We start from the raw sequence: 144,179 nt of genomic DNA on the forward strand, positions 1-144,179 counted from the left end.
AATGACATGTTCACATTTAATATTCAAATTCACGACTACGTGAGATTCTAAGACTTGAGCAGCTTCTTCAATTATCACTAAAAAATAAGTATCAAAATTAAAGTTACATAATAGTCAGAATTTGCAATACTGATTGAATCTTTTGGGGTATATGCATCACGTACTCCAATAAAAATATAAGCCACAAATAGTTAAACAAATATAAGCCACACATGTGCACATATGAATGTGTATGTATATGTATGTAAATATTTATACACTAGTGTTGTGCCCATTGATTTCAAAGGGTGGCTTCGGAAAGGAATTGATACACGAATTAAAATACAGTTATATGTTATACATAAATATAGTGTAAGGTAATTTATAGGCGCGCGCGCGTATTAAAAAGCTCCTCGTTCGACTGCGTCGAAATGATGAAAGAATGTGTGTTTCTTCATGGGTGTGTGTATGTGTGTACGCTCCCGCCCAACGCATATGACGCTAACGTCACCCGTTCCAAGTCAGGTGCTCGATATCAGGAGCATATTTCAGACGCTCCACACCCCACCCCCACTTCCTCGCTTCCCCGCGAATCCTCGACACGACCGGTCGTCACACCACCTCCCTATGCATAACGTATACTTCTGGTATTCTAAAATTTACATATGCATATCACACATTCCTTTAAAAAAATTTCGCAAGCATAATAGTAATATGTATGTACATACACCAAAATTTTACAAAAACGCATTAATAAAAAATATATATAAAAAATAGGTAGCTAGTTAGAATCCACTATAAAATCTACCTACCTAGAATCCTAGGTACTTTGGTTAGGATTCTATAGGTAACTAATAACCTGATTCACCAAAGAAAACATGACAGAAATGATATCTATAGTATTGAAATATACATATGTACATATGTATGTATGTATCAGTGGCATGCGGTGCAATTCTCTCTGTTTTTGTCATACAGCCTTACTTACGTGTGCGCGAACAGGATACAAGGGGAACAGCCTGTTCTTCTACTATCGTGCTCGCGCACACGTAAGTAAGGCTGTGTGATAAAAACAGGGAGAATTTCACCGCAGGCCACTGGTATGTATATAAATGCAAATAAATGCACAAATGCAAAATAGGTGTCAAAATAGGAAGATGGATTGGATGGAGGTCGCTTGAGGTAGCCAGGAAATATAAAGGCTTCCATTAAGTAGTGAAAGGTAGGATATGTTAAATATTGATATAATCCGTTGAACCTATTTTCGGCTGCAATATGTCAAATAAAGATTTCTTCATAGCAGCTGCAGTAGTTGTTATTCCAACTACGTCTGTGTTTCTTAATATTTCGATATCAGTATTCAACTGAAATTCTTCATATTGTAACAATGCGTATTTATGTTCTTGCTGAAAACAAAATGTATATGTAAATTTATTCATAAATAATATTATATGCAATTAAACTGTGAAAAAATAGTACATACGTATAAGATTTCCATCAATTTGTGCAATAATTCTTGTAATTCATTTATTTCATAATAATTTCGACTGCACTCAAGGTATTTAAGACATCTCATAACATCAATCATGGCGTCTACCATATTTGTTTTCAATTCGGTTTGACTCTAAAATTTAATAATATTTATATTTATAATAACACATTTCCACATTCGCAAGTATCAAAAAATAATTGAAATTAAAAGTTTTACATTAACGGATAATTGGTTGCTACATTCTGACACAATGTGTAACATTTTTTTAATAAAATAAACTATATTTTGTCACACTCCCTTTTGGTTTAATATCGTACCATATGACTTAATGGTTACCTCAGATGAAACACGCTTAAAGATCTGTTCATACCTAGTCGGCACGTATCGGCAGCAGCAGGCAACCTGCAAGTACGGACAGTATTCTTTGGTACATTCTATATGGACGCATAAATACTCCATTCGTGCTGCGCATTCTCGCATTCATACGCGTTCATATATAATGTACCAAATAATACTGTTCGTATTTGCGGGTTGCCTGCTACTGCCGTTACGTGCCGACTAGGTATGAACAGACCTTTAAGATGTATTCAGACTATACAGCAGTTCATGGCTACAGCACAGCACAGAACAGCAGCTCATGTAAACGACAGTTTCTATTCATATTATCTAGCACACCACGGTTCCGGCACGATCAAACAAGTTTTAGTCGAGTACAAATTCAATTACAATGCAAAGTCGATTTACATATACATTACATAGCGCGGCTATACGGCGCAATATTGCGTATGTCATATCATCGAGTAAAAATTTTCACAATATGACGTTTCCGAAAGTTAAAATATTCATATGCTCATGCGCACTTTACGCGTAAGTACGCGTGCACTACTATGTCGTCACGTCGTGCGTGAATATTTCCAGTGGCCAAAGAAAACCGGCTTCGCTTGATATGTTAACGGTGACATGTACTGCTGTATAGTATGAATAGATTTTGTAGGCTACTGGTGTTACGACATGAATGTGTCCATACAAAATGTACCAAAGGATACTTTTCGTACTGCTGGTTACGTGCAGTTGCCGGTACGTGCTATGCTGGTATGTATAGATCTTTCAAAGTGTGAAAATTGAATATAAAAAAACGAAAGGATAAAATAATGGAAAGTTAGAGGGGAACCCTCTAACTTTCCATTATTTGATTTACCGATTTGATATACCGATTTGAGAAGGTGGAAAAAACGTTACACAAAGATATCAGTACGAGTCCTCTGAAGAGTCCTCTATAATTAAATGATGAAAATGTGTGATTGAATGTTTTTAAAAACCAAAATCCCAGTTATTTTTTTAAATATCTTTTCTCATATTACATATGAATTTCAAGATCGGTTTTTATGAAATATCAATAAAGTTGAAAAAAATAATAATCACCGTTTCAAACTCATAAAATGATCCTGGTAACTTTTTTAACTCGTTAATATCACCGTGTCCTTCAATAATCAAGATCGCGCAACTAATTTTTTCAATTAAACATATGATTGGTTGAATTTTTTTGGAATATTCATTTTTGATGCGTAGTCTTCGTATATTTTTATCATAGGCCAATTCCTCCACTTTGGATTGACAACCAATTCTGATCACTTCGGACGTGATTTTCAAAATTCCAGTAAGAAATTGATCCAAGGCAAAATTAGAACATGCGATAACTAAAATTGGTCTTTCGGAATCCGTTATATTACCCAATATAGCCTGTACTATTTTAAGAGCTATATATGTCTTCCCAGTTCCTGGCGGACCTTGTATTGTTACACATTTTCTCGATAAAGCTGTTTTATAAGCTTCGTATTGAAATTCGTCTAACCCTATAGACTCGGCCTTTGGCCATCCAACATTATTTTTCATATCGACAATATTTGATCCAATTTTGTAATCACTTTTCACATAAGTAGGTAGTTCGCTAGTAACCTATAAATAAAAATAAAATGTAAGTGCTGATATATTTTCATTCTACATTTTATACGAGGCTTACTTGTAAAAAAATAGAAAAACAATTTCACAGAAAACTAACATAGAAATAAATAAATACTATGCAGTTCTTTTGACAAAGAACTGCATCCACATCGATTTTTGCATTAATAGATACTTATAAAAATATAAAAAATCGATTACAGATTAAAAGCCCTTATCACTACATATATAAAACGCACACGTGTCCCTACCTGTGATTTCAATATCCAATTTTGCATCGGTAGTTCCTCGGTGTTTTTTAATGAATATAGAATTGAATAATAAAACGTGTAAAAAGCGTTGCTTTCGAACATCACATAGTTGTGTTTGAATAACTCTGTGGTAAATGATACATCTTCAAAATTCACCAAAAACTAAAAATAAAGAATAAATTAAAACACAAACATCACTTAATACTAATGAATAGATTGTAAATGCGTGAGCTAGTTTAGCACCAAAAAAAAATTTAACTCACTGTGCTGTCCCTTGAATATCTGTCTGAATCTATAATTGTGCCGAAAAACCATGACTCAAAATTGTCCCTTGAAAATAACAAAAGCGATCCAGATTTGAAATTCGCGCTTGAATCCTCAAATTGCATCATGTTTCTAAATCTATCAATGTGAATTATTACTCCCACTCTGATGTTTGAAGTCACATAACGCTTCAATTTTGTGCCATGATAAAACCTGAAAAAATAAAAATAAATTAAAAAACACATTTTATTATTCATATACCATATAGGGATATTTTAATAACATCTGGCGTGAATTTTAGTATTTATTCGGTATAATATTATATCTTGTACCAGTCATCATGTGTTATAATGACTGGTACAAGATATAAAATACATAAATAAACAAGTAGGAAATTATCTTACCTTCCACCTTCATGTACTCCATAGGGTTTTTTCTTATAGCTTTGTATTGCAGTTCTAACTGTACTCAAGTAATCTTCTTTCAATAACCTAAACTGAACGTCTAAATAGTGATCTACACTATAGTATTCGCCGTCAACAATGTTTTGACGCAAAAATACCGAATTTATTGATGATATCTCTTTCATATCTGGTTTTATTGATAGTTCTCGAAAATTATTAGGTGGTTCTGTCAGATTAATACATTTTATTTTAGTTTCAGTCATCAAATTAGGTATCACACCAGTTATCTTAATTTTTCTGTCGGTCTTCAGAACATCAGCAAAAGATATTATCTTATCAGCCATCACATCAGTAACTTTCAATTTACCGGGGGATTTTAAAGCAGAAAGTCTTACCCCATTATTAGCAATGACACCAGTGATCTTAATTTTGTTGTCAATATTCGCATCAGAAATCGTTACTTTCTTATCAGCCATCACATCGGTAGCTTTCAATTTACCGGGGGATTTTAAAGCAGAAAGTCTTACCCCCTTATTAGCAATGACACCAGTGATCTTAATTTTGTTGTCAATATTCGCATCAGAAATCGTTACTTTCTTATCAGCCATCACATCGGTAGCTTTCAATTTACCGGGGGATTTTAAAGCAGAAAGTCTTACCCCCTTATTAGCAATGACACCAGTGATCTTAATTTTGTTGTCAATATTCGCATCAGAAATCGTTACTTTCTTATCAGCCATCACATCGGCAACTTTAATTTTGTTACGTGTCTTCACATTAAGGTCGACTAAACCAAGCATTTCGTTTATTTCTAACACACCCTTTTTCGAATCCATCTTAACATAAATTGAAGAAATATCTGAAATGAAAATGAAAAAAAATCATAAAATATTGTAATGTACGTACAATATATGTATGTATTTGGTATCGTGATTATTCCGTCGTTTATTATATTTATGTATTTATTATACAATAACGTTCATTTAAAATAGTGAATATCAGAATTTGGAAACAGGCGTTCTCTATCAAGAAGAATTCGCAAGAAATAATAATATAATATAAAAAATTATAATTCTCGTATCAATATCTTGTGAAAAAAAAATTAAAAATTTGATAAACCAGTGGAAATGGAATTTTTCTTCTTAAAAAAGTCAAAAATGTTTGTGACCACGCGATTTTTTCTACACTAAAGGTATCGAGATGGAAATTTATATTTGTGCTTATTATTTTATAACTTTTTGATAAAAAGGTTTTAGTAAGAATTCGTAAAACGGAAGTAGTATTTTTATAAGACAATATTTCATTATTTTATATTGACCTTTTATTTTTTTTCTATTTTCTTAATATTTTATGCTCACTAATATTTGGAACATTAGGTACAGGGCCTCATTTCAGCTTCTCCCAGGGAGGGGGGCAAAATTTTTGACTATCGAGGAATGATTTTCTAGGGGGGGGGGGGGGTGGTGGTGTATTATATAAAAAAAATCGGATGTGACCAACCAATGACTTTATCTATGTACATATTTGAGAAATAAGAAAGTCACAAAACAAAATTCTATATTGGACCGTACAGATACATTCACACATACCGGCAGCATTATGAAATACTAATAGTTATGACAGTAACTTATTAAACACAATAAATATCAAGAAGATTAAAATAATTTAAAAGGTCAAAATAAAATAATGAAATATTGTTTTAAAAAGAAATACTACTTCCAGTTTCGAATTCTGACCAAAACCTAATCAGCTCTAAGTTAGTACATAAATAAATACAAATATAAATTTTCAGCTTGATACGTTCAGGGGTGTGGACAGAATCGAGGCGACAACATTTTTGACCTTTCTAAGAGAAAAAATCCCACTTCCAGTTTACTAAATTTAGTGATATTTTTTTAATTTCATCACATTAATATAAGAATATACTTGAATTTTTTCGTGAAGAACACACATGTTTAAGAGGTCGAAAAAAATGTTGGAAGAAAAATCGAACAACAGTAAACTGTCACTTCCGGTTGAGGGATGCTTACCAAATTGTATACATAACTTGTTATTATGCTTAAACTTCTAGATATGAAATTTCAGTTCAATAAACCAAAAGGTTCCTGAGAAAAACATAAAAAGCCTCGATTCTCTATAGTAAATACTACTTCCGATTCAGATAAAAATATTTAAAAAATATAAAGTTATATAGATTATCATTTCTATTACATGTAAAAAAAATTATTTCCGATTCAGGTAGCGGTTTGCCAGATAATTGAATTCAAAAACTTAAGCATATAATATACTAGCTGTATTACCTGGCTTCGCTCAGTGTTTATAATATAAACCGCTTAAACATGACTAAGCTAATAGTAAACATTTAATTAAAAAAAAAAAAAAAATTAAAAAAAAATTTTAAAAAATAAAAAAAAATAAAAAAAAAAATCAAAAAAAAAAATCAAAAAAAAATTTTAAAAATCAAAAAAAAAATTAAAATTTTTTTTTGCCTTCTAGGGCTTCGCCCTCAGCGCCCCCCTGAGCCTTTGCCTTCTAGGGCTTCGCCCCTCCACGCCCCCATAAGCAATTGCCGTTTAGGGCTTCGCCCCCATGATCAGTTACCTTTTAGGGCTTCGCTCCTCCGCGCCCCCATGATTAAATGCCGTCTAGGGCTTCGCCCCCCTTAGTTAATGCCTTTTAGGGCTTCGCCCCCCGCGCCCCCAAGATTAATTGCCGTTTAACGCTTCGCCCCCCTTAGTTAATGCCTTTTAGGGCTTCGCCCCTCCGCTCCCCCATGATTAAATGCCGTCTAAGGCTTCGCCCCCATGATCAGTTGCCGATAAGGGCTTCGCCCCTCCACGTCCCCATGGTAAATTGCCGTCTAGAGCTTCGCCCCCATGATCAGTTGCCTTTTAGGGCTTCGCCCCTCCGCGCCCCCATGATTAACTGCCGTCTAGGGCTTCGCCCCCCTTAGTTAATGCCTTTTAGGGCTTCGCCCCTCCGCGCCCCTATGATTGAATGCCGTCTAGGGTTTCGCCCCCCTTAGCTAATGCCTTTTGGGGCTTCGCCCCTCCGCGCCCTCATGATTAAATGCCGTCTAGGGCTTCGCCCCCCTTAGTTAATGCCTTTTAGGGCTTCGCCCGTCCGCGCCCCCATGATTAAATGCCGTCTAAGGCTTCGCCCTCATGATCAGTTGCCTTTTAGGGCTTCGCCCCTCCGCGCCCCCATGATTAAATGCCGTCTAGGGCTTCGCTCCCCTTAGTTAATGCCTTTTAGGGCTTCGCCCCCCGCGCCCCCAAGATTAATTGCCGTTTAGGGCTTCGCCCCTCCGCGCCCCCATGATTAAATGCCATCTAGGGCTTCGCCCCCATGATCAGTTGCCGATAAGGGCTTCGCCCCTCCACGTCCCCATGGTTAATTGCCGTCTAGGGCTTCGCCCCCATTATCAGTTGCCTTTTAGGGCTTCGCCCCTCCGCGCCCCCATTATTAAATGCCGTTTAGGGCTTCGCCCCCCTTAGCTAATGCCTTTTAGGGCTTCGCCCCTCCGCGCCCCCATGATTAAATGCCGTCTAAGGCTTCGCCCCCATGATCAGTTGCCTTTTAGGGCTTCGCCCCCCTTAGCTAATGCCTTTTGGGGCTTCGCCCCTCCACGCCCCCATGATTAAATGCCGTCTAGGGCTTCGCCCCCATGATCAGTTGCCGATAAGGGCTTCGCCCCTCCGCGCCCCCATGATTAAATGCCGTCTAGGGCTTCGCCCCCCTTAGTTAATGCCTTTTAGGGCTTCGCCCCTCCGCGCCCCTATGATTGAATGCCGTCTAGGGCTTCGCCCCCATGATCAGTTGCCAATAAGGGCTTCGCCCCTCCGCGCCCCCATGATTAAATGCCGTCTAGGGCTTCGCCCCCCCTTAGTTAATGCCTTTTAGGGCTTCGCCCCTCCGCGCCCCTATGATTGAATGCCGTCTAGGGCTTCGCCCCCATGATCAGTTGCCGATAAGGGCTTCGCCCCTCCGCGCCCCCATGATTAAATGCCGTCTAGGGCTTCGCCCCCCCTTAGTTAATGCCTTTTAGGGCTTCGCCCCTCCGCGCCCCCATGATTAAATGCCGTCTAAGGCTTCGCCCCCATGATCAGTTGCCTTTTAGGGCTTCGCCCCTCCACGCCCCCATGATTAAATGCCGTCTAAGGCTTCGCCCCCATGATCAGTTGCCTTTTAGGGCTTCGCCCCTCCGCGCTCCCACGATAAATTGCCGTCTAGGGCTTCGCCCCCATGATCAGTTGCCGTTAAGGGCTTCGCCCCAAAAGGCTGCGCCCCATGGGGCTTCGCAACCGGAAAAAAAACTTTATCTTATGCGAATTTCCCTACATTCCTCAAACGAGAATGTTCTAATAATCGGTATGTGAATTTTGTTTCTGACGCTTCTTAAATTTTCCATTTGGGTTGGGTTGGTGATTTTTATTGCGTATGTAACATACATAATAATCTTAACTACCAAAATCATGTGAGGTATCAGAGTACGTACATACGCACGTACGTGTGTACATATATGTATATGTACATACATATATAAGTACATATAGACCATTTTCCCGCCATTATAAGAACCAGGCCACCCGTGCGACTTTCAAGCGACTTCCTTGAGGGAGATCAGACCATGGTATGCAGATGGGGCATTCTACACCCTTCAACTTCACCTTTCGCCCTTCTTTGTCGCTCACATTTTCTGGTCGTGTAACGAGTCGGCCGACAAAGTTGCACAGCGTGGCTCGGGTCTAAGGGTATTGGCCCTTAGAAAGGCGGGAAAAGGTCTATATTATCACGGTTAAATAAATCATCGAATCAGCTTTTTAAAACTATGTATGTATATATAGTTTTAAAAACTATATATATATATATATATATATATATTTAAAAAAAAAAAAAAAAAAAAAATATATATATATATATATATATATATATATATATATATATATATATATATATATATATATATATATATATATATATATATATATATTTTTTATATATATATATATATATATATATATATATATTTAAAAACTATATGTAAACTATATATACCTGGTTAACTACGAACAGACCGCGAGTGAATTATCTTTAAAGAAATTGAGTCCCACTATCGTCACGTACTGACCAGTCCACTCACGACACATGACTGACTCACTCCAGAAATATAATGCCGCTAAAATGTATGTTCGTTCCAGGTCTAACAAACATACAACACATAGAATTTACAAATAATTAAAAATAAAATCTCTTAAAAATGTATCTACTTATATTCTACTAGTGGTTTTACCCGGCTTTACTCAATATTAGTAATATAATTTGTAATATAAACCGCTTAAAAATGGTTAATCTAATAGTAAACATTCATTTGTTTTTTTATTAAATTTTCATCCAAAACTTACGTACATACAAAGTCTCTTTCTAAATTATATATTAGATATGTACATACTTAAATAAATGTTTTTTAAACGTTTAATACACCAATCCCCCCCCCCCTCCCCAAGAAAATATTACGTACGGTCCCCAAGATTCCCAAAAGATGTATTAAAGAAATAGTAGTACCCATCAATCAAACATAATGTTTAAAGCCCCTGACTGCAACTGGGTATCTCACTGAACAATCCCTGTTTGCCAATCAATGTTATCATTGAAACAAAACAAAGAATAAGCAATCGGAGCTGCCAGACATACAATTTGAATGGATTTAATATACCAGCGTTGTTAGACGACCCGTTTCTTAATCAAAAGTAGATTATTTAACAAATACGAATAAATACGTACAGAAAATGTGCCTCCCACTCAAAAATGCTATACAAGTAATACAGAAGAAAAATAAATAATGATAGATTAAGATAAAGCTCATTTCATTTAGTTTTAGCATACCAACGTATAATTGCTATACCGAACGGATATTTGCTCAGATTGGAATAATTGGAAATGGTCAGATACAAGAAATAGATGTTCGATTGAGTTGATAAAGCAATCTATTCAACATGATATACTCGGGTGCTGAATTTTGCCAATATAATGTCGGGGAAAAATATTGTTAAATATTATTATTTTGATAGTGGAGTTTTGTAATTTGTGCTGTGCCATTTGGGACAAATATTATATAAATAAAAATGTATTTATAAAACTATGCGTTTTTAGGTTGAAACGCATTTTGTTCCTAAATCCCAATTTGTTTTTATTTCCCAATTAGATCAAATAATTATCTGGCAACGCAGTACAATATATCGAGCTCATGATTGAATTGAAAACATACATATGCATATGTATATTTGATAGAATATCGAGAGCTGTGGCACAATAAAGTGACATAAAATTTCAAGATGCAACATGCTATATTTGCGCTACCACTACATAAAATTAAAAATCAACTGTTTATTCCCAAAAATTTATGGATTTTCGTAGTTCTTCTAGTTTTGTTTTATTCTAATCGTATTTTTTTAAATTTTATTTCATTTGTTTTTATATATATATTTTTTTATTATAATTGAATAAATCCTTTGAGTCCATCGGCTTTTCCAAGTATATTTAGATCAGGGCCGTTTAGTACCTACAATGATACAGTAATGCAGCGGCTTCCAAACTGGGAGGCGCCAAAACTTTTTAATAAAAAAATAATTTTCATACCATAATATCTACAAATAAATAAAACTTCATATCGTAGGTTAACAGTAAAAATTCAATGCATGAATGTTTATTTTTATTTTTCTTTCATTTTTATATATACATTTAATTCCTATAAAAAATTATCCGGAGAAGAAGATTTTAAAAATTGCGCCTTTGCATACGCTCTGTTTTAGCTAAAGATGCCCATTTAATTGCATATGTTCGATATGTCGCGGATAATAATATATTAGAAGATAGTATATTATTTTGCAAACCCATTCTTGGGAAGACCACATCCATTGAAATTTTTGATATAATAGACAGCTTTGTTGAAGAATACGACATAAAGTGAAATAATTGCGTTGTGAACGACATAAAATAATAATTGGACTGTGTACCGACGGAGCTCACTCAATGTCCGGACACAAAGCATTTCTTAAAGCATTGATCAAAAAGAAAGCACCACATGCTGGACATACTGTATGATTTTCAGAGCAGCTCTATTGTCAAAAAATATGAGCGAAGAACTGAACAGCATTTTTACAAAAGTTATAAAAATTATAAACAACATTAAGAATAGTCCTTTGAGAGCAAGGCTGTTTGCAAAGCTGTGTGCTGATATGGAAGCTAATTATACATCACTTTTATATGACGAACGATAATTTTATTGTTAAACTTGCCTATTTGGTTGAAATTTTTGGAAAATTGAGCTGTTTAAATAAATCAATGCTGGGATCACAAATACCGGTCTCCGTGACGAGACAGAATGTTAAATTACAGAAAACGCAAATATCGGAAGGCAAAGGTCGAAAATCGAAAGATCTTAAGTTGAAAGATCAAAAAAAAATGGTGCATGGTAAACGGTACATACTCACTTAATTTGCGCGAGCAGGATACAACAGGAACAAGAGGAACAGGCTTTTCCTCCCGTATTAATGTGCGCGCCCAAGATTTGATAAACTTTGTGCCAATAAACAACAACATCCTTCGCATTCAATTTTGATGTGTAAGATGTAGTTTAATTAGTAATCTAATCTATAATTTGGAAAGAGACTTTGTATATATGTATGTATCCTTCGTTCGTCGTTCGTCGTCCGTAGATCGGTGACGTCATCGAACACGTGATTCGGTTTTTTTTTTTTTCGATCCATAGGCGCCGATTTGTTTTTTTCGATTCAATGGACTCACCCCCGCGGGGGCGCAAGGTGAGTAGTTTCATGGGGCCCCACCAGGGGCACCACAAGGGGCGCAGCCCCGTGGGGCCCCAAAGGGGGCGCAGGAGGGCGCAGCCTCATGGGGCGAAGCCCCATGGGGTGCAGCCTTTTGGGGCGAAGCCCTTAACGGCAACTGATCATGGGGGCGAAGCTCTAGACGGCAATTTATCATGGGAGCGCGGAGGGGCGAAGCCCTAAAAGGCATAAACTAAGGGGGGCGAAGCCCTAGACGGCAATTAATCATGGGGGCGTGGAGGGGCGAAGCCCTAAAAGGCAACTGATCATGGGGTCGAAGCCTTAGACGGCATTTAATCATGGGGGCGCGGAGGGGCGAAGCCCTAAAAGGCATCAGCTAAGGGGGGCGAATGGGACAGAACGTCCCATTTGTTGAGAAATTGATTGCAATGAATGTCCATAGTCTGCCAAAGCCGCTATTTTTATATTCTCCTCCAATGATAGTTGAGTGTATTTTTGCATGGTATTTTTATTTTCAACGATTTCGATCCGTAAACCTCGAAAGCTTACACTAAACTGAACTCAAATCGTAGAAAACAATCATATGTAAAAGACCCGATCGTTAAAAACCACATACCTAAAGGGACAATATTTTTATTGCCCAAAAATCGTAAAATCACAAGTATTCCAGTTTCCGAAACCGCGACGGTATATACAATGAGAAATAAATTCAAAAAGAGAGGAGTTTTTAAAATTTGATGAATTCCGGTGTAGATCTGAAGAGTAATTACTTTTAGTTAATCTTGATAATACGATTGTGGAAAAGAAATACACAAACGGAACTCTCTATACTGAACATCTCGATAGTATGATTGATAATGCAATAAATGTTTCAAAAGGGAATGAAAATTCAAATTTAAATTGAAAAATTATGGAAATATTTGTTGCAAAGGAAATGATGGAATATACAGTGAAAATGTGACTTCGAATTATAATATTTTTAACTATGTATTTAAATTTGAAGAAAATGAATTTTGACATTAAAAATTACATAATCTATGGGTATTAGTTGATTGGTAGTGGATGTATTTCCTATGCAAATTTACCCAAGCAGTATCCTTACATATTGGGCGTTAGTAGCTTCATCATATCACTCAGTAAATACGAAAAATGAACAGTTGAACAGATTTACAATATAAACAAAACGTTCAGCATGCCATCTTTCTTTGGAGACTACAATTTAAAATTTGATGAAAAGACCAATTTCATCGTTTTGAATACTAAGCAAGAGTGGTTAGATAAAATATATTCCAGAGCAAATTCTCAGATTGCAAAAGATAGGTCAGTTCTGATATTCTTCGACACAGACATTGAAATAAACGCATTTGTAAAAGAGAATAGGTATAAATTTGACCGGTTAAATGTGTTAACCGACAACACCGATGCTGCTGAAGTAGAGCGATTAATCGAAGAAGCTGCCATTTCTAAGACGATTACACTCTCAACGAGGGGTATGGGTCGTGGTGTTGATTATAGATCCAGTGTCCGTGTGGAAAAAATGGTGGTTTGCATGTCATACAAACATTCTTTTCGCTTGATATCAAAGAAGAGATACAAATCAAAGGTCGTACCGCGCGTAAAGATAATAAAGAGTTGAGTTGCTGTTAGAATATGGCTTAGTGGACGAAAATAGTTATTTATGGCATAACTACTTTTTCGATTACCGAGAACTAAATAATGTTAGGATTAATAAAGTTGATGCTCAAGGAATAAAAATTTTAGAATCGATTAAGCAGGCCGAAGATAAACATGTGAAGACAATGAAATATTTTCAATCGTTTTTTAACACGAGTTCATAAAAAGATTTCTTACTTTTATTGCATGTATGGTGTGCTATATAATTATATTACTTATGTTTACATATTAATTAAAGATTGTCTTTCGGGTTGATCAGTATATGTTTGTGTACTGAGGTAGGTGTTTGCTTTGTCTAGAAATTAATCTTAAATTTCTCATTCATATTATACAAAAATATCAAACTCATTTTATATTATATACATGCTAAACTAATGTGCGTATTCGATGAAAACTATATTTTTGTGTAGATCATCAAGATGGAATACTATCATAAATAAAAGATACATACATACATGTGTACATGTGTATTTTAAGTTTTTTTTAAACCCATGTTTATGCATAGTATATTTATTTGCTTTCTTTTAATGTTTAATGAATAAATATTGCAGCAATATAATAATTTTATTGCTTATACATACATATGTATGTTGGAAACTTTCATAAAATAAATCAAATCATGATATATTGTTATATACATATGTTCCTATTTTCATATATGAGCCGTTATATTTGAAAGTGGCGGTAGTCCAATTTTCAATTCCAAAAACACTATTTCTGTTTTACTTAATTTCCAAATTGTTACAAAAATCACTTCTTTTAATTCGATATCTCCAGAATCTCAGAAACGCATAACAGATGTATTACAGGCCACCAGTATTTTTAGATATTAAACTCAAAACATTATATTTATTTAATGTTTAGCGAGATACTTCTCGAAATGAAGAAAAGTGGACTTAAGCCACTTTCAACTATAACGACTCATATATACATAATTTGCTTGTGTTCTCAGAGTAATGAAAAATTATTGCAAATTACTTTATGTGATTTCATCTGTAACTATTGTTTTCAATTATTCTTTACTGTGTAAATTGCAACTATTTTAAAATTCTGGTATAATGTTTTTGTTTCTTCAAATTTATTATTCACAAATACATATATTTATTTTATAATTAAAAAATATTTTTTTGATTTAATGGAATAGATATTTTTTGTACTTTGGATATGTTTAGAAATTAGTATTAATAATTTTTATTATTTTAAATCATACATATTTTGTGTTTAATGTTTTTCTAAGAAATACATATATTAATTTTTAAGAATGTTTTTATTTATTACCATGAAAAATATTTTAGGCCTACTTTGTTGTCATCCATTCAGTAGCGAACGACTGCTCATTGTTGGCACACAGTGTAATTAACTCTTTTTTTGAAGTGGACAATTTTTTTGAAAATTATTTATGCAATTTAAAATGCCGATTTCTCCCACTTTCCGCCCTTTATTGCCGGCTTAGAAATGAAACTGAGGCACTAAATCTTTGATATTTTAAGAAATTACAATAAAATTTTAAAAGAAATTTGGCTTATTCGCATTTATATGATAAAATTGTCAAGAATTGGATTATGGCGAATTAGTAGACCAGTAACGAAAACAACACGATTGATTCAAAATTTAATAGCACCAATATATGTATTATCTTGGTGTCAAAGCGCGTAAGTATATTAGGATATATACTATATAGCAGTGGCGGACTGGGACTGAAATTAGTGCATGCTAGGAGTCAAAGGGGGCCCACCCAGGGTTAAAAAAATTTGTCCCCCCCCATATAACAAAATTTTCTTCTTTCCATCACGCTAAAAATCAAGGGTAAAAAAAAATAAAATTTTCAAAAATGGGAATAAACAATTTTAGTACAAGAAAAATGGCAAAAGTAAAATAGATCCATAAATTACATTGTATATTTCTTTTTAACCCTTGTAAATAGAATGCATCATAAAATAATGCGGCATAAAAGCGGCTTTTACTTTCGGTAGAAAACAATCATTTCGGCTTTTTCTTGGGGGCGCAGGCAAAGATTGGTCAAATAGAATTTTTTTTCAAAAAATCTTTTTTATTTCGGAATAAAAAATTGAAAATATTCTTTGCATACACCTTATTGAGATATGAAATATGAAAAAAAAGCTTATTTTTGATAGAATAATTATAAAAAAATATTATGTAAAAAGTGAAAAAAGCGCCGCAGACGAAAATTTTTTTCTAAAAATCTTCACATGGTCAACAAAAATCGACCATCAAACTGAGTCACTAAAACACTATTAATTAACTTAATTTCTATCGACTGTCTTTTCACTTTATCTATGTACATACATACATACATATGTACTTAATAGCAATAGATAAAGTTTTGTGATCATGCGAAAATCGGGATTTTGAGGAGGGGGCCCCTATCCTATATTTCTGTATACATGGATGTGTCTAGATTACGAATAGATTTTATATTCGGAAACTGTTTAAAATTGTGTATTTAAATCTTACTATATCGTCGAAGTATAATCAAATGTTATTTTGAAAGTATGAAGTAAATTTAAATCGCTGGTTGATGATGAATCGTCCAATCAAAATTTTTTTTAGCAATTCAGTTTATTCACGGAAATTTGTTTATTCCCATTTTTATTTCAGTATGTAGTTGTTACATAGGTATTGGTATATACATAATATTGAGGTTAGAAATGGGCCCAGCAAAAGGGCCCACGCAAATGTTGAAACTTACATTTCGAGCCTAATAAAAAAAGTTAACCGATCCTTGGGCTGTTAAAGCAGGTATTAGTTGTTTGTGTATATCGTAAGAAATTTGTTTTGTTGAAATACCCAAACTTTAGGTCCCAAAGTGCAATATCCTATAAATTTTTACACACGTGAAATAGTTAAAAAGTTATTTAATTTTACTGAGGGCCCATATTTTCTAACAGATAGTGGGGTCCACATGTCATCGGGCATGTTCGCTTGTATGGCCAGTCCGCCACTGCTATATAGCATTGGTTCCCAACCTGTGGTACGCGGTTGATGGTTGGTGGTACGCGAAAAAAAATCAGTAATGGTGAACATGCACGAATGAATGATTTACAATCATAAAAATAGAAATATTTTTTATATAATTATTAAACATTATCTTAATTAGTCATCGTCAAAGTCAATATGCACAGTTGATGATCGAAAATCTGCCAATTGATACGTTTTCCTCAGATCCGGTATGGATTTTGGAGTGCATTTTTAAATTTACTGCGTTAGCGCTCCAATAAATAAATAACTTGAATTTGACACTTGAGAAGAACTCGATAATGATCTTTAATGTTGCAGATAAAATTGAAAGTATGATTAGAAAATTAGATTTTGGAATCTACATATGTATCGAAAATGATCAAACTGTAGTATTTGAAACTTTACATAATTTCTTATCTGAAAACAAGAATAGTATGTCTCGGGATATATGTACGTGAAAATAATAATTGAAAATTTAATAGGGATGAAATCGCCTTTTAAGCAGTGCTTCCCCAAACCTTAAGAAGCAAACAATTGGATTTCAAACCCCTTTAATAATGAACATTTTCGGACAGCTACCAAGGAAAAGGAGAAATTGATTGAATTTTCAAATTATAGCATTTAAAAACTGAATTCGAAATAAATAAGTTTATTAATTTTTGGCTAGGTATTAGTGAAGAATATGAACAGCTTTCTGACATAGAGCTTATTAGCAATAAATGGTTTTTATTAAAACCATTTATCAATAATAGAAAATATGGCAAAATATGACAAAATATTAGATAAATATATTAAATATGACAAAATAGTAGATAAATATATTAAACTTTGAGAATATTATAATTGTGACTCCGTAAATAACTTTTTTCCACAAAATTTCTTACCAAAACAGATCTACATATTGCGTGTATCCTGTCTTCACATTCCTTACCATGCAAATACTATATATAATAATTAAAAACACAATTTCATGAAATACAATATGGTGGTACAATTTAACTCAAAATCTAATATTGCTATGTCAAAAGTGAGTATTGGAATCAAATATTTTCTGTTGATTGTGGTTTATTATTGATTTAAAATACTTAAGGCGATGGATGGATAAGGCGAATTTCAAGTTAAAAATATATACCTGTAGGAGTCCTGGGTATAGGGAGGATTGCAGGAGAGCGACAATTAAAAGGCGATCTTTATTAATGATCTACGTTTATTGAAGTATAACGTATACACTCGATGCGTTACGCATCCGGTCAGCGGCACTCCACTACACTACGATACTCTCGACCAATCACAGTTCAGCCGGTCTCTGGGGTGCCAACTGTTAATAACTATAACACTCACGTACAACAACCGTTCAACATCACTCACATTATTATACATCAATTATAATCATTTAGATTAATTCCTACATACCTATATATTTATATGTTACAGTGAAAGCATATTTCAAGTGAAATTCTATTTTTACCAGTTCAAGCATTGAAAATGTATCAAACAATGAATTTACAACGTTTAACTCCATAAATTTAACCCTAACAACCCAATCTTAAATGAATAGGGCCAACCCTTTCTTAACCTAACCTATCCTAACCCTTAAATAATACCAACCCTAACAATCTAATCTTAAATTAATAAAACCAACCCTGAAAATGTAACTGGTTATGATTTCACTGAAACGTCAGTGAAAATATATTTTCACCGACATATGTATACACTAAACCTAGATTTCCACGAATTCTAGGAATGAAGAAAAACTTATAAAATATTGTTGCGTAGGGGTGGGTGGAGGATCCAAGTAAAAGGCCAACAGTCGTTTCACAGCATTTATTGATGATTCAGGAGATACACGCAGTGTCACTGCTAAGTCCAGAATGAATTATATCGCCTACGTACCGCCTTATAAAGGGTAGATCTCTCAGGACGCCTAATCTGTTTACCTGTTGTATAGTCACGTATTCGGATATGTATTTCCAAGACATTGGGTCTTCCCGTACCGATTCTGAGAACTAACTAATAACGGTCATTGTTTAGCCTAAATGCACTTAGAGTCCAGATATAATCTTTGGAAGTAATTGCAGTCATTTAGTCAACCGATAACAGATATCCGTTGGTCTAAGTACAATTCGCTCAATCCACGGCGTACGTAACATTATGTATAGGAAAATATGTTGATTTGTATAGGAACGCATACGTGACAGACAAACATTGATTTTTGTATATGTATATATATGTATATATCTGTGTTTAATACCCATATAGACTAACTTGAAATAACTGCATGCCATATATAATATTCCGTTTGTTATAGACATTACTAACAAACACACCAGTAGATTCTATGACAGAATCACTAATAAGCTAAAGCCCGGACCCTGAGGGGGCCGTTTATTGTTCAAATGTTGTAAATGCATTGTTAAAGGTTTGCCGAACCTTTTTTTACAAAGCATTTACAACAATTGAACAATAAACGGCACGCTTCCGGGCCTACCTCTACTAATAACCATACTAACACACTTGTGAAGAGTCTCGGTGATTACAACAAAATGTCTATATCCTTCAGGTATAACACACAGATTACCTAAACACAATCTGCTTTAGGTCATCGACTTTAGAGAGTCTTTAATTAATATTATGTATTAAATGTATTATGAGCATTTATAAGGATTGTAAATATGTTTTTGAGCTCTTTTTCCTATTGAGCTGTAGATTAACATTAGAATAACATAATACTATGATTGCTAACCAAATTAAATTAAATTGTGAAATAGAAAATGATCAGTAGATATTAAAATAGATATAAGATTGTGAACATAATGCTTGTGAACATAATTTCGTAATAATAAAAAGCATTTAAAAATCAAAAAATACTCATAGATAGAACTCAATGTATTTGAAAATCGTATATTAATGAAAATACTAAAACATATTTTACAAAATACATACATATCTTTTGGATAAATAAAATTTATTAAAAGAAAAAAATTAATAATCGCAATAAAAATTATTTTATTTCTTCTTCTTGCCGCGTTGAAGTGCATTGAGTTCACCCTGTTGTAAAGACGCTTCAGAGTATATTCGCTTGACTTTTTGCTTGCGAATATCAACACTGAAAAAAAGAAGTTTGATTATGTATAAAAGTTCAAACGATTAAATAAGAATAATTTATTTTTTCTTGTTATTATTTTACCTTTTAAGTCGTTCTTTAATTTTGACAGAACTAATGTATGATTTGTCTCTCCTAATTTCTCTCGGAGTTGCTTTCATTTCTTATGTTTCTACGAAAGTTTTTTTATGTTCAGCTTTTTCCGTAGACTTTTTTTCTTTTTCCCACTGAAACTAATATTATTCATACAGTGAACTTTTTATCGCGTGATTATTTAATTCGTAATTGTTATTATAAATTGTACTTACTCAGTTTCAAAAGAGGGTTCATAAGTTTTGAACATCTTTGGAAGTTTATTGTATTCAACTAAACGTTGCAATGACTTGTTTTTGTAACTTTCCGTTACCTTTATTATTATTATTACTAACCTCTTCTTAGTTCAGAATCGATTTTGTCGTCTGACGAAGTTTGGGTTCTTATCCGATCGTTTTCAAACTTTGTCATTTTGCTCGGTTTGGTCATCGATATAAGTGGAAATGACGTCCACCATTACCATGTTGAAAAATAGTCGTAATAGACAGGTTTGAAAATACTACATCTTCCTTCACGGTGACGTCATCGTCCACACTGTCCAATTTGTCCAGACTGTTCTTTCTGTTTTTTCCTTTTTTGCCCCCCCTCTCGCTATGGCAGATTGGGCACTTTACCATGCTCATGATCAAAGTTTACAGAGAGAATTGGTGATTTCTTAATTAGGTTTTTATATATTGTCTTAATTTTATAAACAAAATATAAAAGAGGTTAGTTATTAAAAAACATTTTTTTATATATACATATTTATTTTTGTTTGAACATTTTAATTATTACAGAATTAATATGATTTTTGATCTGTTTTTAATATTTCTGTCTCGACAGTAAACTTATTATACATATTAATATGGTATTGAAATAGTATTTTTTGAGCATGTAATTCTATAGATTGATTGCAAATAGCCGTGAAAATATTCAAAGTATTAAAATAAAATATGAAATTTGAACTCGTCACTTACATTTTCATTTAATAAATATTGAATGGGCATAGACAATCAATTGATATATTAAGACTAATCTAACTTCTCATTGAATACAAATTAGCTAAATAGCTAAAATTATATAAATAAAATAGATAAATAAACAAGCGAGAAGAGATTGCATATCAACTAGATGAATTACAATTATCTATTTTCTCAAGTTTGTGGGAACAAAAAACGATAAAATTCTAAGGAGCAGTTTTAATTTATATTCATCAAACTTTGAATGTCTTCCGCTTAGAGGGAGTTCTTGTGGGCTCCAATTACCCGATTTGAATTTTCAAAACCAGGACTGTCATCCATTTACTGTATCGGACATCGTCAAAAAGCTGTGTTTGCGTTCAATCAATTGTTAAAAAACAAGAACACGGTATGGCGGATATGTTCGTCGTCGATATCGAAGACATTTGTACCTTAAAAAAAAAAAAATTATGCTCAAAATACATACATATACATATACAAATACAACAAACCACACAAAATAATTTAAATGGTCAAAATAAAATAATGAAATGTTTTGAAAAAAAGTACCATTTCCAATTTCCAAATTCTAACCAAAACCTTATCAACTCTAAGTTAGTACATAAAGAATATAAATTTTCAGCTTGATTCGTTCAAGGGTGTGGAAAAAATCGGGTGGTTACAACATTTTTGACTTTTCTAAGAGGAAAAAATCCCACCCACCTCCGGTTTATTAAATTTAGTGATTTTTTATTTTCATCACATTGATAAAAGGATTATACTTGAATTTTCTTGTGAAGAACAGACGTGCTTAAGGGGTCGAAAAAGAAAGTGCAAAAAAAATTGAACAAGAGTAAGCTGCCACTTTTATATATAATTTGGTATTAAGATTGAACTTCTAGATATGAAATTTAGTTAGCGGATTAGGAGATAAGGGGAGGTACCATTTATGGTCTACTTAAAAACTTACATAGTATCGATTAAAATTTCAGGAAACGGTACTAAATTTCAGTTCGATAAGACTAACGGTATTCAAAAAATGTCCACATCACACACAACATACATTTTTTTATATCATGAAAACTAGATCAGTGATTGATTCTGAATTCGAATTAGTCAAAATCTCGAGTAGATACAGTAAAATTCACCAGGAGGTTTCTTCGACCATGGATGGAAGCAGACTAATTCAAAGTCGACTTTTGGAAAATATTGGCAAATTTCTTGGTACCTTATTTATATATAAAAAAATAAGAAAAAAATACATAAAAAATGTTAAAACTTGAAACATAAGTATATTATAAACTTAAAAATATATGAAATTAAATTCGTCCAGGGGGTGGGAGGCATAGCAGGTATTCCTTCCCCCCCACCCTAAATCTGGGCCTTCCAACTTACTTAGATATATTATTCAGATGTAGAACAATTCGGATGGAGCAAGTTGACTTGTTCGGATCTTTGTCTTTTATAACTGATGACGACACGTTGTTGAAAAGCTGTAAATCTATTTTTGCACATAACAGTGTTCGTTTTAAGCGACCACAGAATGTAGGCATTTATCAACATTATTTCCAGTAAGTAGGCAAAATTCCCCAATCGGGGGTCTCCATTGGTTACCCAGTTAGTCCGAAGCATGTCAAACACTTGAGTGGACTTTTTCATGCCGTTGTACAAAATAATCGACAACGGGCGTTTCGCGAAATATGCACGCCGCCCAGTTGTCGATTCCCTTCGGACTCGTTTGTGTTTATTGACATTTAGAAAAGATGTTAGGTAAATTCGAGGCATAATATCACTAATATGGAACATCGTCACACCTCCATCCAATCTTTGATAGTAACAATTTCTGGAGAAGGGATGAAAGGGACCTACCAATATCTTGATATCATCCCTCTCATAATCTACCTCCCCACACATAAAAATATCACGGTTTTTCAAACAAGAAATCAAATTTAGATCCGTGACATTTTTGTCACTAAAAAAGACGGATTTCGGTGGAGTACCTTTAGCTAACTCCACGATTTTCTCTAAATTATTCGTTTTCCCGAATTCTTCAACATTGACTTTGAGGATAAATCCAGATTGGGCGTCTATCAATTGATAAACCAACTCGGAGCTCGGGTCATCTTTAAGCAAGTGGCTAGAATTTGCGAAACAATAGCTCGACGGGGTGTAGAAACTCTTAGATTGCGCCAGTATTTTATTGATTGTGAAAAAGATCATTCCGTATTTTGGAAAATCTGAGTTGTTCAAGAATTGATCGCTGGATATCATTGATTTTATAAACATTTTGTATCTATCTTGAGATTCCAAGTCGCCTTCGGAAACGGGAACGCGGGGTTGCACATGGAAATCAACTTTGCGTACTATGAACTGGCACATAAAATTTGCAATTTCGCTTGAACTGAATTTAGTGCATGCGGTCTCACATGTAAACGTTTTATAAAAGTTGACTCTTCTGACCATTAACCGAACTATGTCTTCGTTACAAAAATATTGGAACAGCGACCATTCATCCTCGAAGCTTTCAAGTGAGAAAGAGTATACCTCCTTGAAAATATCACGGTTGCATTTACACACAGAACCTAAGGGGTTGTTGGCAGTTGGGCATGCCTCATTCGGTGCAACCTGCAAGTGCATGATTTAATAATTATGAGAACGATCCTTATAACACAATTTTTTCAAAATATGTAGTGTATAAAAGGTGGCTCAATAAATTAACAGTTACTTTCAACTATTACATATTTTAAATATAACATTAATTACCATAGGTGCAGCGATGTGTGCATACATTGGAATGGACGACTCTAGATATGGATTATCCATCTGAAAAGAAAAACGTATTTAAGTACGTAAATCATCAATTACTTGAAGTGGGGGTATATGTAGTGGTATTTGTATTAAAAGGGGGCTAAATAAATAAACAATTACTATCAATAATTAAATATATATGGAAATATAATATTAATTACCCGAGGTGTAAAACGTTGTCCAAATGAGGAAGTGGATGGCATGTCATTCGGCATAATTGGCTGAAAAGAAAATCGTCTTGAATCGTTGATTTTTTAGTGGGATTATACGGAATTGGGTATAACGTTAATCGGGTATTGGAATTGGGTATAAGTGGTATTTGTGGTGTCACTTATGGTGGTATTTTTAGTTGTATTTGTGGTGGAATTTTTATTGGTATTTGTATTAAAAGAGGGCTCAATAAATAAACAACTACTATCAATAACTAGTGTTGTGCTCGTTGATTTCAACGGATGGTTTCGAAAAGGAATTGAAAAACGAATAAAAATAAAGTTATATGTAGTATAATGTAAGGTAATTTATAGGCGCAGGCGCACGTAATATTAATCGTACTAAAAGTGGCACATTATATACTTAGCAATCCAACCCGTTCGAAATGATGAATGAATGTGTGTGTATGCATGCACTGAGGACTTCGCCCCCCGCACCCCCGACGCCTCCAGCGGCCTGGGGGCTTTGCACCGAGGATCTCCGTCGCTCTGGGGGCTTCGCCCCCCGCACTCCGGAGTCTTCGCCTCTGATTCCCGATTTCTGCTTAAGTTCCGATTCGGATTAATTATTACTATACGTATTGTAACTTTATTTTAACTCATGTATCCATTCCTTTCCGAAACCACTTGTTGAAATCAACGGGCACAACACTAGTATAAATATAATATTAATTACCTGAGGTGCAAAACGTTGTCCATATGAGGAAGTGGACAGTATGTCGTTCGGCATAATCGGCTGAAAATAAAATCGTTTTGTATCATTGATTTTTTAGTGAAGGGGTCGGTAACTGATAACCAGAAATCATCTAAAGAAAAAAATTATGTTCAATTGGTAATTCTATTTTGGGACATTTCGCATATAAGTTTGTAAATCATCAATTATGTACTTGAAGTGGGGGTATATGTAGTGGTATTTGTATTAAAAGGAGGCTAAATAAATAAACAATTACTATCAATAATTAAATATACATATATGGAAATATAATATTAATTACCCGAGGTGCAAAACGTTGTTCAAATGAGGAAGTGGACGGCAAGTAATTCGGCATAATTGGCTGAAAAGAAAATCGTCTTGAATCGTTGATTTTTGAGTGGGATTATACGGAATTGGGTATAACGTTAATCGGGTATTGGAATTGGGTATAAGTGGTATTTGTGGTGTCACTTATGGTGGTATTTTTAGTTGTATTTGTGGTGGAATTTTTATTGGTATTTGTATTAAAAGAGGGCTCAATAAATAAACAACTACTATCAATAACTAGTGTTGTGCTCGTTGATTTCAACGGATGGTTTCGAAAAGTAATTGAAAAACGAATAAAAATAAAGTTATATGTAGTATAATGTAAGGTAATTTAAAGGCGCAGGCGCACGTAATATTAATCGTACTAAAAGTGGCACATTATATACTTAGCAATCCAACCCGTTCGAAATGATGAATGAATGTGTGTGTATGCATGCACTGAGGACTTCGCCCCCCGCACCCCCGACGCCTCCAGCGGCCTGGGGGCTTTGCACCGAGGATCTCCGTCGCTCTGGGGGCTTTGCCCCCCGCACTCCGGAGTCTTCGCCTCTGATTCCCGATTTCTGCTTAAGTTCCGATTCGGATTAATTATTACTATACGTATTGTAACTTTATTTTAACTCATGTATCCATTCCTTTCCGAAACCACTTGTTGAAATCAACGGGCACAACACTAGTATAAATATAATATTAATTACCTGAGGTGCAAAACGTTGTCCATATGAGGAAGTGGACAGTATGTCGTTCGGCATAATCGGCTGAAAATAAAATCGTTTTGTATCATTGATTTTTTAGTGAAGGGGTCGGTAACTGATAACCAGAAATCATCTAAAGAAAAAAATTATGTTCAATTGGTAATTCTATTTTGGGACATTTCGCATATAAGTTTGTAAATCATCAATTATGTACTTGAAGTGGGGGTATATGTAGTGGTATTTGTATTAAAAGGAGGCTAAATAAATAAACAATTACTATCAATAATTAAATATACATATATGGAAATATAATATTAATTACCCGAGGTGCAAAACGTTGTTCAAATGAGGAAGTGGACGGCAAGTAATTCGGCATAATTGGCTGAAAAGAAAATCGTCTTGAATCGTTGATTTTTTAGTGGGATTATACGGAATTGGGTATAACGTTAATCGGGTATTGGAATTGGGTATAAGTGGTATTTGTGGTGTCACTTATGGTGGTATTTTTAGTTGTATTTGTGGTGGAATTTTTATTGGTATTTGTATTAAAAGAGGGCTCAATAAATAAACAACTACTATCAATAACTAGTGTTGTGCTCGTTGATTTCAACGGATGGTTTCGAAAAGGAATTGAAAAACGAATAAAAATAAAGTTATATGTAGTATAATGTAAGGTAATTTATAGGCGCAGGCGCACGTAATATTAATCGTACTAAAAGTGGCACATTATATACTTAGCAATCCAACCCGTTCGAAATGATGAATGAATGTGTGTGTATGCATGCACTGAGGACTTCGCCCCCCGCACCCCCGACGCCTCCAGCGGCCTGGGGGCTTTGCACCGAGGATCTCCGTCGCTCTGGGGGCTTCGCCCCCCGCACTCCGGAGTCTTCGCCTCTGATTCCCGATTTCTGCTTAAGTTCCGATTCGGATTAATTATTACTATACGTATTGTAACTTTATTTTAACTCATGTATCCATTCCTTTCCGAAACCACTTGTTGAAATCAACGGGCACAACACTAGTATAAATATAATATTAATTACCTGAGGTGCAAAACGTTGTCCATATGAGGAAGTGGACGGTATGTCGTTCGGCATAATCGGCTGAAAATAAAATCGTTTTGTATCATTGATTTTTTAGTGAAGGGGTCGGTAACTGATAACCAGAAATCATCTAAAGAAAAAAATTATGTTCAATTGGTAATTCTATTTTGGGACATTTCGCATATAAGTTTGTAAATCATCAATTATGTACTTGAAGTGGGGGTATATGTAGTGGTATTTGTATTAAAAGGAGGCTAAATAAATAAACAATTACTATCAATAATTAAATATACATATATGGAAATATAATATTAATTACCCGAGGTGCAAAACGTTGTTCAAATGAGGAAGTGGACGGCAAGTAATTCGGCATAATTGGCTGAAAAGAAAATCGTCTTGAATCGTTGATTTTTTAGTGGGATTATACGGAATTGGGTATAACGTTATCGGGTATTGGAATTGGGTATAAGTGGTATTTGTGGTGTCACTTATGGTGGTATTTTTAGTTGTATTTGTGGTGGAATTTTTATTGGTATTTGTATTAAAAGAGGGCTCAATAAATAAACAACTACTATCAATAACTAGTGTTGTGCTCGTTGATTTCAACGGATGGTTTCGAAAAGGAATTGAAAAACGAATAAAAATAAAGTTATATGTAGTATAATGTAAGGTAATTTATAGGCGCAGGCGCACGTAATATTAATCGTACTAAAAGTGGCACATTATATACTTAGCAATCCAACCCGTTCGAAATGATGAATGAATGTGTGTGTATGCATGCACTGAGGACTTCGACCCCCGCACCCCCGACGCCTCCAGCGGCCTGGGGGCTTTGCACCGAGGATCTCCGTCGCTCTGGGGGCTTCGCCCCCCGCACTCCGGAGTCTTCGCCTCTGATTCCCGATTTCTGCTTAAGTTCCGATTCGGATTAATTATTACTATACGTATTGTAACTTTATTTTAACTCATGTATCCATTCCTTTCCGAAACCACTTGTTGAAATCAACGGGCACAACACTAGTATAAATATAATATTAATTACCTGAGGTGCAAAACGTTGTCCATATGAGGAAGTGGACGGTATGTCGTTCGGCATAATCGGCTGAAAATAAAATCGTTTTGTATCATTGATTTTTTAGTGAAGGGGTCGGTAACTGATAACCAGAAATCATCTAAAGAAAAAAATTATGTTCAATTGGTAATTCTATTTTGGGACATTTCGCATATAAGTTTGTAAATCATCAATTATGTACTTGAAGTGGGGGTATATGTAGTGGCATTTGTATTAAAAGGGGGCTAAATAAATAAACAATTACTAGCAATAATTAAATATATATGGAAATATAATATTAATTACCCGAGGTGCAAAACGTTGTCCAAACGAGGAAGTGGACGGTTTGTCATTCGGCATAATTGGCTGAAAAGAAAATCGTCTTGAATCGTTGATTTTTTTTGTGGGATTATACGGAATTGGCTATAACGTTAATCACAATCACAAAAATCGATTGCTTAAAATATCCTTTATTTCAAATCAAGTTTGGGAGCATCACCCACTACAGTACGGGTATCTCGGGAAATACCAAAATGTATTATCAAAACGGCTGATATTGGCGGATTGTGTTATTTAAAGCCGATGGTCTGTATATTTCGTATAACCTGCTGCAAACAATTAGTAAAGAGGGACAAATACCTGAAGAGCCAGTCTGTTGGGGCCCATGTCCCTTTGCCCCAGGTCTGTTCTAACTTTAATTACTCCCCGCGGTGCATCTTCTCTTGATACGGAAGGGATATGTGGTCTAGATGTAGAGATCATCTAAAGAAAAAAAATCATATTGAATTGGTCATTTTTATATGGGACAGAAGGCATTTAAGTGCGTAAATCTTCAATTAACTTATGTACGAGTACATGGTGGTATTTATGGTGTTACTTATGGTAGTGTCACTTATGGTGGTATTTTTAGTTGTATTTGTGGTGGAATATTTATTGGTATTTGTATTAAAAGGGGGCTCAATAAATAAACAACTACTATCAACGGATGCAATCCATAATCGGCTGAAAACAAAATCGTTTTGTATCATTGATTTTTTTAGTGAAGGGGTCGGTAACCGATAACCAGAAATCATCTAAAGAAAAAAATTATTTTCAATTGGTAATTCGGTTGAAAATAAAATCGTATATAATTGTTGTTATTTTTTTTTAGTGAGATATTATGCATTCGAGTATAACATTAATTACCTCTCGTGGTGCATCTTCCTCTGATAAGGAAGGGCTCGGTGGACCAGAATCAGACATCATCTAGAGAAAAGAATAATGTTGAATTGTTGATTTTTATACGAGACATTACTCATGTACATATGTGCCTAAATCAACAATTACTGGACGTGGTGGTATTTGGGATGATATTTTTAGTGGTATTTGTATTAAAAAGGGGCTTAATAATGTATCCACAACTAATAACTAACCAGCAGCATAGCTCGGACGTTAAGCTTCTGCTTACCGTCAAGAAGGTGCCGGGTTCAATCCCTGAATGAAAATGAATTTTTCAGAGTATGCTGTTGGTCAGACCTGGACTTGTGACTCCAGGTTGATCGTTTCCTATCAGAGTTTGCCAATTTTCTCTGATTTCATTGTTGAAACGGTTCCCGGAAAAAAAAATTGGCTAAAAATCCTTCCTACCTACTATGTCACCATTATTTGAAATTTGATTGATGTACAATAAAAATTTATGTACAATTCATAGATGTCTCGTTAATTTGCGAGTTTTTTCAGTGTCTCGCAATTCAACGACTTATAATAAAAATGCTGCATTTGTATTTGTAATTGGCCAGGAAGGCGCATTGGGATTTACCTGTAAGGCCTTCCTGGTATATATGTAAAATAAAAAAATAAAAATAATAATTATTACATATTTAAATATAATATAATTACCAGTTCTGCTGCGAGTTGTGCATACCAAGAATTGGACGGCAAAATTTGGGAGGAAATGGGCTGAAAAGAAAATCATATTGAATTTGCTGTTTTTTTTAGTGAGATAATACCCATTTGAGTATAATGTGTTATTACCTCCCGCGGTGCTTCTTCGTCTGATAAGGAAGAATTTAGTGATTCATAATCAGGGATCATCTAAAAAAAAGAATAATATTGAATTGTTGATTTTTATACGAGACATTACTCATGTACATATGTGCCTAAATCAACAATTACTGGACGTGGTGGTATTTGGGATGATATTTTTAATAGTATTTGTATTAAAAAAGGGCTTAATAATGTATCGACAACTAATAATTATTACATATTTAAATATAATATAATTACCAATTCAGCTACGAGTTGTGCATACCAAGAATTGGACGGCAAAATTTGGGAGGAAATGGGCTGAAAAGAAAATCATATTGAATTTGCTGTTTTTTTTTTAGTTAAAGGTTCGCTGAACGTTTTTTTTTTTGGACTCTAGCTTTGTAAATAGAGCTAAACAGCCCCGATTCCTGGAAAAAGCACGGTGTCTATCCGGTGTTTAGTCGGTTCGGTGATTACTAGTCAAATGTGAACCGGTCACAGAACAACCGGTCGCTCTAGATCGGTCACACGTGATCACCCGTCACACTAAAACTGGTCACACCCTAAAACTGGTCACCAGAAGACTGGTCACACCCGAAAATTGGTCACGAAAAAACTGGTCACACCCAAAAATTAAAAATTGGTCGAATTTTTCGGCGTGACCAGTTTTTTCATGACTAATTTTCGGGTGTGACCAATTTTAGTGTGACGGGTGATCACGTGTGACCGATCTAGAGCGACCGGTTGTCTTGTGACTGGTTCACATGTGACTAGTAGTCCGTTTACCGTCTAGTCATAAGTAGAGGTAGGATAGCCAAGGTGCCGCTCATTGTTCGGCAAACCTTTAACAATGCATTTAAAACATTTGAGCAATACACGGCACCCTCTGGGTCCGGGCTTTAGTCATAAGTGCTGGATAATTTTAACGTACATAATGGTCCGTACGCACCAAACCAACGACGACTTTGGGCCAACTTTTAAAACCAGTAGCGTACAAAATATCGAAATAAAAATTAAATAAAAAAATTGAAATTAAATATCAAAATTAAGCTAACGAGTGAGATTGAGCTAAAATTAGACCATCGTTGATGTTTTGAATTACAATAATGTTTTGAATTACGACGATGCGCATTACAACCAGAGAAATATTATAATTACGAGCGAAAAAAACTTTGTTATTGTTTCTTATAAGTCGTCACGATACACCAATGTGTTTCGCCGTCGATGAAATATTTAACAAAAAAAATGTCGGTGATTTGTCAAAGGGTTTTTTTTTTCTTTCGTCGAAATAAAATTAATAATCACACATTATCCGATAAATTTTACCTCTGAGATGGATTTAATTATTTGATTTATTTCGACGAGAGAAACAATTGAAGACAAAAAAATTTCCTTTGATAAACCGACAACGTGTCTGGTTGAAACCATCACTCGGTCACCCATACTAACACATGATATATTCTCAGTAACTGCGCATTACGGGGAAGTAAAAATAATAATTCTTTGATTTTTTTTCGATCTTAGTGCGTATCTACGTAAGTCAAAACATCTTCGACAAACAAAAGTCGAGGATTACCTGTATGTGATTGTTGATGATCTAATTTTAGCTCAATCTCGAAAATTTATTTAAATTGGGCATGTTCTGTTTTAACTTTCAATATTTTATTTTAATTTTAATATATTGATTATAATTTTATTTTGATATTTGAATTTAATTTTAATATAATAATAATATTTTTAATTTTGATATTTAATTTCAATTTTTAAATTTAATTTTTATTTCGATATTTTGTACGCTACTGGTTTTATCCTGCTGGTTAAATCGTTGGACCAAAATCGTCGTTGGTTTGGTCCGTACGCAGCATAACACTGGCGAAAATATGTCACTTGTCAAACTCGTCGGGGCTGTTGACGCTAGTGTGCGCGCGGCGTTTGCGTGTATTACTGTTGTCTATGTTACTCTCCGGTGCGAATCGAACTTTTGGCGGAAATTCGACTTTCGTCGCTGGTCCAGACCGCCCCGGAGAGGGAAGCGACGAAGACGCGGCCATGGCGGCGAGCCTGCGCCCCGACGAACCCCCCGAGGTGGGCGATGTCGCCACCGGCCGCGTCCACGAAGGTATAACCCCATTAACTCCCCCTAACCCCTCGCCTACAACTTTTGCTAAACGCACTCTACACTCATTATTCGCGTCCGACACTCGCATTCCGATCATATGATTCAGAGCGAACTCCTATGCACATACAATGAGTGTGTGTGAATGTGTGACTACGTGTGTGTGTGTGAATGTGTGCAAACATTTTCACCGTTTTGACTTATTTTCGTGTCAATTCATTTGTGCCGAAAGTATTCTCGACAACGACTCCATTTTTTCCATCTAGTGAAACTCGAAAAGTTTCTCTCTGTTGAAAGTTCACCTCGACACTGTCAACCAGAAGAGTCATTGTGTGAGCTTATTTTCGTATACAAAATATACGATATGCATGCGGTGACTACACGTCCCTTATTTCGCGGCTCTGTACATATTTAGATTTATTCATTTTCTAAAATTGTCCTTTATTTTGGGAATTATATTATTACAAATGAAAAGATCAAAGAATGGCAACAGAACGACAAGCTCTACCCAGGCCCAGACTATGTCCAAAAAAAAAAATATATATATATATATATATATATAAAACTTGAAAAAAGTCAATATTTTTCATTGTTATATATTCAAGAGGTAGTGTCAAGGGTTGGCACTAAACACATAATAAAATAATCGAATCGGTTTCTACAAACGCGTGGCGATTAAGTGGTTAAAAGAAGACAAATAAATAATGGAATTAATAAGCAATAGATCTTGATGTTGAAATTGATTCAAAATATAAATACTAGCGTCAAATTTTAATTAACAAAAACAGGTTGAGAATTTCGCACACACAGAAATGGAAAAGTCTAGGCAAAGTAATTTAAGAAATCGCAATTTATCAAAAATAACGTTTTTTTTTTTTATTATTTTATACTTCATCTGTATAATATAATGGCTGAAGGAAATGTTATTTAAATAAGAATAAGAGAAGTGTTGTTCTGCTGGAATGTGGTCCTTCAAAAATGTAGGGAATTCGGGAAGAGGATATACGTTAGTTTCATCGATTTCGAAGAAGCATTCGATAAAGTGAAACATAATTAAATAATCAATGCATTAAAACAAAGAGGGATAGATGGAAGGGATATTGCCCTTTTGAAGAACCTATATTTGAATCAATCTGTTCTCGTGAAGGTCTGAAGACATGGAAACCGAAAATATAGAAATTTGTCAAGGGATGTAACAGAGTTGTATGCTTTCGCTCATGCTCTTTGACATCGATATTAATAAAAAAAAAACTGATAATAAGCAAGGAAAAGACAACGCACTCATTCTGAGAGTGCACGGACAAATAATTAAGCAAGTCGAACTGCCCAAATCGAATACTTAGGCGCCATGATTAATCCAGACATTGGCTCGGAAACAAAATAGAATGTATATATATTCATTACTTACATAGTGTAGTTTAAAATGGGGTTCAATACAATTTTCCGAATTTTCAATACAATCTTAAAGAATGTCACTTAAACCATAAACGGAAACGTCAAACTGTATAGTGTTGTTTTTCACTCATTTTAGTGAGAGGTGTATACTGTGTGAGCATTCTGGATCATTCGTTTGTGATTCACCAATACTGAGTAGCGAAAATAAAATTATTTGGGAAAAGCGTTTTCGATTTTTATCAGTATTGTTCGTTGAAATGTTGCGTACCTTTTGTCACCTTACTTGAACTTTTTGTGACACTTATAGGCTATTCATGTAACGGCTTTGTATTTTTTTTATTGTGTGTATACAATGCTCGGATACTCCCCTATAACCTTCTTCTTCTTCGTGCCTTGTCCGCATCCGGACATTGGAGACCACCTTGTCGATGATTTGCAGATATCCGCATCGGTCTTCAGCGGCTCGTAACAGTTGTTCGGCGCTCATATCGGTTCACATGCGCATTTTTCGAAGCCCATATAACTTCTTCCTGCCAATCCATTTTCTACCTTCTATTTTTCCCACAGTTATCAAACAGAGAAATTCGTATTTTGGACCCCGTATTATGTGTCCGCGTATTAATCCATCCTTCCCTGCTTGATGACCGAAATAAGTTTCCTGCCTCTCACTATCACGCCGAGGAGAGCTTCATTGGTGACTTTTTTGGTCCATGGGATTTTCAGCATACGCCTGTAGACCAACATCTCAAAAGCTTTGATGCGGCTGATCATGCTGGTCTTCAGAGTCATCCATATAGTAGCACTGCCCATGCATAGCCTTTCGCGAATCTCAAACGTATACGAAGATTGAGATACTTGTTTGTAAATGCCGATTAATGAATGTTTGATGAATGCTGTTCTAGCCATCTCGATGCGGATTCTCAAGTCCTCGTCTGATTCAATTTTTTCATTCAAAGTATTTAAATCTCTTGTCAAATTTTGTCTTACTATTAAGGAGATATATAAAATGCATATAATGTCTAGATTTTTCTCTCTTCATAGTTGGTCTCTCAATACTGAGGATCGTGACATCCGTAAGGTCCATAATCTGGGGTATGGTTAACGAGTCTTTTCCAATCTTCTCTGGAAACAGTATCGACGACAGAACAGCCGAGAGCTGACCTGATTTGATCTGTTCACTGTATAGAAGATCTTCCTCTTCTTCTCTTCCTCTCTACGGCACCAACCACAACAAGCTTTTCCAGGCTGCTGTCTTCTCTCCTCGCCACATATCCAAAAAACTGGAGAATGCGTCGCTAACATATTTTTCTTTGCGACGAATATCTTCGAAATTGAAATATTGGTTCGCTTCCAATGGTCCACGTTCCAATATTGGACCGTGGACCGCCAGTGGTGAAACCTTCGATAGTTTGATAAATAAAATGTATGTATAAAACTGAAAATTTGTAGCTGACGCTCAGCAAAATGCTTATAGGCATCACACCGCCGGTGGACCTCAAAAATAGTTTGTTGCGATATCATAAATGTTCAGCTGTATCGTCGCGAAGATTAAATATGAGAATGTCTTTGTTGAATGCTTGCGGGCATTTTACCAGTGTAGAATAGCATCATTGCAGTTCTATTCCGACACAGTTTGATGATTTTGTTACAGTTTGGCTGTACACATTTGAACCACTAGGATAAAAGCTTACGAGCATGTTACAAGTGAGTCACCGACCTTACACAGCCAATGTGTATCAGGATAGAAGCTTTTGAAAGAAATATGTTGAAAATATATAAGAGGGATAGCATGGAATGACACAGTCCTCCGATTATTGGGTGAATATCTAAGCAACTATAAAACTAAGAAAATGCTTTAGACACATTGCTTAGGCAAAAAGACCCAAGATTCAGTGTTTCAATAAAAGTTTAAAACCAGATTCAAACGAGCTACCGATCAGTTGAAATCGTTTAAATGACAATGCAATTCCGTTAAAAGACAAATTATTACATATTAATTATACAAGATTATTTCGATTGAGAAAGACATCGTGAAGATACATTGCGCAAGAAGGAAGACCAAGATACAGTGGCTCAATAAAAGTTTAAAACCGGATGTGACGAGCTACTAACCAGTTGAAATCAGCTAAATGATACCGCACTTTTCAAAGAAGACATATTGAAAGAGGCTCACCTCATCGTCAATTGTTTCCACATCGATTATTTCGGATGTGTCAGACATCGTTGATCACCGAAGTAACAGGCTTCAAACTTGTGGGGAATGCTTCTTCAGAAGTCTTCGTATGAGGAGAGCCACCGCAGGAGTGAAGTTACAGCAAATTAATATGCTTCTTTATTAAATTAATATGCATTATCAGTTATTGTAATATGATCTAGTAGACGCAGCGCTTCCCAGTAGAACAGTTTTTCTTATCAGCAAATTTGTGCCTTTGGAAATACAAAGTTGGCGATATTTGAACATTCGCAAATGGGGTTTAATTCCACATACCGTGCTGAGTCAACGATAGTGGGCAAGAAAATGATAAACGACACCACCTCAAATGGTCAGACCGAAGTGTGGGATAAAATTAAAGCCTAGCGTATATACCCTATACCCTTGTGTGGTGTCATCCAGACGTTTTATATGAGATCCCTATATTCAGGGATTAATTAAGAAGCTCCCTGAGCGCAAAAACAAGTTTCGACAAATATTCATGTGTATTTTCTTGAGAAATACGTACATATGTATGTATAAAACCGGAAATTTGCAGCGGAGGTTCTGCAAAATGCTCAGAGACATCACACCACTGCCAGTGGATCGCGAAAATGGTTTGGTGTGACATCATAAATTATCGGTTGTAACGTCACGAGAAATAAATATTAAAAGGTGTTTGCCAAATGCTCGCGAGCTTTCTACAAGTCTACGAAAAGCATCAATGATGTGGTTCGAGTCTGACAAAATTAAATGATTTTGTCACATTAGAGCCACTAGGAGGATAGCTCATGAATATTTTACTAGTAAATCGCCGGCCTTATATAGTCAATGTGTAACAGGATAGAAGCTTTTGAAAGAAAAATATTGAAAATGTATAAGAGGGATGTTATGGAATGATACAATCCTCCGATGATGATTGGGTGAAGATAAATGCTTTAGACACGTTGCGCAGGGCGGAAGACCAAGATTCAGTGGCTCAATAGAAGTTTAAAACCGGATCTACTGACGAGTTGAAATCAGTTAAATGATACTGCAGTTTCGTTAGAAGACATATTGAAAGAGGCTCACCTCATCGTCAATTGTTTCCACATCGATTATTTCGGATGTGTCGGACATCGTTGATCGCCAAAGTAACAGTCTTCAAACTCGTGGGGTGCTTCTTCGGAGGTATTCAGAGGTCTTCAGTGGAGGAGAGTCACCACAAGTGTGAAGCTACAGCAAATTAATATGCTTATTTATTGAATTAATATGCACAGATATTGTAATGCGATCCAGTCGATTCAGCGCTTCCAGTAGGATATTGTTACTGTTATCAGCAAATTCGTACAATAGAAAATACAAAGTTGGCGATATTTGAACATTCACAAATGGAGTTTAATTTCACGTGTAATGTTGGGTCAGCGCTAGTGAGCGATATTAAAATATAAGACCACCATATCTGGAATTAAACCCCATTTGCAAATGTTCAAATATCGCCAACTTTTTATTTCCAAAGGCACAAATTTGCTGATAAGAAAAACTGTTCTTCTGGGAAGCACTGCGTCGACTAGATCGCATTACAATATCTGATAATGCATATTAATTACCTCTAAAGAATATATACCAGCTGCCCATTCAGTTAACGATCTTATTAATAATATTTCATCTGATGTAGTATTTACTATTATATTTTTCTACTGAAATGTTTAATAAATGTCATATAAAAAATTATTATCCCCCCCCCCCTGCATATTGGTAGATTATGATTCATGTTTTATAGAAAAAAATAGATCGCCGTGAGTACTCTTTCCTAATAGTATACTAAACCAGTATACTATTAGGGTAAGACCAGTAATACTAAAATCTTTCAATCTTGATTGTATCAACACAGATTGAGGATTTGGTATAACATTCCACCGGAGGTCTTGAATCATTTCCTTTGTCAAAACAGCAATGTAAGTTTTTGTATGTTTTCACCAGGACAATACTCGCCAGCACATTGATGTTTTGGTAATAGATACTGTTCGCGACTTCCATTGGAATTTACTGCATAATCCTCATTCAGATTTAGCATAGAATTATCACCCCTTCGGCCCACTATGCAAGAATAGATCTGATTTCAGCCAAAACAATAATACTCTTCGGGGATTAAAAAGCATCTTAAGTGCTAGAATGAGTGTATTTAGCTGATGAGTATTTATAAAACCAATAACTTGCAACCAAGGCTCTGCAAAATGCTTGGAAAGGTCCCGCTGGTGTTTTGTGAATATGGTTTGGTGTGAGGTCACGAGAAACATTCATGAGAGCAGTTTGGCGAAATGCTCGCGGCATGCTATAATTAGTGAGTGGACCCTTAGCGTGCCGTTCATTGTAAATTGCTCGCCGTGCTTTGTTAAAGGTTTGCCGAACCTTTTTTCTTGCATTCTAGCTTTGTGAATAGAGCCAAACCGCCCCGATTCCTGGAAAAAGCACGCTCCCTATCCGCCCTTTAGTTATAAGTAAAGGCCGGATAACCAAGGTGCCGTCTTGAAAAAAACGGACCCAGAGGGTGCTGTGTATTGTTCATTGCATTGTTAAAGGTTCGCCGAACGTTTTTTTTGTTGGACTCTAGCTTTGTAAATAGAACTAAACCGTTCCGATTCCTAGAAAATGCACCGTGACTATCCGGTGTATAGTTATAAGCAGTCAGCTTTTTTTTTAATAAAAGGCGCATTCGTCCGCCTAAGACTGCTTATAACATGTTTTATTTTATCAAAATATTTTCTCCGTCGTTATCTCAATGCTGAGGATTGTCGCTGATGGGGATAATAATATTGTTGCTTAGCCAAATCCTTTTTTAATTTTTGCGTGCAAGGTAGAACTGACAGGCTAGTATGTGGCTGCCTTCAGTCTCCGCGCACTTGTCGTAGCAGCCAGAAGTATTTTACGCTCCGAAACTAGTTTTAACTTATTTTTGAAAACGAGTTTCGATACAGAGAAACTAATTCGAGAAATCGAAAATCGTAAGGCAATATGGGATATGTCTTCAGAAGAATATAGTGATCGGAATGTGAAAATACGAAGATGGGAAGAAATCACAAATACAATGTGTGAGGAAAGCTTAGCAGAAAATGAAAAGAATGAATTCTCTATTTATTTGCCAGAATGGAGATAATGGACGTCATACAAAGAGCACAACCGCAACCTATGGAAACTCAGCATTCGCAATTTGGTCTGTTTCGCCAAGGCTATGCTGATAATGAACCAGCAACATATAGCCGAAGATATACGACACGATCGAATTATGGAGCAGAAACTTCAGTTAATGGGCAATATCGCCAATACTCGACACAGCCAAACCATGAACAGGAAACCTTCAGCAGTGGGCAATATCGCAATCGTACTATGGCATATAATGAGCGGTTATCACCAACCGATACAAATGTATCAGATACTCAGAATACTGAAATACTTGACTTGTTTCGGGAATCAGAATCATTCCAAGAAATGTAAAAAATAAAAAAATAAATGCTTCTAAAAATAAACAAAATATATTTGATTTATGTACTCACCTCAAAGTAATTATCAATTTTTCTTCTGGAATTATACAAGCTCGCATACGAGTATTAGTACCCGTAATTGAATTTCTTATTTTGTTCAAGAGGTTATCAAACGATTTCACTGACATTCTTGTAAAGTTAAAAAAACGTTCTTCGTGGTTACGAAGATCCATAAAATAATTATTAAATAAGCCTTTTGAGTGTCGTTCCAGAAGAAGAGGATGAATCCAAAATCTTCTCTTTGCTTTGCGTTTCTTACGAAACAAGAGGTAAAGAATTATTTCTTCTACGTCCATATCGCTTGACGGAGTCACCCTTCAGGTGACTACTAGCCGTCAACTCTGGCTGCCGAAACTGGCTGCTCAATATTTTGGCTGCGGCAGCCTGGCTGCCTAGTGCGCGGCCAGCCTAAAACAGTTGAAATAGGCGCATATAAGCCTGAAAATCCCGTGCAAAGTTCAGGAATTGTATGGAAGACAGCCGCGCTACAGACTTGTCGCCCAAACTTCCATACGCATGTCTGGGAAGATTACTGTGAAAAAACCTCTTAATAATAATAATTCGTAATTTCGATTTTATCTATCTTCTTCTTCTTCTTCTATATATAATTTGGAAAGAGACTTTGTATATATATATGTATCCTTGGTTCGTTGGTTCGTCGTCTGTAGATCGGTGACGTCATCGAACACTTGATTCGATTTTTTTTTGTTTTCGATTCATAGGCGCCGATTTGTTTTTTTTCGATTCAATGGATTCACCCCAGCGGGGGCGCAAGGGGTGTAGTCCCATGGAGCCCCGCCAGGGGCGGCACAGGGGGCGCAGCCCCATGGGGCCCCGAAGCCTTATGGGGCGCAGCCTTATGGGGCGCAGCCTCTTGGGGCACAGCCCCATGGGGCCCCGAAAGGGGGCGCAGTCTTATGAGGCTCAGCCGCATGGGGCCCCGAAGGGGGCGTAGCCTTATGGGGTGCAGCCTTATGGAGCTCAGCCGCATGGGGCCCCGAAGGGGGTGCAGGGGGGCGCAGCCCTAAAAGGTTTTATAGGTTACTGTAAGGTATGAACAGGAAATGTCGGGTACTGCTGTAAGCCTGCCGTGGCGTAAACGTGACGGTTGAAATGAACATACCCATACAAAATGTACCAAAGAATACTTTTCGTACGGCCGGATACCTGCTGAAGTCGGTTCGTGCCGACTAGGTATGAACAGACTTTTATGGTGGTTCGATTCAACCAAGTTTTCTGTTTATTAGATTTCGATTTAACTAGGTTTTATGTATATGTTAGTGTAATTATAATTTCACTGACGTTTCAGTGAAATCGTATTCAATTACATTTTTAATGGCCCCAATTAGTGAAATTATAATTTTCGACAGTTGCATGATAGTGTGTCGCGATACGAATCGCGTCGCCCCACGTCACCACCCCGCTCATCTCCATCCCCCCTCCGATGCGGAACTCGCTCTCACACGCCCTCCCCGCAACCCATTCTCCTGTCCATTCCCACTCTCCTCATGGTCCACTATTTGCTTAGATTCGGCTTTTTTGATGCCGCATGTGTGGGACTGGATGCGTAACCAAACGCATTATAACCCAACATTTATTTGTTTAAGGTTAGGTTAGGTTAGGGTTGGGTTTATTAATTTACGGTTTGGTTAAGTTAGGGTTGGTTTTATTTATTTACGGTTTGGTTATTAGAGTCGGTAGTACGTTGTAATTCGAATTACAAATTCACTAACATTGACAAGTGAATTTGTAGTTCTATTGTGATATCCACTGCTTGAGTCAGTGAAATTATAATTTCATGACAATGACAATAACAGTTTCACTGTAAAATATATATATATATATATATATATATATATATATATATATATATATATATATATATATAAAACCTGAAAGTTGTGTATGTATGTACATAGCTATGTTTAAATACATCAAACCAGCACCACACACTTTTCTGATTTCATCCATCCATCTCCTCTGCATCCTTTCTTGCACCCCTTTACATTCTCTCGGCTGTCTTTCGAGTACTTTTTCGTTTATCTATAATCCGTTCTTCTAACCCACGCATTCCGTTCTCTATCTCTCCTTATTATGCCAAACATACAGTGTTCCATACTTCTTTGAGTGCACTGGACCTTAATATTTGGGAACAATTTAATTATGATTATTACTATTGGTGTATTATACAAATAGCCACAGCATAGTGCACTGGTAGAGCTATTGCATACCAGTAGAGAGGTTGTGGGCTTGAGTCCCGGACAAATGTGATGCTGGCGAGTAATCCACCTCACAGAGTACAGCGGTCGGACTACATGCCATCTCGCTTGCACCCAACACATTTCGTGTTACAACCGTATACACAACGAAAGCATTCAAATTGCAATTACCGTTTGAGTTAGTACGTTCAGTCAAAAAAGAAAAATATTGAGATAGAAAACCAATCCTTATAAACGTGGTGAAATAAAAAATTTGTCAAATAAATGAAAAAAAATATATATAAGTATTTTAAAGCAATGAAATATCACAATCAATAGGAAAAACATCTGACTATTGCTTCCAATACTCACTTTGAGCACAGCAATACTAGATTTTGAGTTAAAGACCGCAAAAGCCAAAAAACTGTAAAAATCGTGCATTTTTTTAAACGCTCATATCTCGTAAACGATCGCCAACCAACAAAAAGCATTATCATATTCGAATTAAGTGGGTCAAATTTAGTAAAGATTGGTTAGTCTCCGCTCTGGTCATTTTTGTTGTTGCTCAGTGCTATTGTGACAGATCCAATGAATCGATATCCTCCCTCAGTTTCTCGCAAATTCGAGTTATTAGCATCTTGAACTTGTTGAATCTTATTAAATGCTACCTACATAATGTATTTCTTGCAAAGTTGCTGTGTATCAAAAATTTAGTTGATTTTCCATAGATGTCTTTATTGTATTGTTTGTATTATGTTTGAAAAATTGTCAGTACTTATGTACAAAAATAATCTAACCATATGTGTCGCCTTATTGTCATGGTAATTATTCTTGTCATGGCACATATGTGATTTGTGTATGTAATAAAATATAATTAGAATATTCATGTTCATTCGCTAATTATATTATTATACACACATAATATTGTAACAGTGATACAAATTATAACAAATAAATATTATTTCAAATTCAAGAGATACGTATTTATTGCAAATGTGTTATTGTTTTAGTTCGTCGAGAGTGGATAGTTCGTACAGACGAACAATTCGCACGGCGGGTGCAAGATGATGAAAGTGAGTATTTATACATTTAAATTATCTTTTATCTCTGTATGTGCATATAGGTATTGAAATGTTTTCGTGTTTTGTATGCTTTCAGTCGTCCATCATCTGAATGACAATAGAAATCGGAACGAACAGATAAGAGAAGACTTCCCGACAGCGGCTGCAGTTCAAGCGAAGCAAGACAACATAGCACGTATCGAACAACAAATAAGACAGCAGTTGTAAGTTTTTACTTTATCGATACACGAAATTTTATAATTATGAGATAATTTGACCTCTTTTTCTTGAAATGTCGGTTGATCTCAACTCCTATCTCACTGTAATAATCACTAATATTTGCCGATAGTATGCATCAACCAGAGTTTCCAATTTTATTATAATATAGTAAAATATTATTCACTAATAAATTTAAATTTAATATTTTTTTTATAAAAATCATGAATTTAAATTAAATTATCAATAAAATCGTTGAATTGTTATTTGATGAGTTGTGGCCAAAACCGATTGTTTCCTCCGTTTCCTATTTTTTTACTCTCATTTATTGATATGAAATAAAAATCGAGTGAAAAACGATACTTGCGTATTTCACCAGTTATAATATTCAATTGATTAAATTACTATAAAAGCTAATTGCTATTAAAGATGTAATTATAACAGACATCAAGCTATATGGTATTTATTATATAAATGTTATCGAATTATTAATTATAATTTTATTATTTTTGCTATCTCAGGATTCATTTTCTGGTGAGTCAATGCACACTATTTCTTACTCTAAATTATGTAAGATAAATGTATAATAAACCAGTTTGTTCTGTTCGATTCTTTATCTTTATGTGTTTGCATTTCAGAGTTGATGACGACGCCAAATTAGCCAGAGAATTGCACAGCGTCTTATCTCACGAATCTAAAAAGAATTCGTCCAGAAAAGCCTCGAAAACTCCAAAGGTATCATGTTTTGTATATTATGTACGTATCTTCAAAATAATAAAGTTCTGATGTTGGTATTAAACGTTTGACTTAATTTTTAGAATATTGTTAATTCAAACGTTAGTCATAAACACGGATCTTCTATTAACGGCGTGATAAACGAATTTTCGGAACCCGTAGCCTCTAGTAGCAAAGCGACAAAGAGCAGCAAGAGAAGTTCAAATCAGCGGCATTCGCATCCAGAGGAAAGTATTGTGAGTATATTTCAATTGTACGCTTTTCTCATTTTGAATAGAGAAAATTTTATAATCATATTTTCTTAACGATGCAGAGAAGTAAAGTATTATCTAACAACATGGAAGCGTCGTCGTCGTCATTTGATGAGTGTTTCGAAGAACTTACAGAGATTGGAAGAGCTTTAGGAGAGCCAAGTGACGTTCTAATAAAAGAAAAAGAGAGATTGCTGCAGGAAGAAAAGGATGCTGTTAGCTTTATACATTTTGTTTATTTCATGTCATATTAAATTTCAAACTAATAATGGATTTCTTTCGCATGTTTATATGATCTTATGTTTATTTTATTTGTTATTATATTTCACTAATCTTTTATAGGAAATGGCGCGTAATCTTGAAAGCGGTAGTGAAGAGATTGAATCTAGAGATCTCATATTAGCTCAGATCCTGCAAGAAAAGGTTTCAACACGAATCATTTTTATATATGATTTTATTAAATGAATAATTGTTTTGACATTGAAACTTTTTTCTTTATAGGAATACGAGCGAGCCAATCGACATCAAAAAACACATAGTGTTGTAGTTCCAGATACTTACAGTGTACCTCGAGATCTTGTTCGCGGTTTGTTTCTCTCCAATCTTTTAACCTTTCACCACGTTTATTGTTCAATTGTTGTAAATGCTATTGTTCAATTGTTGTAAAAGGTTCACCTGACCTTTTTTTTTGTACTCTAGCTTTGTAAATAGAGTCGAACCGCCCCGATTCCTGGAAAAAGCACTGTTTCTATCAGCAGTCTAGTGATGAGAATTACATTATAATTATTGTTTATTACAGGCGGAAATAACTCGAATAAGTATTCAAACGATGTTGGATTATCTGAAAATATGGATAATAATGATCCACAATACATGGAACCGATTCACAACATGAAAAGCTCTAAACATTCGAATTCCGAGAATCACAAAAAGCCTAAAAAGCATACCAAAGCTCCCAAATTACCACTACGCTCAGCGTAAGTATCAATTTGCATGCATAATATAATACGATTATGCATAACAGGTTTATAATCAGTTTCGTTTTTTTCTATTTTAGATTCTGCGAACAGCAATCTATTCGTACGCATTTAATTAAAAATTTTACAGGTTACAAGTAATTTATTTGGTAATGCTCAACTAAAACTTGTCAACATCATTGTTGACGTTTGGTCAACCATTGTCAAATGACAGCCTCTCCAATCGTGCATTCCTAACATTCAAGCGAATTGTCGGCGAAATTGTCGACCACCTCTATACCATTTCTTCCTTCTTCATTCCGGTCATTTTCCTCATGTCTGAGGGTCGTGACTTTCCCGTCTTCTAACATCCATAATACGGCCCGTCATGATCCTCTAGCCCTCTCGACACCCCGCAGCTCACATTAACTCGATTACAGTTTTCCTAGTAGCAGCCTTGACCATCTTGTTGGGGATCGTCCTCGTTTGTCCTTCTGCTTCCCTCATTCCAATAACGATCAATTGTTCCAAACTGTCCTGGTCTCCTCACGATGTGCCCAAAGAACTGTATTCGCCTAAAACAAATGAATGATAGCCTATACCATTTACAATATTATTTTGTAACCATTGACGATGGTCTATAATCATTATAATTCTTTATACATATCATAAAATTGAAAAACACTTTATCTTCTAAAAGTACTTCATTTTTTAAATTTCATTCTATGTTTTATATCTTCATCTCTGCGTTCATATTTAAATTCAAAGAAAAATGTATGCTAACTCCACCACTTGTGACCTGCATTTATAATTATAAATAATAATATTAAAATTAATATATATATATATATATATATATATATATATATATATATATATATATATATATATATATATATATATATATATATATATATATATTATTTCTATTTTTATCGATAGATAATTTTGAGAATGATTACTCTGAAGATCCTCATTATATGGAAGTGTTGGCCGATGAGAGCGTCGTATTAGAGTCTGCGAATGGTGTGAATATTTCTCGAAGTCTCCACCGTATGCCTCCAGAAACGCCCCAAATTACAGGCCGTCCCAGGTTGGTTGTGATATTAAACATCACTATGTAACTAGTGCGTGTGTCCTTTTTAATATGCATTGCTGCGATTTATATATGTACATGACATGAACTGAACGCGAGCGTTTACTTATTCAATGTGTTTATATTTTGTCTGTGAATTTAATGTAGTTGAATCTGTCTCGATTCCCTTTCAATTTAACATTTATATTATAATAATCGATGAAAGGTTCACCATGTGCTTTTATATCATCTTTGACATCACCATGCCAATTTATAAATTATGTTTTCAGACTTGAAGAGCCCATTCCTCCCCCTTCAATGCCAGGTAAGATATTAAAAAAACATTTTTTTTTATTGAGAATTATTACTATTTATTGGAACCATCTAAGATTCGCAAATAATATATTATAAATTAAAGCATGGTAGTACTTTGGCATAATTGTCGATATACAATATTGTGATAAAAAGTACATATTTGGAAAAAAAAATTCACTAATATTATATTGTTTATTTCAGCTGAACCAATCAAAAAAGGTAAAAAGAAAAACGCTTCCAAATCCAAAAGACAATGTGTTGTAATGTAATTAATGTCTGTATATGCACGTCTCTCATACAATTGTTTTGAAACATTTATAATTATGCTTTACTAATCCAATTGCATTTATGAGTTTTACATATATTCATTGATACTATTTTGACATAAACTATTTATATTTCATTTAAAATTGTTATTCCTACAATTTAATTTTTTATATTAACATAAACTACATACAGTCCCAGGACAGAATATTAAGTCACCCCGATTGAATGGCGTTCACGCCCATTTGTAACGGTTATAAATAATTCATAATAAGATCTTTTGGGCTAATTTTTTTTGTAAGCTTATCCTTATTTGCTACTCTATTCACCAACAAATAATAATACAACATTATCCTTCAAAATATTTTCAAAAATAAAAGTGAAATGAGTTTGCATCTGAATTACGTAAAGCATATACAAGCGTTTCTGCGAAGATTTTTTATTATTTCTTTAACAACACTGTGATTTTTTCTTTTGCTGCAGCCTTACTATATTTTTAGGGTAAGTTGTTATCAAAATATTCCCTTTTGGGGTGAATTTGGGGGGTCTATACTATAGACGCTATAGACTCTATAGCGTCGATGGTCCAGGTACCAGGTACCCAAAGTGGGATCGCCACTTTGTTCCAGATGTTTCCTTATTTTGCAAACAGTCGTATTACTTACACCCTCTATTGTCGCGATTTTATGTTTATAAAACATTCCAGTTTTTATTAATGCTATAATACTTGCATTTATTTCTTTAAAAAGAATTGCTTTTCGACTAGTCTAAAAAATAATCTATTTAAGACTCACAATCAATTTAAAACATTAATGAAAGTAATTTTTTTACAAATTAATCATCAACATACCTTAAAAATATAGTAAAGCTGCAGCAAAAGAAAAAATCATGATGTTGTTTACGGAATAAAAAAAAATCTTCGCAGAAACGCTCGTATGTGCTTTACGTAATTCAGGAGCAAACTCATTTCTATCATTTCACTTTTATTTTTGAAGATATTTTGAAGGATAATGCTGTATTATTTTTTGTTGGTGAATATAGTAGCAAATAAGGATGAGCTTACAAAAAAACTAGCCCAAATGATCTTATTGTGAATTATTTATAATCGTTACAAATGGGCGCGAATGCGGTTCAATCGGGGTGGCGTAATATTCTGTCCTGGGACTGTAACTCAAATTTAACTACTTTTTTTTTGAATAATTATATTTAAGGACCAAATAAATATTTTGAATACCAAAAATTCACAATCGTTCAGATTTACATTTTAAATATTTACCAATTAATATTTTTTACCATTAAAAATCCACATCTGCTAGTATATCTGTGATTTCATTTCACCAAATATTTATTTTAATAGCAGCTAAAGAGCGAATAATAGAATTTGACTTTTTATACCGTTTAATTTATTGATAATTATTGAAATTGAATCGATATTGTGACTTTAAATACTCTTCCACCCCGATGATATATCAGTAGTACATGAGTTGTTAAATAAGTTGTAGTTTATATTTTATATATATTCAGTATCAACTGTACCTATGTATACTGTATACACATCTTTTCACTTTATATGTACATACTACAAGCTGTCGACTTGGCCTGAACGCCATCTTTTTTATGCATATTTATATATTCTTTGCATGAAAGATCAAGATGTAATTGAAAGAAGACGTAATAAAAAGAAAAATTGTGCTTTAAATATAAGGTAAAGCGAAAGAAATGACGATTTTTTTAAACTATTGTTTCAACCCCAATTTGTCAAATGGTTTATTTGTTCGAACACATCATTGTTCCGAAGCTGTTAGTTACTGTGTCGTTACAAAACCTCGAGCTTTACCTTATACTTAAAATCTGAGTGATTGTTACCCAGTATCTTATAGTAATTTAATTCTGTAATACGTTACCGGAAATTATTTTATACATTGTACGTGTTTTCTTTTATTCAAAATTGGATTGAATCACTGATTCATGATAATGTTTTCGACATTTAAGACATATGTATGTACATATAAAAAATTTCAAATGGGGGTGTGTATTGAACTGATATAATTGTTTCTGCGGTCTGGGCGATTCTTAAATATAAGCTCATTGTTTTTAATCATGTTTGTAAATATAATTTAAACGAATTTATAAAATTCGTATGAGAATCCATGTATATATATATATATGCTTTGACGTATATACAAACTATCTATTAATTACTATCATAATAGCCCCGTGCTATCTGTCCCGCGTATTCTGTCTGTGTTTGACCATTTGCCTAGAGATGTAAATCGCTTAACCGTTTGCCCGCGGCCGTCTTCAATGGAAGCTTTGGGCGACAAGTCTGTAGCGCGGCTGTCTTCCATAGAATTTCTGAACTTTGCACGGGATTTTGAGGCTTATATGCGCCTATTTCAACCGTTTTAAGGTTCAAAATTGGTTGAATATATTACTGAGAGTTGAATGCCATCTATTCAATTTGCTTAAAATGAATATATACCAGTAAAAATTAGTTTTTTGTGGAACCATACTGGAACCTCGTTTATGTGACGTCACGTCTTCATACAATTGAGACGATACGTCTCAATTGTATGAAGAATGATTATTTGACAATTAAACCAAAACTACGAGATATATTATGTATTTTATTGTTTAAAATAATACTTTATGTATTAATTAACATATCTGGTTACTTGAGTAAATATTAAAATCTGTATTTAAGGTCGAAAACTCGATTGCCAAATTCGCGAAAAAGGTGCCACATACAGAGCTTGTTCGCTATATTTATTGCCGCGGGCAAAGGGTTAAGCAAAATAAAAACATGATACAGGGATTATATATAGATGACACAGATGATAACCTATGTAGATATGTACGTAGGATCTGGTTGTCAGGAAACACAGGCGGTATAGTAAAATGAGACCCGTTGAGCGGTTTAAAACATTGTTTATTAATCAGAGCGCACTACGGACTAATCAGAGCATGTCCCACGTACAAGATGACAACTTATTATACATATATAAAGATACTCAAATGTACTTTTTTCAATTGAAAACCACCAAATTTATCACACTGTCTTATAATAATAGAAGCGCCCTTTCGAATACATACAATTCTTGTTTCAATAACACGCGTACCGTTTCCAAAACTACGCAATATTGTATGCGTATTGCCGAATGCTAGCTGTCGCCATGACGCTTTCATGAAAACTTTCATACACGATGTTAATTGAATAATATGTTACTTAAATGATCAATTTATTTAAAAAAAATTATCCCACGTTGTTTATTGTGTGTTTTTGAATGCATCGTACAATTTTTAAAGATGCACTTGCTCATAGAAGTTTTTATCGGACATACGTCGACCACCAAGTATCAAATTCGACTGATGCTAAAATTATTTAGGACAATCGTCACTTGTCAACAATATAACGCCTAAATCCACTTCTATTATTTATATCATTTCTCTGGTCTCATCTTATTAAGATTCGGAACATGGACGGTTACTGAAATGGTTAAGATTCTGGTGCCAATACCAAAAGTATAATTTTTACATTCGTTTCATTTTTTTTCGTTCTAATTTGTCACTCTCCCAAGAAACGTAAGGCAATTCGGCTAGTATTTAATAAAATATAATAATTTTACATAAAAGACATAGGTTTAGTGATCAAATCATGTTTTCAGAATTTCATTCAAAAGTGAAGAAACCTAATGCAAATAAAAAAAAATCGAAAGTTTTTTAAAAATTCATTCAATTGTTTTACACAACAATTCAAACCGGGGATAAATTTCCAATGCCAACTTCAAACCTTACCTGTGTACATACATACATACACACACATATATATATATATATATATATATATATATATATATATATATATATATATATATATATATATATATATATATATATATATATATATTATGAATATGCCATTACAATAATATAATATTTAATAGGTGTATAAGATTCAATTGTGCTATGTAAAAAAGTGAAGCAATCAATGCATATTAATATATTTTTAATATTATAAAAATAAAACTTTAAATTGACTTTCCAAAGAAGTAATAGAGATATTATGCTATATTTATTATTAATTTGGTTACCTTGTATTCATTTATGGGTGTAACACTAAAATTGTATATTATATGTATAAATAATATTCATTGACGATTGCGAGTATATTTATTGCAATCATTATTATTTCTAATATCAATATATTTAGGTCATTATTTACTTATACATACATATGTACGTTTGTTAAGTGGTGTTAAAGGGTTTAAGGAATTTTGTAGCCATGCAATATATGATATATGTATGTAGTGTGTATATTGACAAATATGTATGCTTTTTTATCGGTTAGCCTCTCAAGCCGCATTCTCATTGTTTGTTTGAATCTCTATTTTTATTATTATTTCTAGTATAATATCTATATTTAATATTTTAAACTATTACATACATACATATGTAAATAGTGAGTAGTTTATATATTTGATTCTCTCTATACTATTACGTGCCTTATTTTTTTCATTTACAATACTCAACGTAAATTGTAGATCCACTGTTGGTGATAAAATGACTTCAAGTTCACCCATCGGTGAGATTATAAAACTCGTTACAATAAAAGTAATTTTGGAATCGATTGTTCCTTTAAAGTGCCTTCTTTTTTAACTATGTACATAAAATATGTATATAGAATAGTGTTGTTAATGAACTCTTCAAAATTTAAAAGCCCTTTATTAAATATTATTCTCTATGTGCTAAAAATATTATATTTACATACATACATATATTTTACATTTATCATTCCAGTTATATTATAAAGACATACTTAGACCTCTCTGTTATGTTATTTCAATATATTCTATTGTATTTAGATATATATCTTGAATTATAATTCGATGTAGTTTTGCCGAACGGAACTAATGTGCTATATTTAACTCATAAAACGTAACAACAATCTGACAATGTTTAAAATCTGAAAAGTTTAAAAATACATATTGATTCGGTTCCTTTAGGCAAAGGCACGTCTGATTACAATTCAGCAATAAAATGTTTTGTTAGGATAGTCATACATATTAGAATATTGAGGAGATGGATAGAAGAATAATTTATTTGTTTTAAAAAAAGATTATTTATTATACATATTTCTCCATTTTAAATTTTTCCTTCAAAAGTAAATCAGAATCACTGACTTAGAATTTCGATCTCATGAAAAATTCACTTTTTTCTACCCAGCTTCTCAACTAGCATAATTTTATTTAAATTATCCTTTTTTACCTACCTGTTTTATAAATAAAACATATTGATGCATTTGTTTATTTATTTTATTGACTTTATATGAATCAAACATATATATTTTCAATTCAAATTCCGTTTCATCTGATGATTTCTATCAGTGACTAAGGAATATCAAAAACATATGTACATACATATATACATACGATTTTTCATTGAATAGTTTCCCATTATACCATTACCTAAAAATATAGAATGATATCGTACCTGATTTCAAGGTGGATTCCCTGGAATGAAAAAAAAGGAAACAGGAAAAGAACCACGTGTGTATAAATAATTGACGCACACAAAAATTAAACACTTATTGATAATCAAAAAGAAATATATTTTTTAAATAACAATGATACAATTAAGTCAATAAAGTATTTCGTAGCAACAAAATATGATATATGGGCAAATAAAAACGGTGCCTTGTAGACCCAACATACTATGAAAGTGGATGCCTTAAAATGTGAATTTGTAATGATACGAGTAAATTGACTGGAATTATGGTCCAAAACCCAAACAAACTTCACTTTAGACCTCGTCCAGTTACGTCGATAATAAATCAATCTTATTATTTTTTTTAATATCAAACGATTCAAACTTCCAAAAGCAAGCAAGTCGTTTTTACTGCCTATTTATCAAATATCAAAAATCTTCATTATGAAAATCGAGTAATACATTCATCGAATAAATTTAAATTACACTCACCCAATTCAATCAATCACATAATGGGAATAATTTGAATACTATACTTATTAGAAACTTATTATTACTAAATCGGTGTTATAGTAATTCCACTACTCGAAACGTGAAATTATTTAAAAGTCAATAGAAACTGTCTTATTGACTCGTTCTACAATTGCGAACATCCGGGTAAATATTTAGTGTGTGTCAAATTTGCTTGTCTCGTAATACTAATATTATAATAAGGTGAAGAGTATATATGCACAAATACATAAAATATTCGCAGTAGTAATAATTTGAAAATGCGACATGGGAATGCTGCAATAATGCGCAAAAGCAGTTTTATTAGTAATTATGTCGCCGTCGCGTAGCTCGCTGCTTGTCAAACCTCATCTCCATCTCTTCCAAAACCTTGGGAGTGTAACGGACCACCAACTTGACGGATCCGGCTGCTTGTTTCAACAGCTCTACAGCTTTTTCGTGATTTTCCCCTTCCACCGACTGAAATAAATAAAATAACATTCAATTCATCCTCAAGCTTGATCTTAGAACTTATTCCGAGTACTGCTAGTCAGACTTGAACGTTTCCTACCAGTTTGCCAATTTATCTGAATTCATTGTTGAAACACCTCATCAAATTGGCAAAAACCATTCTGCCCACTGTCACCACTATTTGAATATGATTTTAAAAATTTATATACGTACAACTTTAATACCATGGATGCCGCTGAGGGCCAACCCGATAACAGCATCACGGGAAATTGGCTAAGCCGCCTTTCCTAAAGTATATTTAAATACATAATAAGCCAGCAGTATGGCTCGGTGGTTGCGTTTATGTTTAGCACTGAGAGATTACCGGGTTCGATCTGCTGACCTTAAATACTGCTGGTTAGACTTGGATATTTTTGACTCCAAGTCGATTGTTTCTTATCAGAGTTTGCCAATTTATCTGATATTCATTGTTGAAACGTTTTCTCAAATTGGCAAAAATCACCCTACCCGCTATCACAAATATCTGAATTTGATTTATGTACAATATGTAAAAATTTATGTACAAGAAAAATCCATAAACGTCCCAATGGATTAATTAATTTCGTGTTCTTCAGCCTCTCGAAATACAGTGATTTATGTAATAAAAATGCTGCAATGTTAATTATTTGTCTAGGAAGGCGCATTGGGGTCTACCTGTCAGACCTTCCTGGTCACATATATATATACACATTTATATATGTAAAAAATAAAATAAATTAAAGGTATTGGATCACATGAATGGTAATAATAATATGTATCCTTTGGCAGTCTTTAAACTATCAGAGAATTAGTATTCAGTATAAATCAACTTACAACACCGTTCACCGACAAAAGTTGATCGCCTCGCTTCAAGCCACCATGTCTATCAGCGACTCCACCGGGAATGATACGTGATATGTAAATGGGAGAGTTCTGCTCTTTGCCACCCATCACATTGAAGCCGAGTCCCTCTTCGGTCTTCGGCAACTCCACCACCCTCGGATGGGCGTGACCCTCAGAAGCAGCGAAGGCAGCCACAGTCGCTTTAGCCGTAGCTGACGCTCTAATATCGGCAGAACCTGCAATAAATTAGTCAATCTGTAATCAGAGGTCAATCTAATTATTTTCGTTTGGAGTACAGTTTTTCAATGCCATTCTTGCGACGTAAATATCTCAAGTATATATTTATTTCTAATCTTTTTAATAAAAGATGAGAGAGACTGTTCTCTCTGCATAAAGTTTTCCCAGTTCAGACATGCCTAGAGAGACGAAGAAGATTCCCAACGGTTAAACCATTCATATTAAGATAGTATTGGGATGATCTTTTGTGACAGCTTTGGCATAAGAAACTCATGAGAAGATTAGAAAGTAATCATCGGCAGCACCTTTAACTTTCAGTATAAATAATTAAAGGAAAATAGGGAATTAAAAAGACCACATGTACATATAATACCTTGAATGTCTACTGTTTCATACACATGCTCATAGACTTCTCTGACTGCATTGAGAAAATCACTCTGAAGTACTTTTTGGAGTGCAGCCAGTTTGGTAGCTGGGACTTCGCCACTCAGCTGAAGCTTCTCCAACAGTTCGATCGATCTTTTAATATCTGAAAGTTAGTAATTCAATTCAAATTAAATCAACGGTAATATATATATATATATATATATATATATATATATATATATATATATATATATATATATATATATATATATATATATATATATATATATATATATATATATATATATATATATATATATATATATATATATATATATATATATATATATATATATATATATATATATATATATATCTAACGGTGTACTTTATTCGGAAAGTACATAGATCTTTCAATACACTGATACATCCAAAAGGTCAATAATAACGTATCCGGAAAGCAATTTTTTAACTGGATTGTGCCCTTACAGATTTATAGTTAATGCGATCTATGAGCGAAACACAGATTAAACAACGGTTCGAATTATTCATACTATAGTGAAAAGTGATTTTTGTTTTGAACTAGAACACCCAAAACTGAGGAACGCGTTATATGAAAATCATCGATTGACAGTGCGAAAGTAAAATCTTGGAAATTTTGATCCGATTTGTACATTTTATATTTTGATTGATGACTATTGAAGTAGAATGGGTAGAAGCGCTCTCAGCTTCCAAAAATGTTGCTACTAAAACTCCGTGCAGACGGAGATTTAGTACATCTAGCACGTGCACATCTGTATGTGCACGTGCTAGATGTTCGGACCAGCCTCACTCATTGAAAAACAGTTATTATTACTTTATCTACATTGACTATCTACAAATGTTGCCACAAAAAATCCGTGTGCTCGGAGATGTCAGCTGTTTTGTCCAGTTGTTGTAAGGGACGAATTTTTTTTCCTCACTCTTTTGTCTCTCTTCTGACTTTCCGTCTCTCTCTTCGATGGCTCGCTTTTAAGCGATACTTTTGTTAGGAATGACTATTCTATACATTATACTTCAATGTTGATGACTAATGAATATGACTGATGAATATTGTAAGTGGTGACTAGATAGGTGCTTCACCATGACAACGCACCTGATACATTGAAGGATAACTTTGAAAACCGTAAAGGAGGGATGTAAGAAGACAACTATTTGAATTATTTTTGGCGCTAAATTTGATAATAAATTCTTATAATACGTTGACTAAATACAAAATACCTCTGGCTATCGTCAAGGTTTCTCCTGTAGCTGCCATGGTGTCAGTGACAAGTGTTTGATTGTGCAAACGATCGTAGGTGTGTCGGTCCTCAGCGAGCTGTCAATATCAGCAGACAAACACACAGGTCTGCCAAACACACAAAATTAATTTTGACACAAAGCTATTGAGTGATGAGTTTTTTTTCCGTCTTTGTATTATAAAGAACATATATGAATAACATTGCATTCGTTAATAATATTTTGATAACCATTGTTGTTTTTGCATTTTGGTTTATTTTTATAAGAATTTGCACAGGGATGTCATTTTAACTTTTTCCAAAAGGGGACAAAAGTTGGTCATTTTATAGTTATAAAACCTTTTTTTTTTTGGAAAAAGCTTCTGATCAACATTCTAAACTTGTTGCAGGTTTTGCTAGTACAGACAAAGTAATGAATAATCAATTTGATTAAGATTCATAATATTTCATCAAATGGCGCTGTCCACACACACGATATCTACTACCGATATCTCCATGTCCAGTTCCTAAATAGCAACCACGGGTTGCAATATGGGAACTGGCGGTATCCCTCACGGGCCCAAAAGTGAAACGCCCGAAAACGCAAATATCCGAAGGCAAAGATCAATGGTAAACGGTACTATGTATATATTATATATATATATATATATATATATATATATATATATATATATATATATATATATATATATATATATATATTAAGTAATTTTAAACCCCCCCCCCCCCCCACACACACAAATTATTTTCGTTGAATTTTTATATTTGCTGATAATGTTTTTTTTTCAAATCTGTTGTGTGGGCTATGTGTCTTTGTAACTAATCTAATTATTTTAGACATTAAACTTTAGAAATATAGCACAACTTGTACTATTACAAAACTGGGTCGATAATAGCACCTATTTCCCACATCAAACTCGAGCTGTACAAATTATATAATCGTGTTTTGTTCGAACACGTAAAGTCAACCTTGGACGAAATACTTTAGTTCGAACTAGGACAAAGACACCATAAACTCGCTCTAGATACTCAATTACGAGTACGCGGGTACGCGGGACCCCCCCCCCTCCCCGGAGCCGAGCACCAAACCTTGATCCGTAGAAAGCTTCCAGAACGTAATTAACGACTATATAAACCAGCGCATCATCCCCAGATGCGAGTGAGCTTCGGGAGCTCAAACTACTCACTCCTCCGATGACGAGCAATTATCTCCGTCACCGTACATAAAAATACACATGTATTAATTGAGCAATAAAGATCCTCTTCAAAACTCAACTGAGTTTCTATAGGCCAGGAATCGGTCAAAACCTATCACCCGTCCTATAACCTCACTAGAAATTTCCTGGATTTGCCTCTGTCCAAAGAGTGAAGATTGGGGATGACGTTTAGCCGGTAAAATCCAGCACTATCTTGCAGTGTGGAGAGTAGGGTGTCTTCTGAAGACTGCCTACCAGCGTAACAAAAAAAAGGATTGGTTTTATTTATTTAAGATTAGGTTAGGTTAGGTTACGTTAGGATTGGTTTTATTTATTTAAAGTTATGTTAGGTTCGGTTAATAAATACTTTAATTAGTATTATATTTAAGCCAACACCCACGCGAGTAGATAGGGTTGGTTATCAAATATACCAATGACATTTTTTCATCGAAATGGTGATTTGCTTTGGTATTATATTACCGATTGTTTATATTCTATGCTGATCTTTTATTATACTAATTACTTATATTTTATATTGATATTTTAGTTATTATACTAATCGTTTAAATACAAGCCGTTTTCAATTTGAAAAAAATGGTCACCTTATTATAACATGTAACGATAAGCGATACATGATTTAATAATTGTTATTTTCGTAATTTTATGATTTTATTTAGTTGGTGAACGTCTATGGTTAATATCTATATCATTCATAAAACCTTATTTATGATTGAAAATGTTACTTGCGGCTTTGCAATGGACAATGGCCGTTTATGAGATTGCGTTACATACAGCTGGTGAGTGACGTTTCATTGTGATGACAGGATGCGGCTTCCGGGACTATTTCTTTTTTTATTGCTTTTACTATCTTCTTCCTACCTGGTCGTGACAGAAGACGATGTTGACAGATGGCCGACCATATTAATTGCAATGTTAGCTCGAAATAAGGAACACACGCTGCCTTACACTTTGAGTTTGCTTTCTAACCTAGACTATCCCAAAGACCGGATATCATTATGGTGAGCCAAGTAATTCCATTTTATTGTACTTTAAAATTTACTAATTTCAGTGTAACACCACGATGCCGTTTTTATTATCAAGTACTAAGGTCAATTTTAAAACAATTCACGTTATAAGACTTTAAAAAGTTAAAAGTTAAATTTAGTATGTATATTTTTCGATTTTGGTACTCAATTACATCGCACGATTTTACAAGACAAACTTTTTGCCCAAAATATTCCATATTTTTATAAAACTTTGTTCAATTTTAAACATGAGCAATTTGTTTAGTCGATAATTTTTAATTATTATTATTATTAACTATTTTTTTTTATTTGACTTAAAATTAAATACATATATTATAATCATAAAATTTAAAAATATACCTGAAATTTAAATGATTTTTTTGATTTATCTGTGGAATTATTAAAAAATTTAACTTATTTACCAATTTCATAAATTTTGATAAAATCATTCCATTATTAATTTTCTCTATATTTTAATAGACATTTATACAATGAATCCTATGATAAGAATAGTGCCACAGAGTCGTGTTATCAGTAGCTTTTTGTTATTATTCGAGATAAGTAACTAAAGTTGATGACCCCTTCGATTTTATTGTACATTTACATACAATTTTCATATTCATGTGTTTTTTATTTGTTTATTTAGGATTAAGAGCGATCACAATAACGATCGGACAATAGAAGTGTTAAAACTCTGGCTTAACAAAGAAGGAAATAATTATCACAATATACAAACTGAGATGGATGAAACAAGTTTAGGAAATTTTGCAGATGAAGAAAGTCTCGCTCATTGGTCCAAAAGTCGTTTTGAACATGTTATTTCATTAAGAGAAATGGCTTTAAATCACGCTAGAAACGTTTGGGCAGACTTTTTATTTGTAAGAGATTCATAAAATCAAATATTCATAAAAATCAAATGCTAGTCATATAAAACTTCTCTTACTATTTCAGATGATAGACGCTGATATCTTTATAACCCAGAGTTCCACGTTAAAAGATCTCGTTTTAAAAAATTTAAATATTGTAGCACCCATGCTAAAATCCGATGGACTATATTCAAACTTTTGGTAACACACATTCTTGCAAATCAGAATGGAAAAATATAATGAAAATTAAAACACTTTATTTTGTTCAAGGTGTGGAATGACCGAAAACTATTATTACAAAAGAACTGATGAATACAAAGATATATTAGATAGGAAAGATATTGGATGTTTTAAAGTGCCTATGATCCATTCTGCCGTCTTGATAAATTTGAGGAGACGTACAGCTGATGAATTGACTTACAATCCTAGTAAAATAAATAGCTACGACGGACCCATAGACGATATAATAGCCTTCGCTGTTTCTGCTAATAAATCTAGTACATCTATATTTTACAAATATTCATTCAAAATTTTTTTCAACAATAATGTATTCACAATGTGTATTAAGTCTACAATTACATATCATTTGACAAAAGTTTAAAGAGCTATGAATGTCACTTTGTTTCTATTTAATCACAGGATCTTTCTTGATTTTACTTAGATCTGGTATATCTATACTTGACTAATACAAAAACTTCAACTTCAACTTCAACATTTAGTAGATAAAAAAATCACGCTTTTGAGTTTTCAGAGTGAAGACTAATCAATTGTTACTAAGTTTGACCCACTGGATTCGAATATGATAATATTTTTTGTGAATTCGCTCTCGTTTATGAGATTAATACATTTTTTTGGCTTTTGCAGTGTTTAACTCAAAATCTAGTATTGCTATACTCAGAGTGAGTATTGCAATCAATAGTCAGATGTTTTTTTCCATTGATTGCGATTTTTTTATTGCTTTACAATGCCTATAATTGATTATCTAGCAAATTTTAAAGTCAAAAATATATATTTTTCCCGTAATACTATGAGCTAATTTTTCTCTTTACCACGTTTATGGTAACGCTAGTTTTCAATTTTAATATTTTTTTTCTCAACGTTCTAGTTCGAGCGGTAAATGATTTTAAATATGATAGCTAAGTTTACATAAGTTTATATTCAAGATTGTACATATTTCGAATGACCCATGAATATATCTTTAATTTTGCTTTAGTCAAATAATTAATCCATGATTTATAGTCAATGTTTATCCTATGTTTAAATAAAACATTATTCGATCAACTTCAATGCATATAGAATAGAGTGGAAACAATTATACGGTTAGTAATTTGAATTGAAAAAGAAATATTTTCTCGAAAGTATTTCTTGTGTGAAGGTCAGGTAATATCCCCAAAAATTGCATAGAACTTTGTACAGTTTGTATCCATCCTAATCTCGTTGAAACCAAACCAAGCCTAAATTTTTATTTAAAAGAGACTTTCTTGATGTCAAATAAATCTCACCTAGTTGAAAATATCCTAAAAAGAAAAGATTTTTGTAGCATAATGATATCATAGTATGCTTTTTTTACACTTATTGTTCATTATCAAATTACTAACTGTTTAAGCGTTGCCACTCCACTCTGTAATGCAACACATATGTAGTTAAATCGTTCAAAATGTAACCGAATCCAATGGTATATCATTTCAGATGTCGCTTTGAACATATGCAACGATAAGATATATGGCTATATAATGGTGCCGTTGGACAAGAAAGACTCCTTAGAAACTGACCGGGTGCAGTTGACGAACTTGAAAGTTGAATCCATATACGACGAGAGCCTCCTGACTTTGGATAGAATGTTTGATCGGTACACAAGTCTACCCACGATGGACAAGATGGGATTCGACGAAGTCTACATGATAAACCTGTTGCGTCGACCCGACAGGAAGCAGAAGATGTACATGTGTTTTGAACAGATTGGGCTGGACGTCAAGTTAATAGAGGCTGTAGATGGAAAGTAAGTTGCGACATTTGTGCAAAAGTGAAATTATTTCACACGCTCGTTTGTAATAATTTATACGAATGTTGTATCGTAATTTGTCGACTGGTTGTTTGCCCTGTATCCGTTTTGAACTTCCCGTCTGTGACAGATTGCTCGTCCCAATGCGTAGTCCATTTTCGCAGTCGCGATCTGGAATCCAATCAGTGTATGCATTTTTAGTATATACATGTAATTTAATTGATTTTAAATGTTTCCTAGTATTTTTTAGTCGGCCACATCGTTCGCTTAGCCGCCAAGATAAAATTCAACTGATTTGCAAATCTGGCAACTTCTGACAAATCTACTTCCTATTACTATTATATGATGACGTATGGATGTGAAACTTGGACATTGAACGCCAAGATGTTACTCAAAATCCAGTGCTCTCAAAGAAGTATGGAACACTGTAGACTCTGCATAACGAGAAGATATAGGAAACGGAATACGTGGGTGAGAAGTATGACAAGAGTAGTTGATATTGCGAAGTGTGAAGAGATTGAAATGGCAATGGGGAAAGGTCAACAAAAGAAGAATGTAAAATGGTGAAAGGAAGATGGTTAGACGAAATCAGGATAACGTGTGGGATGAGATGGATGAAAACAGAGAGGTATATGGTGAATGGTTGTAAATGATGATATATTGATACTTTGTATATGTATTTATGTAGATAAAGTTTATATAGTGAAAGATCTATCTTTACCTTAATCTCCTTCATTCTTTGCGAGTATATCAGAGGATTTACAATTGTCTTGGCAATCACGAAAATGTTAGTGAGCACGCACACAAAGAATGTCGTCGTTTTATCCAGACTATCAAATGCGAATTTGCAGTCATCACAAACTAGCAAAAAGTATGCGATCGCCAGCGACCATCCCATAATATAACTTCCCAGTATCATTGTCGTTGTGCGCAGCGTTTTTATATATTTTCCAATTATACACTGTTTCAATAGTCGCTGCTGCTATACATACATATATATATATTTATTTTACAGACATATTGTACATAGTTTTGCCTAATGAAACCATCCCATGTGTATGTGTATACATATGTAATTTTATAAAAAAATAACTCATTAAAAACAACATTATAGTGTCATTACTATTTCTATAACATATGACAATTTTTTTTCAGTTTTCTTTACACCTAATGTCATGAAAATATACCCAAATATGGGTTGGTTCCATTCGGCAACTATGCATGTTTTATCATACATACATATATGCAAACCAATTTTGAAGTGACGTTCAAATTATAGTTATGGATATACATAAACCATTTTATCATTTAACTTAACTCATCAGAATTTTTTGGTTTTATTTAACTTAACTCACTATGGGCCTTTAACGCTGTGTTTTTAATAAAATTACATTCAAAGGCTGTCAAAACAGCCTGTGTTTTTTTAAATCTTCCAAACTTTGTACAAAAAAAGTATTATTTAAAAGATTTGGTTTCAAACTTCCAATCAAAGATAACATACCAGTATATCTGTATACAAAATATCGATAAATAAATGTAAAAATATACATATTTCTATGGTTTAAAGTTTGACATTTTTTCCAAGAAATGGTTATCGCTAAAAATCCAGAAAAAATTTCAAATCCTCAGATATCGAAATTCACTGGTTTTTTCTCGCGTAGCATACATACTTCTCAAACTTAATTTTTCATTCTTTATAATCGTTTAATTATATTTAAAAATATAGGTTGCCTGTAATACGTTTATTCTGCTTTTCCGAGATTCTGGACAAATCGAATTAAAATAAGTGATAGCAATTTGTGAATTAAATCAAACAGAAATAGTGTTTGGAACTGAGAATTGGCTTCTTTCCGCCACTTTCAAATATAACGGCTCATATACTGAAATGTACGTATATAAATTTTATACAAAATTGAATACAGCAATCACCACAGCTTGAGAAACACTGATCTGATAATTTATATGGTTAAAGACAACTATAAAAAAGCTATATTCCAATTTTAAATTTAATTGAGAGAAAAGTTTAGTAGTTTAATATTTTTACAATTCTTTTGTGAAAAATATACGGACTCTGATAGAATTTTCGAAAAATTCGGGCGGTCCATAATGAGTTAATTGTTGAGATCACTCATATCCATTGCTATGGTTTGGTCACTCATATCATATCTTTGTGTTTTTATGTTTATTAATTGATTTATTATATATACCATTTTCTGTGAAGTATATCGACGAATTGATTTATTTCGCATTGTCAAAATATAATCGTTATGTGATGCTTGATTCTTTTTTATGGTGATAAAAATGCTGACGTATATAGCAAATATTATTAAGAACGGTCCGAAGAACAGCGATGAAAAAATCAGTCGGAATCGCATCTTACGTAGAAATCTGAAATTATCAACAATTGAATGGAAGGACGACGTTGAAAAATATGTATAGTGTCGCTGATTCGTACTCACCTGTAAGTGCACGTGGCAGTTTGAAAGCCGTCATTTTCAACGATGGTGAAGTACAGAAAGAAAAATCCGATCGGAATTGTCCATATGAGAAAAAGAATGAAGTTTGTGATGCGTCTCGACATAATCAACAAGACGTGCAATGGTTTGGTGATGCCTATGTAGTGATTCACAGCCACAAGTAATAGATGCAGCACTGTAATGATGATCCCACCCAATCTATAATCAATTATAATACATGATTTCTAATATAATTATTCTCCATCACTAAATGAAAAACATGAGGCTATGATATTTTCACTGAAATACAATAAATTTCCAAGACTAATTTTATACGGTATTAAAATATCATTTATTTGTAGTTTTGGACCATTTTGGCATTACACAATGGTCTACATAAGAAACATATCTACGTATGCGCCACAATGGTCTACATACACAAGAAAACAAGGAAAATATGCAAAATAAAAATACATACTAAAAAGAGAAAAGCAAAAGCATAAAAATATGAAAACGCTTGCCGTATTATAATAGTCGTTTCGATTCTATTGAAAATTTATTCAATTAATTAATTTTTCTATTGGTGGTTTATATAGTTTATATATGTAGGTAGTTTTTACCTTTTTTTTCATTTTAAACAATTAAATATGCTTAAAAGGCATTTAAAAAAAATACGACCGTGTGCGGATCGAACACAGGACCGACACATTTCTTTTAATTTTTTTTTATTTAATAACTTAATATGTCCTAATCAATGCGATGATATTTCATCATTTGTCTGTCTGTCACGTATGCGTTCCTATACCATTCAACCGATTGCGATGAAACTTACATGAGTTATTGTGTATATCCGCGATGGTTTCTGTAAAAAAAATCGGAAACGGGAAAACAGGAATGAGTGGCATTGCAACGCAATGATTTCAAATGTGTTCGCATCGCCACCTGCGTTGTTAGGGTAAAATAAACAAACAATTGAATAATTTCAAATGAGTTCGCCGCCTGCGTTTTTCCGACAAATTATCATTACTGTAATTTAATTTGATTATTAAGTATTAATTTGAAACTGAAACATTTACTTATGGGGAACGGGATAGGGTACGGGAATTGCATGCGTTATTTTGGCATTGCAACGCATACCGGGTTCAGTTAGTAATACTTAAAAATGAATGTGAGATAAGAAATAAAAAATATCAAATAAACAGAATACACATCCACAGCCAGCACCAGTATACAATTATATAAGAACCAGCCTTAAATACAAAACATCCTCGCGAGGCCCGAATGGAAGAGAGAAAATCAAAATTCCACTAATATAATATTATTGCATTAACCTGAAGGCTTCCAGCGCCAAAAATGGACAGATAGTGTACGATTTGATCAGAATTACAGTCGGAAGGTAGCTATTTATTATCAATCCAATGGCCACGGTCAAGGAAGAGTATGCGTCGGCAGCCGCCAAGCTCAAATTGATCTTCAGGATTGTCTTCAATGGTTTTGGTAGCCAGAATACACTGAATAGAACGCGAACGTTGATCCCCACTGAGATTGCACAGAGTGCAACCAAGGAGTACACGCCCAGCTGATAGTGCAGACGAGGAATGGATTCCGTCACTGAATTCGCTGAGACATTTGACATGTTGACAAAACTAAACTGCAAACTGATGCGATTTTCATAATTCAGCTGCTTTTATATGTATATATGTGTGTATGTATATGTTGAATGCGAGCGTAATGTGGAAATATTCCGTCGATGTTGACCCATATATGATTATTTATATTCGAGTCGTTTCACAACAAAGTGAAATAAGCTCATTTTCATTTTCAAATTTTCTATTTAAAAACATGCATTTAATATCGACACTTTATTGCGTTTAATTTTGAATAATTCCGATCCACTGATAGGGAATATGATATCGACATACATATGTATTATGCATATCCATTTAAAAATGAGTGATTTTTCAAATTTATTATGTATTAAAATATTTATAGTTAGCTGTACATGTAGATTAATTTAAAATTGAAAAATACTATGTAAATGTAAAATCTTTCCGCTATTCATATGCATTTCCATACACTTTTTTCCGATGGAAAATTTTTACGAGGCAGTTTTTTACAATGTCTATTATTAAGAGGGCTGGACACCAGCGCCTTGTCCATACAAACGTATTACACTTCTCCCTTCCTCAATTATGGCACTATAGAAATGAATTTTTAATATGCTATGGATATCCACCATTGGCATGCATCTGTGCTTTTATTTTTTTGATTAGTTTTTTTTATAGGAGCTAGGAGCCGCCAAACATCTATAAAATCGCCTCTTTTTTACACCCACGAAAAGAGTTCAGCGTGCTTATTTAACGGTCGATTTAAAAAAAAATACGCGCACAGTTGCATAGAAAATATCTTTCTCATACCGATGATGAAATTTTTTTGAAAATTAGTCCAGTTTCGGAGGAGAAAATTGGAGAATACATAACCTCGATTTTGTCGATTTAAAATACGTATTATCTGGTCGAAGCGCAACTGTCGCATTCACTCAATATATATATATTGATATATATTGTCGCATTCACTCAATATATACATATATCGAAGAAAGGAACGGCAACAAAATTAAGGTTTTGGGTGTACAGCCTTCTTAATATTTCGCTATTCGCTATAATAGAGCATCGTAACCTCTGGATACTAGCGGCACATATTGTTTACGACTCGTAGAGTTTTCAGCTACGTACATACGTATGTACTTCATCGGTAGTCGCTAGTTATTCCGTATATGCATAGGGACAAAACACTAACTAACATCGGTTTTCTCCCTCACACGCGATCTCACTCGCACGCATTAGGCCGAAGTGCTGTTCGGAGAACACATATTACAGGTTACGATGCTCTGCGCTATAAGATGAATTATTTATTTGTGTTTTATGTATTGAATTTCAATTTTATGATTTCAGAAGTTTAGACGATGCTGCTTTGGAAACTTGGGGTGTGAAATTGATGTCCAATTATTTGGATCCGTATCACAGTCGGTGAGTTAAAAGATTTTGTATCATCTCTATAGAGACGTTTTACTATTCCCAATTAAATTTTAATAAAATCATTTTAGGCCGATGACGTTAGGAGAAATCGGATGTTTTTTGAGCCACTATGTAATATGGAAAGATGTGAGTATCTTTTTTTTTAATAATCTACATAAATTCCTCATCCGACTGATACATTTTTTACTTTATCTATTTACGTAGTAACTTTATTTATTTTTTATTTATATTCCAATACCTAATTGTCAAATTTCTTTTGTATTTGAGATATGCATACGTACATATAATAAGCATTACACTTCAATCCTATAAAATCGTATTAAAAATAATAATTTTTGAGAGACAAATAATCAAACTCATTTTGAATTGAGTCATGTGTAGATATGCATGTGTTTTTCTGGGGTCTACCTCACGGGACTGAAAGTGAAAAGCCCGAAAAAGCAAATATCGGAAGGCAAAGATCGAAAATCGAAAGACCTTAAGTCGAAAGATCAAAAAAAAAGGGTGCATGGTAAACGTACTATGTACATATATATAATATATATGAGTGGCATGCGGTGAAATTATCTCTCTTTTTGTCATACAGCCTTGTTTAATGTGCGCGCGCAGGATACGGGAGGAAAAGCTTGTTCCTCTTGTTCCTGTTGTATCCTGCTCGCGCAAATTAAGTGAGTATGTACCGTTTAACATGCACCCTTTTTTTATCTTTCGACTTAAGATCTTTCGATTTTCGATATTTGCGTTTTCGGGCGTTTCACATTCGGGCCCGTGAGTTAGACCCCAAATTAATGTATTTAAAAAATAGTTTTGCAGATTATACCATTTTTCTATTCCTATTTAAATTATTTTCAATAATTCACATATGTAGTTCATGACATATATTGTATGTACATAAATATATTGTTTTGTGCATTTCTAACAAAAGACAAATTTCACCCTCAATTAACTGTTCATTGTGCGTGCAATAATACACGTTAATTCACTGAAATGAAAATTTATCCCGATGTGCAGGTAGCATCATATACATACATACAGATACAATGTATTTTTGTGGCGTTCTAGCACCTGTTTTCAATATCAAAATTGATTAATCAATATCAAAATTTTGTTGATATTGATGAATCAACCACCATAAGCAAAAAAAATAACCTTCATAGTGTAGGTTTGATGTTTTGTCTTAGTCTTCGTGTGCTTCGTCCTCTTAGAATGTTGGCAACTAGAACTCCTATATGTACTCTGTCCACTCTAAATAGTGCTCGGGTGCTGAGGTCGTACCACTGTCAAAGGTTCTTCAACCTTGATGATTTCCGCCAGTGCCAACTGTGATCTTTCCCTGGATTACTAGGTCGTATTTCTGATTCCATCACATGTACAAGATACTCTAATTTGCGCCTTTTCACGTTATTGAGCATTTCAACATGTTTACCCACCAGGGCAAGTACCTTGGCGTTGGCTCTATGTGCCATCCATGACATTCTCAGAATCCTTCAATTGTATGTCGACATCTAAGCCTGCATGACATTAGTCATGCTTCTGTCCGGTGACCGTCACCGCAGCGAAAGTCGAAAAATCGAAAATTTTCGCTTACCATGCATATATATGAAGAGCGGATAGTATATATATTATTCATATTATATATAAATGATATTGTTAAGGTAATTAAGAGGTGTAAAATACATTTGTTTGCAGATGATACATTGATATATATAATTGGAAAGAATGTTGATGTAATGTCTGAGATTTTAAATATAGAATTAAATTATGTGAATGACTGGTTGTGTGAAAATAAATTAAAGTTGAATGTGAATAAAAGAAAAATGATGTGGTTGAATGGTAAAAATAAAAATATATTGAATGAAATTAGAATCGATGATAAGTTAATTGAAAAAGTTGAAAATATAAAATACTTAGGTGTATACATAGATTCAGGACTAAATTTTAAAATGCACGCTGACTATATAATAAAAAAATGGCTAGAAAAGTTGGTGTATTATGTAGATTAAGAAATATTTTAAGTAAAAAAAGTAAAATTTTAGTGTTTAATTCAATTGTCTTGCCACATGTGGTTTGTTGTGCCACTGTGCTTAATTTGTTTAGTGGCCAAGATTTAGAAAAAATGCAAAAAATACAGAATAAAGCTATGAGAGGTATTTTGAATGCGAGTAGATTTAAGAGTATTGGAAGTATGTTAGATGAGTATTAGAATCAGTCTAAATATTAGTACATTGTCTTTTGTTTATAAGTTAGATCATAAGTTATTGCCTAAGTATTTTGATGATTATATAATAAGGAATAGAGATTAGCATAGTTTTTACACTAGAAATAAGGACAAACTAGTTGTAAGTAGAGTAAGAAAGAATAAGACGGCTGGGGGTGTTTTTCACAGGGGTGTGCTCATGTATAATGCCCTCCCTGAGTGCGTCAGGTCTTCTAAAAACATGGATGCATTCCTGCGAGGTGCGAAGAGACACCTCTGTGAGGGACAGTACATATAAGTTAATTATAAATTTTAGAGTTAAGTATAATAATTAAGATGTATTTTTAAATTAGCTTATAAATAAATATAATATATCAGTGGCGTGTGGTAAAACTCCACCTTCCATCCGTCGTACAGCTTCACTTAATTTACGCGAGCAGGATACAAGAGGAACAGGCTTTTCCTCCAGTATCCGGCCCGCGCACATTAAGCAAGGCTGTACGACAAAAAGAGAGAGAATTTACCATGCATACATTCTTTTCGATCTTTCGACTTAAGATCTTTCGATTTTCGATCTTTGCTTTCCGATATTTACTTTTCGATCTTTCGACTTTCGACGCCGTGAACCAGACCCGCTTCTGTCCCATACAGGAGGATGCTGAAAACATTATAATAGTCTAATGGCGAAAACACACCGAGTGGTACGTGATACGTGTTTTTTTTTAGATATTTTTACACGTGCGAAAAAAACAAAGCACCCCTATCCCATATACATGGTACACAATCCCAAAAATCACCCTCTGGAGTGTTTTCGGTGATATTTTATCCTTGCTTGACAGTGATCGATAACGATGAATCCCATATTTGAGGGAATTCAGGAGAAACTTGTCGGTTGCATATGGATATTCATACACGTGCGACCTTCCAAACATATGCATTCTGCACGTGCAACTACACCCGAATTTGGTTTGGGGAACACCCACTATTTACGGTCACAGCGGGAAGCCAAGGACACGTGACGCCCATACCACTCAGTGTGTTTTCGCCCTAAATCGGAGTGCTATGCTGAGATCACGCGTGCTTAGGACATTTTTAAGAATGCAGCTCTCACTTACTTAACTCTAGTGTAAATTTCCTGATTACTTTCACACGTTTCACTCAGACAGCATTCAAGATATCTGAAATGATTGACTCTCTCCATCATGTCGTTGTTAATTTTTAGAGATTAAACCTTATTATTAGTCGATTTACTGAATAGTATCCACTTTGTATGCTGTATCGAAGTATTGAAATGAATAAAAAGCTTAATAATATGTAAACGTGTGAATATTATACATGGAATACTAAAACAAACCTTTACTATCTTCAGGTCGTAGATGCTAATCACGCAGAGGTAATGGTTCTGGAAGACGACATACGCTTTGAACCGTACTTTAGACTAAAGCTGCAACGTGTGCGGGAACAAATCCAACACAACAACATAGAATGGGATCTAATGTATGTAATACCAATACAATTACTCTTATATATGAAGGTCATATATCCTAAATAAGAATCGTTTGCATATGTATATTTATTAACAATCCAAATGTTTTGAAACGTCGTCAATTAGCTCCAAGCTTTTGTGTGCCTACGATGTTTTTAATCAACATTTCATTCACTGTATCTAATGCCAATTCTGCAACTGATTATCTACTCAAAAATAACCAAAGTTTCAACATGAGAATTTATGACAGTCTGTACAGTCCGGATCTGTCGCCGTCCAACTTTTATATCTTCTTGAAATTAAAGGAAAATCAACTAGTTTTATGTTGACAAATAGTTAGTGATATATTTTCATTGTAAAAATAAGGTTTTTTTTATCAGTTTAAAAGAAAGCGATACTTACTTTAAAAAAAATGACCTTCGTATTAGACATAGTAGAAGATTTAACATATTAACGAGAAATTATTTTAATTACAGTTACATAGGTCGGAAACGATTACAGGATGAAGACGAGCCAAATGTTTCGCCTTCCTTAGTCAAAGCTGGCTACTCTTACTGGACTTTAGCATATTTGCTCAGCAATAGAGGAGCTCGTAAGTTGTTGGACGCCGAACCACTCTCGAATTTGTTGCCCGTTGACGAATATCTGCCGATCATGTTCGACAGGCATCCCGAATCGTCATGGAGTGAACATTTTCCCCATAGAGATTTAATAGGGCTGTCAGTATCGCCATTGTTGGTTTACCCGACGCATTACACAGGTGAAGACGGATATATAAGCGACACCGAAGACTCCGTTCAGGTGTCGCCGACGTCGTTCCCCATCGTTCTGAACGAAAAGGAAGATCTGTGAGACGTTCATCGTACTCGTTACCTATTAAATTAATTTTATTGTATTCCATTTATGTGCCATTATTATACCAAAGATTTTTACAAAAAAAAAAAACTATTAATTATAAGAAATCTATTTTTGATACATGTTTTGTACTGCATATGTACATACATACATAATTGAAATATTGTGCCATATTATAGTTAATAAATATTTTATTAGGTTGTAACAATGTTGAATTAAATTGTTACGTTCCATTTAAATGCATTTACATGTTAAATTTTTATGAATATTATTATGAAATAAACTTTTTTATACCTTTACTATTAATTGTATTATTTTTTAATGGATTGATTGGGTAGTGTACATATTTTTGTTAAATAATCTATTTTATTTAGATGTAAGCCCCCCCCATTTATCTCTTTAAACCTCTGATTGCTGACGTCTTTTCTGTTGAAAACCCACCATGCTGAAAATTTTGCACTAGAATTATTTAAAAATCCAATAAAAAGCAGGTATAAAAATTGTAGTTAATCCAAATAAACCCTAGATAACTACAGCCGAGGATTTCGAGTTTTGTAATGGTGTGTTTAGACTCTCTAGTATATACATATATCTTGAAACAATATAAAATAAACAAAATTCAATTAATGAATGTATTTTTCCAAAACTAGTTCCATCTTCTTCATTGTTGTTGAAATGTAATACTCAGCAGTTAGGGATTTCCATCGGGAAATTCTATGGTTATAAATTCAGAAATTCCTGTGTAAACCAGTCTTTATAAACGTCGACAAATGAATGACATGGATTACATGACCCATGTTTAATGCATTTTTACTTTATCTATGTACATAGTAACAATATATGAAGTTTTGTGATCACGTGAAAATTCAAACTCGAGATTTTGACTGATTTGAACTCAGAATCGATCACTGATCACGTGTTCATGATCTAGAAAAAAATGTGTGTGTGTGTCTGTGTATTTTGGTGATTTTTTGAACACCATTAGTCCTATCGAACTGAAACTTAGTATCGGTTCCTGAAATTTTTATCGATACGACGTAAAATTTTTTTCAAATTTTTAAGTTGACCGGAAATGGTACCTCCCCTTATAGGTGTCCTCTTTTTTCAATGCTACCTGGGGAGGCTTAGCGGGTATTATTCTTGTTTACTTTGTATATCCTTAAAGTACAACGCCTATCGGCATTTTTCAGGCTCATGGGACTTGTTGGCAAAACGCCGATCGGCGTTGGTCAGCATTCAAAGGGTTAAGCAACCTCATCCAACTAATCCCACACATTTTCCCTACTTCTACAATCCATCTCACTCATCATCATCATCACTCTCTTAGGTACCATTCCAGCATTTCTGTAGCTGGTCAACCCATCCAGTGCCATTTCAACCTCTTCATTCACTTCACCATGTCATATCTCTCACCCATCTTTAATCGCTATACTAAGCGTAAAACATATCGTACAACATGCTCGAACCCGGGTTACCATTCTACGAGTTGCCAACGATTCGCCCATGTTGGTGCATCACATTTTTCTTCCTTCCCGGCCGCCACAATAAACACTTGTGTATAAACCACACCGTCACTCCTTTCACCACCATATCTGGTGACCCCTACAACGCAGCTTTCAATAGTCTTTCGGCATATCATCAACCATCAACCCAGGCCTAAGACTCACTGTTCAAGCTTGGACTACCCCTCACGACAGTCGGTCCCGAATCTGTCGTCCACCTCGAGCAGAACTTAGTACCAGATTCGGGGCAGCACCACACACACCAAAGCAGATGGCCCATGATATTGTAACATTATTTATTTTTTGTATTGTTATCACTAGGTGGTGAGTACTGCGAGGACCCTACGGCATGTTCGAACCTGGGTTACCATCCTAAAAGTTGGCACTGATTCGACTATGTTGGGGCATCCCACTGTATTTCATAAAAACAGCGCGCATAAACCATCATAGTTTCACTCTTTTCGCTCCCATAATATCATATTTCTCGTTACATGTGTACATTCAATGCTTTAGTTTCAAATTCAAACATTGCTAAAAAAAACTTTTTCTTCAAATAGTTATTTTTTTTTTTTAAATATAAAACTGCATTTGTTCACTCAAAATTGTTGAATATTAATATTTATACCACGGTATATTTTACTACCAGAATTGTATTGTAGCGTGGGAAAGAGGAGCCGCCAGTTAATTGCATTCAGGGGTTATACGCCGCTTAAAGTGCATTCGGAAGTGGACAATGAAGAAACTCGGATTAGGCCGAGAGGAATCTCCCGCTAGTTCCCAGAATCCAGACGAAAGCGTGAGACTGTACGTGTCTAAGACCGTGAGACTGTACGCGCCTAAACAATGGAGAAATATACAGGTCATGGAAGCTGTAGTGAGCGACCTGCCCTTTATAAGGAGGTACTTAGGCCATATCAGATCATTCTTGAACGAGCGCTGGCTGCGCGCGGACTTCCTTAATCACCCAATAAATGCTGTGAAGAGACTTACCTTTCATTTGCATCCTCCACCCACCCCTACGCAACAGTATTATATACAAAATAATTGAGATAAATTAAATAACAAAGTTATCACAAACAAATATCATATTATTTATTTGAAACTTTCTTATTAATACATAAAACAAAATATGTTAATAATACGTATCTAGTAACAAATTTTTCAATTATTAAATTCATCTTCGTACCCGCGTGCATGTGAATATTCACTAACACGTTCCGTTTCTTTTTTTTCCCTTGGAATCGTAAAAAAGAGAAGCGGCATATGACTTTGAAAACATGATTGGTCGACAAAAACAACGAATTTTTTTCAAAAAAATTGATTAAACTTTAAATTATTAATTCCGTTGATCCCAATCACGATATTTTACCGAGGGCACAATTATCTATGTGCACACAAGCCACTAATGTAAACATAAAGAAAGTATATAAAATACTCAGCACTGTCTCAATATTCATTTTTCATATCATATTACATCCTTCTATGAGTTTTTAAGTGACTTTTCAGTGTACACTTTTGTACGAAAGCCTTTCCACAATAATCGCATTTGTGTGATCGGATATTAGCGTGAATTTTCAAATGTTCCGTGAGCGTTTTCTTTCTGGCATAAGATTTCCTGCATACCTTGCATTCGAAATTCCTCTCGCCTGAAAAATTACACTCTATTAAAGCAACAGCAAATATGTAGATAACGCTGAGCTGACTGACGTATTTTATAAAAATCTCATATCAAAGCGAAAACGTATCGTACACACAAAGAAGAGAGTGTTTATGGACATTGTTAATTAATTGGTCAATAAAATATTAAAATAATGATTTGTATCCCAATGACGAGATTAGATTATATTCGAATCGTTGATTGGCCAGTGGCTAAGAAAAATTGAGGAATGCGTAAGTCAGCTTGACGTATAATCTCAAATTCCAAATTATATGTATGTAAGATCGGTCAATACTTGAATGTGATAATGTGTGCATTTTCAATTCGCTGCTTGAGAAAAACATTTTGTCGCATTCGGTGCACGCGAAATTCTTCGACTTGTCGTGGTCCCGTCTGATGTGGATGGAGAGCCGCGAGGATCTGTAGTATGTCTTGCCGCACGTTGGGCAAATGTAATTTCTGTACGGCTGGTCGTGTACTTTCGTCAGGTGCATGTTCCTGCCAACATAGTCGCTGAACCTCTCCGGACATATGGTGCAGCAATAAGTCTTTATGCCCTTGTGGGCTCTCCGGACGTGCTGATTCAGACTGCCGCTGTTCGCGTATGACTTCTGGCACAACTTGCACGCCACCCGTTTGTCCGCGTGGGTCACCATGTGTTTGGCGAGACCGTCTTTGTTCAGACATGAACGGCCGCAAACGTGACAAAGAAACTCGGACAGGTCCTTTGCCTTTTTGTATTGGGAAGTCGACGATTGTGACTTTGGAACTTCAACATCATCTGTCTTTATTTTAGTGTAGGAATCTTTCTTGCCTGCATTGCTTGAATCGTTAAACTTCGATTCATTATAATTTGGATCGAAATCTATTTCGAAGGTTTTTACATCCTCTCCACTTGAAGAATAGTCATCGTCGTCGTCATCGTCGTTTTTTTCATTTTTTTTCGATTGAAAATTGGTAAACGGATAATTTACGCTATCAATCAATTTCTTACTTGTATTGACTAAAATGATAAATAAATATTTAATTTCATGACACATACTACGTTTATCAATTAGACCAGCGTTTCCCAAACTATTTTTTCCGCGACCCTATTATTTTAACCATTTGCCTGCGGCAGTAAATATAGCGAACAAGCCCTGTACGCGGCACCTTTTTCGCGAATTTGGCAATCAAGTTTTCGACCTTAAATACAGATTTTAATATTTACTCAAGTAACCAGATATTTTAATTAATACATAAAGTATTATTTCAAACAATAAAATACATAATATATCTCGTAGTTTTAGATTAATTGTCAAATAATCATTCTTCATAATTGTATGAAGACGTGACGTCACATAAACGAGGTTTCAGTATGGTTCCACAAAAAACTAATTTTTACTGGTATATATTCATTTTAAGCAAATTGAATAGACGGCATTCAACTCTTAGTAATATATTCAACCAATTTTGAACCTTAAAACAGTTGAAATAGGCGCATATAAGGCTCAAAATCCCATGCAAAGTTCAGAAATTGTATGGAAGACAGCCGTGCTACAGACTTGTCGCCCAAAGCTTCCATAGAAGACGGCCGCGGGCAATCGGTTAATATTTCTCTTTCGTGACTCAATAAATTTGTTATCGCCTATACTTCCGGCCTGTTACATTACAAAAGATTTTACTCTGAACCTATAAAGAAATCAAATGTATCAATAATTTATTAATGAGAGGTGTGCTGTTGTTTATTTTAGGAAATTGGCGACCCGGCATTTTGCTTTTTGCGATCCAGTACCGGGTCGCGACCCATCATTTGGGAAACGCTGCATTAGACCATCGAATATGAGTCAGTTCCATTAGTATAAGAGTATAAACCAGGGCTATGGTCGGAGTCGGAGTCGTAAAAATTAATAGTATTAATAATCCCTTCGGGTATTGTTAACGGTTAATACCTTAAGGTATGCGTCAACTAGGATAAATGGATTATTCCACAAAAAGCGATCTCGCGCAAGTCACTAAAATCTCGATCACGGAACATCTGGAACTCGAGTTCTCGTTAGTGCAATATTTCGATTGATAGTTTTTGGGTGCCAGATGTTCCGTGAACGAGATTTTAGTGACTAAAATCACCAAACCGTCAACTAGAGTCTAATTTTATTAAAGTATTTCGACTAATAAATTGAAATTTAATAATTTCTTTAAAAAATCATGAATTTAAATTACATTATAAACAAAATCCTCGAATTGCATACATCTTGATGTGTTTTGGGCCAAAACCGATGTTTCCTCTATCTGATAATTTTTTTAATAAATTGATTTGTTTGTGTATGAAATTCATTTAGTGATTTTTTCAATTCCTTTAATTTTTTAAATTTTAAAAATCGCTATTATTTTTATTACTAACAATTTCATACGTTGTCAATCTTACTAAAATCTTTCAATGAGTAAGAGTCGGAGTTTGGAGTTGCGAGTCAGAGTTTGGAGTTGCGAGTCAGAGTTTGGAGACGGAGTCTATTCATAAAATAAATCCGGAGTCGGTAAATTTTGATCCGACTCCACAGCCCTGGTATAAATAAACACACCTTTGTATTATATTATATTTACACAAATAACTAGACAGACTCAATTTGGATAGCCGAAATTTAGAGAGAGCACAATAATTAACAGACTAAAAAAAAAACGGAAATAAACGTATGCCCAAAATGGCACTCTTTTACTAATCAATGGTCTTTACTTTGAATTTTTAATTCCAACTACTGTGATCTCTTATATGTACATATATGATTATACTTATCAATGATATTCACCAGGTGTAAAATGTTTTTTCAAACACATATTTGCCAATTCGACATTTTCTCTAAATTTGCAAGCACTTTTCAAGCCTTTGATACATTCGTTGCATATTTTAAGCTCGGCAGTTCCTTTAACCATCTTGAAATCAAATAAAATACGGTTCATATACAAACAATATTAATAATTAAGAACGCTACGGCAAATAGATTACATGAATACATATATACACACAATCATAGCAATTAGCAATGTTTACCGCAGTTATCGCGCCATACTTACAATGTAATTCGATTTAAGTAAAATACCTTTATGTTGAAACAAGCTATCAACATATCAGAATAGTTTTCATGTCGTCCATTGTCAAAGTGGTTTTTGTGTATGCTTTTCAGTTGTTGTTGGCCATTGCAAAAAACACATGTCTTGAATAGAAAATTGATCAGTGCGTTTTCATTCATGTCAATCGGTGGAATTTCTAATTTCGCCCTACAACAGACAAGTAAATAAATAGTTGATAAATAGTTAATGTAAATTAATCGAAACACGTCTTCGGTGCTTTTTCTGTTCACTACTAATTGGTAGAAATAAAATACATATATTTTCCCTTAATTAATTCAACTGATCAATAACTATACGCTGACTAATTATGTACTGTAGCACATGCTCGATGCCTTTTAGCAATATTTTGCTTAAAATGTATATACGTACATGTCTTTAAGTAATTGTCAATTTTGATTCCGTAACAACTAGAAGAACATAAAAATCAGGAATCAAACACTTTATACATTGGCTTTAAAATTAAGCCGTATGTTGTGAGAAAATATATGTAAGTTCAAACATGCAAATAAATAGTCAAAAGCAAATATAGCGATACAATTTGAATAAAAATTATTTTTGAAATAGACGTCAATTTTTGAATGATTTGTTGAATGAACTTCCTCGATGGCTCATTTGATTTTATTTTGTAAGTAATTTTTACGGTTACACTGAAGGTAAATTTTGTCTGTTCTAGTTGATTGTTAATTAAATGTAATTTGATCTAGGTAAAATTTCACATGAGAATTTAAAAATGATGGTTGCTCTTTGGATTTTCAGCTTTTATTTCTTAAGATTGTATTTATATAAGAAAACTATTACAAAAAAAATCCCACAGTCGAGAATATTTGTATTTCAATTCTCACATATGAAAAAAATAAAAAATTTAGATATGGTAAAAACAGGAATAGTTTGAATATGAGCCGCTCACATTGTTATCATTATGCGATGGAAAAGGTGTATTCCTTTTATTTTTTCCCTTTCCTGTTAGAATTGATATGTTAATTGTGAAATGTCAATGACTGTTGAGACTGTTCTACCAAGCCAACTAGTGCAATGGTATATAAATGGAAACGCTGTGGAAATTTAGAAATGGTTTAAATACACATTAGGAATTTTTGGAAGCTATTAACAAACAACGTTATTGACATAGCGAAATGACAGCCGCGACGCAGTAGTTCATGGTAGCCAACGGCGATAGAAAAATATTTGGATACAAATAATACAATATTGATATTAAGTTTTTGTGTTGACATTAGTTAAAACTACTACAAATACGCAGGGCGCCCAAGTGCCATTGCCGGCATAAAAAAATACATCGAAATATAACAGGGTTCTTATTTTTTTTGTATTAAAATTGAAGTAGTTAACAATCTATCAAACATTCCCTTTCTGCTACTTCTTTTCAATCGATTCCCTCATTCCGGAGGATCGTGACCTTCATTAGCCCTCCGATGAAGAGTGATCATGGAAGGTTTCTTGAGAGAATACTGCAGTTGATTACAACGATTCCTATTAATTTCTTATAATTGATAATGCTAATATGCCTTGTATGAATCGCTCTCAGTCTCCAAAAATGTTGCTACAAAAACTCTGCGCGGCAGAGTTTGTTCATTGTTTGCTAAACTTCGTCTCCCTCTCTCTTGTCTCTCTTCTGATTTTCCGTCTCTCTCTCTTCGATGACTCGCTTTTAGACGATACTTTTGTTAACAATGACCATTCTATGGATTCTACTTCTATGCTTGTAAGGAAAACATTATGGAATTTGCTTTTCCTACTATAATTAATAAAAATATATTTGTGATTAGTCTGATTCCTCGATGATTTTCATTTCTCGAGAAATTTTGATGAATGAAAAAATGTATGTATGTAATAATATTACATTACATGTAATGTTGCAGATAGCTTTGAATATGTTGGACTGCTAATTGACAACTCACCATATTATATTTTGATTGGCATTAGTTTGGAATTTTCAATAGTGAAATATTAAGCGGCAACTCACCACAATTACATTTTTTAGCGTGGCGTTCTCCCAGCCGGTTCGGTGATTTCTGGTCACAAATTACTCGTCGCAAAGTCACTAAAATCTCTATAACGGAACATCTGGCAGCCGAAAAGTCCATCATACTAACGATAACTATCATAGTAACGAGAACTTGAGTGTCAAATATTGTGTATTCGCGGTTTTCATGGCAAAAATTGTCTTTGTGACCACCCTAATGTGACGAATAGTCCAATTACCCTCCCAGCCATCCCATCAGTTGGTAACAGTAGCCAGTGTTTCGGGTGGCCACACTCAGGCCGAGAGTTTTTACCGCGAAAAGCAGGAGACGAGAGCTTCTCGTGCATTCGCACTTCGGTTGTCATGGGGCATAGGCGTGCCCCCCCCCCCCCTCTATCTCTCTAAAGCCGTCTACATCGCAGACGCGCCAAGAGATCAGCCATTTTGGAGAACCGCGGGACGGTTGAGTTCATCATAACTCCCTCCCCGAGTTCCATGCGCTCCGAAAGCCCCTAGAAGCGTCACCCGCTGGAAGACAGACCAGGTGACCCGAGAGCCAGCTTCACAACAGCTGCGCTGCATCTATAGACGAGACGAAGACTTCTAATCAGGAACTTCACGACAACGACGAGACATCTCAGGTCAGTCAATTCGTTCCCTTTGACCCCCACCACGGAAAAAACGCACCTGGAAGAACGGATAACGTATTCCTTTCCGCCACCTGCTCCCCAACGCGAGATCAGTGTAAGCGCGCGAAAATCTGATCGTCACAATTTTAATTTTTAATGCTTATTTAATTTTTAAAGAAACTCGTAAATGAGCTCGTATGTATATCTGACTTGCATCTTGCTGCTTTATATGAACAATATAAAAAATATATATTTTTTTGGATTATTGAAAAAAAAGTTTTTAAAATTGGATAGTGTAACAGAAAACCATTAACAATTATTTGCCATTCGAATACTTTCTATCTAACAAGAAAGTATGCATATTTTGAAAACACTTAAATTTACCATTTCATCATCATAAGATCGATCCCATCTAATTCTAATACAATGGATAGACATATGAATGTACATAGTGATGTATCATGCATGTGCGAAGCTCTAGACATAATAGAAATTTGTACGCCCCTTGCCAGCGAAAGCTAATTCAAATATACTAATAATTATAGGTTCGAGCTGATGAAACTGGGGACCTTACGAATTGCCATCTACAAATTGGCACCGATTCGACCTTGTTGGTGCATCCACTTTACTTCCTTCCCGACCGTCACAGTAAAGATCGTGCCCCCAAGCTTTGCCTCCACAAAACCAGTCGCCTCTTATCACAGCCAATGTGCAATTTGTCGTGCACGTGCTATATTTCCCCGCCAGTTTACAGCGCCACAGAAGTGTAGCGGTCGCTTTTGTAACCAATATGTACTCGCCAATAGTGACTGTAATATGTACTGCATGCTCCCGTTTTTTCATACAAAAACCGGTTTGCACCTGGTTTTTGCCCTTTGACTAAGATGACCATTCGTACTGATTTTACCAGGACAGTACTGGTTTTTTGGGTATCTGTCCTGGTCGTGAGATTTATAATCGATGGGAAGATTTTTCATTTCAGTTACCTCAAAAGATCGAGCTTTCTTTCTTCGCGCATTCGTTACTTCTTCGCTGATCAAAAGCGACTGAAAGACTTTTGAGTGATTCAATTATTTATTTCGATTCAATCGAAACTGCCAATTCTCGTCTCAAAGAAAGCCACGCGCCAGACTGGGAGGTCGAAAAATGGTAAAAAAAAAATTATCACCAAAATTTATGAGGCCTCGGGACAAAGCTGGCTGCATATCTAAGTTTCCCATCCGAATTGACGTAATTACTAGTACTCGCCACCGGTGTCGCGTCGATAGCTCACACACACACTCACACAAACAGACATAATGTTTACGTTTTTACATTTGACATTTGACGTGTGTCCATTCATACCGCGACATATATAATCCATTCATGAGTCAGTCAGTCAGTCACTTTTCTTCGAAGCCGCTGATATAGCTGAACGCATATCTAACATCTACTGCCCCTCCTCTATCGTGTCCATCTTTTCTAAAGAATACAAACATAACCCCCTGGGTTCCACATCAGATGACGGTTTATCCATAAAGCTTTTTGCCGGGATGGATTTCATTGTATGCTGGTCTAACAAATTCAAGGTGGATCGTTTCCACTTCATCTTTAATATGGACGGTATCTAAAAGTGAATTCGTCATTTTATAATGAACTTGTTACATCTCATCTACATAAATAAATCGTCGGTAACATTATTTGTTTATCTTTGTTACATTGTAAAACATTTTGTATATGTCATCTATATATTATAATATATATTCAATTGTAAATAGGTTTTTGAGCTCTTTCTCCTTTTTGTTGATGAAACTGGATGATGATATACACATAGTGCTGGATCTGCTTGGATCTCGAGTTGTACTCGTACGTGCTGCTAGTTCTGCGTCACGGACTTGCGATGTCACCGTCACAGGTTGCACCGTTTCCTTTGAAGATTCTATGGTAGATCTGCTCTCTCTGCATACTGTGAATTGGCTCTGCACACTGTCTGCTTTCTTGTCAGTTGTCCAGTTAGACGTCGGAAGTCTCCGCTTAGAAGATTCTGGTAGTTGGATTTTTCGCTAGATTCGAAAGGATGCAAATCCACCTGGTCCACTTCGAAGTTGTCTATACAACGGTTGTTCCTTCGTTTTAGTAGTGATGTCCAGTTGTTCAGCTATATCCGCACCCGCTGCCACCAATTTTTATGTTACGGGGACAACTAGGAGATGGTGTAGAATATTATACATAGTCACAGATTTTGTCATATGATTATATTCTTTAATTAGCAGTAAATATAAACGAGATTAATGTACAAGTTTGTATTACAAGTTACTAGTCTCGAAGCGCTAGTTAGGCAGTTTAATCACAATAGTGCCTTGTGAGACTCTGTTTGATCGCAAGTAACTATGTAGTAATCACAAGTTACTAGTCGGCAGTTTAATCACAAGACTGTTTGATCGCAAGTGATCAGTTAGAGTGTTTGATCGCAAGTGAGGTTCAATAGATCTAACATGAGCATGATAAGTTTTAACCAATCACAGAATGTTGGTAAATAACAAAGTGATTAAGATACAGAGCAACATCCATGTGTAAGACAGTTTTAATATTTGATTTATGTATCCTTTGAGAGTATCGAGACATTAATGAGTAGAAACACAATTTATCATAGAGATAAATAGTGATAATAATATTTTAGGGTTTACACGTATCGTGGGACAAAATGCAGCTATAGCAATAAAGATAACATCATAAGTAGTTAAAAATGAAACGGATGTTCAAACTTAAGGTTAAAGGGTATTATACATAAGTATATACATAGGTTGTAAGATCGTACCACATAACAATATAATACTATGATTACTAACCAAATAAAATTAAATTGTAAAATAGAAAATGATCAGTAGATCAGTAGATATTAAAATATGTAGATATAAGATGTATTGTGAACATAATTTCGTAATAATAAAAAGCATTTAAAAATCAAACCAAATAATATATATTCAAGAATATGTTTATGTATAATGTGTTGAAAACATAATAAATCATCGTATTTACTGTGCATAAAAGGTTTTTTTTTAATTTTGTCCCTGTAATTTAGATTTAGGTACATATATATTTTAGAATTTTTATGTTATGCATTTCAAAGCAGCAAAATCGTAAACTTTGTGTTTGTTTTTAACAATACGGATAATCGTGGTTCTATTGTACATACATATTACTTACTTATCAATACATTGGTAATTTAATCGGTGATAGTCAGCAACTCAAAACAATATCACTTGTACTATTCCATATTTTTCACTTCTCATATTCAACAATTACTCAATTTACTCATATTCAACAATTAGCAATGTTTTATATATAAACGAAACATGAAAATATAGGTCTGGTGCATGGATCTTATCTCAAAGCTACGAACTGAATTGCTCCCGATGAAATATAAGCGATCAGGCTCGACGGCTGCAGTTTTTGACAGATTAGTGCATGCATGTGGAGGCACCGAGGAGTAGTTACGAAATCCCTCAGAAGCGTGGAACACACAATAAATAACAATAAGCACAATACATCAATTTGAAATTCAAATATTTTACTTTATTAAGGACATATTGTTACAATAAATATTACATCAATTTTGAGATTAGAATATTTGATATTATTCAGAATATAACATTACAATAAATAATAGTTAGCACAATACATCAATTTGAGATTCAAATATTTCATTTTAGTAAGGACATATTGTTACATTAAATATTACATCAATTTTGAGATTAAATTATTTATTTTAAACATTTAGTAAATTTCACAAATAAACTTATTTAATTTTTGATATTTTTTTTTTTTTTTTAGATAATTTGAAACATTCAATTAAATTAAATCTAAAGAATGTAGTATTTCAGAGCTACCCTTTCTTGTTACATTTCACAATTTTCTCAACATACCGAATATACCACCAAGAGGCCAAATGTAACATTACGATTATACAAGTTGAACGTTAAACAAAAATTGCAATGTGTTTATTTTTTATTCTTTCGCTTATTTTCACGATGCTTGTTCGACTTCTTTTTGACAATCTGAAGCCGCTGATCGCCCGATATGATGTTTTTAGTCGGTGTTACAACCTTGGGAGGAGTAGGCAGCTCGTCCAACGGGATTTGAGGCGGGGGGCTCACGGAATTGGCTTTTTCCGGAGACATCGAACCGCTGGCAGTCGACGACGAAGGACATTCGATCACCATCAGCGGAGAATTAATGCTGCTCGCATTGTCGAAGTCTAGAGCGTCGAGACAAGTCATACACTGCCAGCCAGATTCTGCATCGGTCTCGCTTATAATTGGACTGTGACACTCCTAGAAAAGTCAAAGGTTGAGTTTCTTTTGTCATGAGATTTAATCAGATGTTTTTACATATATATATTATATTATATATATACATATATACATACCTGGTGATAGAGTTTATGGCAGAAATCGCATTCTACAAGCTTGCTGCCTTCTTGTATGGCTAGATGGCGACAGACAGCACAGGTGAGCTCCAATTCCAGCAACTCCAGGGAAATCTCATCACAATCACGTTCACGTTCCCTTTCCATTTCCCGATCCATTTCCTTATCTTTCTCCTTTTCGCGTTCCTTTTCCTTCTCTCGCCCTATATCCAAATATTTCTTCGGCAAGACGTTGGCCATGGTGCGCGATGGATCAATTTTAGCGATCAGCTCATCTAAAGCTGAACGCAATTGGTCGGTAGAATCGCTGCTCGAAGAGTGCAGCAATCGCAGAGCTTCGCAGATGGTGGGGTCCAGCTTTAAAGCACACATCGTGACGTCGTAGACTGACAAGCTGTGGCTGACGAGAAACCGACAGTGAAAAAGTTCTGTGTTGCTAGCCGATAAAATATTAACTGAAGGCCAAATGTTTTAATCAATACTTCAGTGACCCATATAATGGTCGACTACTGCATGACTTGTACAAAAACCAACTGTTGCTCTTTATTGCGAATCATCACTAGACACGATGTCAATTAATCTCACTGCTATTTTATTTAAGACACAACAAAGCAACAGGTGTTTTTCTACAAAATATATTATTTATTTATGAGAATACATGGGGAAGACGGCGGAAGCCGATAGGTCCACGGGGCCTAATCGCTTAGTATAGATAATGAGATAAAACATTAATATGGTAAAAGACAAAAAAAGTAAACACTATAAAGGATATGACTAGAGATGATAAAAAACCAGGACCTCTGGAAAAAAAACCGTTTTTAAAAAAACTGTATTTAAAATACAGTTTTTTACATAAAACTGTATTTTTTAATTGAGAATGGGGTCGTCCACACACAATATAACGATATTGAAAATAATTTATTACTTTGGATGAAAAAATAAACTCTTTATATCCACGATTTCGAATTCCGAGATCGACATATTTGCCACTTGCATTTCGAACAAACGACAATAACTAATATCCAACTCAAATACAAATTGGACATTTAAAGTACTGCCACTACACGAAAACGTTTAGATTCATTCAAGTTGTAGGAATATAGTACAACTTTTACTATACGAAACTAGGTCGATGATATCACCTATTTTCCTCATCGAACTTAAGCTGTACAAATGACATCCTGCTCGAACACGAAAGTCATCCGTAGGCATATAGTACAACTGAAATGATCTCATCAGGTCACTGCGACACATACATATCTAGGAAAGTCATTAACGCATGGCACACGCTCGCCTCGTCAAAAGGTCGACACGTGTTTCTATACACGTATCTGGGAAACAAAGGAAGAACTCACTGAACCCATAAAAACCACGAACTACGTCCAGGCGTATGAACCCATAAAACCACGCTCGCAGCATAACTAGGGCAGCGCGAGTACCAAGAACAAAAGATGTGCACACGACACACTTCAACCCAAAACGTTTATAAAGCAACGCAGCAACCTCCACCGGCAGAGTGAGCCTCTGGAGTTCAAACAGATCACTTCTCCGAAGAAACCTCTTCGTACATACAATAACCATTGTACCAATTGAACAAAAATAAACGATCCTCTTTCAAACTACACAACACGTGTTTCGTTAGACCGGGATACGGTCAACATACCTTCCCTGTCTTACACATCCTAGGCCGAACTAGGGCAAAGACACCATAAACTCGCTCCAGATACGCAATTACGAGTACACTGGAACCCCCAAGGAGCCAACTAACAACGCATCAAACACAGCACACAAAGGAAGACCTTGGACCCTTTAGGAATCTTCCAGAACATGATCTCACCAGCCGAGCTACGCGTTGCACAATCAACGAGTATATAAACCAGCGCATCGTCCTCAGATGTCAGTGAGTTTCAGGAGCTCGACCTGGCTTATTCCGGCGAAGCAACTACCTACTTCCCCGTACAAACAAATACACCTGTATTAATCGGTAATTGGATTATTAGTCACATTGCGATCGCCCAAAAGAAAATTTTTGCCATGAAAAACGCGAATACGGAATATTTGGCACTCGAGTTCTCGTTAGTAAGATAGTTATCGTTAGTATGATGGATTTTTTGGCTGCCAGATGTTCCGTTATAGAGAGTGACTTTTGGGCGAGCGTTTTGTAACCAATAATCACCGAACCATATTAATCGAGCAATAAAGATCCTCTTCAAAACCCAACTGAGTTTTCATAGACCGGGAAACGGTCAAAACCTATCACCCGGCCTATAAAGTGTTGCATGTGTCAATGGTATTGTTACGTAGAGATGGGTGGAGGATCCACATAAAAGGCCAAAATCACTTCACAGCATTTATTGGGTGATCAAGGATATCCACGCACTGCCAGTACTCCGTCCAGAATGCCTTCATATGGCCTAAGTACCTGCACATAAAAGGCAGGTCGCTCACTGCATCTTCCTCGATGCGTTTGTTTACTTATTGTTTGTTTACATATTGTTATAGTCATGTACTAGATATGCAGTCCCACGCTTTCGCGCTGTCAGCTCTGAGAACTCTAGCGGGAAGTGACCGAATGCCGTTACCGACCACTTAGTCCATTCGGGGGTCAAACAGTCTTGTGATTAAACTGCCTACTAGTAACTTGTGATTACTACATAGTTACTTGCGATCAAACAGAGTCTCACAAGGCACTTGTGATTAAACTGCCTAACTAGCACTTCGAGACTAGTAACTTGTAATACAAACTTGTACTAATTAAAGAATATAATCATTTGACAAAATCTGTGACTATAATATTCTACACCATCTCCTAGTTGTCCCCGTAACATAAAAATTGGTGGCAGCGGGTGCGGATATAGCTGAACAACTGGACATCACTACTAAAACGAAGGAACAACCGTTGTATAGACAACTTCGGAATGGACCAGGTGGATTTTCATCCTTTCGAATCTAGCGATCTTTTCTGTAGGCTAGGCTAAGATAGGCTACAAAAATTACAGAATAGAGCCACGAAGAGTATCTTAGATGCACATAAATAGGTATATTAGTATAAGATCCGTGTTAAAGTATTTAATAAATTTGATGATACTCTGAAAATATATATGTCGGTTTTTATTTATAAGTTAGATAAGAAAATATTACCTAGGTATTTCGATAGATATTTTATTAGAGGTATGGGGGAAGGCGAGTGCAACAGTGACGGTGTTGTTTATTCTGACGAAGAGAATGCTTCCCGCAAAACGGTGACTGACCGTGCATCGCATTGGTACTGCCAGAACCCCGGCGGTCACCACAGAGGGTTACATTTACATAAATATAGCATTAGAGGTAGCAATAAATCACAGAATTTAAAATTAAATAAGAGTAGGAAAAACGTGTATGTATGGAAGTGTTGTTACTTATAATAAGCTGCCAGATGAAATTACAAATATACTTGTAATATTGATAAACTTATGGTAGCTGTAAGGTAACATCTCAAACAGTGTGTATGTATCTATGTACATATGTGAATGTATGTGTATATATTATTATTTGTGTGATTGAATATAATTAGTTATTAAGCTTGGCTATATCTTAAATAAACAAATAAAACCTTTATTGTTTCAACACTCTACAATCACACATCCTATTCAAATCTAAACTTTCAAATATCATTCTGATTGTATAGATACTCCTTTCAAAATTTCAAAACTTGTCTACCTAAATCTTGTTTACACAAAACTGCTATTTGGAAAATATAATATAAGCATTTGAGAATAATGGTTATAATTTTTATCATCTCTTCCTCGTCCCTGTAACAAGCTATTCGCTCCACAAAATAATTTTATTTCTGAAAAGCTCGCCAGCCGCTACACACATATGAATTGTCATCGTAGTATATTCTGCTTACAATCTACTATTTCTGCTTTTTAATTTACATGTTATATTTAAGAAAGAAAATAACTGTATCATAATGCAATTTTATAGAGTTATAATTACTTAAGTATGTTTCGAAATCTTAATTCACTGAAATAAATCCCAATTTATGATTGATCGTGTAAATACAATATGACTCGGAATTCCCAAACATTGGCTATTTTTTTTTTTTTTTGATGCTTGACCATTTATCGTCCACCTTGATTTTTCGGTTTTAAATTGAAATAAGAGTCAGGTAATTGGGTTTAAATACGGGCCACTCAAGCAACAGAATAGCATTTATTCATATAAAAGCATTAAAACATAATTTTAATAACATTTAAAACAATCGTAACAAAAAATATATATTCATTAATGTAAAACACAAAAAAGACACATGAAATAAGTGATTTCAACATTGAATCATTGAAGAATCACCAAATAAAAAAAAATCAGATGTCTCCGTTCTTCGGTGAATTCTTTTCATGAGTTTTAAGACACAATATCGATAATGGACTTTTCGCAAGAGAATAGGTAAAAGACAATGATTAGAACTATTAAATTATTTGAATTAAAAGAGATAAACTTTATATGGTGAGTGATTAGCTGATTAATATTTAAGTCATATATGTAATTATGAGAATAACAGAGAATTACACATCTTAAGAAAAATTGCTTTTAACAATATAAATAAGTAATAAAGGTAAAACATTATAAACAAACAATATATGTATGTAAAACATTAATTATTTAGAAAAGGTAAAAACATATATACATAATTTAAAAAATATGAAGATACATACATATATACAAAAAAATTTATGTATCAATTTTAAGTTCTTGTAGAACAATGTGAAAACAAGGTTATAATCTAATCGTGAAATTTTAGTCAGTTTGGAACTATAAATAAACAATATTTTTATGGAAAACAAAAGTTTAAGCCAGTCTAAGTATTTTCTGCATACCTCTGAACTATTAAATATAATAAAGTTTATTTCTGCTTCATGAGATGGGATGAGTTGGAAATAATTATATTTTTAAATAATCTATATAATATCTGTCTATCCACTATTAAAACTCCAATCATAGATCCATCTCCAAATCCTTAACAACATTAGTGAGAGCTAAGCGTTCGGCATGAGAATCGGCAGTCACTATATATTTTGGATTTATGTTCCCCAGAAATCTTTCAAAAGAGCAAATGCTGAAAAATTCTCAAAAGTTGTTAGACTTTAGTAGTGATAACTGCTAATGGAACAGCGCTGGCTATACTTTCTCTCCCCGTACCGATTCTGAGAAAGGACTAACAACGGTCATTGTTTAGCCTAAATGCACTTAGAGTCCAGATATAATCCTGGAAGTAAGTGCAAGCACTTAGTTAATCCGTTAATAGATATCCGTTGATCCTAAGTGCAAGCACTTAGTTAATCCGTTAACAGGTAACCCTTGAACGGTCACATAGTTTCTGGGATTCTATTCACTTAATCCGCGGCGTACGTAACAATATTATATGCATATATTATCGCACATATTATAGAAGCCAAAAATATGTGCGATGTTATTATTAAGGATATAAATGAAAAATATACTTTTTCTAATCAAGTAAAAGCTGTGAAATTATTTAATAAAGAAAATTTTGATAATTACTGAAAGAAAATGCCAATGGAAGATCTACTACTAACCGTTGAATCATATCGAATGCTAGATAAAGAAAAATTTCAAACTGAATTAGAAGGGTTTTACTCAAGGAAAGGAATGCATAGTATTAATATTTTTAAAACTTATTTTTGCAATCAATTTATACAAAGTTCGTGTGGAAATAACAAAACTTATTCAAATTCTGCTTATAACTTCAACTACCTCTGAGCTAGAACGGTGTTTTTCAGGGTTCGGTGATTACTGGTCACAAAGTCACTAAAATCTCTATAACGGAACATCTGGCAGCCGAAAAGTCCATCATACTAACGATAACTATCATAGTAACGAGAACTTGATTGCCAAATATTGTGTATTCGCGATTTTCATGGCAAAAATTGTCTTTGTGACCACCCCAATGTCTTTAATATATCTTTAGTGCGATAACAAATCCAAAACCGAGCTCCTGAGCTCCCACAACCAACGGCCACAGCCACGAGGGCTTTTGGTTCGAACATCTATAATGTACATCAGTGTTTCTTAACCATATTGAAAGAATCGCCCCCTTTACCACAGTAAAAAATTATAAGAAAAACAAATAAAAAACATGATTATTTTTATAAACATTATGTATTAATTGCCATTTATGTCATATTAACATTACATACATTATAATGTTATTTTAATTTAAAAGTAAATAATTCAATGGAAATGTGAATTTCTAATGTTTCTAATTTCTAAATTTCTTCATCCAAAAAGTTTGCCCAGGCCTCTTTTAGAGTACTTTAGAAAAAAAAAGAGTCGCGGTTTGCCGACCTCTGGCTTAGGATGTTTATCAAAACTTTGTTTACCAAAACTATCACAATTTCATCCAATAAATTAAAATTATTACATATAAAACAAGTAAGCCAAATAATATATCTGTGTATTTTTCAATTATTATTGCTCTTAAAATTATTTAAATAAACTGCAATGAGGGGAGCGCCAGAAACATCGTGGCACGCATATAGTCAAAATGTAAGAATATTAACAGTATTTATATGATAACAATTTTTTTTATATTTATCCTAGTATGTAATTTATTATGTGACCATAGGATAGATTTTCGAGTAATGATTTTAAACAAATTTCACATTTGTGTGGTTTTAACCAGCATGCAATTTTTTATGTTTCTCAAAATAAGATTTTTTAGTATATGATTTTAGACAAATTTCACACTTGTAAGACGTTTTCCCCGTGTGAGATCTCAAATGTATCACAAGTTTATCTTTTCGAATAAATGATTTTAAACAAATATCACATTTGTGTAGTTTTATCCCAGAATGAATTTTTAAATGTGCTTCGAAGCTAGATTTATGACTTAATGATTTCAGACAAATTTCACACTTGTATGGCTTTTCTCCTGTGTGAGATCTCAAATGACTCACAAGATCATATTTACAAACATATGATTTTAAACAAATGTCACATTTGTGTGGTTTTATTCCAGCATGCAATTTTTTATGTTTCTCGAGAGTAGATTTATCAGTAAATGATTTCAGACAAATTTCACACTTGTATGACTTTTCCCCCGTGTGAGATCTCAAATGTCTCATAAGTTTACTTTTAGAAATACATAATTTTGAACAAATGTCACATTTATGTGGTTTTATCCCATCATGAAATTTATTATTTACCCCCTTGTAAGATCTCAAATGTATCACAAGTTTATCTTTTCGAATAAATGATTTTAAACAAATATCACATTTGTGTAGTTTTATCCCAGCATGAATTTTTATATGTGCTTCGAGGCTAGATTTATGATTAAATGATTTTTGACAAATTTCACACTTGTATGGCTTTTCCCCCGTGTGAGATCTCAAATGTCTCACAAGTTCATCTTTACGAACATATGATTTTGAACAAATGTTACATTTGTGTGGTTTGATCCCAGCATGCAATTTTTTATGTACCTGGAGGTTAGATTTTTCAGTAAATGATTTTAGACAAATTTCACACTTGTAAGGCTTTTCCCCCGTGTGAGATCTCAAATGTCTCACAAGTTTACTGTTAGAAATACATGATTTTAAACAAATGTCACATTTATGTGGTTTTATCCCATCATGAAATTTATTATTTCCCCCCTTGTGAGATCTCAAATGTGACACAAGTCCATTTTTTCGAATAAATGATTTTAAACAAATATCACATTTGAACAGCTTTTCTACAGGATGTGATTTTTGGTGTAAAATAAGTTCAGATTCACTGGGAAATGACTTTAAGCACGTTTCACTATTTTTAAGGTGAATTGTCGATTGCGAAGACTCATCGTCCCATATGAAATCTTCCAATAAAACTTCTTCAGTCTTGATCTTCAAGCAATCGTCTAACCTCAGTTGAGACGATTCGTTGTTTCGAAAACAAGCCTTTCGAAAGCTGATCAACAATTCCAGACTGGTCTTACACGAAAGACACACCCTGTCTGGCAATCCATCGCCTCTTTTGACCTGCAGATGGAAAAATAGTAGGATCAAGCGGTGAGAAGAGTAAACCACAATAAGTAATTGTAACCTGTAAGCTGTAACCAGCACCGACCTGAATTTGACAGCAGGTCCGAATGCGTTGCTCCAGACGCTCTGGATGAGGATCTGGTCTCTGGAAGATGGAGACGGAAGATGCGGCCGGAGCTGGTCCAAGACAAAGCCTGCACTCCATCGTCTCTGCACTCCATCAACTCTGACAGCAACCACTTGCCACGCCTTGCTGTTTTTTTTCAGTGGCATATTTGGTCTAAATGGCCGCGTCAAACACATAAGATATTGTTACGTACGCCGTGGATTGAGCGAATTGTACTTAGACCAACGGATATCTGTTATCGGTTAACTAAATGCATGCACTTACTTCCAAAGATTATATCTGGACTCTAAGTGCATTTAGGCTAAACAATGACCGTTATTAGTTATTTCTCAGAATCGGTATGGGAAGACCCAATCTCTTGGAAATACATATCCGAATACGTGACTATACAACAGGTAAACAGATTAGGCGTCCTGAGAGATCTACCCTTTATAAGGCGGTACGTAGGCGATATAATTGATTCTGGACTGAGCAGTGGCAATACGTGTATCTCCTGAATCATCAATAAATGCTGTGAAACGACTGTTGGCCTTTTACTTGGATCCTCCACCCACCCCTACGCAACACTGGTCGTCAGAAGTGGGATCCAAGATGGGCCGTGGAACAAAGTCACCAGCGAAGGAAGAGAAGCTACAGCGAAGCCATCCTCGGGAGCTGTAGGAGAGAGTTCGAGCCATGGAGACACGAATTAAAAAAATGCAGTTTTCACTGCAAAACACAGAATCGGTCATCACATATTCGGTTGTTGAATTGCAGTTATCACTGCAACTTGACTTTGACATTATCGGCGGTGGCCGCCAAGAAGTCATCGGGATGACGGAAGGAGGTTACGAAACGGGAGGTTTCGTACAAGTGCTGCCGGGAGAGGACATCTTGAGGCGTTGTCAAGGGCAACATCGGAGAGCAGCATCCGGCAATTGCAGAGTCATCCAAAGGGCGACCGGGACGAGTGCAGTTCACCGGTCCACTTTCGCTGCAATTACCAAGAATTAGCGGCTGTTGGGGACGACGATCCACGGGAAAGCATCGTCGTCAGAAGAGGAGCGGAGATCAGGAATGCGGAGGAGCAAGAATTCATCGGGATGACGGAAGGAGGTTACGAAACGGGAGGTTTCGTACAAGTGCTGCCGGGAGAGGACAACTTGAGGCGTTGTCAAGGGCAACATCGGAGAGCAGCATCCGGCAATTGCAGAGTCATCCAAAGGGCGACCGGGACGAGGGCAGTTCACCGGTCCACTTACGCCGCAAGAACCAAGAATTAGCGGCTATTGGGGACGACGATCCACGGGAAAGCATCGTCGTCAGAAGAGGAGCGGAGATCGACTACAACTGAGAGATGTCGATTACAAGCCACTATTCCCTTCAACTGTTTGTTGACGGCAGATGTCAACAAACTGGAAAAAAAAACTAGTTGGAAACGAGTCTAATTGGAAACTAGTTAACCACCTGTTATGTCACAGGTGTCGTCTCGCAGAGAGTATGAAAGTAAACGGATTGAAACGAGCGACTTGGATCAACCACGTGAGGGCATTTGAAACCGAAGAAACGCCAGATCGCGACTTCAACGAGAGAGAGCGGAACAATTGATATACGTCAACATCGAAAAAAAATCTAGTTGGAAACTAGTGGAAACACGAGTACCTGAAAAAATACATGGACAGTTGCAGCAGTGATTAGATCATCTCGCAGATGTAACGGGAAAATACATCAGAAAGAAATGGATTTCAGTTGGGTCAATGGAACGGAAAAGAAGCACATTCAACAGAGTGGCAGACTGTTGGGTGCACATTTACCAAGGTCAATGGAACGGAAAAGAAACACAACCAGCAGAGTGGCAGACTGAGGTGTGCACATTTTCCAGGGTCAAGGGAACGGAAAAGAAGCACCACCAACAGAGTGGCAGACTGAGGGGTGCACATTTTCCAGGGTCAACCGTCACTTTAGTGAGGATGGTGGCGATTCTTGTGGGACATGGCTTTGGAGCACGTTCTGGGTTGAACGCTGGTCTGCAGCAGGATGCTGGGCCACATGACAGAGGAACACTAGGCCACCGTAGCAAATTTGGACGATGGTGACACGAGAGCAATGGACCAAGTCACTTTTGTGAAGATAGGAGCGATTCTTGTGGGACATGGCTTTGGAGCACGTTCTGGGTTGAACGTTGGTCTGCAGCAGGATGCTGGGCCACATGACAGGAATACGGGGCTGCCATAGCAAATTTGGACTTTGGTGATACGAGCAACATGGACCAAACACGTGAGAAATTTTGGACCGAAGAGCTAACAAATAATGATTTCCAAATGTAAAACATCGGATGACTAATTTTAGGGGATTAGAAAGTTCACTGTAATTGTTTCCATTGTAAAGGTGACGTAAATTGAAATGTAACGAAAGTTTAATGCAATTGTTTCCATTGTAAAGGTGACGTAAAGTGAAGTGTAATGAAAGTTTAATGTAATTGTTTCCAATGTCAAGGTGACGTAAATTGAAGTGTAACGAAAGTTTAATGTAATTGTTTTCATTGTAAAGGTGACGTAAATCGTAGTGTAACGAAATTTTAAATGTTTTTGTTTACATTGTAAAGGTGACGTAAATTGAAGTTTAACGAAGGTTTAATGTAATTGTTTCAATTGTAAAGGTGACGTTAATCTAACTGTAACAGAATTAGAATTGTAAAGGTAACGGTAGTAGAATTTAAATGTCATTGTTTCCATTGTAGCTGTAAAGATAACGGCTGTAATTGTAAATGTAACTGTGACTGATATCGGAGATAAATGCAACTGCTGTAGATTTATCAGTTATGATTTGTTGGTCAATCGGGACGATTTAACCTAAGAGGGAGGCAATGTTACGTACCCCGTGGATTGAGCGAATTGTACTTAGACCAACAGATATCTGTTATCGGTTAACTAAATGCATGCACTTACTTCCAAAGATTATATCTGGACTCTAAGTGCATTTAGGCTAAACAATGACCGTTATTAGTTATTTCTCAGAATCGGTATGGGAAAACCCAATCTCTTGGAAATACATATCCGAATACGTGACTATACAACAGGTAAACAGATTAGGCGTCCTGAGAGATCTACCCTTTATAAGGCGGTACGTAGGCGATATAATTGATTCTGGACTGAGCAGTGGCAATACGTGTATCTCCTGAATCATCAATAAATGCTGTGAAACGACTGTTGGCCTTTTACTTGGATCCTCCACCCACCCCGACGCAACAATATCAACGAACGGTTCGGTGATTACTAGTCATATGTGAACCTGTCACAGGACAACTGGTCGCTCTAGATCGGTCACTCGTGATCATCTGTCACGCTAAAACTGGTCACACGCTAAAATTGGTCACGAGAACACTGGTCACACGCTAAAACTGGTCGCGAGAAAACTGGTCGCGAGAAAACTGGTCACGAGAAAACTGGTTACACGCTAAAGCTGGTCACGAGAAAATAAGTCACACGCTAAAACTGGTCACGAGAAAATTGGTCACACGCTAAAACTGGTCACGAAAAAACTGGCCAAGGGACAAAAAGATACATATAATTACTATTGTAACAAGTGAACATAAATAAAGGATCCTCTTACTAACACAATCAGTGTTTTCATAGACCTCCCGCGGTACATTTACCGCGGTGAATTAAGATTAGTGATTTGACATTCGAACTGTCAAAGTGAAATGAACGCAAAAGTGATTGCCAACCTTCTCGGCGTGGCTAGAGTGCGTCAGATGAGCTGACAGATGCCCGCGAACTCCTCGCGAAGACCACAACGACGGCCACGAGGGTCTTTGGCTCGAACATATGTCTAGTCGATAGTAATAAAAATTTCGTAAATAAAAAGTATTTGAGAATATTTTGGTTTGTGACCAATTTTAAATTTTTGGGTATGACCAGTTTTAGCGTGTGACTAGTTTTCTCGTGACCAGTTTTAGCGTGACGGATGATCACGAGTGACCGATCTAGAGCGACCAGTTGTCCTGTGACAGGTTCACATTTGACTAGTAGTCCGCTTACCCAACGAACGATATTTCTAGGTCTAGTAATACCGTGAATAGTACGCGTGGCACCGTTTACACTAGCGATATCTACACCGATATTTACGAAATTTGCCATAACCAGTTCCCAAATATCAACCATAGGTTGCAATATGGGAACTGGATATGGAAAATTTCGTACATATCGCCGGTAAATAGCGCCATTATGAGTGCGTTAGCACCCGCGATTTATACCTCGTTTACTGCCGTTGCACCTTGGTTTACTGCTAGTACCTGGGGGGTTCAGCTTAACAAAAATGAGGTTAGGCACACAAACGTCAATTGACACCAACAAAAACCTAAATTATTTTTATGTACAAAGTATCTGTTTTAAGGTCTGTTCATACCTATCCAGCACGACCTATATCCTGCAGGTGTCATGCAAGTGCGGATAGTATTTTTTGGTACATTATATGGACGTATTCATACTCCATTCGCGCATGCGCATTTATGCATTCATGCGCGTCCATATATGTAGAATGTACCAAAGAATACTATCCGCACTTGCATAATGGTGCTTACGGACTAAACCAACGACGATTTTGGGCCAACTTTTTAACCAGCAGTAGCGTACAAAATATCGAAATAAAAATTAAATTTTAAAATTGAAATTAAATATCAAAATCAAGCTAAAGAGCGAGATTGAGCTAAAATTAGATCATCGTTGATGTTTTGAATTACAACAATGTTTTGAATTACGACGATGCGCATTTAAAACCAGAGAAATATTATAATTTCTCTGCTTACGAGCGAAAAAAAAAATATTGTTAAAGTCGTCACGAGATGCTACTGTATTTCTACCGTCAACGATCGATAACAAAAAACAATTCATAAAAAAACGCGGTGTCGGATGTCGGTGATTTGTCAAAGGGTTTTTTTTCTTTCGTCGAAATAAAATTAATAATCACACATTATCCGATAAAATTTACCTCTGAAATGATTTAATTAATTGATTTATTTCGACGAGAGAAACAATTGAAGACTAAAAAAATTTCGTTTGATAAACCGACAACATACCGGGTTGGGACCATCGCTCGGTCACCCATACTTATACATGAGATATTCTCAGTAACTGCGCATTACGGGGAACTAAAAATAATAATTCTTTGATTTTTTTTTCGATCTTAGTGCGTATCTTCGTAAGTCAAAACATCTTCGACAAACAAAAGTCGAGGATTACCTGTATGTGATTGTTGATGATCTAATTTTAGGTCAATCTCGAAAATTTATTTAAATTGGGCATGTTCTGTTTTAACTTTCAATATTTTATTTTAATTTTAATATATTGATTATAATTTTATTTTGATATTTGAATTAAATTTTAATATAATAATAATATTTTTAATTTCAATTTTTAAATTTAATTTTTATTTCGATATTTTGTACGCTACTGGTTTTATCCTGCTGGTTAAAACGTTGGACCAAAATCGTCGTTGGTTTGGTCCGTACGCAGCATAACACTTGCAGGATACGGGTCGTGCTGGATAGGTATGAACAGACCTTTAAGAGTTCAAATAAATTAATACAACTTTGTAATAAGTATAATCGATCTGTAATTTCTGCGTAAGCTGTTTATTTTTCGCGCTTAGAAGGGTACGCGCGAGACTACTGTAAGGCAGGGAAGGTATGTTGACCGTATCCCGGCCCAACCAAACACATGTTGTGTGGTTTGAAAGAGGATCGTTTATTTTTGTTCAATTGGTACAATGGTTAAGCGGGCTCCACATTCTCGTCGAGACTCTCGGTCTCGGGTCTCGCCGAAACAACACGAGACTGAAAGTAGCTCACCACATTCTCGCTCGCGCATTTGTCTGTTCGGTAGTCATACAAGATGGACGTGTTAGAAACGTCTGTCGCTGTAGCATTATGTGCAATAGCATATTACAATTTTTTATTAATTCGAGAAAAAATAGTTATTAAGAGAGGTTGGAATGTTTTATTACTGTTGCCATCCATGATATCCCCCAAAAAAGAATCCATCACGCTAAAAGCGAACCATATCGGCGTATATACATATATCATCAGTGCCGGCGCCTGAATGTTCCGATGCTTTTATTCTTCGCTTTTGTATCCTATAAGTTGTCATAAGGGAGTCTTTCTTGCTTTTCAATTCTTTGAGAGGTATATTCATTATTTCACTTATTTTATTCCACGCATCGTGTACTTTGTTTCTGTCTTTATGGTCCCGATAATAGGATGACACTGGTATATTTCCATAAATGTTAGTTCGAGATCGTGCGTCCAATTCGTAGGCATTTTTGTTAATAAAATCGACGAGCGCGCAGTGCGGTTACTGGCGGCCGACTGACGCGACGGGAGTGTGGAGGGAAGGTCTCGTGCGAACACAAAACTACACGAGAGCCCTTTGATTCGGGTCCAAAATACCGCCACGAAATGGAGACCGCACGAATATAGGCGGGACTTAACGAATATGTTCACTTCACTCTCGTATTTGGCTATTCTCGTATAGTTTTGCCGAGATTGTGGAGCGGGCTTTATTGTATGTACGAAGAAGTTTCTTCGGAGATGTGATATAGTTGAACTCTAAAGGCTCACTCTGCTGGCTAGAGTTGCTGCGTTGCTTTATATACATTTCCAGGACACGTGTCGTGTCTTTGTTCTCGAGACGTGCAATGACCTGGTTTCGGGCACGTGTACTTGTGACACGTGTTGAGCGCAGAAGCTTTGTTTTTGGTACTCGTGGTTTTTATGGGTTCGTGCGCCTGGACGTCGTTCGTGGGGTAATGGGGTCGTGCGCCGTGTGTCTACGGTGCACCGACCTCTTTATGAGGCGATCTACTTTTCTGGATATGTGCCGCAGTGGCCTGATGAGATTGTGGCGGCTCGCTTATACGACATGGTCGAGTTTGGTTGCCTTCCTGCGAGTGGGGACCAACCCGGCTGGGTTCGGAGAGCCACTACTCACTCTGTCTTCAGCTGTCATATAATAAACACGTGCATTAACATGCCAGTCGTCTCATTCGTTCATCCCCCATAAGATCATATAGCATGAGTTTTACTATATGCCTACATTACTTTGCGAAAGATGGACATGGACATGAGAAGAAAAGCGGCTTTGGCGATCATACTCGAGGATGCGTTGAGGACGCCCAAAAGTAAAAGGCGGTGGATTAAGCAGTGGATGCTTCATTGCTTCAGAAGAATCGATATTCACACTTGAATATCGCTGAAGAAATGGTTCTAGGCGATGTCATGAACGATAACCAGAACCTTTTTAGAATGAGTGAAGATTTGTTTGATTCATTGCTAATATACACCGAGGGAGAAACTTACCGTAACATTACGGTACCTTGCAACTGGCAGTAGTTTCACGTGCTTGAGATATTCCAGTTTTCTTTCGACGTCTACTATAAGTGAAGCTGTTATTTCCATATGCAGAGCATTAAGTCACGTTCTCAAGAAGTATATAAAGGTAAAAATAAAAATCAAAGTAATATAAAAACCGTATTATTTCAATGTTCTTAAAGACTAAGTAATTTTAATAAGGAACGGGATATAAATTAAGATTATATATTTACAGTGGGATGCTGATTTAAGGGAATTACATCGTCATGAAGAAATTTGAAAGATTTTACAACACCCTTAATACGGAATAAAAAAGACGTCTTAATGTGAAACATAAAGGAGGTTTGTAAAAATTCGACAAACTGGTGGTTTTTTGATCAATGTAAACAAACATTTTCAATCATGAATATCAATAAAAATTCTTTACAATCAAGCATCAGATGAAAAATTTTTAAGAATTTCAGCATTTTTAAGAATTTCAACTACAAAATTTTCTCCGAAAATTAAAAAACTGTTAAAGATGTAGAGTTCGATCGCCGAGAAAGAAAAATTGCTTCAGTATTGGAAACTACCGGTTGACTGCAAGGTATGCGTCGCTTATATGCAATTAATTTTTTAAAGTTTTTCTCAAAAATGAAACTAATGAAGTAACTTTATTTTTTAGATTTATTGCATTTTATAAATACAATATATAAAAAAAAAACAAATGCAATTTAAAATCCAAAAAAGTACAAATACTGTAGAGGTTGAGATATAGGGTGGATTGCAGGAGAGATAGTTAAAGGCGATCTTGGTTCATCAATGCACGTTTATAGTACATTAAAGTATACACGCGTGCGCGTACGCACTATCTCGTAACGAGTATGATACATGACTCTGGCCCACTGGCTCTCGACCAATCAGCGTTCAGCCGGACTGGCCGGCAGTTGGGGTACCAACTCTTAATACTATAGCACTCACGTGCAACAACCGTTCAAATGCAACAAATATAAAAAAAAAATAGTTATTATAAAGTATTATCTTTGCTGGTCGAAATAAATATTTTTTTCGTCAACCACTGCTTCATTATGTTTTTTTTGAAATTTGAAGTCGGCGCTGCGTCAAGAATCTTATTTCGATAAGAAGCATTATCTATCACCACAACAGAATTCGGTTCCAAATTTGGAATCAATTTCTCGGTTCACCATTTCATATAATTGTCGAAGTTCATGTCATAGTGATAGTCTCCGGTTCTTTGGTGAGCCTTATAGATGAAAAGGGTATTTGGAATAAAGCCTCGTTCTGTATCTGCGTGTACAATTATAAACCTCGCTCCTTTGGATGCCACTTCCCGAAGAATCTCCCCACGCCATTGACTTAACGTGTGCTGAATGTATGTATGGTTCATCGGTATACACGATTGGTCTTCCTTCTGCTCTACGTAAATCGAGCTATCGACCTTAAAATGTGATCCTTTTATAAAAAAATGCACATTTTCTCACATAACAATTTCCTGTTATCGCACATTTTTTTCCCAGTGGAATCCAATTTTTTACAAAAGCTTATGAAGAGTATTGCGCTTGCCTGTAAACCCTATGCATTGTTTTAATTTTTTTAATATTCGAGAAAGCGTTGGCAAATTTTTTTCGGTCACATGAAAGTTGTTGAAAGTACGCCTAATGACGTCTTCGTCAAAACCGTCTACATAGGATTTTGGGTTTCTCTATTTTTTTTTTTGCTGTTGGAGAAGATAGACATGTTCTCTTTGATAATTTTTCTTAATGAACATTTGGAAACTTTTGGGGCTCCTGCATAAATCTATATCAATGAGAGGAATCGTCGAAGAATTAGATCTTTGTGTAAGTGCACACCACATGTAAGCATTTGGTTCGGTGATTACTGGTCACAAATTACTCGTCACAAAGTCACTAAAATCTCTATAACGGAACATCTGGCAGCCGAAAAGTGCATCATACTAACGATAACTATCATAATAACGAGAACTTGATTGCTAAATATTGTGTATTCGCGATTTTCATGGCAAAAATTGTCTTTGTGACCACCCCAATGTGACGAATAGTCCAATTAACAAGCATTTATTATTAACTGTTTTGCTTGGCTATGTCTCTCCATTTATCTAAAGTGTTTTTAAAAAAGTAGATATATAATACGATATACGGTCGAACTATTGTGAATAACTTAACTTATTAAAATAATTAACATTTATTATTTATAATTTCGGGAAAATCTCGGGAACTTCGTAACCACACTGTCACTTAAAGCCACGTCTCTAAAAAATAGCAAAAAAGGCGTGGATTCGCCTTGACAGCCGCAGCCAAACTGAGGATATATGTACATACGAACACACATACTGAACCAATTTTTATTTCTCTTCGAACGAACTCTAAAACAATTTCATTCGTCAAATTAAATTACTCTTTTGTTTTAACTAAAAAAGAATTATGTTTTAATTCCTTTAACGATAATGAATAATGTATAATAATGATGTTGTGTTAATATTGTTATTATTATAAGTTATTATTACCGTTATCATGTTATTATTACTGAATGACCGGCCACAGCGACGCGTTGGAGATCTCTGTAATGTCACTGTGGCTAATATGTTAAATAAATAAATAAATAAATATCTAAAAATAGTATTTTACTTGCGGCCCGCCACTCATTTTTAATTTCTAATGGCCCTTCATCCAAAAAGTTTGCCCAGACCTGTTTTAGAGTACTTTAGAAAAAGATCCGCGGTTTGCCGACCTCTGGCTTAGGATGATGAAGTTTGTTTACCAAAATTATCACAATTTCATCCAATAAATAAAAATTATTACATATAAAATAAATGAAAACAAGTAAGCCAAATAATATATGTGTATTTAATTTTCAATTATTATTTCTCTTAAAATTATTTAAATAAACTGCAATGAGGGAGGCGCCAGAAACATCATAGCACGCATGTAGCCAAAATTTAAGAATATTAACAGTATTTATATCGTAACAATTTTTTTTATATTTATCCTAGTATGTAATTTATTATGTGACCATAGGATAGATTTTCGAGTAATGATTTTAAACAAATTTCACATTTGTATGGTTTTAACCAGCATGCAATTTTTTATGTTTCTCAAAATAAGATTTTTTAGTATATGATTTTAGACAAATTTCACACTTGTAAGACGTTTTCCCCGTGTGAGATCTCAAATGTATCACAAGACTTCTTTTATAAATAAACGATTTTAAACAAATGTCACATTTGTGTGGTTTTATTCCAGCATGCAATTTTTTATGGTTCTTGAGACTAGATTTTCCCGTAAATGATTTCAGACAAATTTCACACTTGTATGGCCTTTCCCCTGTGTGAGTTCTTAAATGTGCGACAAGTGTAGCTTTTCGAATAAATGATTTTAGACAAATGTCACATTTGTGTGGTTTTATTTCAGCATGCAATTTTTTATGGTTCTTGAGACTAGATTTTTCGCTAAAAGATTTCAGACAAATTTCACACTTGTAAGGCTTTTCCCCCGTGTGAAATCTCAAATGTGACACAAGTCCACTTTTATAACTAAACGATTTTAAGCAAATGTCACATTTGTGTAGTTTTATTTCAGCATGCAATTTTTTATGTTGCTCGTGGTTAGATTTTTGAGAAAATGATTTTAGACAAATTTCACACTTGTATGGCTTTTCTCCTGTGTGAGATCTCAAATGTCTCACAAGTTCATTTTTACAAACATATGATTTTAAACAAATGTCACATTTGTGTGGTTTTATCGCAGCATGCAATTTTTTATGTTTATTGAGGTAAGATTTTACAGTAAATGATTTCAGACAAATTTCACACTTGTATGGCCTTTCCCCCGTGTGAGATCTCAAATGTGACACAAATGCATCTTTTCGAATAAATGATTTTAAACAAATGTCACATGTGTGTGGTTTTATCGCAGCATGCAATTTTTTATGTTTATTGAGGTAAGATTTTACAGTAAATGATTTCAGACAAATTTCACACTTGTATGGCCTTTCCCCCGTGTGAGATCTCAAATGTCTCACAAGTTTATCTTTCAGAACATATGATTTTAAACAAATTTCACATTTGTATAGATTTATTCCAGCATGCAATTTGTTATGATTCTGGAGATTAGATTTTTCAGTAAATGATTTTAAACAAATTTCACATTTGTGTAGATTTATTCCAGCATGCAATTTTTTGTGTTTATCGAGGTGAAATTTTTGAGTAAATGATTTCAGACAAATTTCACACTTGTAATGCTCTTCCCCCGTGTGAGATCTCAAATGTAACACAAGTTGACTTTTAGAAATAAATGATTTTACACAAATGTCACATTTGTGTGGTTTTATCTCGGCATGCAATTTTTTATGTGCTTCGAGGTTAGATTTGTAAGTAAATGATTTCAGACAAATTTCACATGTATGTGGTTTTATCCCGGCATGCAATTTTTTATGACTATCGAGGTAAGATTTTACAGTAAATGATTTCAGACAAATTTCACACTTGTATGGCTTTTCTCCTGTGTGAGATTTCAAATGTCTCACAAGTTCAGCTCTACAAACATATGATTTTAAGCAAATGTCACATTTGTGTGGTTTTATCCCAGCATGCAATTTTTTATGTATCTCGAGGTAAGATTTTACAGTAAATGATTTCAGACAAATTTCACACTTGTATGGCCTTTCCCCTGTGTGAGTTCTTAAATGTGCGACAAGTGTAGCTTTTTGAATAAATGACTTTAGACAAATTTCACATTTATGTGGTTTTATCCCAGCATGCAATTTTTTATGAATATCGAGGTAAGATTTTTGAGTAAATGATTTAAGACAAATTTCACACTTGTATGGCCTTTCCCCCGTGTGAGATCTCAAATGTGACACAAATGCATCTTTTCGAATAAATGATTTTAAACAAATGTCACATTTGTGTGGTTTTATTTCAGCATGCAATTTTTTATGTGTTTCGAGGCTAGATTTATGACTAAATGATGTTAGACAAATATCACACTTGTAAGGCTTTTCCCCCGTGTGAGATCTCAAATGTCTCACAAGTTCAGCTCTACAAACATATGATTTTAAGCAAATGTCACATTTGTGTGGTTTTATCCCAGCATGCAATTTTTTATGTATCTCGAGGTAAGATTTTACAGTAAATGATTTCAGACAAATTTCACACTTGTATGGCCTTTCCCCTGTGTGAGTTCTTAAATGTGCGACAAGTGTAGCTTTTTGAATAAATGACTTTAGACAAATTTCACATTTATGTGGTTTTATCCCAGCATGCAATTTTTTATGAATATCGAGGTAAGATTTTTGAGTAAATGATTTAAGACAAATTTCACACTTGTATGGCCTTTCCCCCGTGTGAGATCTCAAATGTGACACAAATGCATCTTTTCGAATAAATGATTTTAAACAAATTTCACATTTGTGTAGCTTTATTCCAGCATGCAATTTTTTATGTCTCTCGAGGTAAGATTTTTGAGTAAATGATTTTAGACAAATTTTACACATGTATGGCTTTTCCCCTGTGTGAGATCTCAAATGTGACACAAGTCTATATTTATTAGTACATGATTTTAGACAAATGTCACACTTGTAAGGCTTTTCTCCAGGATGTGATCTTTTGTGTAAAATAAGTTCAGATTCACTGGGAAATGACTTTAAGCACGTTTCACTATTCTTTCGGTGAATTGTCGATTGCGAAGGCTCATCGTCACATATGAAATCTTCCAATAAAACTTCTTCAGTCTTGATCTTCGAGCAATCGTCTAACCTCAGTGGAGACGATTCGTTGTTTCGTAAACAAGCCTTTCGAAAGCTGATCAACAATTCCAGACTGGTCTTACACGAAAGACACACCCTGTCTGGCAGCCCATCGCCTCTTTTGACCTGCAGATGGAAAAAAAGTAGGATCAAGCGGTGAGAAGAGTTACCACAATAAGTAATTGTAACCTGTAAGCTGTAACCAGCACCGACCTTAATTTGACAGCAGGTCCGAATGCGTTGCTCCAGACGCTCTGGATGAGGATCTGGTCTCTGGAAGATGGAGACGGAAGATGCGGCCGGAGCTGGTCCAAGACAAAGCCTGCACTCCATCGTCCCTGCACTCCATCAACTCTGACAGCAACTACTCCCCTCGACTTGCTTTTTATTTCTAGTGACATCTTTAGTCTAAATTTGGTACCATGTAGTCAGTCTTTGTCCCACAACTTAATTTTTCAATAAGTTTTAAATGCGTTTTCGAAAATATTTACTCTATTGAAATTTTCGGCCATATCTACATGAGAATCTTTGGTTTTCGATATTTTCCCCTAAAATATTGTTTTCGAATCCTACGTATTCAGGGTTTCTCAACTGAGTTCCGTAAAAAAATATTTCTTAAGAAGACTTACGTATGAACAGTTTCTAGACCAAGGTTCGCAAACCCACCTTCATTGGTTCCGCTATTCATATCAAACATGTATGGATAGGTATCCATATATTTATTTTTATTATTTGTTCTGTCTTAATTTCAAAACAGAACAAATAATAAAATACATAACAAAAGAACAAATATAGGTTTCCGCTGGTAGTAATAAACTAAAACATAGACGTGATCATACATAAAAGTTCAAATTATATAATTAACTAGCTGAACCAGTTTTCTCGTGACCAGTTTTAGTGTGACGGGTGATCACGTGTGACCGATCTAGAGCGACCGGTTGTCCTGTGACCGGTTCACATTTGACTAGTAATCACCGAACCCTTTTTTTATGAGAGCTAGAGACATAACAAAAGACCAATTATAGGTTTCCACTGGTATATATATAATTATACAATTAATAAGAAAAAATAGAGATATTAAATTAAAAGATTATTCAAGAAATGACTTAGCTATTGCTCGCCTTGCTTGCTCATGCGTATTATCAAAAATATCAAGGTTATGATCAAATTATATAATTAACTAGCTGAACCCAACTTGCGTTGCAATGCCACAATAACGCATGTAATTCCCGTTCCCGTTCCTATTTGTGGGAAAGACGCGGGCAGCGACGCGAAAACATTTGAAATTATAGCGTTGCAATTATACTCATTCCCGTTTTTCCCGTTTCCGTTCCCGTTTTTGGTCGATTTTTTTTCACAGTAATCTTCCCGGACACGCGTACAATAAATCCTGAAAGTTCCATCGTAATCGGTTTAGTGGTTTAGGAGCCTGTTCGCATATCTAAGTTTCCCATCCGAATTGACGTAATTACTAGTACTCGCCACCGGTGTCGCGTCGATAGCTCACACACACACTCACACAAACAGACATAATGTTTACGTTTTTACATTTGACATTTGACGTGTGTGCATTCATACCTACCGCGACATATATAATCCATTCATGACTCAGTCAGTCACTCACTTTTCTTCGAAGCCGCTGATATAGCTGAACGCATATCTAACATCTACTGCCCCTCCTCTATCGTGTCCATCTTTTCTAAAGAATACAAACATAACCCCGTGGGTTCCACATCAGATGACGGCTTATCCATAAAGCTTTTTGCCGGGATGGATTTCATTGTATGCTGGTCTAACAAATTCAAGGTGGATCGTTTCCACTTCATCTTTAATATGGACGGTATCTAAAAGTGAATTCGTCATTTTATAATGAACTTGTTACATCTCATCTACATAAATAAATCGTCGGTAACATTATTTGTTTATCTTTGTTACATTGTAAAACATTTTCTATATGTCATCTATATATTATAATATATATTCAATTGTAAATAGGTTTTTGAGCTCTTTCTCCTTTTTGTTGATGAAACTGGATGATGATATACACATAGTGCTGGATCTGCTTGGATCTCGAGTTGTACTCGTACGTGCTGCTAGTTCTGCGTCACGGACTTGCGATGTCACCGTCACAGGTTGCACCGTTTCCTTTGAAGATTCTATGGTAGATCTGCTCTCTCTGCATACTGTGAATTGGCTCTGCACACTGTCTGCTTTCTTGTCAGTTGTCCAGTTAGACGTCGGAAGTCTCCGCTTAGAAGATTCTGGTAGTTGGATTTTTCGCTAGATTCGAAAGGATGCAAATCCACCTGGTCCACTTCGAAGTTGTCTATACAACGGTTGTTCCTTCGTTTTAGTAGTGATGTCCAGTTGTTCAGCTATATCCGCACCCGCTGCCACCAATTTTTATGTTACGGGGACAACTAGGAGATGGTGTAGAATATTATACATAGTCACAGATTTTGTCATATGATTATATTCTTTAATTAGCAGTAAATATAAACGAGATTAATGTACAAGTTTGTATTACAAGTTACTAGTCTCGAAGCGCTAGTTAGGCAGTTTAATCACAATAGTGCCTTGTGAGACTCTGTTTGATCGCAAGTAACTATGTAGTAATCACAAGTTACTAGTCGGCAGTTTAATCACAAGACTGTTTGATCGCAAGTGATCAGTTAGAGTGTTTGATCGCAAGTGAGGTTCAATAGATCTAACATGAGCATGATAAGTTTTAACCAATCACAGAATGTTGGTAAATAACAAAGTGATTAAGATACAGAGCAACATCCATGTGTAAGACAGTTTTAATATTTGATTTATGTATCCTTTGAGAGTATCGAGACATTAATGAGTAGAAACACAATTTATCATAGAGATAAATAGTGATAATAATATTTTAGGGTTTACACGTATCGTGGGACAAAATGCAGCTATAGCAATAAAGATAACATCATAAGTAGTTAAAAATGAAACGGATGTTCAAACTTAAGGTTAAAGGGTATTATACATAAGTATATACATAGGTTGTAAGATCGTACCACATAACAATATAATACTATGATTACTAACCAAATAAAATTAAATTGTAAAATAGAAAATGATCAGTAGATCAGTAGATATTAAAATATGTAGATATAAGATGTATTGTGAACATAATTTCGTAATAATAAAAAGCATTTAAAAATCAAACCAAATAATATATATTCAAGAATATGTTTATGTATAATGTGTTGAAAACATAATAAATCATCGTATTTACTGTGCATAAAAGGTTTTTTTTTAATTTTGTCCCTGTAATTTAGATTTAGGTACATATATATTTTAGAATTTTTATGTTATGCATTTCAAAGCAGCAAAATCGTAAACTTTGTGTTTGTTTTTAACAATACGGATAATCGTGGTTCTATTGTACATACATATTACTTACTTATCAATACATTGGTAATTTAATCGGTGATAGTCAGCAACTCAAAACAATATCACTTGTACTATTCCATATTTTTCACTTCTCATATTCAACAATTACTCAATTTACTCATATTCAACAATTAGCAATGTTTTATATATAAACGAAACATGAAAATATAGGTCTGGTGCATGGATCTTATCTCAAAGCTACGAACTGAATTGCTCCCGATGAAATATAAGCGATCAGGCTCGACGGCTGCAGTTTTTGACAGATTAGTGCATGCATGTGGAGGCACCGAGGAGTAGTTACGAAATCCCTCAGAAGCGTGGAACACACAATAAATAACAATAAGCACAATACATCAATTTGAAATTCAAATATTTTACTTTATTAAGGACATATTGTTACAATAAATATTACATCAATTTTGAGATTAGAATATTTGATATTATTCAGAATATAACATTACAATAAATAATAGTTAGCACAATACATCAATTTGAGATTCAAATATTTCATTTTAGTAAGGACATATTGTTACATTAAATATTACATCAATTTTGAGATTAAATTATTTATTTTAAACATTTAGTAAATTTCACAAATAAACTTATTTAATTTTTGATATTTTTTTTTTTTTTTTAGATAATTTGAAACATTCAATTAAATTAAATCTAAAGAATGTAGTATTTCAGAGCTACCCTTTCTTGTTACATTTCACAATTTTCTCAACATACCGAATATACCACCAAGAGGCCAAATGTAACATTACGATTATACAAGTTGAACGTTAAACAAAAATTGCAATGTGTTTATTTTTTATTCTTTCGCTTATTTTCACGATGCTTGTTCGACTTCTTTTTGACAATCTGAAGCCGCTGATCGCCCGATATGATGTTTTTAGTCGGTGTTACAACCTTGGGAGGAGTAGGCAGCTCGTCCAACGGGATTTGAGGCGGGGGGCTCACGGAATTGGCTTTTTCCGGAGACATCGAACCGCTGGCAGTCGACGACGAAGGACATTCGATCACCATCAGCGGAGAATTAATGCTGCTCGCATTGTCGAAGTCTAGAGCGTCGAGACAAGTCATACACTGCCAGCCAGATTCTGCATCGGTCTCGCTTATAATTGGACTGTGACACTCCTAGAAAAGTCAAAGGTTGAGTTTCTTTTGTCATGAGATTTAATCAGATGTTTTTACATATATATATTATATTATATATATACATATATACATACCTGGTGATAGAGTTTATGGCAGAAATCGCATTCTACAAGCTTGCTGCCTTCTTGTATGGCTAGATGGCGACAGACAGCACAGGTGAGCTCCAATTCCAGCAACTCCAGGGAAATCTCATCACAATCACGTTCACGTTCCCTTTCCATTTCCCGATCCATTTCCTTATCTTTCTCCTTTTCGCGTTCCTTTTCCTTCTCTCGCCCTATATCCAAATATTTCTTCGGCAAGACGTTGGCCATGGTGCGCGATGGATCAATTTTAGCGATCAGCTCATCTAAAGCTGAACGCAATTGGTCGGTAGAATCGCTGCTCGAAGAGTGCAGCAATCGCAGAGCTTCGCAGATGGTGGGGTCCAGCTTTAAAGCACACATCGTGACGTCGTAGACTGACAAGCTGTGGCTGACGAGAAACCGACAGTGAAAAAGTTCTGTGTTGCTAGCCGATAAAATATTAACTGAAGGCCAAATGTTTTAATCAATACTTCAGTGACCCATATAATGGTCGACTACTGCATGACTTGTACAAAAACCAACTGTTGCTCTTTATTGCGAATCATCACTAGACACGATGTCAATTAATCTCACTGCTATTTTATTTAAGACACAACAAAGCAACAGGTGTTTTTCTACAAAATATATTATTTATTTATGAGAATACATGGGGAAGACGGCGGAAGCCGATAGGTCCACGGGGCCTAATCGCTTAGTATAGATAATGAGATAAAACATTAATATGGTAAAAGACAAAAAAAGTAAACACTATAAAGGATATGACTAGAGATGATAAAAAACCAGGACCTCTGGAAAAAAAACCGTTTTTAAAAAAACTGTATTTAAAATACAGTTTTTTACATAAAACTGTATTTTTTAATTGAGAATGGGGTCGTCCACACACAATATAACGATATTGAAAATAATTTATTACTTTGGATGAAAAAATAAACTCTTTATATCCACGATTTCGAATTCCGAGATCGACATATTTGCCACTTGCATTTCGAACAAACGACAATAACTAATATCCAACTCAAATACAAATTGGACATTTAAAGTACTGCCACTACACGAAAACGTTTAGATTCATTCAAGTTGTAGGAATATAGTACAACTTTTACTATACGAAACTAGGTCGATGATATCACCTATTTTCCTCATCGAACTTAAGCTGTACAAATGACATCCTGCTCGAACACGAAAGTCATCCGTAGGCATATAGTACAACTGAAATGATCTCATCAGGTCACTGCGACACATACATATCTAGGAAAGTCATTAACGCATGGCACACGCTCGCCTCGTCAAAAGGTCGACACGTGTTTCTATACACGTATCTGGGAAACAAAGGAAGAACTCACTGAACCCATAAAAACCACGAACTACGTCCAGGCGTATGAACCCATAAAACCACGCTCGCAGCATAACTAGGGCAGCGCGAGTACCAAGAACAAAAGATGTGCACACGACACACTTCAACCCAAAACGTTTATAAAGCAACGCAGCAACCTCCACCGGCAGAGTGAGCCTCTGGAGTTCAAACAGATCACTTCTCCGAAGAAACCTCTTCGTACATACAATAACCATTGTACCAATTGAACAAAAATAAACGATCCTCTTTCAAACTACACAACACGTGTTTCGTTAGACCGGGATACGGTCAACATACCTTCCCTGTCTTACACATCCTAGGCCGAACTAGGGCAAAGACACCATAAACTCGCTCCAGATACGCAATTACGAGTACACTGGAACCCCCAAGGAGCCAACTAACAACGCATCAAACACAGCACACAAAGGAAGACCTTGGACCCTTTAGGAATCTTCCAGAACATGATCTCACCAGCCGAGCTACGCGTTGCACAATCAACGAGTATATAAACCAGCGCATCGTCCTCAGATGTCAGTGAGTTTCAGGAGCTCGACCTGGCTTATTCCGGCGAAGCAACTACCTACTTCCCCGTACAAACAAATACACCTGTATTAATCGGTAATTGGATTATTAGTCACATTGCGATCGCCCAAAAGAAAATTTTTGCCATGAAAAACGCGAATACGGAATATTTGGCACTCGAGTTCTCGTTAGTAAGATAGTTATCGTTAGTATGATGGATTTTTTGGCTGCCAGATGTTCCGTTATAGAGAGTGACTTTTGGGCGAGCGTTTTGTAACCAATAATCACCGAACCATATTAATCGAGCAATAAAGATCCTCTTCAAAACCCAACTGAGTTTTCATAGACCGGGAAACGGTCAAAACCTATCACCCGGCCTATAAAGTGTTGCATGTGTCAATGGTATTGTTACGTAGAGATGGGTGGAGGATCCACATAAAAGGCCAAAATCACTTCACAGCATTTATTGGGTGATCAAGGATATCCACGCACTGCCAGTACTCCGTCCAGAATGCCTTCATATGGCCTAAGTACCTGCACATAAAAGGCAGGTCGCTCACTGCATCTTCCTCGATGCGTTTGTTTACTTATTGTTTGTTTACATATTGTTATAGTCATGTACTAGATATGCAGTCCCACGCTTTCGCGCTGTCAGCTCTGAGAACTCTAGCGGGAAGTGACCGAATGCCGTTACCGACCACTTAGTCCATTCGGGGGTCAAACAGTCTTGTGATTAAACTGCCTACTAGTAACTTGTGATTACTACATAGTTACTTGCGATCAAACAGAGTCTCACAAGGCACTTGTGATTAAACTGCCTAACTAGCACTTCGAGACTAGTAACTTGTAATACAAACTTGTACTAATTAAAGAATATAATCATTTGACAAAATCTGTGACTATAATATTCTACACCATCTCCTAGTTGTCCCCGTAACATAAAAATTGGTGGCAGCGGGTGCGGATATAGCTGAACAACTGGACATCACTACTAAAACGAAGGAACAACCGTTGTATAGACAACTTCGGAATGGACCAGGTGGATTTTCATCCTTTCGAATCTAGCGATCTTTTCTGTAGGCTAGGCTAAGATAGGCTACAAAAATTACAGAATAGAGCCACGAAGAGTATCTTAGATGCACATAAATAGGTATATTAGTATAAGATCCGTGTTAAAGTATTTAATAAATTTGATGATACTCTGAAAATATATATGTCGGTTTTTATTTATAAGTTAGATAAGAAAATATTACCTAGGTATTTCGATAGATATTTTATTAGAGGTATGGGGGAAGGCGAGTGCAACAGTGACGGTGTTGTTTATTCTGACGAAGAGAATGCTTCCCGCAAAACGGTGACTGACCGTGCATCGCATTGGTACTGCCAGAACCCCGGCGGTCACCACAGAGGGTTACATTTACATAAATATAGCATTAGAGGTAGCAATAAATCACAGAATTTAAAATTAAATAAGAGTAGGAAAAACGTGTATGTATGGAAGTGTTGTTACTTATAATAAGCTGCCAGATGAAATTACAAATATACTTGTAATATTGATAAACTTATGGTAGCTGTAAGGTAACATCTCAAACAGTGTGTATGTATCTATGTACATATGTGAATGTATGTGTATATATTATTATTTGTGTGATTGAATATAATTAGTTATTAAGCTTGGCTATATCTTAAATAAACAAATAAAACCTTTATTGTTTCAACACTCTACAATCACACATCCTATTCAAATCTAAACTTTCAAATATCATTCTGATTGTATAGATACTCCTTTCAAAATTTCAAAACTTGTCTACCTAAATCTTGTTTACACAAAACTGCTATTTGGAAAATATAATATAAGCATTTGAGAATAATGGTTATAATTTTTATCATCTCTTCCTCGTCCCTGTAACAAGCTATTCGCTCCACAAAATAATTTTATTTCTGAAAAGCTCGCCAGCCGCTACACACATATGAATTGTCATCGTAGTATATTCTGCTTACAATCTACTATTTCTGCTTTTTAATTTACATGTTATATTTAAGAAAGAAAATAACTGTATCATAATGCAATTTTATAGAGTTATAATTACTTAAGTATGTTTCGAAATCTTAATTCACTGAAATAAATCCCAATTTATGATTGATCGTGTAAATACAATATGACTCGGAATTCCCAAACATTGGCTATTTTTTTTTTTTTTTGATGCTTGACCATTTATCGTCCACCTTGATTTTTCGGTTTTAAATTGAAATAAGAGTCAGGTAATTGGGTTTAAATACGGGCCACTCAAGCAACAGAATAGCATTTATTCATATAAAAGCATTAAAACATAATTTTAATAACATTTAAAACAATCGTAACAAAAAATATATATTCATTAATGTAAAACACAAAAAAGACACATGAAATAAGTGATTTCAACATTGAATCATTGAAGAATCACCAAATAAAAAAAAATCAGATGTCTCCGTTCTTCGGTGAATTCTTTTCATGAGTTTTAAGACACAATATCGATAATGGACTTTTCGCAAGAGAATAGGTAAAAGACAATGATTAGAACTATTAAATTATTTGAATTAAAAGAGATAAACTTTATATGGTGAGTGATTAGCTGATTAATATTTAAGTCATATATGTAATTATGAGAATAACAGAGAATTACACATCTTAAGAAAAATTGCTTTTAACAATATAAATAAGTAATAAAGGTAAAACATTATAAACAAACAATATATGTATGTAAAACATTAATTATTTAGAAAAGGTAAAAACATATATACATAATTTAAAAAATATGAAGATACATACATATATACAAAAAAATTTATGTATCAATTTTAAGTTCTTGTAGAACAATGTGAAAACAAGGTTATAATCTAATCGTGAAATTTTAGTCAGTTTGGAACTATAAATAAACAATATTTTTATGGAAAACAAAAGTTTAAGCCAGTCTAAGTATTTTCTGCATACCTCTGAACTATTAAATATAATAAAGTTTATTTCTGCTTCATGAGATGGGATGAGTTGGAAATAATTATATTTTTAAATAATCTATATAATATCTGTCTATCCACTATTAAAACTCCAATCATAGATCCATCTCCAAATCCTTAACAACATTAGTGAGAGCTAAGCGTTCGGCATGAGAATCGGCAGTCACTATATATTTTGGATTTATGTTCCCCAGAAATCTTTCAAAAGAGCAAATGCTGAAAAATTCTCAAAAGTTGTTAGACTTTAGTAGTGATAACTGCTAATGGAACAGCGCTGGCTATACTTTCTCTCCCCGTACCGATTCTGAGAAAGGACTAACAACGGTCATTGTTTAGCCTAAATGCACTTAGAGTCCAGATATAATCCTGGAAGTAAGTGCAAGCACTTAGTTAATCCGTTAATAGATATCCGTTGATCCTAAGTGCAAGCACTTAGTTAATCCGTTAACAGGTAACCCTTGAACGGTCACATAGTTTCTGGGATTCTATTCACTTAATCCGCGGCGTACGTAACAATATTATATGCATATATTATCGCACATATTATAGAAGCCAAAAATATGTGCGATGTTATTATTAAGGATATAAATGAAAAATATACTTTTTCTAATCAAGTAAAAGCTGTGAAATTATTTAATAAAGAAAATTTTGATAATTACTGAAAGAAAATGCCAATGGAAGATCTACTACTAACCGTTGAATCATATCGAATGCTAGATAAAGAAAAATTTCAAACTGAATTAGAAGGGTTTTACTCAAGGAAAGGAATGCATAGTATTAATATTTTTAAAACTTATTTTTGCAATCAATTTATACAAAGTTCGTGTGGAAATAACAAAACTTATTCAAATTCTGCTTATAACTTCAACTACCTCTGAGCTAGAACGGTGTTTTTCAGGGTTCGGTGATTACTGGTCACAAAGTCACTAAAATCTCTATAACGGAACATCTGGCAGCCGAAAAGTCCATCATACTAACGATAACTATCATAGTAACGAGAACTTGATTGCCAAATATTGTGTATTCGCGATTTTCATGGCAAAAATTGTCTTTGTGACCACCCCAATGTCTTTAATATATCTTTAGTGCGATAACAAATCCAAAACCGAGCTCCTGAGCTCCCACAACCAACGGCCACAGCCACGAGGGCTTTTGGTTCGAACATCTATAATGTACATCAGTGTTTCTTAACCATATTGAAAGAATCGCCCCCTTTACCACAGTAAAAAATTATAAGAAAAACAAATAAAAAACATGATTATTTTTATAAACATTATGTATTAATTGCCATTTATGTCATATTAACATTACATACATTATAATGTTATTTTAATTTAAAAGTAAATAATTCAATGGAAATGTGAATTTCTAATGTTTCTAATTTCTAAATTTCTTCATCCAAAAAGTTTGCCCAGGCCTCTTTTAGAGTACTTTAGAAAAAAAAAGAGTCGCGGTTTGCCGACCTCTGGCTTAGGATGTTTATCAAAACTTTGTTTACCAAAACTATCACAATTTCATCCAATAAATTAAAATTATTACATATAAAACAAGTAAGCCAAATAATATATCTGTGTATTTTTCAATTATTATTGCTCTTAAAATTATTTAAATAAACTGCAATGAGGGGAGCGCCAGAAACATCGTGGCACGCATATAGTCAAAATGTAAGAATATTAACAGTATTTATATGATAACAATTTTTTTTATATTTATCCTAGTATGTAATTTATTATGTGACCATAGGATAGATTTTCGAGTAATGATTTTAAACAAATTTCACATTTGTGTGGTTTTAACCAGCATGCAATTTTTTATGTTTCTCAAAATAAGATTTTTTAGTATATGATTTTAGACAAATTTCACACTTGTAAGACGTTTTCCCCGTGTGAGATCTCAAATGTATCACAAGTTTATCTTTTCGAATAAATGATTTTAAACAAATATCACATTTGTGTAGTTTTATCCCAGAATGAATTTTTAAATGTGCTTCGAAGCTAGATTTATGACTTAATGATTTCAGACAAATTTCACACTTGTATGGCTTTTCTCCTGTGTGAGATCTCAAATGACTCACAAGATCATATTTACAAACATATGATTTTAAACAAATGTCACATTTGTGTGGTTTTATTCCAGCATGCAATTTTTTATGTTTCTCGAGAGTAGATTTATCAGTAAATGATTTCAGACAAATTTCACACTTGTATGACTTTTCCCCCGTGTGAGATCTCAAATGTCTCATAAGTTTACTTTTAGAAATACATAATTTTGAACAAATGTCACATTTATGTGGTTTTATCCCATCATGAAATTTATTATTTACCCCCTTGTAAGATCTCAAATGTATCACAAGTTTATCTTTTCGAATAAATGATTTTAAACAAATATCACATTTGTGTAGTTTTATCCCAGCATGAATTTTTATATGTGCTTCGAGGCTAGATTTATGATTAAATGATTTTTGACAAATTTCACACTTGTATGGCTTTTCCCCCGTGTGAGATCTCAAATGTCTCACAAGTTCATCTTTACGAACATATGATTTTGAACAAATGTTACATTTGTGTGGTTTGATCCCAGCATGCAATTTTTTATGTACCTGGAGGTTAGATTTTTCAGTAAATGATTTTAGACAAATTTCACACTTGTAAGGCTTTTCCCCCGTGTGAGATCTCAAATGTCTCACAAGTTTACTGTTAGAAATACATGATTTTAAACAAATGTCACATTTATGTGGTTTTATCCCATCATGAAATTTATTATTTCCCCCCTTGTGAGATCTCAAATGTGACACAAGTCCATTTTTTCGAATAAATGATTTTAAACAAATATCACATTTGAACAGCTTTTCTACAGGATGTGATTTTTGGTGTAAAATAAGTTCAGATTCACTGGGAAATGACTTTAAGCACGTTTCACTATTTTTAAGGTGAATTGTCGATTGCGAAGACTCATCGTCCCATATGAAATCTTCCAATAAAACTTCTTCAGTCTTGATCTTCAAGCAATCGTCTAACCTCAGTTGAGACGATTCGTTGTTTCGAAAACAAGCCTTTCGAAAGCTGATCAACAATTCCAGACTGGTCTTACACGAAAGACACACCCTGTCTGGCAATCCATCGCCTCTTTTGACCTGCAGATGGAAAAATAGTAGGATCAAGCGGTGAGAAGAGTAAACCACAATAAGTAATTGTAACCTGTAAGCTGTAACCAGCACCGACCTGAATTTGACAGCAGGTCCGAATGCGTTGCTCCAGACGCTCTGGATGAGGATCTGGTCTCTGGAAGATGGAGACGGAAGATGCGGCCGGAGCTGGTCCAAGACAAAGCCTGCACTCCATCGTCTCTGCACTCCATCAACTCTGACAGCAACCACTTGCCACGCCTTGCTGTTTTTTTTCAGTGGCATATTTGGTCTAAATGGCCGCGTCAAACACATAAGATATTGTTACGTACGCCGTGGATTGAGCGAATTGTACTTAGACCAACGGATATCTGTTATCGGTTAACTAAATGCATGCACTTACTTCCAAAGATTATATCTGGACTCTAAGTGCATTTAGGCTAAACAATGACCGTTATTAGTTATTTCTCAGAATCGGTATGGGAAGACCCAATCTCTTGGAAATACATATCCGAATACGTGACTATACAACAGGTAAACAGATTAGGCGTCCTGAGAGATCTACCCTTTATAAGGCGGTACGTAGGCGATATAATTGATTCTGGACTGAGCAGTGGCAATACGTGTATCTCCTGAATCATCAATAAATGCTGTGAAACGACTGTTGGCCTTTTACTTGGATCCTCCACCCACCCCTACGCAACACTGGTCGTCAGAAGTGGGATCCAAGATGGGCCGTGGAACAAAGTCACCAGCGAAGGAAGAGAAGCTACAGCGAAGCCATCCTCGGGAGCTGTAGGAGAGAGTTCGAGCCATGGAGACACGAATTAAAAAAATGCAGTTTTCACTGCAAAACACAGAATCGGTCATCACATATTCGGTTGTTGAATTGCAGTTATCACTGCAACTTGACTTTGACATTATCGGCGGTGGCCGCCAAGAAGTCATCGGGATGACGGAAGGAGGTTACGAAACGGGAGGTTTCGTACAAGTGCTGCCGGGAGAGGACATCTTGAGGCGTTGTCAAGGGCAACATCGGAGAGCAGCATCCGGCAATTGCAGAGTCATCCAAAGGGCGACCGGGACGAGTGCAGTTCACCGGTCCACTTTCGCTGCAATTACCAAGAATTAGCGGCTGTTGGGGACGACGATCCACGGGAAAGCATCGTCGTCAGAAGAGGAGCGGAGATCAGGAATGCGGAGGAGCAAGAATTCATCGGGATGACGGAAGGAGGTTACGAAACGGGAGGTTTCGTACAAGTGCTGCCGGGAGAGGACAACTTGAGGCGTTGTCAAGGGCAACATCGGAGAGCAGCATCCGGCAATTGCAGAGTCATCCAAAGGGCGACCGGGACGAGGGCAGTTCACCGGTCCACTTACGCCGCAAGAACCAAGAATTAGCGGCTATTGGGGACGACGATCCACGGGAAAGCATCGTCGTCAGAAGAGGAGCGGAGATCGACTACAACTGAGAGATGTCGATTACAAGCCACTATTCCCTTCAACTGTTTGTTGACGGCAGATGTCAACAAACTGGAAAAAAAAACTAGTTGGAAACGAGTCTAATTGGAAACTAGTTAACCACCTGTTATGTCACAGGTGTCGTCTCGCAGAGAGTATGAAAGTAAACGGATTGAAACGAGCGACTTGGATCAACCACGTGAGGGCATTTGAAACCGAAGAAACGCCAGATCGCGACTTCAACGAGAGAGAGCGGAACAATTGATATACGTCAACATCGAAAAAAAATCTAGTTGGAAACTAGTGGAAACACGAGTACCTGAAAAAATACATGGACAGTTGCAGCAGTGATTAGATCATCTCGCAGATGTAACGGGAAAATACATCAGAAAGAAATGGATTTCAGTTGGGTCAATGGAACGGAAAAGAAGCACATTCAACAGAGTGGCAGACTGTTGGGTGCACATTTACCAAGGTCAATGGAACGGAAAAGAAACACAACCAGCAGAGTGGCAGACTGAGGTGTGCACATTTTCCAGGGTCAAGGGAACGGAAAAGAAGCACCACCAACAGAGTGGCAGACTGAGGGGTGCACATTTTCCAGGGTCAACCGTCACTTTAGTGAGGATGGTGGCGATTCTTGTGGGACATGGCTTTGGAGCACGTTCTGGGTTGAACGCTGGTCTGCAGCAGGATGCTGGGCCACATGACAGAGGAACACTAGGCCACCGTAGCAAATTTGGACGATGGTGACACGAGAGCAATGGACCAAGTCACTTTTGTGAAGATAGGAGCGATTCTTGTGGGACATGGCTTTGGAGCACGTTCTGGGTTGAACGTTGGTCTGCAGCAGGATGCTGGGCCACATGACAGGAATACGGGGCTGCCATAGCAAATTTGGACTTTGGTGATACGAGCAACATGGACCAAACACGTGAGAAATTTTGGACCGAAGAGCTAACAAATAATGATTTCCAAATGTAAAACATCGGATGACTAATTTTAGGGGATTAGAAAGTTCACTGTAATTGTTTCCATTGTAAAGGTGACGTAAATTGAAATGTAACGAAAGTTTAATGCAATTGTTTCCATTGTAAAGGTGACGTAAAGTGAAGTGTAATGAAAGTTTAATGTAATTGTTTCCAATGTCAAGGTGACGTAAATTGAAGTGTAACGAAAGTTTAATGTAATTGTTTTCATTGTAAAGGTGACGTAAATCGTAGTGTAACGAAATTTTAAATGTTTTTGTTTACATTGTAAAGGTGACGTAAATTGAAGTTTAACGAAGGTTTAATGTAATTGTTTCAATTGTAAAGGTGACGTTAATCTAACTGTAACAGAATTAGAATTGTAAAGGTAACGGTAGTAGAATTTAAATGTCATTGTTTCCATTGTAGCTGTAAAGATAACGGCTGTAATTGTAAATGTAACTGTGACTGATATCGGAGATAAATGCAACTGCTGTAGATTTATCAGTTATGATTTGTTGGTCAATCGGGACGATTTAACCTAAGAGGGAGGCAATGTTACGTACCCCGTGGATTGAGCGAATTGTACTTAGACCAACAGATATCTGTTATCGGTTAACTAAATGCATGCACTTACTTCCAAAGATTATATCTGGACTCTAAGTGCATTTAGGCTAAACAATGACCGTTATTAGTTATTTCTCAGAATCGGTATGGGAAAACCCAATCTCTTGGAAATACATATCCGAATACGTGACTATACAACAGGTAAACAGATTAGGCGTCCTGAGAGATCTACCCTTTATAAGGCGGTACGTAGGCGATATAATTGATTCTGGACTGAGCAGTGGCAATACGTGTATCTCCTGAATCATCAATAAATGCTGTGAAACGACTGTTGGCCTTTTACTTGGATCCTCCACCCACCCCGACGCAACAATATCAACGAACGGTTCGGTGATTACTAGTCATATGTGAACCTGTCACAGGACAACTGGTCGCTCTAGATCGGTCACTCGTGATCATCTGTCACGCTAAAACTGGTCACACGCTAAAATTGGTCACGAGAACACTGGTCACACGCTAAAACTGGTCGCGAGAAAACTGGTCGCGAGAAAACTGGTCACGAGAAAACTGGTTACACGCTAAAGCTGGTCACGAGAAAATAAGTCACACGCTAAAACTGGTCACGAGAAAATTGGTCACACGCTAAAACTGGTCACGAAAAAACTGGCCAAGGGACAAAAAGATACATATAATTACTATTGTAACAAGTGAACATAAATAAAGGATCCTCTTACTAACACAATCAGTGTTTTCATAGACCTCCCGCGGTACATTTACCGCGGTGAATTAAGATTAGTGATTTGACATTCGAACTGTCAAAGTGAAATGAACGCAAAAGTGATTGCCAACCTTCTCGGCGTGGCTAGAGTGCGTCAGATGAGCTGACAGATGCCCGCGAACTCCTCGCGAAGACCACAACGACGGCCACGAGGGTCTTTGGCTCGAACATATGTCTAGTCGATAGTAATAAAAATTTCGTAAATAAAAAGTATTTGAGAATATTTTGGTTTGTGACCAATTTTAAATTTTTGGGTATGACCAGTTTTAGCGTGTGACTAGTTTTCTCGTGACCAGTTTTAGCGTGACGGATGATCACGAGTGACCGATCTAGAGCGACCAGTTGTCCTGTGACAGGTTCACATTTGACTAGTAGTCCGCTTACCCAACGAACGATATTTCTAGGTCTAGTAATACCGTGAATAGTACGCGTGGCACCGTTTACACTAGCGATATCTACACCGATATTTACGAAATTTGCCATAACCAGTTCCCAAATATCAACCATAGGTTGCAATATGGGAACTGGATATGGAAAATTTCGTACATATCGCCGGTAAATAGCGCCATTATGAGTGCGTTAGCACCCGCGATTTATACCTCGTTTACTGCCGTTGCACCTTGGTTTACTGCTAGTACCTGGGGGGTTCAGCTTAACAAAAATGAGGTTAGGCACACAAACGTCAATTGACACCAACAAAAACCTAAATTATTTTTATGTACAAAGTATCTGTTTTAAGGTCTGTTCATACCTATCCAGCACGACCTATATCCTGCAGGTGTCATGCAAGTGCGGATAGTATTTTTTGGTACATTATATGGACGTATTCATACTCCATTCGCGCATGCGCATTTATGCATTCATGCGCGTCCATATATGTAGAATGTACCAAAGAATACTATCCGCACTTGCATAATGGTGCTTACGGACTAAACCAACGACGATTTTGGGCCAACTTTTTAACCAGCAGTAGCGTACAAAATATCGAAATAAAAATTAAATTTTAAAATTGAAATTAAATATCAAAATCAAGCTAAAGAGCGAGATTGAGCTAAAATTAGATCATCGTTGATGTTTTGAATTACAACAATGTTTTGAATTACGACGATGCGCATTTAAAACCAGAGAAATATTATAATTTCTCTGCTTACGAGCGAAAAAAAAAATATTGTTAAAGTCGTCACGAGATGCTACTGTATTTCTACCGTCAACGATCGATAACAAAAAACAATTCATAAAAAAACGCGGTGTCGGATGTCGGTGATTTGTCAAAGGGTTTTTTTTCTTTCGTCGAAATAAAATTAATAATCACACATTATCCGATAAAATTTACCTCTGAAATGATTTAATTAATTGATTTATTTCGACGAGAGAAACAATTGAAGACTAAAAAAATTTCGTTTGATAAACCGACAACATACCGGGTTGGGACCATCGCTCGGTCACCCATACTTATACATGAGATATTCTCAGTAACTGCGCATTACGGGGAACTAAAAATAATAATTCTTTGATTTTTTTTTCGATCTTAGTGCGTATCTTCGTAAGTCAAAACATCTTCGACAAACAAAAGTCGAGGATTACCTGTATGTGATTGTTGATGATCTAATTTTAGGTCAATCTCGAAAATTTATTTAAATTGGGCATGTTCTGTTTTAACTTTCAATATTTTATTTTAATTTTAATATATTGATTATAATTTTATTTTGATATTTGAATTAAATTTTAATATAATAATAATATTTTTAATTTCAATTTTTAAATTTAATTTTTATTTCGATATTTTGTACGCTACTGGTTTTATCCTGCTGGTTAAAACGTTGGACCAAAATCGTCGTTGGTTTGGTCCGTACGCAGCATAACACTTGCAGGATACGGGTCGTGCTGGATAGGTATGAACAGACCTTTAAGAGTTCAAATAAATTAATACAACTTTGTAATAAGTATAATCGATCTGTAATTTCTGCGTAAGCTGTTTATTTTTCGCGCTTAGAAGGGTACGCGCGAGACTACTGTAAGGCAGGGAAGGTATGTTGACCGTATCCCGGCCCAACCAAACACATGTTGTGTGGTTTGAAAGAGGATCGTTTATTTTTGTTCAATTGGTACAATGGTTAAGCGGGCTCCACATTCTCGTCGAGACTCTCGGTCTCGGGTCTCGCCGAAACAACACGAGACTGAAAGTAGCTCACCACATTCTCGCTCGCGCATTTGTCTGTTCGGTAGTCATACAAGATGGACGTGTTAGAAACGTCTGTCGCTGTAGCATTATGTGCAATAGCATATTACAATTTTTTATTAATTCGAGAAAAAATAGTTATTAAGAGAGGTTGGAATGTTTTATTACTGTTGCCATCCATGATATCCCCCAAAAAAGAATCCATCACGCTAAAAGCGAACCATATCGGCGTATATACATATATCATCAGTGCCGGCGCCTGAATGTTCCGATGCTTTTATTCTTCGCTTTTGTATCCTATAAGTTGTCATAAGGGAGTCTTTCTTGCTTTTCAATTCTTTGAGAGGTATATTCATTATTTCACTTATTTTATTCCACGCATCGTGTACTTTGTTTCTGTCTTTATGGTCCCGATAATAGGATGACACTGGTATATTTCCATAAATGTTAGTTCGAGATCGTGCGTCCAATTCGTAGGCATTTTTGTTAATAAAATCGACGAGCGCGCAGTGCGGTTACTGGCGGCCGACTGACGCGACGGGAGTGTGGAGGGAAGGTCTCGTGCGAACACAAAACTACACGAGAGCCCTTTGATTCGGGTCCAAAATACCGCCACGAAATGGAGACCGCACGAATATAGGCGGGACTTAACGAATATGTTCACTTCACTCTCGTATTTGGCTATTCTCGTATAGTTTTGCCGAGATTGTGGAGCGGGCTTTATTGTATGTACGAAGAAGTTTCTTCGGAGATGTGATATAGTTGAACTCTAAAGGCTCACTCTGCTGGCTAGAGTTGCTGCGTTGCTTTATATACATTTCCAGGACACGTGTCGTGTCTTTGTTCTCGAGACGTGCAATGACCTGGTTTCGGGCACGTGTACTTGTGACACGTGTTGAGCGCAGAAGCTTTGTTTTTGGTACTCGTGGTTTTTATGGGTTCGTGCGCCTGGACGTCGTTCGTGGGGTAATGGGGTCGTGCGCCGTGTGTCTACGGTGCACCGACCTCTTTATGAGGCGATCTACTTTTCTGGATATGTGCCGCAGTGGCCTGATGAGATTGTGGCGGCTCGCTTATACGACATGGTCGAGTTTGGTTGCCTTCCTGCGAGTGGGGACCAACCCGGCTGGGTTCGGAGAGCCACTACTCACTCTGTCTTCAGCTGTCATATAATAAACACGTGCATTAACATGCCAGTCGTCTCATTCGTTCATCCCCCATAAGATCATATAGCATGAGTTTTACTATATGCCTACATTACTTTGCGAAAGATGGACATGGACATGAGAAGAAAAGCGGCTTTGGCGATCATACTCGAGGATGCGTTGAGGACGCCCAAAAGTAAAAGGCGGTGGATTAAGCAGTGGATGCTTCATTGCTTCAGAAGAATCGATATTCACACTTGAATATCGCTGAAGAAATGGTTCTAGGCGATGTCATGAACGATAACCAGAACCTTTTTAGAATGAGTGAAGATTTGTTTGATTCATTGCTAATATACACCGAGGGAGAAACTTGCCGTAACATTACGGTACCTTGCAACTGGCAGTAGTTTCACGTGCTTGAGATATTCCAGTTTTCTTTCGACGTCTACTATAAGTGAAGCTGTTATTTCCATATGCAGAGCATTAAGTCACGTTCTCAAGAAGTATATAAAGGTAAAAATAAAAATCAAAGTAATATAAAAACCGTATTATTTCAATGTTCTTAAAGACTAAGTAATTTTAATAAGGAACGGGATATAAATTAAGATTATATATTTACAGTGGGATGCTGATTTAAGGGAATTACATCGTCATGAAGAAATTTGAAAGATTTTACAACACCCTTAATACGGAATAAAAAAGACGTCTTAATGTGAAACATAAAGGAGGTTTGTAAAAATTCGACAAACTGGTGGTTTTTTGATCAATGTAAACAAACATTTTCAATCATGAATATCAATAAAAATTCTTTACAATCAAGCATCAGATGAAAAATTTTTAAGAATTTCAGCATTTTTAAGAATTTCAACTACAAAATTTTCTCCGAAAATTAAAAAACTGTTAAAGATGTAGAGTTCGATCGCCGAGAAAGAAAAATTGCTTCAGTATTGGAAACTACCGGTTGACTGCAAGGTATGCGTCGCTTATATGCAATTAATTTTTTAAAGTTTTTCTCAAAAATGAAACTAATGAAGTAACTTTATTTTTTAGATTTATTGCATTTTATAAATACAATATATAAAAAAAAAACAAATGCAATTTAAAATCCAAAAAAGTACAAATACTGTAGAGGTTGAGATATAGGGTGGATTGCAGGAGAGATAGTTAAAGGCGATCTTGGTTCATCAATGCACGTTTATAGTACATTAAAGTATACACGCGTGCGCGTACGCACTATCTCGTAACGAGTATGATACATGACTCTGGCCCACTGGCTCTCGACCAATCAGCGTTCAGCCGGACTGGCCGGCAGTTGGGGTACCAACTCTTAATACTATAGCACTCACGTGCAACAACCGTTCAAATGCAACAAATATAAAAAAAAAATAGTTATTATAAAGTATTATCTTTGCTGGTCGAAATAAATATTTTTTTCGTCAACCACTGCTTCATTATGTTTTTTTTGAAATTTGAAGTCGGCGCTGCGTCAAGAATCTTATTTCGATAAGAAGCATTATCTATCACCACAACAGAATTCGGTTCCAAATTTGGAATCAATTTCTCGGTTCACCATTTCATATAATTGTCGAAGTTCATGTCATAGTGATAGTCTCCGGTTCTTTGGTGAGCCTTATAGATGAAAAGGGTATTTGGAATAAAGCCTCGTTCTGTATCTGCGTGTACAATTATAAACCTCGCTCCTTTGGATGCCACTTCCCGAAGAATCTCCCCACGCCATTGACTTAACGTGTGCTGAATGTATGTATGGTTCATCGGTATACACGATTGGTCTTCCTTCTGCTCTACGTAAATCGAGCTATCGACCTTAAAATGTGATCCTTTTATAAAAAAATGCACATTTTCTCACATAACAATTTCCTGTTATCGCACATTTTTTTCCCAGTGGAATCCAATTTTTTACAAAAGCTTATGAAGAGTATTGCGCTTGCCTGTAAACCCTATGCATTGTTTTAATTTTTTTAATATTCGAGAAAGCGTTGGCAAATTTTTTTCGGTCACATGAAAGTTGTTGAAAGTACGCCTAATGACGTCTTCGTCAAAACCGTCTACATAGGATTTTGGGTTTCTCTATTTTTTTTTTTGCTGTTGGAGAAGATAGACATGTTCTCTTTGATAATTTTTCTTAATGAACATTTGGAAACTTTTGGGGCTCCTGCATAAATCTATATCAATGAGAGGAATCGTCGAAGAATTAGATCTTTGTGTAAGTGCACACCACATGTAAGCATTTGGTTCGGTGATTACTGGTCACAAATTACTCGTCACAAAGTCACTAAAATCTCTATAACGGAACATCTGGCAGCCGAAAAGTGCATCATACTAACGATAACTATCATAATAACGAGAACTTGATTGCTAAATATTGTGTATTCGCGATTTTCATGGCAAAAATTGTCTTTGTGACCACCCCAATGTGACGAATAGTCCAATTAACAAGCATTTATTATTAACTGTTTTGCTTGGCTATGTCTCTCCATTTATCTAAAGTGTTTTTAAAAAAGTAGATATATAATACGATATACGGTCGAACTATTGTGAATAACTTAACTTATTAAAATAATTAACATTTATTATTTATAATTTCGGGAAAATCTCGGGAACTTCGTAACCACACTGTCACTTAAAGCCACGTCTCTAAAAAATAGCAAAAAAGGCGTGGATTCGCCTTGACAGCCGCAGCCAAACTGAGGATATATGTACATACGAACACACATACTGAACCAATTTTTATTTCTCTTCGAACGAACTCTAAAACAATTTCATTCGTCAAATTAAATTACTCTTTTGTTTTAACTAAAAAAGAATTATGTTTTAATTCCTTTAACGATAATGAATAATGTATAATAATGATGTTGTGTTAATATTGTTATTATTATAAGTTATTATTACCGTTATCATGTTATTATTACTGAATGACCGGCCACAGCGACGCGTTGGAGATCTCTGTAATGTCACTGTGGCTAATATGTTAAATAAATAAATAAATAAATATCTAAAAATAGTATTTTACTTGCGGCCCGCCACTCATTTTTAATTTCTAATGGCCCTTCATCCAAAAAGTTTGCCCAGACCTGTTTTAGAGTACTTTAGAAAAAGATCCGCGGTTTGCCGACCTCTGGCTTAGGATGATGAAGTTTGTTTACCAAAATTATCACAATTTCATCCAATAAATAAAAATTATTACATATAAAATAAATGAAAACAAGTAAGCCAAATAATATATGTGTATTTAATTTTCAATTATTATTTCTCTTAAAATTATTTAAATAAACTGCAATGAGGGAGGCGCCAGAAACATCATAGCACGCATGTAGCCAAAATTTAAGAATATTAACAGTATTTATATCGTAACAATTTTTTTTATATTTATCCTAGTATGTAATTTATTATGTGACCATAGGATAGATTTTCGAGTAATGATTTTAAACAAATTTCACATTTGTATGGTTTTAACCAGCATGCAATTTTTTATGTTTCTCAAAATAAGATTTTTTAGTATATGATTTTAGACAAATTTCACACTTGTAAGACGTTTTCCCCGTGTGAGATCTCAAATGTATCACAAGACTTCTTTTATAAATAAACGATTTTAAACAAATGTCACATTTGTGTGGTTTTATTCCAGCATGCAATTTTTTATGGTTCTTGAGACTAGATTTTCCCGTAAATGATTTCAGACAAATTTCACACTTGTATGGCCTTTCCCCTGTGTGAGTTCTTAAATGTGCGACAAGTGTAGCTTTTCGAATAAATGATTTTAGACAAATGTCACATTTGTGTGGTTTTATTTCAGCATGCAATTTTTTATGGTTCTTGAGACTAGATTTTTCGCTAAAAGATTTCAGACAAATTTCACACTTGTAAGGCTTTTCCCCCGTGTGAAATCTCAAATGTGACACAAGTCCACTTTTATAACTAAACGATTTTAAGCAAATGTCACATTTGTGTAGTTTTATTTCAGCATGCAATTTTTTATGTTGCTCGTGGTTAGATTTTTGAGAAAATGATTTTAGACAAATTTCACACTTGTATGGCTTTTCTCCTGTGTGAGATCTCAAATGTCTCACAAGTTCATTTTTACAAACATATGATTTTAAACAAATGTCACATTTGTGTGGTTTTATCGCAGCATGCAATTTTTTATGTTTATTGAGGTAAGATTTTACAGTAAATGATTTCAGACAAATTTCACACTTGTATGGCCTTTCCCCCGTGTGAGATCTCAAATGTGACACAAATGCATCTTTTCGAATAAATGATTTTAAACAAATGTCACATGTGTGTGGTTTTATCGCAGCATGCAATTTTTTATGTTTATTGAGGTAAGATTTTACAGTAAATGATTTCAGACAAATTTCACACTTGTATGGCCTTTCCCCCGTGTGAGATCTCAAATGTCTCACAAGTTTATCTTTCAGAACATATGATTTTAAACAAATTTCACATTTGTATAGATTTATTCCAGCATGCAATTTGTTATGATTCTGGAGATTAGATTTTTCAGTAAATGATTTTAAACAAATTTCACATTTGTGTAGATTTATTCCAGCATGCAATTTTTTGTGTTTATCGAGGTGAAATTTTTGAGTAAATGATTTCAGACAAATTTCACACTTGTAATGCTCTTCCCCCGTGTGAGATCTCAAATGTAACACAAGTTGACTTTTAGAAATAAATGATTTTACACAAATGTCACATTTGTGTGGTTTTATCTCGGCATGCAATTTTTTATGTGCTTCGAGGTTAGATTTGTAAGTAAATGATTTCAGACAAATTTCACATGTATGTGGTTTTATCCCGGCATGCAATTTTTTATGACTATCGAGGTAAGATTTTACAGTAAATGATTTCAGACAAATTTCACACTTGTATGGCTTTTCTCCTGTGTGAGATTTCAAATGTCTCACAAGTTCAGCTCTACAAACATATGATTTTAAGCAAATGTCACATTTGTGTGGTTTTATCCCAGCATGCAATTTTTTATGTATCTCGAGGTAAGATTTTACAGTAAATGATTTCAGACAAATTTCACACTTGTATGGCCTTTCCCCTGTGTGAGTTCTTAAATGTGCGACAAGTGTAGCTTTTTGAATAAATGACTTTAGACAAATTTCACATTTATGTGGTTTTATCCCAGCATGCAATTTTTTATGAATATCGAGGTAAGATTTTTGAGTAAATGATTTAAGACAAATTTCACACTTGTATGGCCTTTCCCCCGTGTGAGATCTCAAATGTGACACAAATGCATCTTTTCGAATAAATGATTTTAAACAAATGTCACATTTGTGTGGTTTTATTTCAGCATGCAATTTTTTATGTGTTTCGAGGCTAGATTTATGACTAAATGATGTTAGACAAATATCACACTTGTAAGGCTTTTCCCCCGTGTGAGATCTCAAATGTCTCACAAGTTCAGCTCTACAAACATATGATTTTAAGCAAATGTCACATTTGTGTGGTTTTATCCCAGCATGCAATTTTTTATGTATCTCGAGGTAAGATTTTACAGTAAATGATTTCAGACAAATTTCACACTTGTATGGCCTTTCCCCTGTGTGAGTTCTTAAATGTGCGACAAGTGTAGCTTTTTGAATAAATGACTTTAGACAAATTTCACATTTATGTGGTTTTATCCCAGCATGCAATTTTTTATGAATATCGAGGTAAGATTTTTGAGTAAATGATTTAAGACAAATTTCACACTTGTATGGCCTTTCCCCCGTGTGAGATCTCAAATGTGACACAAATGCATCTTTTCGAATAAATGATTTTAAACAAATTTCACATTTGTGTAGCTTTATTCCAGCATGCAATTTTTTATGTCTCTCGAGGTAAGATTTTTGAGTAAATGATTTTAGACAAATTTTACACATGTATGGCTTTTCCCCTGTGTGAGATCTCAAATGTGACACAAGTCTATATTTATTAGTACATGATTTTAGACAAATGTCACACTTGTAAGGCTTTTCTCCAGGATGTGATCTTTTGTGTAAAATAAGTTCAGATTCACTGGGAAATGACTTTAAGCACGTTTCACTATTCTTTCGGTGAATTGTCGATTGCGAAGGCTCATCGTCACATATGAAATCTTCCAATAAAACTTCTTCAGTCTTGATCTTCGAGCAATCGTCTAACCTCAGTGGAGACGATTCGTTGTTTCGTAAACAAGCCTTTCGAAAGCTGATCAACAATTCCAGACTGGTCTTACACGAAAGACACACCCTGTCTGGCAGCCCATCGCCTCTTTTGACCTGCAGATGGAAAAAAAGTAGGATCAAGCGGTGAGAAGAGTTACCACAATAAGTAATTGTAACCTGTAAGCTGTAACCAGCACCGACCTTAATTTGACAGCAGGTCCGAATGCGTTGCTCCAGACGCTCTGGATGAGGATCTGGTCTCTGGAAGATGGAGACGGAAGATGCGGCCGGAGCTGGTCCAAGACAAAGCCTGCACTCCATCGTCCCTGCACTCCATCAACTCTGACAGCAACTACTCCCCTCGACTTGCTTTTTATTTCTAGTGACATCTTTAGTCTAAATTTGGTACCATGTAGTCAGTCTTTGTCCCACAACTTAATTTTTCAATAAGTTTTAAATGCGTTTTCGAAAATATTTACTCTATTGAAATTTTCGGCCATATCTACATGAGAATCTTTGGTTTTCGATATTTTCCCCTAAAATATTGTTTTCGAATCCTACGTATTCAGGGTTTCTCAACTGAGTTCCGTAAAAAAATATTTCTTAAGAAGACTTACGTATGAACAGTTTCTAGACCAAGGTTCGCAAACCCACCTTCATTGGTTCCGCTATTCATATCAAACATGTATGGATAGGTATCCATATATTTATTTTTATTATTTGTTCTGTCTTAATTTCAAAACAGAACAAATAATAAAATACATAACAAAAGAACAAATATAGGTTTCCGCTGGTAGTAATAAACTAAAACATAGACGTGATCATACATAAAAGTTCAAATTATATAATTAACTAGCTGAACCAGTTTTCTCGTGACCAGTTTTAGTGTGACGGGTGATCACGTGTGACCGATCTAGAGCGACCGGTTGTCCTGTGACCGGTTCACATTTGACTAGTAATCACCGAACCCTTTTTTTATGAGAGCTAGAGACATAACAAAAGACCAATTATAGGTTTCCACTGGTATATATATAATTATACAATTAATAAGAAAAAATAGAGATATTAAATTAAAAGATTATTCAAGAAATGACTTAGCTATTGCTCGCCTTGCTTGCTCATGCGTATTATCAAAAATATCAAGGTTATGATCAAATTATATAATTAACTAGCTGAACCCAACTTGCGTTGCAATGCCACAATAACGCATGTAATTCCCGTTCCCGTTCCTATTTGTGGGAAAGACGCGGGCAGCGACGCGAAAACATTTGAAATTATAGCGTTGCAATTATACTCATTCCCGTTTTTCCCGTTTCCGTTCCCGTTTTTGGTCGATTTTTTTTCACAGTAATCTTCCCGGACACGCGTACAATAAATCCTGAAAGTTCCATCGTAATCGGTTTAGTGGTTTAGGAGCCTGTTCGCATATCTAAGTTTCCCATCCGAATTGACGTAATTACTAGTACTCGCCACCGGTGTCGCGTCGATAGCTCACACACACACTCACACAAACAGACATAATGTTTACGTTTTTACATTTGACATTTGACGTGTGTGCATTCATACCTACCGCGACATATATAATCCATTCATGACTCAGTCAGTCACTCACTTTTCTTCGAAGCCGCTGATATAGCTGAACGCATATCTAACATCTACTGCCCCTCCTCTATCGTGTCCATCTTTTCTAAAGAATACAAACATAACCCCGTGGGTTCCACATCAGATGACGGCTTATCCATAAAGCTTTTTGCCGGGATGGATTTCATTGTATGCTGGTCTAACAAATTCAAGGTGGATCGTTTCCACTTCATCTTTAATATGGACGGTATCTAAAAGTGAATTCGTCATTTTATAATGAACTTGTTACATCTCATCTACATAAATAAATCGTCGGTAACATTATTTGTTTATCTTTGTTACATTGTAAAACATTTTCTATATGTCATCTATATATTATAATATATATTCAATTGTAAATAGGTTTTTGAGCTCTTTCTCCTTTTTGTTGATGAAACTGGATGATGATATACACATAGTGCTGGATCTGCTTGGATCTCGAGTTGTACTCGTACGTGCTGCTAGTTCTGCGTCACGGACTTGCGATGTCACCGTCACAGGTTGCACCGTTTCCTTTGAAGATTCTATGGTAGATCTGCTCTCTCTGCATACTGTGAATTGGCTCTGCACACTGTCTGCTTTCTTGTCAGTTGTCCAGTTAGACGTCGGAAGTCTCCGCTTAGAAGATTCTGGTAGTTGGATTTTTCGCTAGATTCGAAAGGATGCAAATCCACCTGGTCCACTTCGAAGTTGTCTATACAACGGTTGTTCCTTCGTTTTAGTAGTGATGTCCAGTTGTTCAGCTATATCCGCACCCGCTGCCACCAATTTTTATGTTACGGGGACAACTAGGAGATGGTGTAGAATATTATACATAGTCACAGATTTTGTCATATGATTATATTCTTTAATTAGCAGTAAATATAAACGAGATTAATGTACAAGTTTGTATTACAAGTTACTAGTCTCGAAGCGCTAGTTAGGCAGTTTAATCACAATAGTGCCTTGTGAGACTCTGTTTGATCGCAAGTAACTATGTAGTAATCACAAGTTACTAGTCGGCAGTTTAATCACAAGACTGTTTGATCGCAAGTGATCAGTTAGAGTGTTTGATCGCAAGTGAGGTTCAATAGATCTAACATGAGCATGATAAGTTTTAACCAATCACAGAATGTTGGTAAATAACAAAGTGATTAAGATACAGAGCAACATCCATGTGTAAGACAGTTTTAATATTTGATTTATGTATCCTTTGAGAGTATCGAGACATTAATGAGTAGAAACACAATTTATCATAGAGATAAATAGTGATAATAATATTTTAGGGTTTACACGTATCGTGGGACAAAATGCAGCTATAGCAATAAAGATAACATCATAAGTAGTTAAAAATGAAACGGATGTTCAAACTTAAGGTTAAAGGGTATTATACATAAGTATATACATAGGTTGTAAGATCGTACCACATAACAATATAATACTATGATTACTAACCAAATAAAATTAAATTGTAAAATAGAAAATGATCAGTAGATCAGTAGATATTAAAATATGTAGATATAAGATGTATTGTGAACATAATTTCGTAATAATAAAAAGCATTTAAAAATCAAACCAAATAATATATATTCAAGAATATGTTTATGTATAATGTGTTGAAAACATAATAAATCATCGTATTTACTGTGCATAAAAGGTTTTTTTTTAATTTTGTCCCTGTAATTTAGATTTAGGTACATATATATTTTAGAATTTTTATGTTATGCATTTCAAAGCAGCAAAATCGTAAACTTTGTGTTTGTTTTTAACAATACGGATAATCGTGGTTCTATTGTACATACATATTACTTACTTATCAATACATTGGTAATTTAATCGGTGATAGTCAGCAACTCAAAACAATATCACTTGTACTATTCCATATTTTTCACTTCTCATATTCAACAATTACTCAATTTACTCATATTCAACAATTAGCAATGTTTTATATATAAACGAAACATGAAAATATAGGTCTGGTGCATGGATCTTATCTCAAAGCTACGAACTGAATTGCTCCCGATGAAATATAAGCGATCAGGCTCGACGGCTGCAGTTTTTGACAGATTAGTGCATGCATGTGGAGGCACCGAGGAGTAGTTACGAAATCCCTCAGAAGCGTGGAACACACAATAAATAACAATAAGCACAATACATCAATTTGAAATTCAAATATTTTACTTTATTAAGGACATATTGTTACAATAAATATTACATCAATTTTGAGATTAGAATATTTGATATTATTCAGAATATAACATTACAATAAATAATAGTTAGCACAATACATCAATTTGAGATTCAAATATTTCATTTTAGTAAGGACATATTGTTACATTAAATATTACATCAATTTTGAGATTAAATTATTTATTTTAAACATTTAGTAAATTTCACAAATAAACTTATTTAATTTTTGATATTTTTTTTTTTTTTTTAGATAATTTGAAACATTCAATTAAATTAAATCTAAAGAATGTAGTATTTCAGAGCTACCCTTTCTTGTTACATTTCACAATTTTCTCAACATACCGAATATACCACCAAGAGGCCAAATGTAACATTACGATTATACAAGTTGAACGTTAAACAAAAATTGCAATGTGTTTATTTTTTATTCTTTCGCTTATTTTCACGATGCTTGTTCGACTTCTTTTTGACAATCTGAAGCCGCTGATCGCCCGATATGATGTTTTTAGTCGGTGTTACAACCTTGGGAGGAGTAGGCAGCTCGTCCAACGGGATTTGAGGCGGGGGGCTCACGGAATTGGCTTTTTCCGGAGACATCGAACCGCTGGCAGTCGACGACGAAGGACATTCGATCACCATCAGCGGAGAATTAATGCTGCTCGCATTGTCGAAGTCTAGAGCGTCGAGACAAGTCATACACTGCCAGCCAGATTCTGCATCGGTCTCGCTTATAATTGGACTGTGACACTCCTAGAAAAGTCAAAGGTTGAGTTTCTTTTGTCATGAGATTTAATCAGATGTTTTTACATATATATATATTATATTATATATATACATATATACATACCTGGTGATAGAGTTTATGGCAGAAATCGCATTCTGCAAACTTGCTGCCTTCTTGTATGGCTAGATGGCGACAGACAGCACAGGTGAGCTCCAATTCCAGCAACTCCAGGGAAATCTCATCACAATCACGTTCACGTTCCCTTTCCATTTCCCGATCCATTTCCTTATCTTTCTCCTTTTCGCGTTCCTTTTCCTTCTCTCGCCCTATATCCAAATATTTCTTCGGCAAGACGTTGACCATGGTGCGCGATGGATCAATTTTAGCGATCAGCTCATCTAAAGCTGAACGCAATTGGTCGGTAGAATCGCTGCTCGAAGAGTGCAGCAATCGCAGAGCTTCGCAGATGGTGGGGTCCAGCTTTAAAGCACACATCGTGACGTCGTAGACTGACAAGCTGTGGCTGACGAGAAACCGATAGTGAAAAAGTTCTGTGTTGCTAGCCGATAAAATATTAACTGAAGGCCAAATGTTTTAATCAATACTTCAGTGACCCATATAATGGTCGACTACTGCATGACTTGTACAAAAACCAACTGTTGCTCTTTATTGCGAATCATCACTAGACACGATGTCAATTAATCTCACTGCTATTTTATTTAAGACACAACAAAGCAACAGGTGTTTTTCTACAAAATATATTATTTATTTATGAGAATACATGGGGAAGACGGCGGAAGCCGATAGGTCCACGGGGCCTAATCGCTTAGTATAGATAATGAGATAAAACATTAATATGGTAAAAGACAAAAAAAGTAAACACTATAAAGGATATGACTAGAGATGATAAAAAACCAGGACCTCTGGAAAAAAAACCGTTTTTAAAAAAACTGTATTTAAAATACAGTTTTTTACATAAAACTGTATTTAAAATACAGTTTTTTACATAAAACTGTATTTTTTAATTGAGAATGGGGTCGTCCACACACAATATAACGATATTGAAAATAATTTATTACTTTGGATGAAAAAATAAACTCTTTATATCCACGATTTCGAATTCCGAGATCGACATATTTGCCACTTGCATTTCGAACAAACGACAATAACTAATATCCAACTCAAATACAAATTGGACATTTAAAGTACTGCCACTACACGAAAACGTTTAGATTCATTCAAGTTGTAGGAATATAGTACAACTTTTACTATACGAAACTAGGTCGATGATATCACCTATTTTCCTCATCGAACTTAAGCTGTACAAATGACATCCTGCTCGAACACGAAAGTCATCCGTAGGCATATAGTACAACTGAAATGATCTCATCAGGTCACTGCGACACATACATATATAGGAAAGTCATTAACGCATGGCACACGCTCGCCTCGTCAAAAGGTCGACACGTGTTTCTATACACGTATCTGGGAAACAAAGGAAGAACTCACTGAACCCATAAAAACCACGAACTACGTCCAGGCGTATGAACCCATAAAACCACGCTCGCAGCATAACTAGGGCAGCGCGAGTACCAAGAACAAAAGATGTGCACACGACACACTTCAACCCAAAACGTTTATAAAGCAACGCAGCAACCTCCACCGGCAGAGTGAGCCTCTGGAGTTCAAACAGATCACTTCTCCGAAGAAACCTCTTCGTACATACAATAACCATTGTACCAATTGAACAAAAATAAACGATCCTCTTTCAAACTACACAACACGTGTTTCGTTAGACCGGGATACGGTCAACATACCTTCCCTGTCTTACAATCGTTACCTTATCTTTGACTCTCTTGACCATTTTGCCCTTCAAATGGATCTGGTGATTATTCCGCACAAAAAAATCTAGCGCACGTCACTAAAATCTAGAGCACGGAACATCTGGCACCCGAAAATTCCATCCATCGAGATTAAATATTCACGCGAAATATCATACTTACGAAAACTCGAGTGTCAGATAATACGTATTCGCGGTTTTCGTGGCAAAGATTGTCGTTTGCGCGAAATAATCTATCTACCTTCTCTTTCTGGGCAATGTTGCCACTGTTCACAATCCACTGTCCATGTTATGATTATGGCCAGAACTAGTTGACGTTTCATTTTCGCTTCGAGTGTTCGCCATATTGACAGTGACAGTGCGAACTTGCTGGACATCATGGCTTCTACTGTAGAGACGCTGACCTTGGCTAGAGGTAAATTACATTTGATCCACACCTTTAACACCGTATCATGTTCTGTACTAGCAGAATAGTTATTTGGTTAACGTATAAATATATCAAACCCTTCAAAAAGACTCATCCAATATGTATATGGTTTGAATTATTTCCTGTTCAGATTTGGATGTGTGATAAGCGAGTTGGTCGTTCCCTATCAGAATTTTCCAATATCTGATATGGTGCTGTAGGCATATAGTACAACTCAAGCGAGCCCAATATCGATCCCGTCAGAACACAAAGGAAGAACACGCTTCCCCCATTAACGCATGGCAAACGCTCGCCTCATAAAGAGGTCGGTGCGCCGTACGCACGACCCCATTACCCCACGGACCACGTCCTGGCGCAGAACCCATAAAAACTACGCTCGCAGCATAACTAGGTCAGCGCGAGTACCAGGAACAAAGTAAAATGCACTAAACGCGTGTCACATGTACACGTGCTCGAAACAGGTCATCGCTTGCATCAAGAGTACCAAGAACAAAGGATTTGCACACGACACGCTCCAACCCAAAACGTTTATAAACCAACGCAGCAACCTCCACTAGCAGAGTGAGCCTCTAGAGTTCAGCTAGATCACATCTCCGAAGAAACCTCTTCGTACATACAATAACCATTGTACCAAATTGAACAAAAATAAACGATCCTCTTTCAAACTACACAACATGTGTTTCGTTAGACCAGGATACGGTCAACATACCTTCCCTGTCTTACAGTGTCATCGATTATAACTTAAATTTGTACATGGTACATACATACATACATAGGCTGCCAGATTTATTGATATCTAAACCACGGGACATTTTAATTGAACCCCTTCCCCCCCCCACCATATATCATCCGAAAACATATTTATTCATTTGCTTGTATGAATCTTTTTTACATTTTACAAAAGATTTGGGCTCTGTGGCCTTTTAGTCTTACGAGATATATGTAAATCTAATATACAATTTCGAAAGAGACTTTGTAAGGTTTGAGTGCTAGAATCAAGAAAAAACCTATATACATACATATATATATATATATATATATATATATATATATATATATATATATATATATATATATATATTTTTTTTTATTTTTTTTTATTTTATTTATTGAAAAATCAACAGACAAGATGTACATAGATATGTATAAAAAAACAAATAGTAAATAAATAATATATGTAACATCCGAGTCCAATAATAGATTTTTACAAAAATGAAAAAGATAAATATAAGGAAAACAAATTAAAAAGTAAAGAATAAAGGCATGACAAAATATGTAGAACATTGCATAATTAAAATAAAGTATTAAAATATTTGGAAAAGGTTATAAAATAGAATATAAGAAGAAATTGAAATTTACAAATATAAAACAAATGAAAAAGGTAAATACAAAATAAACAAATGAAAAGGAAAAGAATGAAAGCTATAATATGATTAAATAGCACATTGCATAACTAAACTAAAGTATAAAAATATTGGAAATATTGGAAAAATAGAATAGGAGAAGAAATGAATCAATCGGTCAAGATTCTCTTGATGTTAGACCTGAATTGATGTAGGGAAATACCAAATAGATCAACCTCATTCAGCTCTCCGTTAAACATACGATAAACGCGCTGCAGATAAAAATATTTTTGGGAATTAGTATTGAAAGGACCAAGTGAAAAGAGTGCAACGCGTCTAGAGTACCGAACTGGGATTCTGAAATTAACCTTATTCAGTAAATCAGAACAGTCAAGGAAACCATTTATGAGCTTAAAGAAGAATATAGCATCAGTATGTCGTCGCCTGACAGAAAGATTGTTAAAAGAAAGGATTTTTAAAATGTCGGAAACAGTAGAATGGGTATAGGTAGGAAAAAGGTAGCGTAAGGATTAAATAAATTTAAGTTGAACTTTCTCAATACAATTAATATGGGATAAATAAAAAGGTGACCAGATAATTGAGGCAAATTCAAGGTGAGACCTTACAAAGGAAAAATAAAGTAATTTTAGTACATTTTTATTCATTTGCTTGTATGAATCTTTTTTACATTTTACAAAAGATTTGGGCTCTGTGGCCTTTTAGTCTTACGAGATATATGTAAATCTAATATATAATTTCGAAAGAGACTTTGTAAGGTTTGGGTGCTAGAATCAAGATAAAACCTATATATGTACATATATATATATATATATATATATATATATATATATATATATATATATATATATATATATATATATATATATGTATATATGTGTGTATATTGTTTATAAATATTTCATATTGGAAAATAGTGACACGAGCATTTAGCGCCATATACTGAAAATTAATTTAATTAATAAATTAATTTTTCTATTGGTGTTTTATTTTGTTTATATGTAGGTAGCTAGGTAGTTTTTACTTATAATACACCCAATGAAATTTTCATCGGGTCTATCCTCTTCCTGGAATTATTGTTTTTATGCAAGAAACATCTTTTCATTGTTCCAGATATTAAAAGATCCATCGAATTGTTGGAGAAGCTTCAGCTGAGCGGGGAAGTTCCCGCTACTAAATTAGCAGCACTCCAGAAAGTATTGCAAAGTGATTTTCTTAATGCCGTCAGAGAAGTTTACGAGCATGTGTATGAAACAGTCGACATTCAAGGTGTGTTTTTTACTCAATATGAAATAGTTCTAGCTACATATAAGAATGGATCAACACGTGAAACATATTTATCATTTTCTAGGTTCAGCTGATATTCGTGCGTCGGCAACGGCTAAAGCTACAGTAGCAGCATTCGCCGCGTCCGAAGGCCACGCTCATCCCCGAGTCGTGGAATTGCCAAAGACTGAAGAAGGCCTCGGTTTCAATGTGATGGGTGGCAAAGAACAAAACTCTCCAATTTACATATCTCGCATTATTCCCGGCGGGGTAGCCGACAGACATGGCGGCTTAAAACGGGGCGATCAACTCTTGTCTGTCAACGGCGTTGTAAGTGATTAAAATACAATTTCGGAATGATTTTCCATCTTCTGCTAAATGTATCATCGGAATGATAAATTTAGCAAAAGTATTCTAATTTAATTCTAATCGATACAATCTATTATTTTAGTCAGTCGAGGGTGAAAATCACGAGAAGGCTGTTGAACTGTTGAAACAAGCGGCTGGATCAGTCAAACTAGTAGTGCGATACACCCCCAAGGTCTTAGAAGAGATGGAGATGAGGTTTGACAAGCAGCGGGCAGTGCGACGGCGAACCAATTATTAAAAAGCGAATTCACATGTCTACAGATGTTTCAAAAACTGTGGTGGACATGCTCAGTACATATAATATTTACGCAGCGTTTAATTAGTCTGTGCTTCATAATTTTGAAACATCTACATATATTTAATAATTAGCGATTGTTTGGCAAACATGTATTGTATTAATATTTATGTATGTTCTCTGTAGTCTAGTGATTGGTTGGTAGCCTTTTATCAGAGTGCTACAAGTTGCTTGCTACGTGGGGAGTAAAATGGGTGACCGTGAAAAAGTCGAAAATATTCGTTTATCATGCATACATATGAAAAACGGCTAGTATACATATATTATCAGTGGCGTGCGGTAAAAGTCTCTCCCCCCCGTCGTACATCTTCACTTAATTTGCGCGAGCAGGATACAACAGTATCCTGCGCGCGCACATTAAACAAGGATATATGACAAAAAGAGAGATAATTTCACCACATGCCACTCATATATATTATATATACATAGTACCGTTTACCATGCACCCTTTTTTTTTGGTCTTCCGACTTAAGATCTTTCGATTTTCGATCTTTGCCTTCCGATATTTGCTTTTTCGACCATTTCACTTTCGGTCCCGTGAGGTAAACACGGAGTAAAATGTATTAAAAAAAGTTGCACGACAATAAAGCACAGTACATTATACCGTGCAAATGATGTTTCAGAGTTCACAACACTGGCAAGTTACTGTAATAAGAGGAACACTTTGTGAACTCTGAGAATACATGTTTAAACACGCACAAGTAACCGTGTTGCGCCATTAAGAGTGACATTCTTAAACTTCACAACGGTATAGCACAGTGCAACTGATGTTTTAGAGTTCACAACACTGGCAAGCTATTGTATAAGCTGTAATAAGGGGAACACTTTGTGTACTTGGATACATTTGTAAACACTGTCTTACTGTTGGGAAAGCTCTATAGTAAGTACTAGTCTGTATTGAGCACCCGTTAAATGTTTACTGGGATTTTCCAATATGTTTTATTTTATTGAGCTAATATTATTGTGTATATACATATGTATGTGTTAATTTTTTTTTTGTATTATAAAATTAGTAATTTGGTTAAGTAAATCAATGAAATTTGGTTAAATAAATCAGTGATTATTTTGATCATTTTTCAATTATCTGTCTAGCGCTTTTCTGTATTATGTTGCATTATGTGCGTTGAGTTTTAACCGTTTGCCCGCGGCCGTCTTATTTGGAAGTTTTGCGTGACTAGTCTGTAGCGCAGCTGTCTTCCATACAATTTCTGAACTTTGCACGGGATTTTGAGCCTTATATGCGCCTATTTCAACTGTTTTAAGGTTCAAAATTGATTGAATATATTACTGAGGGTTGAATGCCATCTATTCAATTTGCTTAAAATTAATATATACCAGTCAACATTAGTTTTTTGTGGAACCATACTGAAACCTCGTTTATCTGACGTCACGTCTTCATACAATTGAGACGATACGTTTCAATTGTATGAAGAATGATTATTTGACAATTAAGCCAAAACTACGGGATATACTATGTATTTTATTGTTTCAAATAATACTTTGTGTTAATTAACATATCTGGTTACTTGAGTAAATATTAAAATCTGTATTTAAGGTCGAAAACTCGATTGCCAAATTCGCGAAAAAGGTGCTGCGTACAGGGCTTGTTCGCTATATTTATTGCCGCGGGCAAAGGGTTAACATGTTGTGATTTTGAAATGTGTACATATATAATTTTTCATTCATTCAATTTTTATTTTATGTACATACCAATTTAAATGAAAATTGAAAATCTCTTGAATTTTGAATGCACTTTTTTTTTCATTTAATACATATAAACCATTATGTAAAAATTTAAGAATTTAGTTTATCCCAATTTTATAACGAAAATATGTAATTTAATTTCAAATGATTGGCATTTGTTTCGCCAGAAGATGTAATCATGTTCAGTACCGTAGCAAGGCTATGGCAAATGGGCGAGTGCCAAGGGCGCTCGATGTGAGGGGCGCCAAAGGCACCTCTCGCCTATTTTTTTTTTTTTTTTTATAAAACTTGTAAAATTTAAGAAGAATTCGATGTGTTTTTAAATTATCCATTTATAATATACATATGTATACAGGGTTGGAATTGAATGAGAGGCTGATGTATGGGCTATAGCTGAGAAAGAGTATGTTATGGGGATGATGACTGATTGTAGCAGCAGGAATGATGATGAAAGTAGCAGGAATGTAAGCGTCAGTAGCAGTTAGATCTGCACATCTAGCGGTCGGCCATTAAGCCCCGCCTGTATCATTATAATAAATAAATAATATGATTGAAAAGCCAACGTATTTGGTCTTCACCTCGCCCGCCCACATCCCAACCGTGGTCCTGGACGGCGCCATCTGCCAGGATTCACACCTCATAACACACATAGTACATATTATTGTGTTTCAATTATGTATTTTATTCGAGGGAGCATTATGCCAATTTTTTTTCATCGTCTACATTAGTAGACGATGAAAAAAAATTGGTTTTGTAAGCGTCCATAAATTTCGTTTTCATTCTTTACTGAAATACATTAAAAATAAAATAGATGGGAAAAAATATCATCAGTCATCATAATAAGCTTGAAAAAACAATTGGATATGAGATGTGCAAAATCGAAAACAGTGATTACAATAATTGATAAATTGAATACGGTTAACATCGCACTACAGACGAAAGAACAGGATATTTATAGATTATTGTTATTAATTCAGGGGCTCATTTTTCGAGAATATAGTTTAGATGAAATTTTTGTAAAAGTTACTGAACGTTGCACTAAATTGAATAAAAAACCGAGTCAAAATAAAAGCAAATCTAAACATAAAAAGATGTCCGATGAATAGGCCGAAGACGAATCTCAAACTTTAAAATTTACTGAAAAATTCATGTTAAAATATCATTGATAATATTATAATGCAATTACAAGAAAGATTTCAATGCATTCAACAAATTCCAAAATAATTTTATTGTTTAACTTGCCTATTGATTTAAAAATATGGGATAACTTTTTCTCAAAAATACCTGGAAATTGATTGTGATCAATTTCTAAATAAACTTAAATGTTTAAAATATCAATTAAAAACTTTTTGCGAAGATAAAGATTCCAAGAGAATGTAACACATTGATATTTTAAATATACCGGGTAGATGGGCTTCATAAAAATCCTATCCCAATATCGAATTAGCGATACGTACATTCATCACAATGTCTTGCGACAGTGATTGAAGCAAGAAATGAGTTTTGGTAAACTAAAAATACTTAAAAAATTATTTGAGATCGACCAGCGGTCAAGAGCGATTATCAAATGTAAG

At 35.1% G+C, this 144,179-nt stretch overlaps 15 protein-coding genes across 18 annotated transcripts; 5 read left to right on the forward strand and 10 right to left on the reverse strand.

The window, feature by feature from the left end:
* Window positions 1-31,645: 31,645 nt before the first annotated feature.
* On the forward strand, window positions 31,646-46,023 carry LOC143922039 (uncharacterized). Its single transcript, XM_077445320.1, has 12 exons — window positions 31,646-31,900; window positions 42,213-42,275; window positions 42,361-42,487; window positions 43,118-43,214; window positions 43,298-43,450; window positions 43,528-43,680; window positions 43,808-43,888; window positions 43,967-44,051; window positions 44,265-44,442; window positions 44,523-44,545; window positions 45,364-45,514; window positions 45,787-46,023. Exons 1-12 carry the CDS (start codon window positions 31,735-31,737, stop codon window positions 45,905-45,907), a joined length of 1,398 nt encoding a protein of 465 aa, XP_077301446.1. The 5' UTR covers window positions 31,646-31,734; the 3' UTR covers window positions 45,908-46,023.
* A 5,369-nt stretch (window positions 46,024-51,392) lies between these two features.
* LOC143922997 (protein lin-7 homolog C-like) lies at window positions 51,393-55,459 on the reverse strand. Its single transcript, XM_077446477.1, has 4 exons — window positions 55,244-55,459; window positions 53,991-54,146; window positions 53,372-53,616; window positions 51,393-52,528 (listed from the first exon to the last, which is right to left on the reverse strand). The coding sequence occupies exons 1-4, from the start codon at window positions 55,278-55,280 to the stop codon at window positions 52,373-52,375; spliced, it is 594 nt and encodes a 197-aa protein (XP_077302603.1). The 5' UTR covers window positions 55,281-55,459; the 3' UTR covers window positions 51,393-52,372.
* Window positions 55,460-57,218: 1,759 nt separating this feature from the next.
* LOC143922897 (glycosyltransferase 25 family member) lies at window positions 57,219-70,977 on the forward strand. The gene is made up of 9 exons (XM_077446296.1): window positions 57,219-57,475; window positions 58,128-58,359; window positions 58,433-58,548; window positions 58,618-58,844; window positions 60,037-60,346; window positions 65,760-65,834; window positions 65,912-65,969; window positions 69,410-69,537; window positions 70,003-70,977. The coding sequence occupies exons 1-9, from the start codon at window positions 57,282-57,284 to the stop codon at window positions 70,376-70,378; spliced, it is 1,716 nt and encodes a 571-aa protein (XP_077302422.1). The 5' UTR covers window positions 57,219-57,281; the 3' UTR covers window positions 70,379-70,977.
* On the reverse strand, window positions 58,887-63,020 carry LOC143922898 (uncharacterized). Its single transcript, XM_077446297.1, has 4 exons — window positions 62,809-63,020; window positions 62,557-62,737; window positions 61,071-61,331; window positions 58,887-60,520 (listed from the first exon to the last, which is right to left on the reverse strand). Exons 1-4 carry the CDS (start codon window positions 62,928-62,930, stop codon window positions 60,404-60,406), a joined length of 681 nt encoding a protein of 226 aa, XP_077302423.1. The 5' UTR covers window positions 62,931-63,020; the 3' UTR covers window positions 58,887-60,403.
* Window positions 70,978-72,951: 1,974 nt separating the features above from the next.
* LOC143922050 (uncharacterized) lies at window positions 72,952-77,823 on the reverse strand. Its single transcript, XM_077445327.1, has 5 exons — window positions 77,556-77,823; window positions 76,618-76,795; window positions 76,327-76,450; window positions 73,836-74,543; window positions 72,952-73,529 (listed from the first exon to the last, which is right to left on the reverse strand). The coding sequence occupies exons 1-5, from the start codon at window positions 77,564-77,566 to the stop codon at window positions 73,354-73,356; spliced, it is 1,197 nt and encodes a 398-aa protein (XP_077301453.1). The 5' UTR covers window positions 77,567-77,823; the 3' UTR covers window positions 72,952-73,353.
* A 4,965-nt stretch (window positions 77,824-82,788) lies between these two features.
* Window positions 82,789-84,117, reverse strand: LOC143922698 (integrator complex subunit 12-like). The gene is made up of 2 exons (XM_077446031.1): window positions 83,667-84,117; window positions 82,789-83,571 (listed from the first exon to the last, which is right to left on the reverse strand). The coding sequence occupies exons 1-2, from the start codon at window positions 84,036-84,038 to the stop codon at window positions 83,239-83,241; spliced, it is 705 nt and encodes a 234-aa protein (XP_077302157.1). The 5' UTR covers window positions 84,039-84,117; the 3' UTR covers window positions 82,789-83,238.
* Window positions 84,118-89,813: 5,696 nt separating this feature from the next.
* LOC143922206 (uncharacterized) lies at window positions 89,814-92,099 on the reverse strand. The gene is made up of 2 exons (XM_077445429.1): window positions 91,770-92,099; window positions 89,814-91,681 (listed from the first exon to the last, which is right to left on the reverse strand). The coding sequence occupies exons 1-2, from the start codon at window positions 91,887-91,889 to the stop codon at window positions 90,341-90,343; spliced, it is 1,461 nt and encodes a 486-aa protein (XP_077301555.1). The 5' UTR covers window positions 91,890-92,099; the 3' UTR covers window positions 89,814-90,340.
* Window positions 92,100-101,998: 9,899 nt separating this feature from the next.
* Window positions 101,999-105,329, reverse strand: LOC143921970 (uncharacterized). Of its 2 annotated transcripts, XM_077445280.1 has the most exons (3): window positions 105,133-105,329; window positions 102,900-105,045; window positions 101,999-102,731 (listed from the first exon to the last, which is right to left on the reverse strand). In XM_077445280.1, exons 1-3 carry the CDS (start codon window positions 105,250-105,252, stop codon window positions 102,241-102,243), a joined length of 2,757 nt encoding a protein of 918 aa, XP_077301406.1. In that variant the 5' UTR covers window positions 105,253-105,329; the 3' UTR covers window positions 101,999-102,240. The 2 variants fall into 2 exon arrangements, with proteins under 2 accessions (XP_077301406.1, XP_077301399.1); XM_077445273.1 differs by having other exon boundaries at window positions 101,999-105,045.
* A 1,063-nt stretch (window positions 105,330-106,392) lies between these two features.
* On the forward strand, window positions 106,393-108,182 carry LOC143922648 (uncharacterized). Of its 2 annotated transcripts, none has more exons than XM_077445983.1 (2): window positions 106,393-106,827; window positions 106,915-108,182. In XM_077445983.1, exon 2 carries the CDS (start codon window positions 106,943-106,945, stop codon window positions 107,201-107,203), a length of 261 nt encoding a protein of 86 aa, XP_077302109.1. In that variant the 5' UTR covers window positions 106,393-106,827; window positions 106,915-106,942; the 3' UTR covers window positions 107,204-108,182. The 2 variants fall into 2 exon arrangements, with proteins under 2 accessions (XP_077302109.1, XP_077302106.1); XM_077445980.1 differs by having other exon boundaries at window positions 106,396-106,823.
* Window positions 108,183-108,687: 505 nt separating this feature from the next.
* LOC143922707 (integrator complex subunit 12-like) lies at window positions 108,688-110,016 on the reverse strand. The gene is made up of 2 exons (XM_077446035.1): window positions 109,566-110,016; window positions 108,688-109,470 (listed from the first exon to the last, which is right to left on the reverse strand). Exons 1-2 carry the CDS (start codon window positions 109,935-109,937, stop codon window positions 109,138-109,140), a joined length of 705 nt encoding a protein of 234 aa, XP_077302161.1. The 5' UTR covers window positions 109,938-110,016; the 3' UTR covers window positions 108,688-109,137.
* Window positions 110,017-115,712: 5,696 nt separating this feature from the next.
* On the reverse strand, window positions 115,713-117,998 carry LOC143922030 (uncharacterized). The gene is made up of 2 exons (XM_077445311.1): window positions 117,669-117,998; window positions 115,713-117,580 (listed from the first exon to the last, which is right to left on the reverse strand). Exons 1-2 carry the CDS (start codon window positions 117,786-117,788, stop codon window positions 116,240-116,242), a joined length of 1,461 nt encoding a protein of 486 aa, XP_077301437.1. The 5' UTR covers window positions 117,789-117,998; the 3' UTR covers window positions 115,713-116,239.
* A 9,899-nt stretch (window positions 117,999-127,897) lies between these two features.
* Window positions 127,898-131,228, reverse strand: LOC143922504 (uncharacterized). Its single transcript, XM_077445760.1, has 2 exons — window positions 131,032-131,228; window positions 127,898-130,944 (listed from the first exon to the last, which is right to left on the reverse strand). Exons 1-2 carry the CDS (start codon window positions 131,149-131,151, stop codon window positions 128,140-128,142), a joined length of 2,925 nt encoding a protein of 974 aa, XP_077301886.1. The 5' UTR covers window positions 131,152-131,228; the 3' UTR covers window positions 127,898-128,139.
* Window positions 131,229-132,291: 1,063 nt separating this feature from the next.
* On the forward strand, window positions 132,292-134,081 carry LOC143922649 (uncharacterized). 2 transcript variants are annotated; one of them, XM_077445985.1, is made up of 2 exons: window positions 132,292-132,726; window positions 132,814-134,081. In XM_077445985.1, the coding sequence occupies exon 2, from the start codon at window positions 132,842-132,844 to the stop codon at window positions 133,100-133,102; it is 261 nt and encodes an 86-aa protein (XP_077302111.1). In that variant the 5' UTR covers window positions 132,292-132,726; window positions 132,814-132,841; the 3' UTR covers window positions 133,103-134,081. The 2 variants fall into 2 exon arrangements, with proteins under 2 accessions (XP_077302111.1, XP_077302110.1); XM_077445984.1 differs by having other exon boundaries at window positions 132,295-132,722.
* A 505-nt stretch (window positions 134,082-134,586) lies between these two features.
* LOC143922060 (integrator complex subunit 12-like) lies at window positions 134,587-135,899 on the reverse strand. The gene is made up of 2 exons (XM_077445335.1): window positions 135,467-135,899; window positions 134,587-135,369 (listed from the first exon to the last, which is right to left on the reverse strand). Exons 1-2 carry the CDS (start codon window positions 135,836-135,838, stop codon window positions 135,037-135,039), a joined length of 705 nt encoding a protein of 234 aa, XP_077301461.1. The 5' UTR covers window positions 135,839-135,899; the 3' UTR covers window positions 134,587-135,036.
* A 1,569-nt stretch (window positions 135,900-137,468) lies between these two features.
* On the forward strand, window positions 137,469-143,158 carry LOC143922070 (protein lin-7 homolog C-like). The gene is made up of 4 exons (XM_077445344.1): window positions 137,469-137,598; window positions 140,085-140,240; window positions 140,323-140,567; window positions 140,689-143,158. The coding sequence occupies exons 1-4, from the start codon at window positions 137,562-137,564 to the stop codon at window positions 140,842-140,844; spliced, it is 594 nt and encodes a 197-aa protein (XP_077301470.1). The 5' UTR covers window positions 137,469-137,561; the 3' UTR covers window positions 140,845-143,158.
* The last annotated feature ends 1,021 nt before the right edge of the window (window positions 143,159-144,179 follow it).

The sequence above is a fragment of the Arctopsyche grandis genome, chromosome 2 (assembly GCF_051622035.1).
Source record: "Arctopsyche grandis isolate Sample6627 chromosome 2, ASM5162203v2, whole genome shotgun sequence".
NCBI lineage: Eukaryota > Metazoa > Arthropoda > Insecta > Trichoptera > Hydropsychidae > Arctopsyche > Arctopsyche grandis.

Coding starts and splice junctions, on each gene's coding strand:
- LOC143922070 (XM_077445344.1), top strand. CDS start 137,562: ATGGCTTCTACTGTAGAGACGCTGACCTTGGCTAGAG. Junction 140,241..140,322: donor TGAAACAGTCGACATTCAAG/GTGTGTTTTTTA, acceptor ATCATTTTCTAG/GTTCAGCTGATATTCGTGCG. Junction 140,568..140,688: donor TCTTGTCTGTCAACGGCGTT/GTAAGTGATTAA, acceptor CTATTATTTTAG/TCAGTCGAGGGTGAAAATCA.
- LOC143922060 (XM_077445335.1), bottom strand. CDS start 135,838: ATGTGTGCTTTAAAGCTGGACCCCACCATCTGCGAAGCTCTGCGATTG. Junction 135,370..135,466: donor GCCATAAACTCTATCACCAG/GTATGTATATAT, acceptor TGACTTTTCTAG/GAGTGTCACAGTCCAATTAT.
- LOC143922206 (XM_077445429.1), bottom strand. CDS start 91,889: ATGGAGTGCAGGCTTTGTCTTGGACCAGCTCCGGCCGCATCTTCCGTC. Junction 91,682..91,769: donor GGACCTGCTGTCAAATTCAG/GTCGGTGCTGGT, acceptor TTCCATCTGCAG/GTCAAAAGAGGCGATGGATT.
- LOC143922504 (XM_077445760.1), bottom strand. CDS start 131,151: ATGGAGTGCAGGCTTTGTCTTGGACCAGCTCCGGCCGCATCTTCCGTC. Junction 130,945..131,031: donor GGACCTGCTGTCAAATTAAG/GTCGGTGCTGGT, acceptor TTCCATCTGCAG/GTCAAAAGAGGCGATGGGCT.
- LOC143922707 (XM_077446035.1), bottom strand. CDS start 109,937: ATGTGTGCTTTAAAGCTGGACCCCACCATCTGCGAAGCTCTGCGATTG. Junction 109,471..109,565: donor GCCATAAACTCTATCACCAG/GTATGTATATAT, acceptor TGACTTTTCTAG/GAGTGTCACAGTCCAATTAT.
- LOC143922039 (XM_077445320.1), top strand. CDS start 31,735: ATGTTACTCTCCGGTGCGAATCGAACTTTTGGCGGAAATTCGACTTTC. Junction 44,052..44,264: donor ACCTCGAGATCTTGTTCGCG/GTTTGTTTCTCT, acceptor TGTTTATTACAG/GCGGAAATAACTCGAATAAG. Junction 44,546..45,363: donor CTGCGAACAGCAATCTATTC/GTACGCATTTAA, acceptor TTTTATCGATAG/ATAATTTTGAGAATGATTAC.
- LOC143922030 (XM_077445311.1), bottom strand. CDS start 117,788: ATGGAGTGCAGGCTTTGTCTTGGACCAGCTCCGGCCGCATCTTCCGTC. Junction 117,581..117,668: donor GGACCTGCTGTCAAATTCAG/GTCGGTGCTGGT, acceptor TTCCATCTGCAG/GTCAAAAGAGGCGATGGATT.
- LOC143922649 (XM_077445984.1), top strand. CDS start 132,688: ATGAACTTGTTACATCTCATCTACATAAATAAATC. Junction 132,723..132,813: donor CTCATCTACATAAATAAATC/GTCGGTAACATT, acceptor AATTGTAAATAG/GTTTTTGAGCTCTTTCTCCT.
- LOC143922997 (XM_077446477.1), bottom strand. CDS start 55,280: ATGGCAGCTACAGGAGAAACCTTGACGATAGCCAGAG. Junction 54,147..55,243: donor AACCTTGACGATAGCCAGAG/GTATTTTGTATT, acceptor ACTAACTTTCAG/ATATTAAAAGATCGATCGAA. Junction 52,529..53,371: donor TTTTGTCGGTGAACGGTGTT/GTAAGTTGATTT, acceptor TATTTATTTCAG/TCGGTGGAAGGGGAAAATCA.
- LOC143922897 (XM_077446296.1), top strand. CDS start 57,282: ATGCGGCTTCCGGGACTATTTCTTTTTTTATTGCTTTTACTATCTTCT. Junction 58,845..60,036: donor TGTTTCTGCTAATAAATCTA/GTACATCTATAT, acceptor ATATCATTTCAG/ATGTCGCTTTGAACATATGC. Junction 69,538..70,002: donor AACATAGAATGGGATCTAAT/GTATGTAATACC, acceptor TTTTAATTACAG/TTACATAGGTCGGAAACGAT.
- LOC143922898 (XM_077446297.1), bottom strand. CDS start 62,930: ATGTCGAGACGCATCACAAACTTCATTCTTTTTCTCATATGGACAATT. Junction 62,738..62,808: donor ACTGCCACGTGCACTTACAG/GTGAGTACGAAT, acceptor TGATAATTTCAG/ATTTCTACGTAAGATGCGAT. Junction 61,332..62,556: donor GATATACTTCACAGAAAATG/GTATATATAATA, acceptor ATGTATGTATAG/CAGCAGCGACTATTGAAACA.
- LOC143922050 (XM_077445327.1), bottom strand. Junction 74,544..76,326: donor GAAAAAACATTTTACACCTG/GTGAATATCATT, acceptor TTATCATTTTAG/TCAATACAAGTAAGAAATTG. Junction 73,530..73,835: donor GCACACATTATCACATTCAA/GTATTGACCGAT, acceptor GTAATTTTTCAG/GCGAGAGGAATTTCGAATGC.
- LOC143922648 (XM_077445980.1), top strand. CDS start 106,789: ATGAACTTGTTACATCTCATCTACATAAATAAATC. Junction 106,824..106,914: donor CTCATCTACATAAATAAATC/GTCGGTAACATT, acceptor AATTGTAAATAG/GTTTTTGAGCTCTTTCTCCT.
- LOC143922698 (XM_077446031.1), bottom strand. CDS start 84,038: ATGTGTGCTTTAAAGCTGGACCCCACCATCTGCGAAGCTCTGCGATTG. Junction 83,572..83,666: donor GCCATAAACTCTATCACCAG/GTATGTATATAT, acceptor TGACTTTTCTAG/GAGTGTCACAGTCCAATTAT.
- LOC143921970 (XM_077445273.1), bottom strand. CDS start 105,252: ATGGAGTGCAGGCTTTGTCTTGGACCAGCTCCGGCCGCATCTTCCGTC. Junction 105,046..105,132: donor GGACCTGCTGTCAAATTAAG/GTCGGTGCTGGT, acceptor TTCCATCTGCAG/GTCAAAAGAGGCGATGGGCT.